The sequence below is a fragment of the Scomber scombrus genome, chromosome 24 (assembly GCF_963691925.1).
Source record: "Scomber scombrus chromosome 24, fScoSco1.1, whole genome shotgun sequence".
NCBI classification, from domain to species: domain Eukaryota; kingdom Metazoa; phylum Chordata; class Actinopteri; order Scombriformes; family Scombridae; genus Scomber; species Scomber scombrus.
In genome coordinates, this window is record NC_084993.1 from 9,003,043 (window position 1) to 9,124,938 (window position 121,896).

The window sequence follows — 121,896 nt, forward strand, 5'->3', positions numbered from 1 at the left end:
AATGAAATCTTAACAAATCGCACTGGATAATGAGCGGTAATTTTCCTGTGTGCGGTTAGTTATCGGCTTTGTCGCTTAGCATAACTGTTTTCTCAACAGAAGTGATGAAAGCGGCTGAACGCGAGCAGAGTCACAGCTGAGATCACATTCAAATAAACTGCTAATTAAGAAGGTCTACATGCCATTACTGAAATGCGCAGTGAGACTCGGCACAATCCTGTTCACCGTGCACACCATGGCCGTAAACCAACACACACATACACACACACACTCAGTGATTAAACCCAGGTTTTTGACACTGTCCCCACTGTCAGCTGTGAGGCTGCAGAGAGGAGAATTGTGCGGTTAATGTAGGCGCTAAGTGGATGCTCTTGGCAGTAACAGCTGGCTCATCCGGTCACATCTATTGGGTCCTCTCTGGCAGCTGCAGAGCTGGACTGTCCGCACGGTGATCTGCCTCTATTAGGAAGGAGGCCGCAGACTGCTGAGTCAGCGTCTAGCTCCGGCTCCTAATTAACATGCTCTGTGAAAAAGCAAATCGAGGCCCGGTTGCATTCTGATCACACACTCAACATTTAACCCCGCTTCAGCTTGTGCACCGCTGCGTGTCTCAGTGAGTATCAGCAGGGACCGCTGGGAAGAGTGGGCACAACTGTGGCTGTCAGTGAAGCAGAGACAAGACAGCTCAGGGGACAGCAAGCAAGATGAGCTCCTCTCTCTGTGTGTGTGTGTGTGTGTGTGTGTGTGTGTGTGTGTGTGTGTGTGTGTGTGTGTGTGTGTGTGTGTGTGTGTGTGTGTGTGTGTGTGTGTGTGTGTGTGTGTGTGTGTGTGTGTGTGTGTGTGTGTGTGTGTGGTCACCTAGGTGTTTAGTGTGCCCCTTCACCGAGTGGGAAAAATCTATCGAGCCCATCCCGCCACCCACTGGGTCTTTCCATCCTTGCTTCCGCAGCCTCTGGCGTCCCCACAAGCCAGCCTCTCGCTTCGCCAAGTGGGGAGGGTGCCGGGGTGGGCTGAGGGGGGGGGGGACCAGCCAACCGATAAGACCAGGGCCTGTCACCAATCCTAATCCCCAATCACTCACAGGACAAAGCCTCCTGTCCGCGGCGCACATCTCCGACCGAGGCCACATTGAGGACATCAAACAGTAAACTTCCACCTGCCCACTGAGATACGGGGGCTTTCACAGGGAGCTATTGTACAGGTAGACAGCTGAGGTTGCAGCCAGCAACACTCACATCCTCTCAGGAGGAGAAACACACATCAGCACACTATCACGCTAGGACAGCATGCACATACAAAGCTGCTGATTAATAAAAAGGTCAGTTCGGCAGAATGATTAATGTTCAAGTGATTGCAACATCACGGAGCAGAAAACCCGTGGGTTTATATCTTTGAGTGTATGGGGGAAATATTTAGAGAGTGAGAGGGAGACATTCAAAACAATACGAAAACACAACACACTACACCAGTGCTTCTTTGAGTCTTCTAGTTAGCTGTCATCAGTTTGGGGTGTTCCAACGCATGCCATGAGTTTCTTTCTGATGACGTGTTGCGTTTTGACAAATTTCAAATTTCTCTTAACCTGTCTGATAGGCAGTGGTGGAAAGTAAATACATTTGCTCAATTGTTGTATTCAAGTACAATTGTGAGGTACTTAACCTGAGTTTTTCCATTTGATGCTGTTTTATACTTCCACTACACTACACTTGAGAGTGAAATATTGTACTTTCTACTCCATTACATTTATTTGACAGCTTTAACAAGTTTTTAATATACAACTCATTGTTAAAGATGAAACCAGTGGTTTCCAACCTTTTGAGCTTTTGACGTCTTATAAAAAGCAGTGTGTAGTCGGGTCCACATTTCAGATGTCTATGAGTTATTAACAGTTCTACCAAATACTGATTTTTCCCTCTTAACTTATCACATGGTTTAATTTCAGTAAATGTTTAAATGATCCAATATTTCAGGAAAAAAATCAAAGATTAGAGAAAAAGTCCAAAAACTGAAAACACATTTGTGTATCAGAACTTTGTTTTTTCTTCTTTCCTCTCCCATTAATCATCTCACCACCCCTCACATTTATCTTTTGGTCCTTCGGAGGGGCCCAATGCATAGGTTGGGGACTACTGACTGGACTAAACTAGCTAACTGTATATAAAGTAGTGTAAACTAGCTCCACCTCCAGCAGCTACAACAGTAACATGCTGCTCTAACACTGATGCTTCACTATTAATAATCTAATGATGTCATATATAATAATATATCAGTCAGAGGGACCAAACCACTACTTTTACTGTAATACTGCATACTACATCACTCATAATACTGCAGTACTTTTACTGTAATACTTTAACTACACTGCTTCTCATACGTATGTACTTTTACTGTAATACTTTAACTACACTGCTTCTCATACGTATGTACTTTTACTGTAATACTTTAACTACACTGCTTCTCATACGTATGTACTTTTACTGTAATACTTTAACTACACTGCTTCTCATACGTATGTACTTTTACTGTAATACTTTAACTACACTGCTTCTCATACGTATGTACTTTTACTGTAATACTTTAACTACACTGCTTCTCATACGTATGTACTTTTACTGTAATACTTTAACTACAGTGCTGCTCGTACTTATGTACTTTTACTGTAATACTTTAACTACAGTGCATCTCGTACTTATGTACTTTTACTTAAGTTTGATATTCTATGCAGCACTTTTACTTGTAATGGAGTATTTTTAAATTGCTGTACTAGTAATTGAACTTAAGTAAATGACGTGAATACTTCTTCCACCACTGCTGGTATGTAGAGAGACTTTTGACAACCATCAGAACAATTATGAGCGTAATGCATCCAGATGTGTTTTGCATATAGGCAGAGAGCCACAGCTAGACACAAGGTTTCCTGTTGCTGCATTGCATTCTGGTCAATTGATCTATGATGGATTTGTAACCCTTGGTACCCTTCATTAACAAAAACATTAAGTTTAAACTTGTTTAAACACTGTGTGTGTGTGTGTGTGTGTGTGTGTGTGTGTGTGTGTGTGTGTGTGTGTGTGTGTGTGTGTGTGTGTGTGTGTGTGTGTGTATTAATAATAAAATTGATCCATAATGGCGAAGAAGAGGTTTAATGGGAACCCCCCTTATTTTACCATTGAATTATGTGAAAGCCATTACTAAAAGAGGGATATTTTGATGAGAAGCTTCCCCAAATTCAATTGAATGTTATTTGAAACTTTTTAAGAAGTAAACTTACACTTATGTGACATTAAACAGTTTATAAATCACACTACTTATTTTGTATTTGTCACAAAGAAGACTAACAATAGCCTAACAACAACAAAAAACAAAAACCTTGTCACGTGACCAACACTTTCGCCAACTTTATGGGAGCTGGCTAGTTCAACATGTGAAGAATGAGAGGAATGAAACAGCATTACATGCGGGCACATTGACATGAAAACTAAAGAGTAAATATTAGATAAGAGGCGGTTATGAAGAGTGTTTACCTGTTCCAAAATCCTGCGGTATCTCCGGCTGGCTTGGTCGATTAAATCCCGGACCGTCCATCCGGCTTTACAGGGAACCACCACTGCTGTGTCCCCGAAAGTTACTGTGACTTTCATTGTCACTATCAATTCAAATAAGTTTGTTTTTTTTAAAGAAAATATATCAACAAATAGTCCCGAGTTTCGGTGTCCTCTCGACCCGGAGCTGCTCCCTGTGTGAAGTGACACCTGTTTGTCGAAAGTGGAGCAACAGGTGTCTCAGGTCAGGATGAAATCACGGTGAAGTCACTTCTCCGCCTTTACCGAGCTAAACAAGTGTAGAAAACTACCCGACATATCTTCATTTAACAGTATCCGTCACATGTATTTGTTAGGGGAAAATATTTGCGGTCGCAGAGTGTGAGTTTTGTCATGTTGAGCTGTCCGACGAGGCTTCCCAAAACAAAACAAACTGCGCCAGGAACCCGGAAGAAATCTGGCACTTGAGGAAATTACATTCCGCCTCTCACTCTCCACCACTGAAATGATTATCCACTTAAATCAACTGCTTTATTCATTCAGCACTTTCCTGTTGTTTTAATAGTTGATGTAATTGTCACAAATGAATACGTTTCTATTAAAAGTTGAGTTTCATTCATACTACTGATAAAGCCTTTTATAGGAGTTATAGGACTTTTTTTTTTACAGAAAAATGCCCATATTTTAAAATATTAATTGAAAACTTTGTAGCACTGATATATGCATTTTGCATGTCTAGAGTGTAAAAAGAAAAGAAAGAACAAAAGGAAGAAGTACAAAAGAAAAGTGACTTAAAAATTGTACAAAGTCTTACCATTCAAGTTGTGTTTATTCGGGCAAACTATGAACCACTTTTCATTCATAAAAATATTTTAAAATGTCTTATACAGTAAGAGTACTAGAGTATTATATTAGAGGAAATACAGGAATCCGTAAAACTATTGTGAAGTACCAATAAAATGACATATTGATCTTATGTACCTATAATAATTGCAGTAAGGTACTATTTAATGCTAATATACACATTTTACATTTTACACTACTACATTTTGAAGACAAATGTTGCTGTTTTTTTCTCTTTGACTCTTCTCTATAGTACATTTAGTTCACAGCTTTACCAGTAGTCATTACTGCTGCTGCTTTACACATAGTTATTTCACATGTGAAACATATGATCATGTTATTTATAGAGCTTATAAATTATTTAGATTAAGCTACTTAACAGTGTATGAAATAAATGAAAGTTCGACTTTAAATTGAAGTTGCTTCATGCATCTGTAATAATGATTAGATTCATTTCAATACATCACAATTTATGACTAATAGGGACCATTCTGCCTTTATAATGAGTCTGTATACTTTAAATACATTTAACTGACAAGTTACATTATTTTACCCTCCAGTGTGTAACATTTTATTTGCAATTTTTAGTCTTTTTTTAAGATTTAGTATAGTACTTAGAGTATTAGTGTGTCATATTTTTATATACTTGCTACTTTTATTTAAGTAAAGGATCTGGATACTTCTCTCACCGCTGGTTAATTCCACAGGAATCCTATTCAGTAAAACTTAATTTGATCTCATAGGATTGGATCTAAAATTGTATGTTTAATCAGATATTAAATTTGATATCTAGAGTATAGTTCTTTTTGGTGATGACTGTCTATATGGTAGACAGGAGAACTATGACATAAACTGCCCAGATGCATTTGCACAGAAATACATTAGCCTAACTTCCTCTCTACTCTACTCTAATCCTCCCCTACGCCTCTGCATACATGCACACACTCCACCTCACCTCTTCTCACACATCACACATACTAATTACCTAACGGTTATTGTCTGTCATTTTATGTCATTAGGTGTGTTGTGAAATTGCCTTTATGGCTATTAATGGCTGCTGACACGCTCCTGTGCCTTATTCCCGCGCATTGTTTGGTTTCGCTCTCGGGAATTTCCTCCCCATCAAATCAGAAAGCCACCGCAGCAGATGGATTCATAATTGGGACAAGCAATTATTTCCACTGCCACTGTAATTCATCCGAAATGTACGGAACGGAACAATGAAGGGCTGACAGCCTCTTTGCCTCTGTTTCATCTCACTCCTCTCATCCCCAATAAACAAGGTGAGTAAGAGGAGGGGTTTGAGAGAGCAAGGTATGAAGACAGAAAGCAAATAGAGAGATGGAAAGAGAGAAAATCCATGATTAGTAAACCTTCTGTCCTTCATCCATAATCCCTGGGCTCTGATTTTGAGACAGAACATAATTTCATACCTGGCTTTGACTGTATTTGAAGAGCAACTCATAGTATACTATATGATGCTGGTTATGTTCTCCTCCATCCCACTAATATGATTACGGCAGCTGCTGACTCATCAGTTGGTGCAACTTTGTTGGTGCCAGCACTTGGCTGCAGTCATACTCAGTCAGCAAAGGAACATGTGTGTTTCCATATAACATTATAGAAACTCTGTGAGCTGGGAAAATGAGAGATAAACCTGTTTTGCCTTAGTGTTTTATCTGGCAGAGAAAACCTTTATTTAGCCAAGCATGACACCACCAACCCAACATTTAGTGAATGTAACTGGAACAGAAAATCACTCATTAACTTTCCACATTCATCGTCTCCCACCTTGTACACAAATGGCATATTTCAAATCACTTCCTCATAGTTTAGCTTCAGCGACTGTACAGTAAGTGGCAAGAAGTGCTTGTGAAGGACACACTCAGAAAATACTATTTATGCATCCATTCCCTATTCTAATGATTTGTTTGGGGTGTATTTTGCTTTTACTGTAATCTTGGGAAGACATATATGTGGTAAAATACTCTCAACTCAATTTTTTAGTGTTTTTTTTCCAGTTTCTAGTTTTGGTCTGATGTTCACAGACTGCTGTTTTTGTGCAGAAAAAGCTGGTAAGTGAACTTTGACTTGCTGTTAACATGCAAATAGCTAGCAGCCATGCCTCAGCACACTCTTTATAACAGGTATGCATGTGTACACATACTGTGTTGTACACACACAAACACTCTGGCATGCACTGTACATTTATCATATTACCATACATGGGATTGCTCTTCTGTTTGTTCAAGGTGGTTCCTACTTCTCTTCACAGTTCCTGTTCATGTTATAGAACAACAAAAGAGCCTTTTGGATGAGACGTGACACATGCTTTAATATTGTAACATGTGAAAAGAACAGACTGTTTCAGTGTCAGAAACACACAGGCAGTGAGAATCTGCAGAGATTTGATCTTTTCCCATGTGAGGAAGAAAGGAGCTATTGTCTGACCCGAGATCAGACGTGCTTGACAACAACACCTCTCTTCAGTATTTGCACAACAGTACAGCTGTCCCCTGTTGACTCTGTGATGTCACTTCCTCTATTCATAAAGCTGCATGCTCTTTACCACGCCTTCACCTGTAGTGGTGTTGAGCAATATATGATGTAACAGCAGGGCAAAGAGTTTTAAAGAATCTCTCGCTGTTGTTCATCAGAATTTAAAAAGCTCCGATTTGAGCTAAAACGCTGCAGCAAGTGCACACTGTATGTCTTTGAATGGTCTATTAAACCTTTCTTTTGAGTCTTTCAATCTCATCCTCGTCTGTAAGTAAGGCGTGCAAGCCAAAGTGTAGGCGGTCAATAAAAGCCCAGTGATGGTTTTTGTTGTTTTGGTCGTCGCTCTGAGTACAATTTACAGGGTTGGGTTGTCTGGGTCGATAGCCGTGTTGATTTACTTTCAGTCTTCAAGCAGTGCCCCTTTTCTAAAGAGCAAAATTGACATGTTCTCAGCGGCAGTGCCACCACCCCTGTGTTTTAGCTCAGTGTGAGACTGAGGCCAGTCAATAGCTGAGACTTGCTTCACTTCCTGCTGCGCTGCTTACAATTACAGGCCCTGAATCAGTAGCAAGGATTACTCATAAAAACTTGCTCTCACTTTCTGCAAGTGTATTGCCATGTAAGTAGAGCAGGAGAGATAGTGTTTGCAATCAAAAAATATGACTTTCATTCAGCTTGAGGATTTCATTTCAGACCTCAGGTGTAATATTCATGCTGCAAAATTGCATTTCTTTTGTGTGCCACCGCTGAAAAGCTCCAATCGAATAGCTAAAGGCACTCGCCTGTGAATTACAAGTATTGCCAAAGTTGCTCGAATTGTTGTCTGGAATAATCACAGTTATTCAAAGCAAACAGCTATCATCCAGAGTTGTATCATCAGGCACCATGATCTACGGCCGCAGTTGCATATTGTGTTTTGAAGCTTATTATACTTCTCTAACTTAGGAGGATCTTTGTGAAGCACTGCTGGCAATCCACTCCCTTTTTTTCTAAAAGACTGCAGCTACAGTGTAACGAGAGGTGTACAGAATTGTAAATGCCAGAGAAAGTTGGATTCTTTGATCTTCAATCCTATAAACCAACATGGTGAATATACACTAAGTTGTATTTCCAGCTCCGATAAGTACAGTGTGAAAGCTTAAATGTGGGAAATGTTAAATATAAACATGTACTGAATGCATTGCAACAGGCTTTTACGATAACCTAAACTGATGTGTGCAGTATTATCACCTCTATATCCTCACTATCAGTGGAATTTGTCTGGAGCCTGCTACAAGTGATCTCTTAACTCCTTTCAGTGGCCCGGGAAAAACTCATCTTTCAGTGTTAACCCCAACTGTCAAAAATCCTGGCCAGAATCAGGACTCAACAGCAGGTCAAACTCTTCTCTGCTCAGTTAGTGTTTCGCCCCACACGTTCAGCACAGAAAACAACCTTTCATGCTTTGAAAGGCAAACTCCTGTACCTTTAGGATATCTTCAGTACAAGGAGAGTTTTATAGCCACAACATGGTGTAAGAGAAGAGCTATTTCAGTTGAGAAATGCACCTTTTGACACAACAGGTGCCACATCTTATGGGTTTATATTCCATTAGTTTTTACGACTTGCATTAGCCTTATCTGTCTGTTCTGCCTTTTGCCTTGTACCATAAACCATATAAGAGTTCATCATTTAAGTCTGAGCTTACTTTGCATGACCCTAACACTGCATGTATCGTTTGAAAACACCCAAATGGATTTCTTGTAAAGCCTTCCCCATGTGATATTTCCACCTTTTATCCCAAATCAGCCCCACTGAGAGATAAAGTCAGAAAACTGAGAGAATCTTATCAGGGTTTTGTTATGTGAAGTATAGTTGGAGTGAAATGTTTGGGAAGTCCATAGAAAGGCAGGAACCTAACAAACAAAATGTGCATTGTAGTTCATGTTTTGTTGTTTGTTTAAAAAATTTAAAAAAAAATTACATTGTAATGCTGTTAAACTAGGAAGTTCTATTCTACTGCTGCACACATTAAATGTCTTGTAGAATTACAGCACCAGTTAAATTCATGTAAGATGAACATGACAACCATGATGTGTAAGTTCAGCTGCATGTCACCATCCACTCAAGACATCAGAAACATCTGTGAAGGAGCCGTGGGTGTGTGTGTGTGTGTGTGTGTGTGTGTGTGTGTGTGTGTGTGTGTGTGTGTGTGTGTGTGTGTGTGTGTGTGTGTGTGTGTGTGTGTGTGTGTGTGTGTGTGTGTGTGTGTGTGTGTGTGGGTGCGAGAAACGCTGTGCAAATATTTGAAGAAATGCATATTTTTTCATTGATGGAAACACTCCGGGAAAAAGCTGTTGTAGATGCACCAGAGGCTGACTGAATGTATCTCGTTATGCAAGCGGATAATTAAGGTTTTTTTGTTAATCATTTACTTTTAGAGCAGCTCCATTAGAGGAGAAAGCAGGAATGAATTATTATATCATCATCAGCTGCATAAAAGATCACAGAGCGGGTTAAGAAGGAAGAAATCCGGCTACAGGCAATCATTGTCAGAGGTAGGATGTGAATTTGTCGATTACATCAACGTGCCAGCACATATTTTCACACTTTTTTTCAACAAAGAAACATATTTTCTCACTTTTCTACCTGAGGAAGCCACAAAGGAGTAGTCATTCCATCCCTGACTGTTGCACACGTCTAATTAGACTAATTAGATTTTTCTCAGCTGAAGCTTGGAGTTTAACAAGACACAACTCTCGCCCCTTTGCACCATGCTCCTTGATAGGTGAGAATGAGACTTTATATTCAGGTAGCACATCACACACTTTCTCTCTCTCTCTCTCTCTCTCTCTCTCTCTCTCTCTCTCTCTCTCTCTCACACACACACACACACACACACACACACACGCGCATCCCTTAATGGATCAAATTAGTGCTCTGGCACATAAACCCTGTTTTCCACCCGTTCGTTCACCCCCTTCGATTGTTCTCTCCCCATTTTCTTCTCCTTTTCTTCCTCCTTCCTTCTGTCAGAGACAGTCGCCGGGTAATTAAAATCTACGTTCAGACAAAAGTTGCTTTAATTTAAGTTCATTATACTGTGCCGGTCTCTGGCTTCGCAGGAGATCTTTTTTAGAAATCCGTTGCCTTGAAACCATGGCAACTGCAGCATAACCTCATTTTCCGCCTAATCACACCGAGAGAGACTGCTGAACATTGATTTGGACAATTATGGGGCTACATTTGCAACAAAAGCAAACAAGGCAGAGGCAATGGTTGGGAAAGGTGAGGTGGGGAGAGGGGAGAGGGGAGGGCGAGCGAGACTTAAGTGCTTACAGGGGAAATGAAAGAGAGAGGAGACGAGAGGGGGCAGGCTACATATCTAAATAGTTTAATAGCTCCGAAATGGCACCTCTTTTTTCTGTCTGCAACTCATAAATGTGTCGGTGATGTCACTCTTTTCAAAATGAGTGGCATCCTGTGGTTCATGAACTTTTCTTTTGTGCCCATTCAACCCTGTAATTTGGCCAAGAGCACATTTCTGTTAACAGCAGGCACCACTAAATTGTCATTGGTTATTTGCATGGTCACCTAGAGTACAACCTGAATCACATATGAAGTATTTCTTTTGTCTTTAAAGGGTTAGTTCATCCAATATTTCACAATGTGAGGTATTTAGCTTAGTAGGCAGTTTTTCATTTTTATTTCAGAGGTTTTTGGGGTTTTTTGTCTACCACTGAGATATCTGCTGAATATCTTTTCTCCAGCCAAAACCAATGCATGAATTGAGCCAGCACACTACTGGTATGGCGTATGGAGTATTGTGTCAGGCAAAATAGGCCTTTATTCTGCTTGAGCAAGTCATGAGAGGAGGTAAAAATATGCAGCTGGTGTTTGAGGTACAATATGTGGTCTACTTTAGTTTGAGAGCTGCTGGATGAGAGCCTCTAAAATGTTCCATTCCATTTGCCTGTATAATGGGCAGGATTTTTATTTATTTTTTTGGCTAATTTGTGCAAATCAATCACTATTAATCCAACAAATTAGTAATTCCTTCTGTCAGATTAATGCATTTGTTAAAGGCACATGCTATGCACACAGGTGGTTTAAAGTCCTGGCCCCTTTTTAATTCCAATTCAAACACAGCTGAAGAAAAGTTGTTCCAATGAAAAGTCGTTACAGCAAGGTCTGTGAGTTTTTCAAATGGAATACTTATGTGTTTATTTCCACCGGGGTGGTGGCGGAAATCTCAGGGGCCGCTACATCAAAAAGCTTTTGCATTAGAACAGAAACTATCTGCATGGCTGCATACCACAAGGAGTGGTAAATGAGAAAATGTGTGAACAACCTGTTTTCTATTACAAGCAGGAGGGGCCCTTCGATTGGTCGTGGCCTCGGGGGTCAAAGAGTCAAAATGTTGAGAGATCCTTACTGTAATAACACTGCCTCATTATGGGAGTATCATTAACGTTCCAAACCGGGTCACATATTTGTTTGGGCTGAGCTGGCTTCAAAGCGGCGCGGTCGAGCTGTGTTGCTGTTACGTGACCCTGGTCAAATTGTGAGGATTCTGGGTGATGGTGATTATGACTGGGCTCATTTTTGGAACCACAAAAGAGAAAAATGTGAGGTTAAGTCATTCTTAGAGAGAGAAACAGGGTAAGACAGAGAAACAAACCATCAACACATTGTGCTGCTGTGTTGTGCTGCATCCTCTTTTTGTGGGGGTGGGTTGCTGTCATCACAACCCTTCCCAACACGCTGATGGAGATTGGAGAACAAATGACAATTCATCGTCCAAACACACTCAATTAAGTTATGCAAATGCGGAGCGGTCCTTCCTCATCACTTAACCCTTGCTAACCTGTTTAAAGGTTTCCATATACCAGCTTACAGTTTGGCTCACAAGATGGATTTGTCTCCGGCGTTCAATAGAGGAAGAATAAAGGGTTGGTTTGGATGGAAAGAGAGTGTGGGAAGGGAGGGTATGGGCTTGTGTGTGTGTGTGTGTGTGTGTGTGTGTGTGTGTGTGTGTGTGTGTGTGTGTGTGTGTGTGTGTGTGTGTGTGTGTGTGTGTGTGTGTGTGTGTGTGTGTGTGTGTGTGTGTGTTTACATGTGCAGGGGCAAATAAGGAAAGAGAGATCAAAATAGCCCTTCTGCCAATCAAAAAACCCAATTATCATTCTCAATCAGCACTGGAGAGACACAAAAAGCCACTCTCATACAATGGATCAGTGGTCTAGACCAGAACAATTACTGCATAATTAGTTCATCAGACGAACCCAGATTGATCCAACTTTGATTTGCATGCAGAATTGGGTCGAGAGAAAAGCCTGGCTTTGAGCATCCAGAAGATGTTCCCGTCATGCAGAACGAGAATCAGGCTGTACGACTGAAAATAGATATAAATGTCCGAGAGAGGAGCAGTTCAACAAGGCAAAAATGACACGGTGGAAAAAATTGAGCTCCATCACCCTGTTATACAGGTTATTGGAACTTTTGCACTGCCTTGTACATTTGGGAGGAAGATGAAGGATCAGGGAGTGGAAAAATTACTTTTGTATCCCTTCATCTAGCACAGTATGCAGTGATGAAGCTCTTTTTAACCTAAATGCCCCCAATTTGAATCTTTCTCCATAAGTGAAGATTTTTTTTGTGATGAGGGCGCTTCTCTCGTCATTACAAGAGCAGACTTGCTGCAGTGCATGATTGCGAGACAGAGGGTGTTATTCACTTGACCAGCCTGGACCTGATTCTATAGCGGGGAGGCGCTCGGTGCGGTGAAAGCAGCCCCGATCAATGACGAGGAGGAGGTGGAAGGAGGAGAAAGTGGTCTGAACTTGTCACAGGGAAAGCGTCATGCTGGGTTTCTTTCAAAATCCAGACTCGATCACTTTCTGGGAGAGAAAAGGTGCCCTGCTTTCTGCAGACTGTGAATAGACTGTGATTGCCTGTGATACAAAGGGACGGGGGTACAGGTAATGACTGTGGTTATGACAGACACCACCCAGCAGCAGCTACATAGCTTGCTGCTTCACCATTTGATTTGGGAAAACCGTTGCCATGCCGACCGTACCATTTGATTGGCGCCCCGCTTTTTTCGGGGTGGGGGTGGGGGGGGGTTGTGATTTACATACAGCATTTTCCTGATTCTGGGGAGAGTATTATTTAATACCAAAGAGGCTCATACACTGTCAACCTTGTTTAATGAAGCAGGAGTGAATCCAAAATGAACATATTGATTGATAAGTGAATTCTTGCTGCATAAATTAATCAGTGGGTTTGTTTAATATCTCGAGTGAATTTTGAATTTTTTATTATTTCTTTTAAATAATCTCACCGTGAACTCTCTTTTCAGGGTCGTAGCTACCAAATGAGGACACTGAGGTTGTGTCTTCTGTATTTTTTTCTGGGAATTTGTGGGTTTTATTAACAAGAAACACTTTCTTTCCCCAACTTTCTTCCACCAGCAGCCATGTTGATATTAACATACTCAAATTTTTATTATAGTCATTCTGTGATTGTTTTAATTCATTAATGTACAACAAAGTATCCTAACTATTTCACTATCTGTTTACTTGTACTATTCTGGATGTCCACCACATGAATTATGGTGTTGCACTTCCTATGAGAACATAATTTTTTTCTTCTTTTCTTGATGATAATACTTTTTTTCAAGCATGAAGAACACAACTAATTTGACAGCTACAGTAGTCTATACTTTAGTGAATCCATATTCCTAAAACCCTGCTTCGTTTCCTCATGTCAAGGCCCCATTCAGCCTTGTGACTATCAATTTTCTCTAATCCCAGGCCCGTGTATCCACATTGATTCAATAATATACTGTCTTGTATCATGTATTTCACATCTCACTGAAATCCAAACTACACTTTCCCAAGGAATGGAATAAATATGGATGGAGAGAAGAAGCCAGAGCTTTCATCCACGAGCCTGGAAATAAACTCTTGGCCCTCTCTCTCTGCACACAGGTCGATCACAGGGCTAAGTCCAGGCTTACAGCAGCTTCATCTATGGTTGAGGATGAAAGGAAGAGCTATTTCTGTCCAGCTCTCCTTTGTAATTAGAGAGGAATCCATACGGCATAGTTTCTCAACCAAGTCTACAATTCTGCCGAGCCATAATTTACTTAATTACTCAGAGACGCCTCTTTGATTCAGGCAGTATCAAAAAGAGCTTTTCTGGAGGAGAGGTAGGGAATGATAGTAATTTCGAGGCTGTTTGGCTCCCATTTGCTGCTTTTTTCTCTTATGAGCAATAAACTGATTATAGATGACAGGGTGTCAGATATGTCTGTTGTGCCTTTTTCACTCGGTGACAGGGTGATTTAAAAGTGACTTCAGTAAAAGTGCACTTTAAATCCCATAATAGGAGAAATAGATCATATTGATCCCATCTTTCTGTCTGCCTAATATTCTGCAGCTATTGTGTAGACCTGAAATCGGTGCAGTTTACTGTGAATTAATTGGATTCAAAGAGTAAATTAGTAATTATATACACACTGTCGATACAGTTTCAATCTTATAGGCTGAATTTGATCATGTTTTTAAGGAAAATACATCAAGTTCCTGAAAATTGACAGATAACCAGCTTCAGTTGAAGATGAAATCCACCCAACCTTGCTCAGACAAACAAAATCCCAAAACATTTCCACCAGGACTATAAGTGAACCTTGGGGATTTGTAAGACCTCTCTATAGGATCCTTGAGGCGACAAAAGGCGGGGTGCCACTTACCTGCTGGAAACCCTTTTTTTTTCCTAACCAGAGAGGGAAAACGCCAGGCCTTACTTGAAAGCCTCTCTCTGCAGGGCTGAGATTAGAGGACATTCCTCTCTGTTTCCATCATGTAGGGAGCGCGTCAGTGGTCACCGCAGCCCTGATGTAACACGCGGTCTCCAGCATCTTTGAAGTGGCTGGATAAGCCGGCCTTGGACGCGGGCGAGTTCAAAAGGGCCCACAGAGGGATTTCGAAACAGAGGAAGGTATCCAGCTCTTCCTCAGATCATTTCCAGCCTCATTTCCCACTGTGTCAGCGAACAGTCTAAGAGGGGAGCAAGAAAAAATCCTGGAAGGTTTATAGGCAATAGAGTGACTCAGACATGTGGGTAGCTTCGTTCAGGGAGGGCAGGGGAGAAAAATATCTCAACACTTTGGACATTTTGACATCTTTGTTTCTTTGTTTTAGAAAGATTTAGAATTAGAGAACAGCTAGAGTGAGGGTTCAAAGTCAAAAGCATGACATTTTACTTTATCGGCCTGTCAGCTCTCGAGCAGAATCTGTATCCTGTATTTCTTCAGTTTACCGACTGAGAACATTTTTATGATACGATGGCCTCAACTATGAATATAAAACCCAATTTGTAACAAGACTAAGTTAAGTAAGCTACGTCTTTAGGATATATTGTGTGAGAAATATGAAATATTGGATGAAAATTCACGTCCAATAGTTGAGATATTTCAGCTTAAATCAAAGTGTTGGACCGACTGTCAGACATATTGCAGCTAGCATGGTTAAAAAAACATACATTTTCCTTTCCCCCCCATCCCATTTTTCTTCTCTGCCTTCTGTAAGCCAGGTCATCCTGCTGCAGTCATCATTTGGCTCCCTTAATGTTTGCAGAAAGTGTTTACAGTCAAAGAACCAGCGGAACCAAAGCAGATTTCTCGCAGGACTGAGACGAAGAGGTCCAAGAGGACAAATCTTACTCTGCACTCGACCTCAGGGAGAGGAAAAGTCACTAGCGATGTTTCACGAGCCAAACGGTCTTGCCAAGGCCTGGACAAGCTTAATGTGCTTTTGACACTGCTGAAAATAGTCTTCAGTTTCCCTTCAAAGATAGAACAACATTCTGTATGTGCTGCATATCACAAGAAGGTTATTGAACTATTAAAGCTCAGGAGACCAACGTGGCTGCTGATATCAAAAATGCTACATTTCCCTGTAATTCAACATGACATGTTTGGTATCTTTGGAAACTTTGAGATCTTGACTAGAATTTGAAATGAAGTTCAGTGGGTTTGAACAAAGCTAGGCTGTGCACCCAACAAAAGACCCACCGGTGGATCTGTGTGGGTTGAAGAGGATAAACCGCAGCCAAGCTGGCAATTCTTCTCTACTGGAAACATAACGTTACACTAATCACACAAGTGTTATTTTTGGGAAGGTTTAAGCGCATGAATAATGTGTAAGCCCTGGCTAAAGCTCCGGTTCATACTGGAGACAGGACCGTGATTGTATCTGTGATGAAGAATGGGCTTGTGCTACACAGCTTAGGTATTGTATCAACCACAAAAGCATGTGCTATTATTTAAAGAAGCAGTCATTTTAGATAAAATAGAAACATATATCCATGGAAGAAGAATCTCCCATGCTTGTCATTCATAAAATAAATAAACAAACGAAATGTATTTGCAGCCTTAGTAATAAAACGCTGATAAAGGGTCAGTGCATCCAAATTACTGACACAGTGCTGTGACTTTATGGAGTCTTATCATCGCCGTGATGTTGCCAGGCGACAAGAGAAGTGCGTCCTGTTCAGTTTGTGGACGAAGCAAACGAGATATAACAAGTTAATTAGGGAGTTTTAGTGGCGCTGGTGGGCTGATTTTTGCCAGGTTAGCTCTTTCTCCCTGCTTCCAGTCTTTATGCTCAGTTAAGCTAAGTGGCTGCTGGCTTCAGCATCTTTATTATTCCACAAAATGTTGAGCTATTCCTTTAATTCTGAATATTCTGCGATTGTCTGAATGGACAAATGTTATTTTACACTTAAGAGTATGCAAGTTAGACATTCGTGATCAATCAATTTCAATTAGATTTTCTGAGCTGACCCTTTAAACAAAACAAACAGTCCCTGTCTTTGTCCAAACTCAAATAGCATAACTTAAATAGCAATAGGCATTTAACTAACGGTTCAATACTGCATGATCTTTTGGGCCAAATTGGGCCCAAAAATGTTTACCATTCACGAGAATGTAACCGACGTCCAATACTGAGAGGGCTAGGTGGAAGTGAAATGGTTACAACTAGGAAGAAGGTAAGCCTTGAGAGAAGCAGATGTGAGTGACATTAAGTTTCCGTTACCACTTTCACCAGCTGCACTGCTGTGGCCATCAAGTTGCAAATTCAAGTCGCCTTGAGCCAGCTGCCCTTAAGCAAAAACCTGCTCCAGGTGAGGTCTAATCCCTCAGTGTTGCTCTGCTGGTTGCCACACCGCAGCACACATTGACCACCTGCACCAGTGGAGCTTGTTCAGTGCTTTTATGCATTTGATACAGCATACATTTCCTCCTCTCCACAGCCTCTCTGTGCCTCTCTTCACTGGCCTGTCAAATTGGCCGTTGGAGGAAAAAGATGGAGGAGCCTGAGCTTTTCTTTTTTATATATATTTTCACCACGGACAAAAAAGAACCCACAGGTTGTCTGTCCATGTCTAAGTGACAGGTGTGTGTGTGTGTGTATATGTGTGTATATGTGTGTGTGTGTGTGTGTGTGTCTGGTCAGACGACAGATCCTGCTAATCCTGTCCGTCCCAGAGGACAGGCAGTGTGACTGGGTAATTGGCCACTGACTGAGCAAGACCACTCTAGAGGCACTGCTTATTGAACCACTGTCAGAGAAAGAGAGAGAGAGAGAGAGAGAGAGAGAGGGGAGGTGGAGGCGTAACGAGACTGGAGAGGAATGGAAGAGGGGACCAGACGGAAAGACAGAAAGCGAGGACAAAATCAAGAGAAAAGAGGAGTGAAACAGATTGAAATGAATTTTAACAAAAGAACAGGAGCAAGTAAGGGGGGGGGGGGGGGGGGGGGGTGAAGAAGAGATGGAGGGAGCGCAGGTGGGTGGGTGGTTCGGGAGAGGTGGAGATAGGGAGAGAGGAGAAAAAAACAGAATAGAAGAGTGGAGAATTTTAGAGTGACCCTGAAGCCACCGTTTCCTCTTCTCTCAGCTGAAATGTGACACTTTCATGATTACACCGGACCCCCTTCTTTTTTTGGGGGGGGGGGCAACGGGCTTAATCTTAAAAGGATGAGCGGGTGATGGGGATGGAGGGAGAATAGGAGGAGAGGTGGGGAAAGAGGGTAGAAGGCATGGTAATGGAAGTCTAGGTTAATACTTCCCTCCTCCAGCTGGCCACCTAACAAATTGCCTTGTAAAAGCAGAAGCGATGGATAAATAAAGAATGAAATAAAAAAAAAAGTATATCCCTCCAGCAAATTGGCTGTCATTGGATTATCCCCTATAAAGCAGGATTTGTGGGTGCGTGTGTGTGTGTGTGGGTAGACTTTGGGGTATATGTGTGACCACCTTCTTGCATCACATAGATGTCTTGTGTGTGTGTGTGTGTGTGTGTGTTTGTGTGTGTGTGTGTGTGTGTGTGTGTGTGTGTGTGTGTGTGTGTGTGTGTGTGTGTGTGTGTGTGTGTGTGTGTGTGTGTGTGTGTTAAGAGATGGCTGGTAGTATCAGGCCCAGGCAGAAAGGGTAGAGGGGGAGAAAGGATTGGATGAGCGATCATTGCTTCATCGGCTCCATTAAACACACCATTGGCCTGTAAATCAGGTTGTCACAGAAATACTCATCCGACCCACACACACACACACACACACACACACACACACACATATACATACACACACAAGGTCCAGTGACAAGTAATATGAAGATGCTATATGCTCGTAATTGTGATTTAAGTTTACAATGTATTTACAATGTATTCATATTGAAAAATACAAGTAGGATACATAGGAAATGTATATGATATGGCCATAGCTTGTTTGTAATTTATATTCTCTTCTATTCAATTAAACATGTATCATAAAAACTCAAACTAAACTAAAAAATTAAACAGATAGTAGAAATTACATGCAAATTGCCAAAGGTCAGGTTCAGGAACGTTAAAGATGCATGTTTTAATTTTTTTGGTCAATAGCAGCAGTGAAAATGAAAACTACATCTGTAACAACATATTATTTCTTTACAAAGGTGTTATATGCAGTTGCCAACATTAGCGTTCATTTGGAGTCATATTTTGAGTGTCCGCCCAGTATTCACTCTTTTATTTTATTTTTTTTTAGGTCTAGTGTGTTCTCCACACAGTCCTGGGTGAATCTGGCTCTTTAGCTCCTAAATGCTCCCCTATGTTCACCAGTTAGCCCATCATTTTGTCTGTCTGCAGTTTTTGTTGCTGGACAGGTAGCGTACAAGTGGGTCTATTTGAGCCTTTTTACTTAAAATGACTGCCAAAACAATTAGCTAAAAGGAGGTAAAAGGCTCTATAGAACTGAACTGCTAATTTTCTTGATGATCAGTGATTTGTCATTATGAGCAACATAGTCATTTGAACTATTGTTAACATAGAAATGTTTATTGGTCTAGCTTTAAGTTAAGTGTTAAGTCCTTTAAAGTTGGCTACTGTCATTAGGTACATTTCTGAGAAAGGCTTTAGTCATAATAAAATAAAAGTCATTGAACCCAAGTCATTACAGTTGAAGGCAAATCTTCATATTCACCTGAGGCTATTGCAGTTTTACCTGACTACATAAACAGTAAATTAAGCCTGCTCTTTCCAGTCTGATTGGTACTGTAAGTTCCACCCACTGGACACTAAAGGACACAAAGTCCCTCTGCAAATATGTATTTCATCAGAGGTCAGGGGTCAGAGTGTCACCGAGGCTCCAGTGGAACAGTCAGTGTCTTGCTTGATTACTTCAGCAATACCGAGGTAAGTCCAGCTGCCCTCCAGGTGATCCCACATTGAACACGCTCACGGTTGCCAAGGACTGAATCAGCAGCTTTTTTGATATCCGATATCCCCTCCAACTGCGGGCGGTCACGCCCTAAGAGAGAGCAGAACTCCAGAAATCAAAGACCTGTCATGTTCGAGAAAGTTGAGAGTTGAAATGGAGGAGGGAAAGGTCAGAGGAAACATTAAAAGATAAGAGAAGGATCAAGAAAAAGATGAGTATGGAAGGTCGTTGAGTGGGCAGAGGAGGAACAGCTTGTCCGAGCCAAAAAAAATCAATAAGTGCTTGAGAGTCAACAGCGCGTGGGTGGTCAATGGCATGATTCAAGCTCATTAGCAGAGCGTTTGACTTGAGTGTTTGACCTTAATCCCAACCATCCCACTCTCACAGTTTTTAGCCTATATGGTGCAACTCTTGACACATAATGAGCTATGCAGAAATTGTTCAGTTGAGTAGACCCATATGTTAATTAAGGCAGTTTTTTTGGCATTCGACTGCAGCACGGCAAATCAAACTTGACGAGACTTCAAGGAAAACAGGGAAAACAAACACTCTTGTCATTACATTACAGTGAATCGAGCAAAAATTGAAGCTCACTCATTACTCAGGTTTATTCAGTATCGCTTCAGGGAGGAAATTTACTTTGTTTTTCTGTAGCTCCTCTCCAATAAGCCTCAGAAGAAAAGCAATATACTGTCAAACAAAAAAACATCCCAGTCAGTTTTCTATCCTCCCTTACAGTCATTTGAAATTAAATTAGAATGATTGATAGCGACCAATCAATGGTGGTAATTTCAGCAAACGATGCAACACTGTTTCAAACAGTAGTAAAGTATTGATTCAGCTGCAGCCTCCAGTAAGCCATTTATCTTCCATTAAAAACAATCTCTTGTAATTACCTTAAACTGCATTTTAGTATCATGCTAGGAGAAATCAGCCGGAGCTATTGTGTGCAACAAATTACACGTCATTAAAGTAAAATATATTGTAATGTATGCACTCATCTCGCGGTCCTGGAGGTTTTGAATAAAATGTAGTAATGTATGCGCTTATTTTGAATTCCCTGAGGTTCCTCATGATCACAGCGAAGATAAAGATCAGCTCTTACAGTTGGGCAGCGGCGTGTCTGAACTCAAGTACTGCACTTTGACTTGCATCTCAGCAGGAGTCTGACCTGTTGAAGTGTCCTTGAGCAAGACCCCAACCCCTGCCCTGTTATATGTGTTAATAAATATTCATAAAGGAATGACTTGGGAAAATAGTTGTTGTTTTTTAATCTTAAGCTTGTTTTTTGCAAGTTTGTGCATCCATTTTTTGTCATTAAACTCAAATTTCTTCACAGAGCCAAATATGACCTGAACATTTAAACATCTGACTTCTCAGTGTCAATGTTATAAAAGTTGTTGTTAGTTAGCTCACCGTTGTATTGATCTTATCTTTATCTACTTTGGCTCATACTAAAGATATAGAGTCAAATGTCAAATGAGTGTGCAGCCACATGTATACTTGCATGATTTTCTGCCTCGCAGCTTGTAACATTAAGTTTAATGGAACTGAAACTGGAAACACTTACAGACAGAAACCCTCATTTTCAGACTTTCGAGCCTGCAAGCAAAGACCTGACAAAACCTTTAAAATAGACCCTTCAGGTACAAACTTAAATGTATGAGTTCACAAAGCTAAGATGACAAGTATAAAACTCAATTTTCAAGTTATGACTGATTTAATCCACCATATTTGTTCCAGGAGGAGGAGGAGGTCACCATTTGAAATCCGTCAGCCCTAAAGCAGGAGCAGAAACAAGAGCGTGCAGTTACCCAGTGGAAATACAACAAATGAGAAGAGTGGTAAATAATTTCATCGTCAAAAGCAAAGGTCTGCCAGTTCCTGGTTTGACCTCTCGATGCAGAAACTGCAGCCCTGCTAGAGTGGCGTCTGGCTCTCAGATAAACTCAACCAATTCAATTTAGCTCAATTCAGCTCAAACTGTTGTTCCATAAAAAGGCCATTTGGTTCGCTTTGAAGACAGATTGACAATAAAAACTTATGATCAAAGTGCATGTCCAATCACCGCAACATAAAGCAACTGATAAGACCACACATGAGGGATAATTGCATAACACAGTACAAACAAGTCTCATCATGTCAATATATAGTTCTTATATATAAGTAAGAAATCTCCTCAATAATAATAATACATTTCATTTTCATTCATAGTGAAATTGTTACAGCATTAATAAAATAGAACACACAACATGAAGGAAAAGATGGAAAAAACATGAAATCACTTTATATCTAATGGCAGAGATGAGAGGAGTGATTTAAAGACCTGTGCACATTAGAAGAGCTATTGGCCTTTTCTCAAAGATTTCAGCTTCCTGACTCATAGCAATCACATCACTGCTGCTGCCAGCCACATCCAAATATTGATTCAACTGTCCGACATCATCCGGCTAACATGTGAATTATGCTTTAGCCTGGATTTTTGCTTTGATGAGGAAATCACCGACTCTTTGATGACCACCGATGATGCCCACGGCCAGTTGGAGGTAGCAGGCGAGATCTTCTGACAAGGTTAACAGATGATCAGTAAAGAGTGGCTCCCTGTGGCCCCGTCTCCTTCCTTCTCCCCAACAGTATCAATCAATACCTGTTAACAAAAGCTCTGCAGGGGCTCCTCTCCACTCTCTGTACTTATTCATATTTCAGGACGTTATTAGAGCGCGCAGCAAAATGTCAAGATCTTTACAAGGTAAATATCTCTCCCGAATGTCACAGGGAGAGTCGAGGGGGGGTGAAACTACTTTTCCTCTCCGCTCTGTTTTTCACTGTCAGAACTGCGAGCTGCTGACATTAGGCCGAGAATGATTTCTCTGCCAGCGGCTATTTCGCAAAGTCGTTTGTTTCTGCCATGTTTCCAATGATCATATTGGCGTGGGCGTTTGCATTTTAATGGATGACTGCAGAGCTTGCTGCACAGAGGGAGCTGATAGTTATTAATGCTAAAGGGACCTTTAAGATAAATACAAGGAATATTAGTGTAGAGCTGGGCGAACAGCAGGAAAGAAACGTGCAACTGTGCGAAATGTGTAATCTAAGTTAGTGCATGAGTGCGACCGTGCTATGCACAAGGCCACCACAATTGCCCGAGGACAACTTCCTCCTTGCTGCGCCTTTGTGGAGCTCAGCTGCCGCAGCAGCAGCGGGAATGGAACAGCAATGAGATGAAGCGATGAAGCTGCCCGTTTCCCCCCCGTCTACACACTGCCTTACACAAGTCTTCCTCATCTCTGCGGCTGGTAAATCAAGTGGATGACAGTCGTGTCTGGAAAAATATAGATGTGATCAAAGAACTGTGATTAGCGTGGCCGGCCTGCAGGTAGGAAGCATTCATAGCAGGTTCAAAGCTCATTTCAAGTCATATGAGCTGTGAGGTGGGCTCAGCTGCAAGAGGGGCCTGTTGATCAGAGGAGGATGAGAGGTGGACATGCCTCCATCTCCTCTCCCCTCTCTTCTCTCCTCTTGTCTTTTCTGTTTCACACATCAGCAGCGCCAACACCGACAGCATCACCCAGGACATGAAATGTGTATTTCTACCAGGGATCATGTCTATTTTTGAGTTGTTTGTTGTTGTTGTTTTTTTCCTTACAGAATATCTGTGTGATGCTCCCGAGCGACAGCTTCGCCTGCCTGATCAGCGAAGCAGAAAGAATGGGAGGAGAAGGAGGGAGATGAAGAAAAAGAGAGAGAGAGAGAGAGAGAGAGAGAGAGAGAGAGAGAGAGAGAGAGAGAGAGAGAGATGGTGGTGGTGGTGGTGTTTCAGGTGATGACAACATCGTCGTCAACCTCATGGATTGTGGGTAATGAGGCTCTCATGGGAAAGCCAGGCGCTGCTGCCAGCTTGGTGATGTCACAGAGCCAAGATGAACAAGCACTATCAAAGATTCATTTGACAGGAAGCAAGTTGTATTTTCAAACTATCACTCCCTCCGCTGTTTTTGCTCCCCCTCTTCTTCTTCGTGGGTGATGATGCGGGGTGGCAACGGCTCCTGACTGACCTCATTCATCGTCGTTCCTGCGAGGAAGACGTCTGTTTCCCGCTTCTGACATACTTGTCTTCTCTTTACGTTCAGCAGCTGCTTTTCCCACCAAAGCTTTTCACTTTTTGCCACACGCACACAAGCCATCTGGGTAATTACAAGGTACAGCTGACAAAGCCACCACTCCTGTTCTATTTACCACACATCTTGTTGACAGCACATACAAGTTCTGTCTGTTAATCTACTGTACACACCCCCGTTGCTTTTAGCACCTACGCTCCAGCAGATGAATGTTTTTCATGCATGATCACGGCCTTATATATTGTAACCTCTCTCATTTCAATTAAAGCACCTGGCGAGTCAAAGGATGCAATTGTCCAGGATAATTGCAAGAACCTTGCGAGAAATTGCCAGAGTGAAATCTCCCCCAATTATTCTGTCCATTTAACATCTTACCTCACATCCTAAATTGATCCTGTTGGCATCTTCAAGGCCTCAATTTGCAAAGCTGTTGTGGCTGGAATAAACCGTGTCATTCTGTCTCATCTTGCTCTGTGTGTGAAGAGCACTAAGCAGGGATAAGGGAGAGTCGAGCTTCAAGAACCACAGCAACACACCTTATTTTACCCACCACCCTGTACTTACCCAGTTGTACTTGTGGTTTGCTCCTCTCTAAGCTGCAAGCGTGTGCTTCTAGTAAACTTTTGGTCCCACAGTGCCACCTATTGATGAAAACAAATCCAGGAAGTCAGAGTGACATACATGCACTTGGTCATTTTATCCCAGTGTTCCCTTTTTCAATTGTTTGGTTGGTAAAGTAGTCGGCTAAATATCTTATACGTTTGCATTATTCTTGCACAGTTTCCTTTTTAGAGGCAAGAATGAGACAAAACGGTGAAAAACAAAACATTCAGTTGCCCTTCTGTACCGGTCTGGGTTTGCTATAAAATGGCAGAATTAAGTTATTCAGACCATTTTACCGAGAAAACTAGCCTATATGTCTGTGGTGAAAATGTTCAAATATTGGTGAGGTCACCAGAGGGGGACTTCAAAGGAGAAAAAAAGGAGTCGGATTGGAGCTTAGCAGAACAAAACTATTAAATCTTTCATCCTTTCCCACTCTCCTATAACCTTGTTGCACTGGTGGAGCTGAGGTCTAGACATTGTGAAAAGGCAATAGCCATCCATCATGTCCGATTATGCCGTTTAGATGTAATTGCAAACCCGTAAGGATTGCTGCTCCATCCTCATCCCTGCACACATAGACACACTCAAATGCGAATGACGGCAAGCACAAACACACACACACACACACACACACACACACACACACACACACACACACACACACACACACACATACACCTGCAGGGGAAAGAAAGGGTAGAATATCAGAGTTGGCTGTGTAGATCGACACACACACACACACACATGCACACACACACAGAGGGAGAGCAGGCAGCCACCTCCGTACACATTTCACAGACAATCAAATTAGAGCTGGCGTTCGATACATCACTGACAAATTGTTTATTAAACAAAAGGCTTGAATTGCAGCATAACTGAGAAAGATTCAAGAGACAGACAATTGGGGGCAGTGAGAGTTTTACGTGTGTGTGTGTGTGTGTGTGTGTGTGTGTGTGTGTGTGTGTGTGTGTGTGTGTGTGTGTGTGTGTGTGTGTGTGTGTGCTACACGCAGATACAATATGCCCATATAAGGAAGATTCTTTTCATGAAACTGGCTTTTGCACAAACACACCATTTATGTCCTTTTCTACAATAGTCCCAGCTATGGTTTGTAATGCGCTGCGAAGACATAAACAAGCAGAATAAAACAGTGTCAATGAGGTCACAAGTGAAGCATGGTACCAACACTGTCAACACTGTTAGTGTTTGATTCCCAATGGGGCCCACCCACGTTCAGATGGCACTGTAAAGCACTTTGGTTAAAAGCGTCCACCATATGGTATGTTAATGCACGCGGGTTCATTTGTTTCCTGTCATCTCCTGCATTTAACAGAGAGGAACCTGCAGGTCATACAGAAGCATAAATCATATATCTTATTCTATAGCCAGAGGTCAAAAAAGAAAGCACCGTTTTAAGAGGGAGATTTCACCCTCGAGAGTGGAAAGTGTACTCAGATGCACATTACACAAACATTGATCATGTTGTATATTCTCCTCTGGAAAGGCACTAGAACAGATTTCAAACAAAGGTTCATTGTTTTTGTGTATGAAGACAAATAAAGATCATTCATTCAACACTCTTTTTTGAAAATGACTGAAAAGAAGTAGCAGCTCCTCTATGAAGGATCAGTCAGTTTCACAGTGGTTACAATAGATTCCAAACAGCAAAAACTTTTCAAACCAGCTGTAAAACAACACTGCTACTTTAGGAGCTACAGTATTAGACAGCAACAGAAATGGATTAGACTACGTGGTGACCCAGTCATGACAAATGTGTCACAAAGCATAAAAACATGATCCTAGTTTCTCTACAAAAATATCTGAATAACTTCTTCTGTGTTGCGCAATCCCCTCCTCATAGCTCCAGAGCACCACTGCAAGTACTTTTTGGCAAGACTGTGTTTGTTTTGCACCAGGAGTGGTTTGGGAAGTTTCATTTTATTGGAAGTTTTAATATGTTTTGACACATTTTTTCCCCATGACTCTGGATCTCCATTGAAATCTATTGTAACGTTGGTGGATATGAGGTGCTACACCTGCCATACATAAAGGAGGAAACTACAAACTTTTATACTATTGTACCTCTTGAGAGTGGCCACATTCTTCTTGCAGATGAGACAGGTAGCAGTGTCATTTTATCATTTTGAGGACCCCCTTCAGACATGTTTAAACACATATAAAAATATACCTTCTCAGATTTTGCGGCAATGCTGCAATAAATAGATTGTTTTTATGGAAAGAAAGTAACATAAGTGACAGGAGAAAAATCTAAATGAATGATGAAAAAATACTGAAATGAACTGTTTGTGGATCAGATTTTACATTACTATAGACTTCATGTCATTCTCAATGCAAAGTCAAATTTACTTGCTGTTTTTGAAGCTTTCAACCACATTTCATGGCTTGTTCTTCAGTGGAAGAGGTTGTCATGGAGATGGTTTTCATTCTTATCACATGACCTAAATATGGTTACATGATACAAGGTAGTAGTACATGGATTATATTAGATAAATATTAGAGGCAAAGCACAATAGAGGCTAATTTGTCGAGTGGAGTAAAAAGTTTAAAATATCCTCTGCAACTGAAGCTCTTTATTATTATGACACGTGACATCTGAGGGTTTGTAGATAAATAAATAAAAACAAACAGCTAAATATCATCAGATTAGCTCCTCACAAATCACATCACACAACAGGGAAAATGTAACTCCCTTGAGAGAAAGTTTGGCACCCATGATGTAGGGCGGAGCAGGAGGCTAAAGGTTAGCTCCTCATTCTCCCGCCTCTGCATTGTTCCTCCGTGCAGGGCGATGACACCTGTCAATCAACTGGCGCTGAAGACCTTTATAGCTTTGACAAAGGCCATTGAGCAAGACAACTATCCATTCATGAGAAATGTCATGGATGTTGCGATAAAAAAATGAAGTCAGCCGTGTGTGGAGTAGGAGCAGCCTGGAAGAGGAGCTTTTTTGGCTTGTGTCAAGAGTGTGTGTGTCACCGTCGACTCACCGTGTCACTGTGGCTTTGTGCTAAATGATACAGCTGTTATTGCAGTGCGGGGAGATCATTATCCCATCAGTGTGTGTGTGAGCAAAGTGCAGATGTGTGTTTGTGTGTGTTTGTGTGTGTGTGTGTGTGTAGCTTTGTGTGTGGTCGGTAGGTGACGTGGTGTGATGCATGTCTTTAATAACAGTCCATTAGCTCTCTGCATGTGTGTGTGTGTGTGCGTGCCTGTCTTTTATATATGGGCTGGTGCTTGTATGTAGGCGTATTTGTGTGCATTTCCCAGTGTCCCAGTGAGTGTGTGGAAACAGTGTGTGGGACCTTGTGTGGCAAAGTGTTGGAAATGACCGCTGATGGGCCATGAATCACAGCCCGCCGTGCTGTTATTTCATGTTTCTCCCACTGGGACAGGCCGAGCACCAGCCGGGCTGCTGTCTGTTATCCCTCACCCCTAGGTTCACTGACCCCAACCATATTTTTCTTCTTCCCCTTCCTTTATTTTCACTCTCTCTTCCCTTCCCCCACATACTGTGAATTCTTTCTTCATGTCAGGCCTTCTCACTTTCTCTTCTCACTCTCACACGTCTCACGCTTTGCTCTCCATCCATCAAACACATATTTCATCTTCACCCTGTTAAAAAGATGTACATATTTGTTCCCTTTTAAAGATTGCCAAAATACCAAGATAGTTTTGAAGCAGTGGCACCACAACTGGTGCCAGCGTCCAAAAACACATGCCAGTAGGCTACATGTTGGAAGGCAACATATCCCTCAGAAATATCTCCCTGTCCCACGCAAATCTATTCACTGCCGCGCGAGCACTGACAAAACGCATAGAAATCCGCTGATCTTGAACACTGCTCGCCCACCACAACAGCAGGCCATAACTAATCCATCTCCCACTACATGTTTTTAATGAGCCTCCATAACTGTAATCCGTATGGCGCAGTGCGACACGAGCCAAATTGCCCTGTTTCCATGACTTTGTGCTGTCAGCAAAATGTGACGAGGGACGTGTGTATGTGTGTGTGTGTGTGTGTGTGTGTGTGTGTGTGTGTGTGTGTGTGTGTGTGTGTGTGTGTGTGTGTGTGTGTGTGTGTGTGTGTGTGTGTGTGTGTGTGTGTGTGTGCATGTGGATATACTGTCACCGAGCATCTGTGTCGTCGATGAGCCATCCTGGTTGACGACTTCCCATCTGGTAGAGTGTGTGTGAGGATGTATGTGTGTGAGTGTGTGTGTGTGTATTGTCCAAACAGAAGATTTTTCTATTTACCTGCATCATCCTGCAGGATTACTGGGAGCCAAAGCTGATGGGAGTGGCGGCTGTGTGTGTGTGAGTGAGTGTGGAGGTAGAAGCTGCCAGGCCCTTTCAGAAAGCCCAGTGGGGACCGCATTAGGGCCCCCCGGGGGCCAAATTAGAGGCCGCTAACCAAGTTAGAGATCGGCAGCAGAGGGGGCTTGACTGGCAGGGATGGACTGATCTCACTGCTGCAACCCTGAATGCACACATGCACACACACCAGACACACACACATCCTCTCTTTGTTTTGCCACTGATCAGCAGAAGATAAAAGCCAGTTCCTGACAATAGCAGCCTCTCTGTTGGGGAGTCTGCAGGGAGATCCTGACAGAGAGGTAGAGCTATAATGTATTCCTGTAGGTCAGCCTAGATTAGTGCGTCTGTATCAAGGGGAAGTGATTTAAACTCATTTAGCCTTTAGTACCGGAGTTTCTTTCAATGAAATCTTATTATATCCATATATGTTCTTTCCGGAAAACAACATCCATAAATGATGAGTAAATATGTTGGGGTTTGTTTGTTTTTTTGATGATGATGATAATGGTAATAACATTAACAGGAAAATGTTTGTATCCAAACTTAATGTAAGAAAAAAAGACACCATGTTTCCCATAACTCATTTAAATATAAACAGACTTACTGTAAAGATTAACATGAGGTATTTTTAAACAGGTGTCACGATTTTGTGACTTTGACCCAAAAGTTTTCTACCGGAAGACATTGAGGTGTACATACCAGATAATTCCTCCAATGGAAAAGTTTTGCTTGCTTTATTTAAAGTAAATTATTCCTATTTGGATTTGATACATCTGCATCAGAAGAGGAGAGCCAACAATGTCTAAAAATATAATTATATCAGACTGAATTTTACATTTTTGAAAAGTGTGTAAAAAATAATGCACAACTTAGTATAGTATAATATAGCCCAAAAGTCTGATAGTACTTTCCCATCGTACTGTATATATTTTATTAGTGTCATAAAAACTTTTCACCTCAAATTTAAAGAAACTTGAGTGCAGTTTTGTGGAAAAATCATGAGTTTGAGAGGTTAACCAGACCCTTAGACATTTCTGTGCTGTCGTTACTGAATGTCACACCAGTGCACGATTGATAACAGGTGGAATAAAAATAATGTGTGATTGACAAGTCTTTTGGCTCATGTTCAAGCCACGCCTCCCTCCTGCTTCCTGTCACATGTCTCACACACACACCAGTGACCAATACACACACACACATTTGATGGTGGTGACATTTGTGAAGTCTTGCAGAAGATGATTATAAATCTCAGTTTTATGAGTGACTCTGCTGAACTCTGCAGACTGTTGACCGCATCGCCTTGACATTTAAGACCACGCAGCACAAAAAACCCCGGAGTTCCAACTCCCCCAGAGTGTTGATTGATTTGCCTCATGAGGGCAGTGAAAGCCACTCACTGTTAGGGTCAGGCTTGTTTCTGTTTATAAAAGTCATTGTTCATTACCGTCAAGACAAGTGGACATTTGGCAGAGCTGACTTACTGCCTTTAAAACATTTAAATAATCCAGAGTATTTTTGATTTTTCCTTTTTTTTACCACAGTTTTCCTTTATGAATATTTCTGAATCTTTTAAATTAATATAGAAGGAAGCAGCTTTGGAGCTGCTGGCACACAGTGTGTAAGATTAAAATTCCATGTTATCCAGGTTGAAGCTGACTAAACAGGCTATAAATGTGACCTTTGGAGCACACAGCCAAGCAGCCACCATCTCATTTGCAATTCTATTTAGTAAAAAGGAAGAGAGGAAAGCAAAGCTCCTCCAGGCTGGAATCCAATCAAGTCATTAGGAGTAGGTGGAGCTTGAGCCAGCTTCCCATATCTTAGTTTTGGTCCAAAGACAGAAGTAGTAGTGCTCCCTGAAAAACACCAAAAACTCTGGTTTTTGTGTGATAAGTTGTAATGGGGTTCAGAGAGGCGGTGTTGTTAGGGTTTGTGCTTCTCTTCTCAGGTGGAAATCTTTGTGCTGCTTCACAAAACTTTAGCCCCAATGAAACTCTAAACCAAACCCCACAAGAACAAGCGACACTGCTGCCAAGTTCCCAGCAGATAACGGATCATCAGTCAAACCGGACAGGGCACAGCCATCCAGTGCGCTCTCCTGTCAGCTACCGGCTCAAGATCTACCAGCTGAGGAAGCCAGCTGTCCGCCCTGACATACAGAAACCTCTCCAGCCGCTTACAGGGCAAACTTTTCAAAACCCGCAGAGATCGCAGGCGGGAGCGCTGACCCCAGAGCTGCTGGAGCTGAGGGAAACTCAAAAGTTGATTAAAGGCCCAAATCTGAACCCGACAGTCAAGCACAAATCAAAGGTACTTAAAAAACCTTTTATCTTAATGATACACATCTGTAGCCTTTTTGATCTATATGTCACATAAGTTCAGTGTGAATCAATTGAAATGGTATTCTAGGTAATGGTGAAGTTTGAGCAGAGGATGCCCGTGCCAGCTGACAGTGTGGCAGCGCGCTGTGGTGAAGGAGAGGTCACCATAGAAGTCAAACAGAACTTCTTAGGTAATGGCTGCTTGAATTGATCAGTTGTGGGGGGTGGGGGGGAGTTCTTTGCCGGGAGACAGGTGGAGGAGGCTGCTGTGGCCATTTCATGTGCCTTCTGCTCCATTCTCTTGATGTGTCTGAAAAACAAAGGTTTCAGGTTAGAGACCCGAATTGGAAAATTGAATGGAACAGTGAAGATGGGACACTCAGTGCTGATTACTGCAAATGGCACAGACTATGGACTTGCAGATCAATATTATGTTTCCTCTTATTTCTTCACTCTGAGAAGGGCCATTCGGCCTGCTCAAACGCTGTCTTTACAGTGACGCATTAAGAATCCTTTTTATTTGTCCTGTGGCTGAACCTGCACTTGCCGTGAGTGTTATTGACTGGACCATGAAAAGAAATGGCCTCAGGTAATGGTTCTGATTCAAGCTGTGCTTCTTCTTTTTTCTCTCTCTTTGTTCTTAGGAAACGGTCAGTTGATCCGTCCAAGTGATGTGACCTTAGGAGGCTGCGCTGCTCTAGACACCGCTGACCACATCCTGAAGTTCCAGACAGAGCTACAGGGCTGCGGCAGCACAATGACAGTGTGTGGCTTTCCTTTACTGTCCATCCTCCGTTGTGTATTTGAAGTCACTGTAACATTTTTATACTCTCTTTAGATGACTGAAAAGGCCCTCGTCTACACCTTTTCGCTGATGTACTCTCCAACACCCATCGGCAACACCTCGATTTTTAAGACCAACCCTGCTGAGGTGGTAATTGAATGCCACTTTCAAAGGTAAAGCCTCATTATTTGGCATGACCCCCCCCCCCCCCCCCTTTTCCTGCCGAGTCCAAATCTAGCCCTGCTGTTTAGCGCAGATTATTGTCTTGTTTACCTCCTGTCTACCTGTTTTATGTCACCCTTCTCTCTACTCATGTCTTTCCAAGTGAGTGAGCGAATATTCTTGGATTAAAAACCATCTCCATGAGTCACTCTAGTGAAATGCCCTTCCTTCCTGTAATTGTCCTCACAGGAGGCATTATGTGAGCAGCGATGCCATGCAGCCTACCTGGAAGCCATTCGCCTCTGAAATGCTAGCAGAGCAACAGCTGCGCTTCTCCCTACGTCTCATGACAGGTGGGGATACGTCAGAAAACGACAAATTTCAAGCTGATGTGGGGGAAAAAAACACTTTGAGTTGCGGCAGGCGGTTAGGATAATTTCCCCAGTGACGGGTGTAATTGCAATCACTCAAGGCCTTACAGACTTTGCTGTGACTGTTTAAGATGCTCAGCAGTGACTTGATAAACCGAAGTGAAACTTATGATGCGTGGTGTTGAGCTGAAATGACATGCTTTGTAGACTGCGGCTGACTCAACAGGGTCACTTAAAAAAGTCATCAATAAACAGCTGATTATACTTTCTAGTTCATTCCAAGTTACGCGCTGTGGGTAACAACTGTGCCAAATGTGCCGTTCATCTTTACAAGTTACCCTTACTTCACCCCATCTCCTGTGATTGACTTATTATAAGTTTTGAATGGACTGTATGAAGTTATGAAGGAAATCTGAAAAGTTTTAAACTAGTTTTTGCAGGCACAGACCCTCATCTGTGTTTCTTATCCAGGTTAATGATGATGCCGCATCTGTAATTGATTTATTGCCTTCTTTAATGTATGTTTGTCTCATTGTCTCCCCCATGGGCATCATTTAAGTTTCATCTAATCAGATTGATGGCACCAGCATTACTTTTCCATATAATTTTTTCCCTGCTGTATTTAATTAGAGGACTGGCAGTCGCAGCGGCCTTCCAGTGTGTACTTCCTGAGTGACGTGATGCACATTGAGGCATCGGTCCACCAGGGTCACCATCTTCCAATGAGGGTCTTTGTGGAAAGCTGTGTGGCCCACGCTAGCCCCGACCCCAATTCTCAACCCAGATACTCCTTCGTCAACAATCATGGGCGAGTATATTTAAATGGGCCAAAAACAGCCACTAAACATAAACAGCCAAGTAAAGAGTCAGCTAATCATAATAATTAATATTTATGTTGTCTGCTGTTTTTTAAAAAATACACTTGCATATTATACACTGTCCCTATTAAGAACATTTATTGTCCTGTTGGCAGTTGGATTGACTTTCTGTATTTATGAATATGAATCCTGTGCCTGCATTTTGCCATATAAGGTGTTTAACTGATGCTAAGATGACAGGAGCCAAGTCTTACTTCATGCAGAGAAGCCGGGAGGATAAACTTCATTTCCAGCTGAAAGCCTTCAAGTTCCACCAAGATCACAGGAATTCAGTAAGTACAGCTAATGTGAGATGTGTTTATACAGTTTAAAACTACAGATCATGTATCACCTAGTCAGACATTTGACTTTTATACTTTTTTTTTAATATGTTCTATTAATGCAGTCTGATCACTTGGGAGAGGTGTGTTTTGATGGGACAAACTTGCAGTAGCTGAGGTGTTACTTTAACCTTTTCTTTCTACTGTTGTGTTTGTCTCTTGAGTGTTATACTGGCACATACTGTATACATTGGTAAGTGTTGTTTGAATGCCGTAATGCTCTCAGAGGCTCCGCTTTGTTTTGGGGGGGAAAGTTCCTGAGAAGCTGTCTGTGCTGCACTCAAATACTTTCCAGCTGAGGAGATGACGGCACTCTTAGGTAACATTAAACTGAGTAATCTACAGTATAGATTGAAGATGACAGAATGGATCTGCGCCCTATATAGTATATGAACCACTCAGAATAATTTTGATGCATCAGTAGAATCAGGTCATAGGTAGAGGAAGTTCTGCACTGAATCCACCCAGAGTTTAAAAAAACTGGATAGTTTTGCCAAAATAAGAATTCCTCCAAAAGCAACAGACTGCTGTCAAATCCATCAGGGCTGTTTTTTTGGGTTTTTTTAACCGTTTGTTGAGAATTTGGTGAAAGATGAAGATATTGTCATATACAGAAACTATATATATGTGTGTGTGTGTTTAAATTGTGACATTAAACCCAAAAATAAAGGGGAACATATCATGCATTGTGAATATATTACTCATAGGCAATCCATATTGAACAAAGTTGACATTGCATGAAACTTTCCTAGATTCCCTCTAACTCGTCTAACTGGGAGTGTTACAAAAGACACTAATGTTAAAATGACTCAACATCTCTAGATTTAGGGATAAGATCTGGTATGTGTAGTTTGACTAAGATTTCAGATGTATTAATATTCTCAGAAAAACAGGATTGGATATGGTGTGTGTGTGTGTGTGTGTGTGTGTGGTTTCACTAAGATTTTGGATAGATTAAAAGATTTTAAGTAGTATTTGCCAATGTTTGGGCAATTCCAGAAAAAATAAATAAAGCCGGTGTCTACTGATGAGAACATCTTGCTAAATAAAGTTACGGAGGTTGTGAAATGCACATATCCATTTCTGATGCATCGATGTGTTTTTAACTCCCTCAGCTCTACATCACATGCCATCTGAAAGCAACAACGCTCTCTGTTCCCATCGACTCGCATCACAAAGCGTGTTCATTCTTGCCTGAAGCCAACAGGTAAGTTCTCAAATTCTGTGAAATAAAACTAATGCAGCTCAATGTTGGCTTAAGTTAATTTGGGAGATTTTCTGTCTGTAGTGTTTAAATGATAAATGCAGGCGTTCACCCGTAATCCCCTAACAAGCACAAAAACAACTATTTTTTCTGATGCTTTGGAATGCTTCACTCAGTCTATAACAGAATACTTTTTTTTTTTTTTTTTTTTTTTTACAGATGGGTGGCATCAGGTGGAGACAATAAGGTGTGTAGCTGCTGTGAGACCAGCTGCAGCGAGCGCAGACTGAGAAGAAGCCTTGCTGCAGATGCAGGTACACTTTACAGAGGCTAACCCTAGGGAGTAGGGGGGGATTTTGACACCATCTCCAGTGCAATCAAGAACAAAGTATTTCGATTTTTATTTATTTCCCATTTTCTTAATGCTCAGAATGTCATGTTTAACTGGCCCGGAGCTATCTGAATGGTTCTGAGGTAGCAAACATGGCCCTTCCTTGTTAGAAATGTTTTCTGGTAACAAAATGTAAAACATAATCAGCTACAGGCTAACAGACCAGCAGAAATTCCACCCATGTTTAGACAAGCTCACTCGCTTTCATTTGGCACACATGCTGTTTATGCACCTTTGGAGGATTGCTTCTGAGCTAATCCCTTTTAATTGTCTGACCAACCAATCGGTCGTGTCATGAACAGTTGAATCAGCTCGCTAAATGCACTAAGTAGATTTTTTGCCCTCCCATGTATATTGGAGTTGAAGGTCTTTCTCCAGATCTGCAGTGGGAGGGAACAGCTGCTCTGGGGCCCATCCTGCTGGAGGAGAACATCCTGCAAAATGAGCTGACGGAGCTGTCCGAGTTTCCTCCAGAGTCGTCCTCTCTGCTCCACACACTTGAAGTGATTCAGGCAGGTATACATGAAGACACTAAACATGTATAACATAACCCCAAAGTGCACACACATTCCCTTTTTTTCCCAATGATTCCTATGCTGTGCTTACCTCTCTAATGCTAAAATCTGCAAGTGATGGAACCCATAATGTTCATTTTCTGCTCTTTTAATCCTCTTTCCTCAGCCTCCTGTCCATCAGTAGCCCTGCTGTGTGGAGTGGGAGCTGCGTTGGCTGTGATGTTGCTTTTTTTCATGGGTGGGGCCATTCACAGCAGACTACACAAACCCACTGGATACTCTGTTTCTACCTGATTTAAGACAATAAAACATTTACAACCAAGATTCATTTTCATTTGAGCAGAGTTAAAGCACCTTTTTGGACTTCTAAAACATTTATTTAGAGACTAGGAGGTCACAGTTCTTGGGCATATTGAGTCCTGGGCCTGATGGAGGCTTTAGGCAACTAATTTTAATGAATAAATGGTTTGGATGGCTTGTAGTCATTCACATTGAATTGTTTTATTATATTGTTTTTATGTAAAATGCCTGATAACATCCTTGTTAATGTGACTGCAAGCATATTATATCCTTTATCTTGATAAGAAATTACTCAATTTTATTTTTAGAACACCCAACAGTCAATGATATGCATTTTGATTTTTTTTCCAGACCTATATGTAGCTCAGCACTGTATAGCAGGTATAGTGGCTTGCCAGGGTTAAAAGAGGTTAAGCTGTGCTGTCCAGCCTTGCAGAAAACGACCTGGCTATAAAATCTATGCTGTATACACAATGAGCTAATCTATATTGCTCTATCAATCAGCACGCTTTGGCGGTGGACAGGATTTTCTACTGTTGTTGAGGCGTGATGCCAGAAATAAATACCTTAAGTGAATAAGGTTTACATATAGAAATATATCAGTTTGGATATACAAATACGGCACAGGCAATGTTAGAGAGAATAAAATGACCCAAAGTGCTGGCCTGTGTGCTGAAATCATGCATGGATGATTTGTATGGTTAATTCTTAGAGAGCTTGCAGCTCATCCAGCCATTGTCCTGATCTCAGGGAGATAATTTAATACACACCATTACTACAGAGCTGCCATGTAATTCACTTGAGCTGCGTGAGATTTTTTCCATCTTTATATGAATCCATATCTAAACCAAAGAAAAACCCTCAGAAAAAAAAGAAAATGATAAAGCAGCACCAATAGCTTCACACTGTAAGGTAAAACATAAAATGCCATTCCAGTAACAATAGTCATATTTTAGCTTCGGGCCATTTTCGGCTTTTCCCTTTAATTCACCCCCTCCAGCTTTCTGCCAGTGGCGGAGTAGGCCTATTCGTGAAATGGGGCTCATCATGAACTGTTGCTCACAAGCCCAGGAAGACGAATAGACATAATTAAAAAGCCCATAAAGGCGAGAGGCAGGGGCTTTTATTACAGTAATATGTGAAGGCCTTGGTTTAATGGGGTGTTTGTTCCTGTGCGCGGGGCTGATGGCAGTGCTAGTTTACTGCCAGAGCAATGCTGACCCCCCTCCCATCTCCCCTACACACCAGAGGCTAATAAAAAGCCATACCTTATGATGCACCAGCAGGACGCATGACAGCAACATGCGTGCACACACTCAAAGGCACAGTGATAGACACAAGCCTCTCCCTAAAAACGATTATTGAGGATGTTGGGAAATGGTCTGATAGTGATTTGCAGATAAAGGAAAAAGAACGGAGAAAAACAAAGATAAAAATAAAAATAAGAAATTATTGGCCATTAAGTGCTGTCCAAATGGTTTGCTCTTGCAGAATGAGGAAACATGATTTGCTTAAGTTCCATCCTCTTTCTTCCCCACTCACCGGCATACATAGCAGCTACATTTCTTGTGACTTTGGGCCAAATAAACACAAAATTGACATATTATCACTATATACAGTTGATATGGCAACCGTGTTAGGAAACAGTTTCGTATTTACATATCCAGCAGACCCAGAGCAACATTAGTACTCCTTTTTTTTGTCATTTTAGATCATTTGTCTTATCACTTCATGAATGTAAGTCCAATATTCCCTCTATATTGCCAGGTTTTATAAAGGATTCTGATGGGCCTTTCTCTCCAAATCACCTCCATTTTGACCCTGATTTTGACCCTGATCTTCTGCCATCATTGTTGAGGGAGGTATTGTAATTGACGATCTCCAGAACCAACCTCAAACACTCTGTCTCTTGTTCGGGCTGTCATATGCTTTACACTTGGACTACCCTAAAGACATGAAAAACACTTTCAGCCTCATTTAAAGAGTGATGCCTGTTGTTTTTTAGTTCTACCTCTTGGTTTGGGCTTGGATTCATGGTGCACTGAAGCAAGTATTTGAAATGAAAATGAATATAGCTGCACACAGTCTTTGAAAATTGTTTTAAATTAGGACAATATGATTTTAAATTAGTACAATGTGTTAACAGACCTAAAACTCAAGTATGTATGTGAGTTTTTGACATGCAAGGATATAAACCATAGTGTGGACCAACTCTTTTCAGCCTGTTTTTGCCTCTTCTTCAAAGTTTACATTTTTTTCTGTGTTCTGAAATGATTGTTATGCAAGATGTTCAGTAATTAAAACTGTATTGTTAGTATGAATCACAGTTTCAAAGGAACAACTTCCGCTATTAAAAAAAAAAGATTAAAAATGCATATAATTTAACATTGGACTGTGTCAAACCTTGATTTATTTAGTATAACTGTAAATGGGATTGTTTTAGGAGAATTTTAAATTCATCTATAATGAATGTTGGAGGCACTGAAGTTACACCAGTAACATATTTGGTTTTAACAAGTTTGGTTTTAACAAGTAAATCAGATTGATGCTCAAGTAAAGAAATTCTGAGTGGCAGGAAATGTCACATTTGTTAGCTCAACTTAAATAAATGTGTTGTTTGGAATACAGTAGTATATTCCACTTGAAGAGTGCATGTTAAGTAAATGATCGTATACTCTAAACATGTATGCAAGTTACTTAAACTCAAGTGTGAGTGTACTTTACTAAATAAGCATTTGATAGCACAACATATATTACCTATTCCACTTGTTTTAAGGCAATCTTTTTGTAAGTAAGTTTAACTAATTAGAATTTACAGCATCAAGGATACCTAGGGTCACATAAGGATCATGTCTGAGCTCCCAGAATCATCTCACCAGAGGCCCAGAGAACCTAAATGTTCTTGCTTAATGTGCATCCAGTACATTGCCTCTAAAATTTCATTTTGGCAAATGGAGCATATCTACAGTGTGTTGTTGAGGAGGGGTGAGATGCTTTTCTGGCTGTGAAGACAAGTGTTTTTTTACATGCAAAACGTGCCTGCAGCTTTAAGAGGAGTCAACAGAGTGTAAAAGGTGTTAATGTCTTGTTATGGCCACAGAGGATCATCATCATCATCATCAGACTGGAGACCGTCGCCCGCCTACAGATGCGGTTATGGCGGCACGGACCCAAGTTGACAAGCAAAGTGGCAGAGTCCTGAATCAGCCATTTTCACGGACAGGATGCGTCACCCTGAGGGCGAAAGCACATGCATACATACACAGGGCACACATGCATTTTTACTCTCATGCACACACACAAACACATACACACACACACACACACACACACACACACACACACACACACACACACACACACACACACACATACCATCAAAAGTAATGGTGTGTGTCCAGTGGCAGGCAGGGAGAGTCCTCTCATGTCTGGCAGCTATAACGATATTATTGCTGTAGACGAAGCGTGCTGGGGAATATTGTTCCACACCATTGGTATGCTGCAGACGTCCACTTATACCACACACTGCTGGTAATGACAGTCGGTATTAACACCAGACCTGTTGGTTGATGCTTTTGACAAGAAACCCACAACATGTGGATTCCTCCTCAAGACAAGAAAACTGCAGTTATTTTCAAGTCGAGAGGACTTTTTTGTCAAAAACAGGCATAGACAACCATTATCAAAGACATGGTGCTGTGTTATTACTCTGAGCCTTTGATATTCAAGGCAGACAACTCTATTATTTACAAGATGCTATCTGACTTCAAATATCCCCCACTTGAATTTAAATAAATATCAAAGTCTGTTTAATTTAAAATGAATTCTCATTGTGTTATTATACGCTTCTGATTTAGATATGCAATATTACAGCTGGGTCTAGTGTGGAAAATGCATGTGCACTCAAACATGCATGTGACCTCTGTCCAGGCCCATAATTAACCCTCTTAATTAAGAGAGAAAAAAGTTGCTAACGAAGGAAATGGATTTAATTAGCCTGGTCTTAGCTCAGGCACATGTGCATACTGCAAAACACACACACACACACACACACACACGCACCCACACGCACACACAAAACAATTAAGCCTCTTTTATCCCGGCTAATGGCTTCAGTGACTCAGAGCCTTTCTCATTAAGACTATCAATAATATGCTGATTACATGCATGCACCGGTCTCCTTTATCAGGGCACAAAGGGACGAGTGTGTGTCTCTGAGGTTTCAGGGGTGGGGCAGTCTGTCTGCGCGACCTTATCTGCCAAAATAGACGTTTGAATTGTTTGGCTGGAGAAGCCAAAAGAGGATCCGCTTTGCCGTGCCTTTATTTCCGCAGTTTATCTTATCAAGGAGGCCACGTGTGTCTTTCACAAGGAGGAAAATGCCTATGAAGTTGTACCGCTGAGGGCTTTATAGGGGCGAGATAATAGACTGAGGACTGACTGTGACTGTAGGGTTGTAGATCTGTCTGCTGCAGCACCAACTCATGTCGGCTTTAAGTTAAACATGTTCCTGCCCACCTTTGAAACACTTGGTCTCTATATGAAAACACATACAAGTATAACTTTCATTTAGCATATCTAAATAAACACGCAGCTCTGTAAGTTCAATTTGTAGGTACACTTAACGTCCAGCTTCAGGCCCACTGCATCTAAACAAAAGACACAAGGGACAGTTTGAGTAATATATCCGTTAGCTTGAAAGCCTATCAGACTTACAACTGCAGCTGGATTATATCTGTCATGTTAAACAGAAATCTGTGCATGCATGGCGCTTAGCTGGATGATGTTTCATTGCAAGATGGTAAAAGTTGCCAGATGACTGTACAGTACATTGTTTATTGGCTCTTTGTTGACCTCAAGGGAAGGCAATGTCAGTCAGCTGGGTGGTCTACCACTTTCTATGGCCATGGCTAAAATATCTCGACAAATGTATGTTCATTAATGGTCTTCTTTGTTGTTCCTCTGACAAAACTTACTTCAAACTATAATATGATGAACTGGAATTGGGTCTGTAACAGAGGAGTTCAGACCATTCAACACGCAGGCAATCAAATTATTGAAATATATCCAGCAGAAATAACGTCTTTCCAAACAGCAGTAAATGTTTGCCACACAGCGTCAATGAGGGGTGAATGTCTTCAACAAATCCACTATCACCATGGGAAGAACATTAGGCCTGAGGATTGTGCCATTTACTGATGTAATGCTATATGATTCCAGGGAAATGTCTTTTAGAGATCAAATTTGAAGACTTAAATAGATATCGCTTGCAGCCACTTGGGACCATTAAAGTGCAAAGTTTTTCATTTTATTATGTTTATACTGAATTATTTTTACTTTTCTTCCACATGCATAAATAAAGTTTTACCCTAGTTTTTAGTCGATCACTGTCTACTTGCTTTTCTTTCTCTTTCAGGCCTACGTTTTCAGGTCGTGTGTGTTTCAGACAGAGATAGGAAAGTAAGATAGACAGGCGTCTGTCACATGCAGGAAGACAATAGGTCTGTGCTTTGACCTTCACTCTCTTCCTGTTGTAACAGACACTGGGGTCCCTCCCAGAGGAGGAGAGAGGAAAGCGGTGGCTTGACCTGCAGAGAGACACCTTCACCACCCCCCTTCACTGCATCCCCAAACTTCCCTGATGTGGGCTGCCATCCTCCCTCTGATCTTTACTGCGTCTCACTTGATGCTATTGTGAGATTTGTTTTTCATCCCAGTTGAAAGTCTCATGTGGCCACCTATGGAGCTGACAGGCAGACTTTTGTTTGGTTCTCAGGCTCCGTTCAGCCAGAAATAAATCTCAACAAGAATTTAAATCTTCTTTGAGTGCAAGATACTTGACTTTTATTGGATCTGAGCAGTCAGACAGATAACTTTATTAACTTGACATTCAAATGCTTTATGAGAACCTTTGTATTGCTATATTTGTAAAACCTCACTAATCTGCCATGTAGGCAGAGCTGGGAAGTCATTCAATATTATAAATCAACTTTCAGTGGAAATGAACACACTGAAGTATTTTTCTATGCTAAATTTCTATTGTTCTGATTAATGATACTAAGCAAATACTCATAAAAAACTAAATTACTAATTCAAGTTTTGTTTTTACATAAGAGAAGAGTTTTGTCTGATGTACTGCAATACAGTGGAACACAGTGATTCTTGTCAACATTTTTCACATTATGATTGACCTGTAGATGATTGAATACATCACATAAAGATCTTTCATTCTCATAAACTGAGATATCCTGACTTTTAGACACTAGTCCCATCAAGCTCCTAAAACACTGCAGCCTACATTTCCCATAATGCAACCATAGCAAGTTTTTTCTTGACGACATGTAGTTGAAAGCTCAGCGCCTAGCTAAGTACATAAGGAGGCTTTGATGCAAGATTATTTTCTTTTAAACTACTGATACCATCTTTTCATTCAACCCTGACATCAACATAATGATATCATCAGGGTTATTTTCTCAGATTTGTCAAAGCTCCACCAGAGCCACAGGAGACATTATTCAACTGAGTTTTAACAGGCTCAGTAAACTCTATATGTAAATGTTCTAATTTAATATTGTGATATTGTTTTCAGCTCTTCATGGACATATGCTAACATAAACCATGTGATGTGATGAAAAGGAAAAGGTTTAAATTACATTTATAAGTACTAAAAGAAGCTCTTTGATGTGGGGTTAATGCATTAGAAAGGTGATCAAATCTGAGCCAAGAAAGGTCTGTAATCCATTGATTTGTTATAAAAACCAGGTTTATACACGTTGGCATTAGTGCACAGAGTATGAATCTTAACTCTGAATCCTGCTAGCTAGCCAGTCAAAGTCTACCTCTGAATGACCTCTCAGACCAAAAGATTAAAAAACAGAGGAGCTCAGGAGGGATTGATTCACTGACCTTTCCTAAAACTGGCAGTTTCCATTCTCCCAAGTTATGTTGTTCCAAAGCAGCATTCTTTTCAACTGCGTGGAGATGTGCCACATGAGCCAAATACAACAGCTCCCAAATGAAAATAAAGTGTTTCTTGGAGGCCAGAGTTCCCATGGCTTCTCATCAGCTGTGCCAACAGCACCGTACAGAACCTCTGCGGCCCAAACACCAAACATAGGAGAAAAATAAATCACTGTGCTTGGAAGCATCTGCACCAGGGAAGTTAACACGGATATGACTTACTGCAGAACAGATGTCTTTTCTGACCAAAATAACATCGGATTCATCCTATAGTGAACCCAACACCTTCCTTTCAACCACCAGGAGGATAACCACAACAAAAGGGCCCCCCTTCCGTTTATTCCCGCTTTAGATGTGAGGTTTTTCGGGAGACAATAGATGAAAATATTCTGGCCTTTGTGTTTGATGTGGACGTGTTTTTCATGTACTTTAATGGGAAGTATCAGTCAGTTTGATCACAGCTCTCAGGTGTATGAGTCTGCACATAAGAGGGACAAGGCCACTGACAAAGGGATAAGAAATCTCACACCTCTCTCGTTTATGGGTTCTAATATACACATTTTTGTTCTATAGACCACAACCTTTAATCCTGATTGGCACGTTGAAAGTGGATGGAATACACAGCACACAAACACAGTCCTTTATCATTCAAAGTGTGCCAGAGCTATCAACCTGAATAAATAAATCCCCTCTTATCTCGCAACACAAAACTGGATAAGCGCTCCCACCAGGTCTGGATGGAGGAAGCTGTCAGCACCTCTATTTTGGTTTTCCTTTGCCTCATACAGAGACAGAATCCTGTTTTTCTCTCCAATCCATCCTCCTGGTTTTCAATCCCCGGAGAGTCATTTCCCTCCATGTGCGTGAGACGTATGTGTCCCGCCACACCATCCATACATGATCCCTTTCCTGCTTATCTTCTGCTCAGCGCCTATATCTTTCAACGGTAGATAAATCCGCAACACTGCAGAAATTTCCAGGTTAGGGAAAAAGAAAACAGGATTTTCCACTTTGTCAGCCTTTAAACCTGTTTGTGAGATTTATTTGCCATTACTCGTCTCCACACCATTACCTTCCCATATCACACCCATCCCATGTGCCTTTTCCGTCTGTTTTGACACCTGTAGCTGCTGTGGACAGAGTGCTATCTGACACAGATTTACCTCTTTTTGCTGGGCCTTGGCTTCAGCTTATTTTATAGATTAATACCACAACAAGAATGTGGATGAAAGACTTAGAAATATAAAAAATAATAATTTTTTACATCCTAAAAGTCCTACATCTTTGATGGATAACGACATAGTTTCCCACTGAAATAATTTCTCGTCAACACATGGCGAGACCACTTTGTCAGGAATAATCACTCTCAGTCTTTGATGGTGTGTGCCTCCATAAAGTCTCTGTTCTGCAGGGTTTTCCATTCATCTAAAGAACAAAAGGAACCAAAAAAAAGCCCACAAAATAGAAGCTATACTGTATGTTGCGCAGCTGTCTTGCAGAGCAACATTGCCACCTGCAGCCAACAGAAGTCAGTAAACTACCTTAATGGATATTCACAGCATCAGGCCTGCTTAATCATTCATTCATTTTCTTTGCCGCTTAACCTCTACAGCAGGCATGTCTAAACTCTTCCATAAAGGGCCGTGTGCTTGCAGGTTTTTGTTCCAACTGATCAAAAGCGCACATGATTGCACCAATCAGCTGTCTGATGACTGAGATCAGTTGATTAAATGAGTCAAACCTGGTGTGCTCCTGCTTGGTTGGAATGAAATCTTGCAGCCACATGGCCCTTTATGGAGTATTTTGGACATGCCTTCTCTAGAGTGTCGGTGAGGGACCTGGAGCCAATCACAGGTGAAATTTGGGAGAGAGGTGGGATAGACCCTGGACAAGTTGCCAGTCAATCACAGGGCTTACGTTTAAACCCAGAACCCTCTCTTACTGTTTTACTGGCTCAGATAGTTGTGTTCAGGTACGCTCTTTTAAGTGACCATGCACTTTCATGTCTGGATGTATCAGTAGCCTATATACATTTTTCAGCCTCCTGACCACCAAGAATGATACAGTGTAGATAGTGGAAGCAAATTGAAAACTGTCCCTTTCATTGTCTCTGTTGCCTTTATAAAAAATGTGTTTACAGGCAGAAATAAATATAGAACTATTATGTACATTATTGTATTACTAGTCTAGAGTTTGCCATGAGTTATACTATAGCATCAACTCTAATGGAATGCTTTAATAGTATAGCTTTTTTTCACTGTGGCTGTGAGATGGGCACTGTTCCCTTTGCTATGCTGCTCTCCTGTGGTGATCTATGGTAGGACACATGATGAAATAGGTGTGTGTTTGTTTAGGATAGCTCTTGTTGATGATATTTCTCTCTTATCTATGGAACCCTAAACCCTTAGTGGCCCTGAGAGGTTGATGGGGGCTTTGTGTACACTGATTCTGTGGAAAGTCAAATGATGTATGTATGTATGTATGTATGTATGTATGTATGTATGTATGTATGTATGTATGTATGTATGTATGTATGTATGTATGTATGTATGTATGTATGTATGTATGTATGTATGTATGTATGTATGTATGTATGTATGTATGTATGTATGTATGTATGTATGTATGTATGTATGTATGTATGTATGTATGTATGTATGTATGTATGTATGTATGTATGTATGTATGTATGTATGTATGTATGTATGTATGTATGTATGTATGTATGTATGTATGTATGTATGTATGTATGTATGTATGTATGTATGTATGTATGTGATGGGGTTTGTACCCCAAAATCTTAAACTAAAAAAACACCATCTGCATAGCATACAACATTTTGTATCCTTACACCAGAATCATTTGTTGAATTTTGAAATGAATGTTAATACAGTATATGATACAAGCATTTATCAAGAATAGGAGTCTGTAAATGTAAATGCAATCATTTGTTAGTGTCTAAAATATGTGTTTCCTGTTTGCTGGGTCCAACAGAGTTTTTAATGATTGCTTTTAGACACTGAAATGTACAGGTATGTTTTGATGTTACTTTCATGATATTCTGTACTGTATGTGTTGTTTCCAGACCGCCGATAACAAGTACATTTCATTACTTGGACAATAAGCAGAAGATGATTTGGGACTAGATTTCATCATTTTAGCTTCTCTCTGGTTGACTTCAGTATGAAGCTTGTATGTCATATTTGCACTTTAGATTAAAACAAACAAAGTACTGTGTGCACTGTACCAACATATCACACTAGAAAAAGCATACTCATATACTACATACTATAACATGACAGCAGTGTATTCAACAAAATGTTAGGGTTAGGGTTAGGATTCATTTGCATTCTTATTCTCCAAAATGTAACTACAAATTCTATTTCTATCTGTTTTTCTTTTGTTTTTGTTGTTATTTCATGATTGTGCTTTGGTTAGAAATTAGACTTACAAGTACATATCAATGGCCACTAGATGGAGCAATCAACCCACCATTTTAGTTCAAGAGCTTCAATGGATGATGTTGCTGGTATAGAAAGAAAAATCATTTAGAAGAATAATGAAGCAAGAGAGTTTTAATATATGTCTGTTTGTCTTTATTTGAATGTTCGCAATTTATTTAAGTAATTACAGATGCTTCCATTGGAGGAAAGAACCAACTTAACCTTTACTTCTCAATCAAAACCTCTACAAATAGCAATCACATCATTATCTTATAGCATATTGTATATTCAGCGTAGGCAGGCCACATATGACTACTTCAGCCATCTGATTTGGATTATGCACAGATCTTTACCTACAGCTAAGAGGTCAAAGTGTTTGTGTATGTGCAAGGGTGTGTTGGCAAGGTATTTAATTGATTTAGCCCCTGGCACACTTCTCGTGCACAAAACACACTCTCACACACACACACACACACACATACACTCGCTGATCCTCCACCCACTCTCATCCATAAATACATTTCCACTGCAAATCACACAGCAAATAAATCACCATGGTTACTGTAATATAATAATTGCCGTACTTGAAGGAGGCTCTGACTGATGATGCCTGCAAGGCCACTTAGAAATCGATAATTACAGAGAAAATATGCCGTGCACCATTCATTTAGCAGCAGAATGAGTGTTTGAATGCCTGTTTGATCCACAGAGCAGGATGGAGTGGAGAAAACAGAGTGAGAAGATGCGGTTGCCAGGAAATATGAGTGGTGTGTGTGTATATGTCTTCTCAGCTCACGTAATCACTGGGTTGTTATTGATATGATATCATAGGGTGTCTTCAGTAAGCTGCTTTCCAGGCTAGACATCATTGAAACAATTTTAAAATTTAAGCTCACTGATCATTTTCAAAATCCTTACTGGATTGTCTTGTTTTAATGTAGGAAAGCACAGGATAGGACCATTTGTTTCATGTTTAAGCACCTTTTGCCGAGTTAGAAACCATATTTGTGTGTTCAAATGTGGTGAATTGGGAATGGGGACATTTCAGTTGGCCATTATAATACTGAAAATCAAGATCAGGTGCAGTTTTGTTGTGTCGACTTAGATTAGAGTGCATTTTTTCATATCCCATTTTATTTACCAGGTGTTCGTGGTCAAGTCACATCACATAGCTAGATATAGAAAATGCAGATACAAAAACACAACAATTACAGTGGCACAAACATGTAAAAGGACGCCATTATGAGCTGATTTTGTACACTCTCAGATGGACTGGGGAATGGCAGGGCTGTGTTTATGTGTCTATTTGTGTGTAAAGGTGTGCACTGTGCTATAAATGCTGTTGTGTGTGTTTGTAGGTGTTACCAGGAAATATGTGGTTGTATGGGAAATTTCTCTTCAATTATTTTATTTCTGTTTTACTCATTTTTAATAGATTTATTTTAATACTGTCCTTTGCTTTGTTCTGGAGACTTTCCATTAAAGGCCACACCCAAATCCATAGGACAAGGAATGGATTGATGTTTGAAAAAAAAGTTTAAAGATTTGAATGTTTTTTCAAATGGAAAAATCCCACAACCAGACGTAGACAGAGGAGGGACATCTATGGTTTGTTACACAGTCTAGGTCAGCACCTCTTTGCTAATGGAGGGGGTTGCCTGCTCCTCTATGAGGCATTGGAAGTGTCCTTGTAACCTGCTGCGGCAGCCAGCAGCCTTGCAGCAGAGGCATCAATATTTCAAAGTGATGGGTGGCCTCTAGATGAGGTTATTATTGTCTCTTACACCAAGGGAAACACATACACACCAGCACAGAAACACATACACAGAAACATCTTCTTTTTTTTGTTCTTACTGGTACATCCAGCAGCAGCTCTGTTAAAGATAGACACTAGAATACAGAAACATATGAGTAACACGTCATCACAGCCAAAGACTCATCCATTTTTCATTCACAAAAATCCCAACATCATTACAGCTTGTCAGAGTGCAAAATACTTAATTACTACCTCCAACTTGACTCTGCGTTTATGAATGTTTGTGTACATACGAGAGAAACAGATAGATAAAGAGAGAGAGAGAGGGAGAGAGAGTGTGTGTGTGTGTGAACATAATTAGCTGACTTCTCTCTGATCCTTAATGCATTATTGAATATTTCAAAGGAGTCTAAATCCTTTGGGCTAAGTGACTGCCAAGTCAGGATCACAGGGCGGGTTCGGCCGTGATGAAGGGCGGTTCAGCCATTAAGGAGTCTGGGCCGAGCTGCTGGCCTTGTGTGAACCTGCAGCTCATGAATAATAAAAATTCCTTTACTGTATTTGGAAGCACTTTGGATTGTATTGGGGGAAGCTGATGACGCCACATTGATTTTTTTTATTTAATTTTTTTCATGCAATTTCAGGGAACAAGTCAATTAGATTTTTAGTGGTGAATAATAGCTGAGAGAAAATAGAGGATTTATTGCAATTATTCCTGACGGAGAACAACAATGAGGGTCTCGCTTGGTTGCGGCTCAACACCACGCACCCCAACCTTGACAAGACAATAGTTGTGTTGTCATGGTAATACGCCATTTCTCCTGACATTTCTGAGATTTCCATCTCTCAAAATTACTGCCAGACTGCTTTCTTTTATGAAATGCCACAATTTAGTAATGGATTTACTCTGCTGTGGGATGAGATCTTACAATCAAAAAATACTTAAAACATAACACAATTGCAGTAAAAAAAGAAAATTGTGCTGGACTGAATAATGATGAAGTCACTTAATAGGCTATTATCTTAAATTTCTCTCATTAGTCTGTTGAGTTTAATACTAATAATGTTGAGATGCCTATTTGATAAAGCAATGAAAACAACTGCAGCCAAAGGATTAATGGTACTAAATTATAAGTAGTAGTTATCATGACACATTAAGCTTTGGTTCTTGGTTAATAAAAGTCTGCTTTTACAGATTGGGGTCCATATTTTTGAGACACTGAGTAATACATGTTTTTCCCAAAATCTTTTTTGGTAATAACCTCACGCTAATGGATCATCTATCTTCGATATAGTTCATGGATCTTAATGCCAGGGTTGTAGTTTTAAATAGTGGCTGTTTGTTCTGTGTATTCAGAAAATTGTTCTTAAAGTACAAGTAGTGGAAAGAACATTTTCTGTGCTTAAAGCTGCACGAATCAAAAGTTATGCATTAACAGTGGTTCGATTGTGTAATGTGAAAGGAGACACATATAGTGGTGAACTCTATGGAGCATTTTAGCATATTTCAGCTCCTTGTTTTGGTTTTGCACACAGACAAAGTTAGTGACAAGCTGGTGAACATATAGTACAGTACAAATCTTTCAGTTTTCATCAGTGGATGGTGTTTACTCATTGTCACAGAAACAATAATATTATAATATGCATTTAGTTTTACTCCAGTACAATTATGAATAAAGGGCATTCAGAAGTTTTACACTTTTGTTTGCCACTTTAATAAAGGCTCTTATATCTCTCACATCACTATAAAAACACAGATTGACTGTTTATAGGTAAAAAATGAGTTCTTATACAGTGTCTTACAACAGAAGAGTTACTAAAAAAGGCACATAAATCAGATGTTTCAGCTTCTTTTGAATCACCCCTCACAGATGATTCAGTATTCCACACTATCTTCCTGTATTCTTAAATGGATCCAGAAAGAATGGATGGTGCAACATGAACAAATAGCTGCAGCAGGTGATTTATGGTGATGCATAACTAGTCTTTTCTCAGTGGACAAATGAGTCTGCCTCAAAATGGATCCTCTCAGCGTTTTGACTAGGCTTGCCTGCTGCAGTGTTCACGGATGGGGTGGATCAGTTTGTTTAATGACAGCGGGACCATCTTCAATCCATCATTACTTAGGCCTTGTGATTAGTAAAATGCTCATCAAAGTCATAGTGCGAGTAAAACACCCAGGTGATCTCCCTACAATCAATCAAATTGACTATACTAACGTGAAAGTGCTGGAGTCCCACACACACCCACACACACACACACACACAATCTCTCCCTCTCTACTGAGCTTTGTGTTAGCTGTAAGCCCTTTCCATTAAACCTGCGCTGCATTAAGCATTTGGGTTAAAAGCTTTCATAATCAGGTGTGTTCTCATTTAGTGTACAGAGATTTCCAAGATCAATACTGTCCTTGACGTGAAAGCTTTGTGTGTAGTTGTGTGTGGCTGTGCATTTGTGTATGCAGAAGGACCTCAGAGTCCAAGCAATGGCCCTATTGTATGTGTATGTGTGTGTGTGTGTGTTCATATATTTGCCTGTCTGAGTGTCTGTTTACTTTCTTCTGTCTGCGGGGGCAAACTGTTTCCTACTGTGATCTCCTCATTCTGTGTTTGAGAGAAAGTAACCACGGTGGATACAGCGGTTGTTTTTCTGCCTGACGCCCCCACAGTTGATCCTGAGGTCCACTTTACAGACTGCTACTGCAACAAATGTAGAGTCAGAAACCCATTAATGAGCCCAACGCGCACAAACAGACATCTGCTTTGGTTGGTTTGTCTTTGCTCTTGTGTGTGTGTGTGTGTTTGTGTGTATGTTTAAAATACATTTCTTACTTGCCTGTGTATGTGTGTAGTATCATAACCAGTCATAGGTCTTGTATCTAGTCCACATTTTCTTACAAACAAGTAATAACTCTGTATATCTTTTTTTGTCATGCAAATTAACTAAGTGATGCCAGCTTTGCAGAAGGAGAAAGAAAAAAAATATGCCAAAAATAAGTGCGTTGTCCAGTGCTCAAAACCATAATCTGCACAACATCAAGCAAATGTTTCAACTCTATGCCTCAAATTTCATTTCAGTCAAGGCAAATAAATAACATTTCTCTTTAAAATTGCTATTGTACTGTGTTTTCTGCTTTTTTCTTCTTCTTTTGAGTGTGAGCCCAGTGTTTGCTTGTGTGTTTGTTTGCGAGTGTGTGGGCGTTCAGGGACTTTTAGAGAAGTATGCCGGCAGCAGCGTTTTTACAAATGCCTCCTCTGCATTGAGATCAATACGGAAGGCCTTGGGGGATGAGCTTGACCTATGTGAGCAGTTTTTAATAATCACTTACGTCTTGAAAATACTGTTTTTCTCCACAGTTGTGCTGCTTTGGATGAGTTCTGTTTTACCTTTCCACTTGCCAGATTCGGATGAAAATCTCACATGCCATATGGACAGATAAAAAAATGACTAATGGCTCTGACTTTTCAAAATTAAATGCTGAAAAGAACACGAGCAGGCTGGGATAACATCAGTATTGCAGCAGAAGAAAAAAAAAAGAGAAGCTCCCTCAATGTTCTCAATGCTCTCTCTACTATTGGTTTGCCTGAGATAAGGCTTAGTAATGAACTTCTACATTGCCACCAGTGTAATGGGTGCAGGCATGTTAAATACTGCTATGACACATCTGACTGTCTATGTCAGCAGTTGACCCCAGATTTAGCCTCCATCTTTGAATTTCAACATGAAAAATATTAAGTTGAGCCCATAAATTCCTGTTTGTCAAACAGCTGTTGTGCTTGATGACATATTACAGTTAACATCAAAGCATTGCCGACTTATAACGTCTTCATCCTTGACACTGTTGAAGGCTTGTGTCCTGACAGACTGTGATGAAGCAGGCCTTGGCCCTGACAGAGCAGTCTGTGATGGCTATGTTCATTGTTCATGTGCTCAATAGGCAGCACATGGTGTGGGCAGCAGTCAGTAGGGCTAAATTTGTGCCTCTCTGCTCATTCCGGGGATATTTGCGACTTGCTTCTTGTTGACTTGTTGCACTCCTTGCTGACAACGGGTCTCTGTGTGTTGCCGACTGCTAAATCCAACCAGCTGTATGCAATTAGGCTGCAAAATGCTCAGGATATGCATGCTCCTCTGCAAAGCATCAAGAGGTGATGATATGCTGATTTATAAGCAGTTACACAAGATGTCTTTTGCAGTTAGATTTTTTGACAGGTTTGAAATAATAATTACACAATGATAACAAAGTCATCACACATATTTATATACATATGTGTGTGTGTATTATAGATTCAAGATTTCAAGATTGTCACTCCAGTTATATAAGTACAACTGTGTGAAATACTCCATTACAGTAAAGACACATAAAATACAATAACAAAATATAAAAAAATGCAAAAAACATAATGTAAACAATACATAGCCTATAAAGTTATGTTACAGATGGTAGTTACAGGACATATACAAAATATGTTTTTATTCAGAGAAATGATTTCCACCAAATCAATTCAATCACTCTTGTATCAATACTATTTAATTGATATAGTTTATTTATCTAGTGGCTAACTGTACTGTAGCCCATTAAAACTGTTATAATTTGAGGGGATTTGTACAGTATGTCACAGTATAAATAACAACAGGTTTGGTCAAATGCCTTTAATAATGTTTTCATCCTGTCTATTACAGACTACTTTGACAGACAGACAGAGAGACAGACAGGCACTGATTCATAAATCAGTGGCCACATCTTTTCCCTCTGGGAGATTCACTGTTGTTTCCTAGGTAACAAGCGCCCCCCCTTCCCTTTACTCTTGGTTCCTCTGGACTGTACCACATTTACTGTAGGGTGGGAATAGTGTTGCTCATAGACTAGAAGTAGATGTTCGTTTATAAACTGAACCACTTGTATCAAAATCATATAATCACAAACCCTTAGGCTTTGAGTTGCAGTTTATTACGACTCACACGGTTGGTAACAAACGCGTTATTAATGTTTTGACCTTATTACGAACCCCCTGGCGAAGCTCATAAAACATTTCCTCGAACTGTCAAAATCGCTTGTTGCTTCCTACCCTAGCCTTAAAAGTAGTTAGCGAGCTAGCGTGTAGCGTGTGATAGCTTACTCCAGCCTTTCACTCAATACACATTTCGAAAGCGAGGAGAGAAAAAAGTTTGCTGCTGAAGAGAATTAGTGAGAAGTCTGAGTCGAAGACCATTTCTTGCCGTCCATTTCCGAGCCGTGGGTCCAACCGAAACAGCGCTCTGGAGAAGCGGCGGTGGCGGCGGCTGAAGTGCAGCTGGATGTGACAGGTTCGTCATCAGGTAAGCTGCAGGTAGTTAGCATAGCAGCTAGCAGCCTATGGCTTTGGCATTTCTTTAAACAGTCAGCGTTTAGGGGGAATAACACGGCTCTTTGGAGAGTAGACGTGGCTAAAAAATGTCCCTAATGCTGCTGCTCTAGTGTCATGAACATTATGCGCTCATGGCTGTGGATGGCTATGCTAGCCACAAATCACTGCCCAGATAGCTAATGAAAACAAGTGAAAGCTGCTCCATAGAAACAAAGATGAAATCAGCATGCATTACCTCTGTGTCTCTCCTGCACTCATCAGTGTTATACTTCTGGGGACATGTTGTTTGTTATCAGTGAAGTAGTGAAGATATGTTTGATAATAACTATTTTATTATTGACTCCATATAAGCGAAATAGTCATCATGTAAGCACTGGTGTTGGATCATGTACAAGTTCCAGCATATTCCAGTTTACAATGAGCTATTGCGTGTTATTACGTTCAAATGCAAATGTAAAAACACAATGAATGCAGTGGCATCTTGACTAATGGATTGTTAGATGTAATTGCTGTGTACAACGAAAAATAAACCAGCTCTAATGAGTCGTAATTGGAGGCACATTTTAATCTACTGCAAGGTTGGCTGAACAAGAGCCTTTTACACCTGACTAAGGTTAATAAGTTTTGATCAGGCTAACTGATCAGTCATATACAGTAATTGGTCCTCCTGAAATGCAAATTAACATCTCGGAGCTGAACTGTAACAGTGGAGGTGCAATGAGACAAGGCAAGCTAGTCACTGTAACTTATGATATTAAAGTAATGGTACACACATTGCACTGTGAATGTTAGGAAATTGGCTTTTTGTCATCAGACGCAGGAAAACCATTAATGTTATGTAGAATCAAAGTGGCATTTGAATCCAGTATTTCCTGATTGATTTTGATTTCTTTTTATCCTTTTTTTTTAACACAGTCTCAGTGCACAGCCTTAAACTTGTTCCAAAACACTCTGTTTGGCCACTTGTTTCTCAATCATCATGTGGACTAAGTGTGCGACAGATTTACCAGAATGGCTTTCAAGCGGAAGGAAGCACAACTCTGTGCCGCTTGATATTTGATTACGGCTAATAATAGAAAAAGACAGCTGCCTTTTCATTGATCTGTCTTCGGTGCCCTATTTCTGAGCCCTATTTCCACCCCTCCCGTCACATTAAGCTATCCAGTAGTGGTAATACAGAATACATACAGTGCTGTGTGGTGGAGAGCCTTTTCAAACCCATCAATCTTCATTTGCTGTAATTAGCAATTGTTTCAGAATACCCCTTTTGTATTTGGAAATGAAGCCACTACGGGCCACAGAAATCCTAAATCTGGTTGTGTGCAAGCCAAGCTGTTTGGGGTCAAACAGGACAGGGATAATAAGAGGGGAGGGGATACCATGTGGGAAGGAAGTGGCTCAGCTTGTTTGTCTGCCAGGCTTTTGTTTGTTTTCCTGTCGGACAAATCTATTTAGGAGGTAGGCTATCTGAGGTCTGCCGGTGGAAATTAGCGACAAGCAGGGCTTGTTATTCAGTTATTGACAGTTATTCAATCAGTAATGTGGTTATTGAGAAGTCGGTTTCAGCCAAATGAGAGATTGATAAGCTTGAGCGTCATCATTTACCAGCTAACGTTCTACATGAAGTATAATAAGTTATTTTTTCGGATCACACCACTCGAGTTTCATCCTGCTGTAATATACAGTTGTTACCATCTGCCAGCATTACTGCTCCTTTAATCTGCTGTTTCTGTGTACATGATACAGCGCTGTGAGGCGACATACACTGAAGGTGTCAGGTGACACTTTTGCTTTTGACAGAGGCTGGCATACCCCTCCTCCCTGTTCATGTTTCATATAATGGCAGCGTGTTAGTCTGTGTTATTTCTCTACAGGTGCCCCGTCGCCTAAGATGACATCAGTATACAATGTCATTTGCTGAGGTAGACAATTTTTCATGCTAGAGGGAGATTAATCTACCCAATACCCCCAAAAACCCCTGTGCCTGTGGAACATCAGATTATATGTAGTTATCAAAGCGTTGAGGTTTGTTCATCACAGAGCTGTAAAGAATGTTTAGCCTCATTGATATTAACGAAACACCCAGGCTGCCGCGTCATTCACAGCCTTTGTTTGTGACTTTGTATTAGAGACAGAGGCAGATAGAGAGAGAGAGAGAGAGAGAGAGAGAGAGAGAGAGACACAGACACGGGGAGAGCCAGAGAGACAGACGGTACAGCTGTTCTATTGAATCTGGATCGAAAAGTCATGAAGCTGGATCTCTGACTCATCAGTTCTGTGACGCTCCGGCTTCACGGCTCATATGATGCCAACCAGCATGTCATCAACCGGGTGGAGGGGAGCAGGATGGGGGTGGGTGGGTGTGGGACAGACCGAGACTTTCCAACCCCGTCCAGCGCCAGTCTTTTTTCTTTTTTTTCTCCCCGAGCACATTCTGATGCAATAACAATAACAGAAATGTTCACTACTGTGCAATTTTCCAGTCCAGCAAACTAAGGAATTAGACTGAAATAGAGCTTGAAAGATTAGAGGAATTGAGACAACACACAGGTAAGGGGAGGAGGAGGAGGAGGAGAGGGATTTAGAGGAGGGATGCTGAGGGTAGGTAGAGGAGAATCGGGAAAGAGGAGGGGGGGAGGCTCTGGTTTCCTGGGGGGATGGTGTTGAATATAATGATAGAACATAGACAAGGACAGAGCTGATCATCATTACGAGACTGCAGCGACTATTTAGCGATAAATCTGTATGAGAAATAAATCTGGAGCTTGCTTTCTATTAAAACTGATTCAAATTCAAGCATAATAAAGTTCCCCTGGAGTCTTATGGACAAAAAAAAAAGATGAATGTGATAGCTAGTTTAGCAGGGCATGAAATTGGGGGAAATACCTTTAAAGATCAGCATTCAGAGGTGGTTACTGTAAGTGCAGATTTCGCCCCATCACTTAGTCGACTCTGCTCCAATAGAGAGGCTCGGAAAGCTGTGATTCAGAGGAGCTCTTCTTCTATTGGCTGGAGCTGTTAAGGGGCAGGGCTTTACCACAGGCTTGTGGGCAGGAAGGGGCTGGCTTTAGGGGTGTGTGTGTGTGTATGGGGGGGGGGGGGGGTATGCTGGAAGTGTTTCAGCCAGATAGTTGAGAGTGGACACTCTTCTGCTTCCTGCTTGCCTGCCTGCCTCACTCGCTTGCTCCGTGGCTGAGACATCGAGAGAGAGAGAGAGAGAGAGAGGGAGAAAGAGAGAGAGAGAGAAAGAGAGAGAGACATCGAGAGAAAATCCCTGTCTAGGCATGGACCTCCGGCTGCAGCACTCGGCAGCTCGCGAGGAATGACAACAGTTCACATGGTCATTAACTCCAGTTGCTGAGGCTGAAGAGAGCTGCGCCGTAGCTCAGTGTCACAGAAGCACCGGGTGCCTCCTAAGTGCGGGACAGCAGACTGACAGAGGCACACACAGCAGCAGAGCGCTACGGGACCCTGTGAAACGAGGTGGGAAAGAACCGTCATATTGGCTGGCTCTTTTTCTTTTTTCTTTTTTTTCTTTCTCTTTAATTTTTTTTCTGGAGTTTTGCTGCAGTGTGCTGCATACCAGTCTGGGTGGGGAGGGAGGAGAGGGGAATGTTATATCTGTGCGAGAGCAAAGAGAGTGAGGCTGGAAACGAGGGAATAAGAGAGAGAGAGAGAGAGTGAGTGAGATAAATGCACAGGAGCAGTGCAGCCACGCAGTAACTACCCTATTGCAGTTTCCAGTTGCTGTAATGGACTTTCTGTTTCCACTCCTGAGAGAGAGGGGCATTATCACAGCAGTTGACTTGCCCCCTTTCCTCAGTGCAAATGTCAGGGGCTCTTTTTTTTGCCACACGGGCTCCGTATTTTTCACTCTCTAGAGAAAAACTTGTCATGTTGGCGGCATGCGCGCTGTCACTGCTCGCTTTGTGTAGTTTCAGCAACTTTTTTTCCTCCTAACGTCCCTCCTAAATGTTCTTTGGTTATCTACAGGCAACGGTTGTTTGCACAGAACAGGGTTTTGACGTTTCAACACTATGTATATATGCAGATACAAATAGCTGATGGCTCCAATAAGCTGGGACTTCCCACTTCTAATAAGCTCCACATCATAATTAACCTTTTCGAGTTAGATGGGGCATGGGTGACGTGTCCCTAGCTTTCTCTCGTCCATCTAGATTTAGCTTTGACGCCGGGCCTGGTGCGGTCAAGTTGTGGACATCATTGCCTGCATGGAAAAGGCCAGGGTGGTGTCACACGTCTGGCCACGGATCAAGGGGAAGTGGGTGTTTTCTAAAATGGAACATCAGTTCAGCCCTTCCTGTTGTGAAAAGAATGGGATAAGTCTCAGACCAAGAACCAAGTCCTTATAACTGCAAGACCCTGTAAGCCAGAAATACACCCCTTTCCCCCCCCCCCACTCTATCGACTATCATGCAAATCGTACCTTGCGATGGTATTAAAGGGATTTAGTGGTTGGCAGCGTTTTTAAGACATCTTCTTCTTCTTCAGCATGAAAGAGGTAGTCTGATTGCATTGTGACACGAGGGTGAGTTTGCTGAATCATTCAGCTTTCATGTTTTCAAGTGCTGAAGATTTCCATTAATTTGATGTGTTTTACTTAATGTTGTAAAGAACAAGAGCTTTAATCTAACCCAGTGTTTTTTAGCCTTCATTTTACTGATATATTAAGTGCCAGTGAAACTTATAAAACACTTACAGTTGGTCTGATAGCAGTAGTGTTTTAAAATTGAAATCAAACTAAGCGCTTTTACGATTTTCACATAGACTTTTACATAAAATAAGCCTCAGTATACTGTTAATCATCATGTTTATCTGAACAGCACCGCTCACCTCTGGCTGCCAACTATACTGTAATTAGCTGATGACTTGCCTGAGTCCTGTGGCTAAGCAGGGAGTAGACAAGAACACTTGCACAGGAAAACAAATCCATTTACTGAGTGCTGGGCTTGATATCAATCAGAGACGCTGTAAGTCTCTCTCTCTCTCTTTTGCCTGTTTGCGTGGAAGTGCTTGTAAAAAAAAACTGGAGCAGATGATGGGAAAAAAAGGGGAAGGGTAGGTCATCTGTTCTGAGGAGAGGAAAGCCCGCTCCTATATCATGAGCAGGGCCATTCGGGTCACTGTGGTTTAGCTAAGGCTATTATGATATGGGGCACACCTATCTGCTGACTCGGTGAAATGCTTCTCGTGTTGCCTCCGAACAGTAGCTTAGTCCTGGTATAGCCTCTGCTGAGCTCCCTCACCCGTCCTTATCGCTAATGGCACTTGATGATATTGAACTCAAGGAGCTGTAGCTTATGCCAAAGACAATTTCATAAGCATCGCAGCGTTTATAGTATTAAATACGAATTAGGCTGCAGGGTATAGCCCTGCTATGATCCGCTCTGCGAGATGCAAAGGGACATTTTGCAAGCGAACAAGTTGGTGGTGTCACCCTGAAAGCGAGGTTAGCTGTTCTATAATCTCTATAAACATATATCTGACGTGGAGCGCATTGACTGAAATGCAATCTCGGAAGCCACTGGCTATCGTCTTTAGCTTTTTAGATTCAAATATCTGTTTATAGATATTAGTTGAAATTTCATCTAGATTGTCTCAAATTGCTGATTGGACTGTAAACAACAACCAGCACACGAAAGGCCCGGATATTTGCTGGATACACTAGAACCCTCAAAATATTGGCTGTTGCCCCCAGAGGCGAAATTGTCATCAGACGCACAGCCGATGGGTTCTGAGATTGAGTTTTCTCGGGATAAAGGACATTTTGATAAAACCTGTACTATAAGGCTTGCTCGTTTTCCATTACTCACTGGAAACTGAACATTTTCCTATTTCCCCTCTACAATGAGGTCCTCTCTCCACAGCCTTGAAAAACATTGACCACTTGTTCCTCTCAGCCATGCAAATGACCACACAGCTGCAGTTTGCAAGCATAAATTGATATAAAATGGCTCAGGTACCCCGCTCATGAGCTTGTCTGTCACAGTCATTTTGTATATCTACTTTATGTTGCTGGCAACACCTGGCTGGTGCCACAGTAAACGTTGTCACACGGCTTACGGCCAATGGAAAGCAGGTAGCTTATCGTCTCTGCTGAACAAATACGAGCAGCTGAGATAAACTGCACCGCGCAGCCAGAGCGCACAGATACCAGACTAATGGGTTACATACGTGGTATTCAGAGGTCAAGCCAATGACTTTCACTCGAGACGCCCCAGTCCCGCTGACTCTCATTCAATTAAGCAGACTGACCAAGATAATGCCCTTGCCAGCTGGCCTTAGTAAGCGTCAGTAATCCATAAAGTCTAGTACTGTGATGCTTTTCTTCACATCTCTGCCCTGCTTTATCAGGTCACCCCGTCTGTCCGCTGTTTGTACTGATGACACAGAGAGGACAAAACCGTCTCAGAGGAATTTAAGAGCAAAACAGGATATACTTACACCAAACACAACTTTTGTCCTTTTTTGGGATTTTTTTGTTGAAAAAATGAAGGATCTGCGCTATCATGATTAAATAATTATTTGGCAACATGAACAGCCTCATTAACATATTGTAATACATCTAGTATAAAAATGACTCGCTGATTTGGTAGAACATAATGTTAAAATGTATGGTCTTGAATTTATTGCTGCGTTGCCAAATTCAAATGATTGGACATGAGGGTGTACAGCAGTGCTAATCTCTGGGGTCAAAACATAGGGTGCTGGATGGTCGCTTCCTACCTGCCGACCATCTGTCTTTCCCTCACTACGTGTCAGTAGCATTGTGCTTGAAATGTGACTGCTGAGCTCAGCATAAACTGTACAGTATGTGTGATGTACTAGCAGGAGCTAAACGAGCCTAACCCAAGACAGAGGCGCAGCATCCAAGGACACGTCAAACCAGACTAAACTCAAACTGTGTGCACTGCCTCTGACCTCAGTGAGGGTTTTCCAAAGCAAATCTTTTTTTCCCCACTATGTGCTTGAGTTTCTCATGCTCTTTGGATGGGATGTTGTTACATGACGGAGGTAAGAGTTTTCCCTCCTGGTTGGCACAGCTCCTGCTTTTCCGGCATGGGGCTGTGGTATATTTAACTATAAGAAGTCTCTGCTGAAAAGGCAAGCATCAGTTTACATGCTGCTTATTCCACTTAACATCTCTTTAAAGTTTGTTGATGCAGATATAACTTACTATAAACAAGGGTTACCATGTCTGTACTCCATCTGTGTTGTGTCTACAGTTACACTACAATTAAATAAGGACACTATAGTCATACAGTCAGTACAGTATAGGAGCAGACATGTCGTCAGGTTCCTGCATGGTTTTTTTTTTTATCATAGCATCGCCCACATGAGGGTACTTTTGATCTACAGTCCCCATCATTTGTTTTGAATGTCTTTCATGACAAACATTGTTTGCATTTTACCTGTCGAGTCCCCCCCTTGGGAGCTTTTCAGATGACCCCAACCAACTCTCATCCACCCAGTCAGCCTACTCAATTTATTAAAGACTGAGTGATAGAAACCTCCTCTGTTCAACTTCAAAAAATAAAAGTGACTGAACTCGCTCCATCATTTGAGGCCAAGTAATTTTACAGAGAAATTGCACCGATATCCTCTCACACCAGTGGTTGGAGTGGAAAAAAACAAGTGCCAGTAATAACTGCTTTATTCACATGTTGCTGTGTGTAACGGCCAGTATCATCAAATATTACCTCCTGATTTCTATAATGAATAAAAGATGGGCTACTAGGATATATTGTTATGTTCACAATATAAACCTATTTAATCAAAGGGAGCAATCATTTCAATTATTAGAAGAACAGAGGAGAGCAGGCAGGCAGGAACAGGTGAGCATCACGTAGTGCCCCCTGGCTAAATTATGTTTTTTTAGGGCCATTATGAATGCACGCACCACAGTTTAGTCATCCTTATACATCACAAGAGGTAATGTTACTGGCACCAAGACGAACATTAACAGCATCTTAGCCTGGCACGTTGGCCGCATATACGTACACGCAGCTGACAGACGCAACGGTATCATTAATCAAGAGTAGCTATGGAAGAAGGTTCACCAGCACCAACATGCTCAGTAATGTTAATAAATGACACCTGAACGTAGCCTGGCATGGCAGCCACACACCCACACAGATGGCAGATGCAGCAACCATTTTTCTAACCCCAACAAAAACTATACCCCAAAAACATTAATATTGAAATAAGCGATAGGCTACAACAGTCCGAAACTGTAAATTAGCTAACTTTTGATGATTACAGCAAGAGATGACGAAATTATTTCACAAAAGTCCCAACGTTTTAGTCCTTTAGTCTCTTTCACAGGAGAACAGAGACAAAGAGTGCAGTCTGTATGTCATCACTGATGTCCTTATGCCAGTTTTTATCCGACTGACAGCTGAAAAGAGTCTTTCAGCAGTAAAGCTTGTTGCTGTCGCTGACAGGGAAAGGGCTGAATTAGCAGCCACGCACATGTCGTTACTTGGCACTTTCAAGTGGAGAAACCTGGCACAAGAGTGGTCTCTTCCTCCTGCTTCTCACGACATGTTTTTGTGACAAAAAACTGCTTTGTTTCGCTACGGTTTTTATAATAATCTACGTTAAAAGCAGGTAGCTAGCGTAAAATAGGATGATGCTCCTCCTCTGAATGCGCGCTGAGTGAAAGAGGAGGAGCTGTTCGCCATCTGGCATTTGCGAAATGCACCGCCACTCAAACAGTGTGACCTATCAACATCACCATATGGTAAACAAGCTGCGTAGTCACATTTGAAACAGTATTCATTGACTTCTATTCATTGGATGATCCTTGTTGGGCGAGAACAAGTCACGGCACACCAAAGAGTATAATGTACAAGTGCCGATACTGCGTAGCGGTGAGCACCAGCCCACTTGGAGCACCGCCTCGCACATTATGACAAAGTAGGTTAGCTTGATCACAGACATCTTATGGCTTCTAAAAATAAGAAGGGATTAATTGTAAAAGGTCAGATCTGACATGATTCTTACCTGACTGTCTCTTCTACAGCGATTGGCTCTCTCCCCGGGGAGACGGTGTGAAATTAAATCCTGCCTTAGAGAGTGGAGCCCGGGCGTCAGTACGATTGGACAAGGAAGATTCTCATCTCATTTCACATGATCAGCACTTAAGTGGGACAATATGATTAGCTAGGCAACGGTCCGGATTCACGGGCTTGTAACAGTATAGGGTTGTTGGGCAATTTCAAGGGGAGGCATCTTCTTACAGCTTGTTGTCTAAAGTAAAACTACCACCATCCCCCCAAAAAACAGGAAGAGTCTGGAAGATGATTTTTTTCATAGGCCGTTTAACCATATTGATACATGATCTCATCCTAATGGTCTTTAAAAACATCTCATATTCAAGACTTTAAACAAAACTAGCAACAAAATTGAGAAGTCTCCAACTAGAGAGACCAAGTTTAACTGACAAACCTACACAAATGATGATGTTTAGGTCTATAGGAGAGCAGGACAAGAATACTGGACCTAACTCAAATCTGACAAGACCTGAAAAAACTTTCTAAAGGTTTCTGCCTATGAAGGAAATCTGTAAAAAGAAGTCTTCTTCCCTTAAATATAACATAGATGGTTTGAGTACAAGTCTCAACTCGCCTTCATTAGCACAACGTGGAGCTTGTAATATTCCTGTAGAGGTTGTTTATGATATTGTTCCCATGGTTTTAAACATTTTCATAGCTGAGGTGGAGGTTAGGGTTAGGTGCGCTGTTGGTCTTGTCTTTTTTCCATAGATGAGTTTGAAACTGTAGAGGGGGAATCTTTTAACCAGAGCTGTAGATTTTTTACAACCTTTTCTGTCTCCTCCCACAGTCTGGTGTCCCCAGCCCCCTTTTCCCGCCCCTGGTTAGCAGAAAAACATTTCCAGATGTGCCAAGAAAAGAGCTCCCTGCGCAGTAGCTTAGTAATGGATTTCATACGCTCAAGCTAAAGGTCACTTCCTCAGATTGTTGCTCCACCAAATGTTGCCCCCCCCCCCTCTCTCCCTAGACAACAACCAGACATCAGTGAGACCAGTGTCTTTACAGGGATGAGGCAAGGTGCACATACACCCCCCCCCCCTCTGTGAATGTAAATTGACAAGCTGCTGTCAATGAGCCGGTATCTAATTTGGACAGTGGGAGACCAGTGAATATTGCAGGACACAGGGCAGCGTCATAATCGTGTCTGGCACTGGCATATGCATCTGTCTCGGTCGCTCTCTGGCTGCTGGACCGCTGCCCGGAATAGTGCTGCGCTGCGCGGTTTTCTATTGGCTGCACCATCCCGCCGTGCATGGCTCTACAGGGTGGGTTGGACCCTAGGGCTTTTTTTCTATCTCTGCTCTGACTCTGTGCTCTTGTCCACTGTCTCATAGCACAGATGCTTTTTGCCATTCACCGCTTTGTGTGCAATATGTTGGAGAGCCAGTGGGCTTGTAGTCACCCTGTACAATGGCACACATCAGTGATCGGGGGACTTAAACTCAAGTGGCTTCTGGATAACCTCACAACTGCCTCTTTTCTAGTTCATCAGCCCTGCACCCTTTAGAGCTAGCACCCCTAAGGGTCCGTATGTACACAAATTCAGATTGACACGCATACACAAACACTGTGAACGCCTGTTGAAGCCTCTTAAATAAATCGTTGCCCATCCTATTTAGCGAGCCATTTTCTCACTCTGAAAATAACCTCACACAGTTTTTTTCTTGTCTGTCTCTTTCTCTCCTCCACTACAGATCGCTGACAGAAAGTGCCTTGTGAGACCCTACTTGAAGATTCCTGGGCGTTTTTTTGGACAGCTCCATATTTCTCCCTCTGCAGTCGTGACAGGACATAGCTCAGCCCCTCGGTTTGTCTTTACCTGTGCTCAGTGTGAAGAAAGCCTCGGGTGAAGAGGTGGAGCTGCTGCACTGCTGGCCAAGGTGCCAAATCTCAGAAAGAGTAGGTACTGAGGAAGATTAAACAATAGAAAGCCACAAACGTGTGTTGTCCAAATCTGTGCCATTGCACCTCAAAATAGCACTGCTATTGCTCCTCAACATCCACCCTTGCACAGATATCATCACTCATACAAAGGACATTTTGGGGACATTGGTACAACCAGTAGAGCTTGTGTCCGAGCATGCCCCCTCTGCCTCGTCAGAGGTCTGCATCTGAGACTTACTGATTGATGAACAATTAGCTGTTCAACTGACAAACTCCATAGCAGCAGTGCAGTCCCATGCTACGGTCGCAAAGACTTTGTCAGTCCATTAACTCCACTTTCCTCTCCGTAAGGACAAATCTAATCCACTGACCTGAAGCAGATCACTATTAGTTACATGTTCTATCAGTTTTAGTTGTTGTTTGTTTCATTTTTTTTTTTACTGGGACACTCGCAAGACCTCCTAAGAGGATAGCCTCCTCCTTTTAACCAAGTGGCTCAACTCCACCCAAAGTCTTCAGCCAGCGCTGCTGACATGGCTCTAAACATTGCATCGATACGTGACACAAAATGGCTGACCCTGGAAGTTTGCCGACAGTTTCAGAGAGGGACTTGTTCACGCAGTGATGAGGAATGCAAATTTGCCCACCCGCCCAAAAGCTGCCAGGTGGAGAACGGGAGGGTGATCGCCTGTTTTGACTCGTTAAAGGTAAGGACTTTTAAATACTTGGAGTAATTGCTTTGCTTTTTAAGGAGTTTTATTTCATCCTCTTCTTTATTGGATACACATTGATTGTAAGATTCTCTCTCTTCTAGACCTTTTCATCAGGTTGTTGTAGTGAATACCTGGCATACAGGATACCCTGCAGGAATTATCATGATTCATACTTTACACAACTTCATGAAAAGCATATATAAATAATTGCATTACGTCTCGGCAGTACTAATATAGTATCTGACATAAAATGTTACAGCTGTGTGGTTCCTAATGGTCGGTGGGTGTAGGTTGTCTGCTCAAATTAGCATGTGTGTCAGGTCTCCATGCTGTGCTGCAGTTAGCAGACCAGCCTGACCTATGAAGCTAAAGGCCAGTGAGGTCTGTTGTCATGTTCACTGTCACCACAGGTGTGTGTGTGTGTGTGCGCACAAGTTAGGTTTTTTTATACGGTAAGTTCTACTAATGTTACCATGCCTTGTCCATCATCTGTGCTTGTGGGCGAACATCTGATCGCCTTAAGTCATTTCAGGGCTTCTATTCCTGGTCGCATGTCAGCTGTCACACACAACCAATGAACAACATAAACAGCCGAGAGCTTTTCTTTTAATGTCTGGTTCCCACAGGTCTAAGAAGAGGTATAAGTATTGAGCCTGAACCTTTTTGTCATCTGGTTATTATAATATTTGGGCGATAAGAAAATCTAGAGGCTTTAAAGCCATGTTGAACTATTTATTCCTTTAATACAGGCTTGTAGTTTATCTTTTGACCCCTCATGTATTGTTAAAATTGTCATGGTTGATACTGTTATTGAACCTTTCGCTTTTTCATAATGGTAAAATATCGTAAATTAGTCTAACACCAGACACTTTGAAAGTCTCCCCAATTATAACAAGGTCGCTTCACACAAGCCCCCACACACTGCAAATAAGATGCCTGCATCCAAGAGCAACCCATTATTTTCAAGCTGTGTGGAAAAAAAACAGCTGTGACAATGATAAATAGCCAAAGAAACTAGAGCAGAACACTGGAACACTGGTGAGGAGTTTGTCTTTTCTTAAAAGTATGAACTGTAGCTGCATTCAGAGATAGAGCAGTGCAGTATGAGGAGAGTGTATCTCACATTTTTCAAGGTTGTGTAAGAGTCCAGAGACAAAAGACAGACTAGAATCACGTAACGTGAAAGAGCTTTTGTTAATAAAAAGTGATGTGATGTGTTTTCCTATAACTGAAAATCTATTTGAAAAATAGTGATCTGCAGGCGACATTGCTGAATTGTGTCCTTAATATCTTTAAAGATCTTTGGAGTGTCTAAAAACCCTTTTCATTACATGTTGCTTATGGTCAGTTATTTATTCGACACTATAACATTTTGGGCTATCAGCTATTTTCTTGGTTAAGACGTAGCTTATGGTAAAGCTCGGTTACTGCTTACAGTTAACTGTTGATTGACACTCCTTCCCAGCTGCCAGATTTAGCAAGCTGTTATACTGTTATGGTTTAATGAGCAAACAGCTGACTCCAATTGGGATCGATTTGTTGTTGCATCACGCAAAGGGAATGCCTGAAATTCCTCCTTTTCACATGACATGATTTTGATTTTCCTTGAAACCTCATACCAGTCATTCCTGAGTCCCGAGGAAACAAAATGACCTAAAGATGCAAAAGTGATAATAACAACACCAATAATAACAACAACATTAATGATGTATTTATTTTTTATTCATTTTCATACATAGAGAAACTCAAAGTGTTACAGTATTAATAACAGAATACACAACATAAAGAAAATAATACCTGTGATGAATGATGTGCTGCCTTTCATTTATGCTACTATCAGTGACGTGTCATGGCTTTGTGGTAGTCCACTGGCCATTGCTGTCATGCTTCATCTGTTCCTTGAATGTACAGAACGACATGAAAGAATAACATGCTGTGTGCACACAATATAAATCATGTCATAACTTCTAAACAGATTTGCAATGCAGTGCTTTCTTTGTTTGTAGGAACAGTGTGTTTCTTGACTAACTGTCACTCAGAGGCAGCTGGACTGCTTAGAAGAACTTGAGGTTACTGAACATGTAACCCCTGTTCTCTGATAACAGGAATGAAGAGTCTCACTGTCTAATGCTCTTAAAAGCCTCCATCCAGTATTGACTTGCAGTGTTGATGCTTGAGTCAAGACAGGACTTTTTCAGACTTCCATGCTATGGGCTATAGGCCTGCTCCATTGTTTTCAGCCATCTCCATGTGTCTTGTCAAGGGATACTTAACAATAGTGGACAAATGGGTTGTCTTCCTTGTCAGACACAAAGTGTTCTGACATTCTTCCATCAGGTCCTTGTTGGAGAGCCCACTGGACAGGTTTGCAATAGGGGCTCTTAAATATGAAGTGGGCACATGGCTCCTGAACATGTTGCAGCTGAAAGCACATCACACATCAATCATGAGTGTCCATTTGTGAGATTGTACAACCCATGGGACACAGTCTTTGTGATGATTTACTACCTGTATTATGACAATTCTGTGTAGCTAGCATATAAGCTGCGTTGTAGTAAGAATTTGTATTGTATTAAGATTTTGCTGGTTAGCTTAATAGCAATATGTTGAGTGGTGGCAGTCAACACACTCTCTTGAGGCCTAGAAGTATTAGCTGACTGACAAGCACAGTGCGTAATGCTGACTGAGAGATATATCTATTGCATTGTAAAGATGTCCAACTAGGGACAGGAGTTTACCGTGATACAAGCATCATGACTTTCAGTTTGTACTGGATGGAGAGAGGCTTTTGAAGATATCGTTCTTCCATGTCTCTTTTTTCTTCTTCTATTTTTCTATTTGTCACACAGCAATATCCCAGAAACACAAGAATATTTGGTACATATACTGTCTGGGCTTCAGGGCTGTGACCCTCCCATAACTTACTATAGGTTGCTTACAGTATTGTCAATCTAGGATTTTGTCAGCTGTCATTGTAAGCTGCTGCCTGAAAGCCCATCAGCTAAAAGCCTACTGCACCTCAACTGTAAAATGTATGGACAGATCTGTCTCTAATTGCAGCAGCTCTGTGTCTTTCTCTCCCCCTCTTTTCACCATACAACCGAGTGATAGAACGAGAATACAGGATTCTCTGTACTTTTAACTCCCAACTCGCCCCCTCTCTCACAAAGACTTTCCTCGTGACAGCTAAGAGAATGAATGCTTTATTATGCATTAGGAAATGTGTTTTCGCTCCATGGCAGGCTGATTTCCACCCCATTATGCCCGTATCATCTTCCTGGGTCTTCTCATCTGATAGGGTTATCATGCCAGGGTTGTGTGCTGCCAGGCATGACTTGGCCAATGATCAGAAGGGTCCCTCTCATAAACACGTGAAAGGTAAGGCTCAGGAGAGGAGTAGAGTAGTAGGTGTAACTCTGTTGTTACACTTGTCAGGCAGCGGCAGGCAAGCACGCTGGCTCAGTGTAAAATTTGACTGTTCTGGTTGTTTTCAGACTGAGTTGAAAAAAACACTAATAGTGGCTCCTTCCTGTTGAATAGAAAACTCTCACACCAAGGTTTATGTTGGATGTATTTTTATTTCATTTGTGATCTTGATCCAAAGTTCAAAAAGTTATATAAAAATCATTTTTAAGTATGCTGTGCCACATAATTACTTGTGACGGAATTTTTTTAGCCCTTTCGTTTACCTAGTGTTTGGGCTGCAAAACATTTAAAAGAACATTTCCTTTAGATGAGATTATGTGAATTACATCTGTCTCTGACTGGGAAACTCTTGGCAATCATGTTCTACAAAGTAGCTTTTAAAAGGTGTTATTAATTTTAGGGTGCTCTCACACCTGCCTTGTTAAGTTCACTTGAATCTAAATCTAACCCTCGGGTGTTTTCACTCTTGGCGCAGTTCGTCTGGGCAGGTGTGAACAGAGCAATCGCACTCGGGTGTGGACCTACAAGAACTGTAGCAGGGCAGCCTGTCACAGTTTAATACATTCATGTTAAACTCAACAGATTGTTCTCTAAATGTTAGCTTGAAGTCCGTTCAAATGTGGCATTCTGCTTGCATGTTTTGGCTTGATATATGGCCCAAGTAATGACCGCAATTATGAAGAAATGCCAATTGTGCCGACGGTTCATTTTGGATTTCTATCCCTGAAGAAATAAAAACTCTCCACCAACCCCCGCCAGATTTCTGACCAATGAACAGAGTAACAGCTCCCACATGCCTTTTGTTGATACATTTTGGCTCTCTTTAAATTTTGCAGTGTGAAACCAAACCAAAAGGAAAATACAACAAAGTAGCAACTCATCCACTGAATTTGACCAAAGCAAATGAACTATAGGTGTGAAAACGCCATCATCATCAGACCACGGGCCAAGTCCAAGACTAGGAAAGGATATTGAAGGGTCTGGTGGCGTTTGGGAGCAGCTAAACAGTGGTCACTTGCACAAAAGTTCCATTCATCTGTAGAAGAGGAATGACCTGCCAAGGCAACGGCGACCGAAATACCTGGTTTTACATTTTCTGTTAGTGTGCTTTGCATGAGCTGAATGATGAAGAGGAATCACTCCTGCCTGGTTTGCTCCTGCTATCTCGATTGTAAACCTTGCAGTGCCCTGACTCCACCGCGCTGCTCAACATTTCTAGTGTAATGTCTAGGGGATTATTTTCTGTCCCCCTGCTCTATAATGTGGGCTTTAGAAATGCAGCCTCTCAATACGACATGTGTCATCTCTCAAAATAGGACAAGCTGCTTCATATCTGTCCAACCAAAGCTGTATTCACATTTGGTCGGTAGACACGAGATAGCTTACCAGGTATCATTTATTTCCATTGAGATATGACTTGAACTTTGACAGTGGTGACCTCAACAAGAGGAGTAGCAGGAAATTTAGATATGCCAACTTTTTTACATTCCTAACTACAACGTCCACATTTCAGCTCAAGACCAGACCAAATAATTTGTGTTTATTTTGCATCTTTCCCATACATTTAAGGTGTGTTTCTGCTTTATCTTTTGAAATAGGAAAAACACATGCAAACTAGAACTGTGCAGACAGGTTTGGTGGGTATTACACCCAACGTGATATTTAAATGTCTAGCAAGAATGCAGATTGTACTTGTTAAAACAGTATGACAACATGACCCCTATACAGGTGGTTGATTCAAATATGTGGAGAGACATGATCATTAATCAAACAAAGGACATGATAAAGCCTCACGGTTATACTTGCAGAGCAAAATGACTCGACAAACACAGTTCCAGGTCTGTGACAGCACATGTGTAATAACCGATATCTCACCATTACAACACTTATTTTCTGTAGCTGCTGCGCACAATTTTGAACCAAAAGTAATACATTTGGGCCAAACTCTCCTTCCATGAACAAATATATTTTACTTCTCTACTTACGTTTTTCACTGTGTTAGGTAATCAATACTGGCAGCACTGCGTTTCCAGCAGCGTCACAAATGATGTGTCGTAGTTGGAGCCGTTTCCTAAAAGCTCTTTGACTTGTTGCACCGTGACCATGGAAACCATGACTCAGTGGTGGTAGGGATGAGGTGAGGAGGGGGCTGTAGGAAAGAATACCTACCTTAATGGAGTAAATGCAATCACACCAGTCATGTGATGATGTCACATTGGCTATGCCTCTGACAGTAGCCTTTTGTTGGTGCTTATTTCTCAATATTTCCAGCTTTTTTTCCCTTAAGTGCTGTCTCTGACCATGTTTTCTAGTTTATATTTCTTCTAAAATATGAGCAGCTCATAAAGAGATTGCCATTTAAATTTCTCTTTTTACATACTGCAGAAAACAGTACATACGGGAGAGACTGTTTAGACATTTGTGTCATCATTCGTCTTTGCAAAACATGAGGCCTTCAAGCCTTTACACAGCAGATCAGATGTGTGATAACATAAGCTGTTTAGATTTTCTTACCCCTATGTTTTCTACCTGTCAGATTTTACCAGGTGACCTCCACGCATGACTTAACTTCAATAGTCTGAGAGGTGGGGATTGTCTGACGCATCCTGGCACTATCATGTTTCTTCAAGTTGTGGTTGTCAAAAAAAGAAAGTGTTGAGGCAGGAGAAACAATAGAAGCTACTTCCAGGTGTGTGGAGTGTTTTTCTCATTTGGATCTCAGACTCGCCACAGTCCCCCTGGGGGGTGAGGTGCCCTGGTTTCCCTCGCTTTGTAAGAACATCTTAATCCGGACTCCGCTACCAAAAGAGCATGAGTGTTTTTTGGGGTCGTGGGATGGCTGAAATCTGTAAATGAAGAAGCGAGGGAACATAGCAAGAGGGGAAGGTGTTAATGTTTGAATAGCCACCAGAATAATGGAGGAGAACAGAACAAGCGATTCAACCACAGGTGTTAAGAAATGAAAGCAGGAGCACATAAAGGCTTTCCTGTCTGCAAGTGACAGGTTTAGCCAGGCAGGGAACCGGGGTAACATTTTTAAACCAATTATCAGAGATTGTTATTAAGATTCAGTGGGAAATGCCTGCGACCTTGACTTAATCTGTTACCCCAAAGCTACCAGAACAGACAGAAACCAGACAATGAAACTTAAATGCTAATGGATACCAAACGCAGCATTTTTTTTTAAGTTTAGAGATTCCCCTGACTTAACTTTAACTTCTCTCCTATGGGATTATTGCATTTGCATGTTTTTGGATCTTTAGGAAGCTTCAGTGAACATGAACTTTATGCTCATGGCCTCAGCCCCCACCCTCCCACACACACCCCCTCCCCCCCTCTCTTGTTTAAAAAGATGGGCTCGGCTGCATTCCTCGGCGTAATCCTCTCGAACTGGGCCACACCCTGGGCAGAGCAAACATGTGGAGGGGAATGTATGCAGCGCAGCGGGAGTTGGTGTTCCCCCAGGGTCATTCACACAGACACAATGAGGCACTGACTTGAGCTTAACGTGGAGCTGCAGTTGACGCGGCGTGCTTTGATGCGCCCCTAGGAGACCCCCACCTCTGCCATCCTTTTAAACAGGCCTCCTCGTACGCAGACACATGCCTGCACACTCTCTGTCTTCCCAGTGCAAACCACGCCAAACTTCATTTGATCCATGTGATTTCACCCCATATACCCCACAGCCCCCACCCAGCTTATCTGAACAACACTTCTAAAGATAGGAAGAGAGAGGAGGAGGAGGAGGAAGTCACATCAGATCATTGTTAAGGTCTCATGACCGGACCTAGTTGATCAGTCAGTCCTATCTCATGGAGGGTACACTGGAAAAATTCGATGAAAAACCACAAAAAAAATGTAGTTGGGGTGCATCAAAGCATTTTAACCACCATTAAACCTCAATAATTTGCTTTTACAATATAAAAATCAATATCCCTCTCTATCTCTCTTTCTCTCTCTCTCTCTCTCAAATCAATATTTCTCTTATCTTTTCTCTCTTATCTCTTATTTGTACTACTGCTATATTCATGTCCATGTAATTCAGTCAGGAATTAGTCATACAAGCATCCACTCTGGGAGTAATTTACCAACATTTACCAGCATTGCCTGGTCATGGTTTTGTTTATATACACCAGTTTATAGTAGATGTAGAAAGTCATGTTTCACAGCTAAATTACCTGTGCAGTGCTTCTCATTTTTCCTCTATTCTTATCAATCTTGTCACATTGACTGACTCTTGTTATATCAAGATTGTGTGAACAGTAATTGATCCTGTTGAAACCAGCGAGTGTAAATCCCCCCCTTTGTCTCCCGTGAAATGACTGTTTTACTCTTTCTTTTCATTTTCAATATCCCTGTGATGTAACATTTTGAATGAATTGATTTAATCAATTTTATGTGGGACAAATATTTGCAAAGGTTATTGAGAGGAACTGATACAGTAGGGTACATGTTGGCATTTTAATTGGGCCAATGCTCTGACCCACATCTGTGTGTCAGTGTGCGTGTGTGTTTGAGAGAGAGAGAGAGAGAGAGTCTGCTGTGATCCCCACATCGACTGCCTCCCTCTGGGTCTAGCTGCAGAACTAGAGGTAGCCAGCTGTAAACACTATTATTTAGCCCCTCCAGGAACTGCGATACCTTATTTTGTGCCCATAATATGTGATGAATTAATATTATTTAAAAAGCATTTAAAGCACTTGTTTTTACAGAAGATGTAGCCAATGTATTTTTTATTGCAGTCACAGGCTGTCTGTTTTGTGAAGCAATCACTTCTTTTTTTCCTGGACTTTCCTGGATAATTCCCACAGTTTTACCACATAATAAATCATAAGAAACTTTGCAAATTGCATTGCAGTTTTTGAGAAAAGCCACTCCAAAATCAAACTGTTCTGATCGCAATCACAAAAAAAACTCCCATGAACTCCAGGAGAGGGTAATTATTAGAATATTCAGAAATCACATGAAAATAGTAAAATGCTCTTATTACTGTAATGTTCATGTTCACATTTCTAAATTGGGAATTCAAATAATCACAGGTCATTAACCTGCTGCCCTGTCAGTTTAGAGTGTTTACAGTCATTTTACTAGCAGATGTTGTGCTCAAGCAACAGTTTTTGTCCTTCAATGTGGACAGCCGAACTAAAAATAAAATGTAGCCTTCTGAGAATAGCTGGATAGGGCTACGTGTGAAGGCAGTTTTGTGTCTAATATGAAGCCAGGACAGAGAAGAAAGTCAGAAAGAGCAGCATTTAACATCATTAAACCAAGTGTCAAAGCTTCAGGCGCGAGCTTGTGTGTTAAACTGCAGTTAGAAATAATCATTTTTTTGTTTAAAAAAATAGACAAAATTAGTTGTAAGTTGGTCATACTAATAATAGCAAAACTAAAGTGACTCATTTTGTATTCAGGACACATAAGAAGTCCTTTAGTGGGGTTTATACTTAGACAGCCCATACAGATGTAGGGCGATGTGCCTACTCTCTACACCACTTCTGCTAATACACAGCCTTTGTTATATCATAAAATGGAGTACCAGTTTTGAACTTGAACTCCATTATATCGTCTCTATTAAACAGAAAATGTATGGCACTACGGTTGCTCATGTCAGATTGAATAGTAGGTGTTCGTCACCCAGTGAGCCGCCTGCAACATGATGGAGAGACCAAGCACTGAATATCTGCCCATCTGCTGTACCAGTGTCTCACCTGGTCTCAATCCACCCACTACCTCTGAGTCATCCTCTTTTTCCATCTCTCTCTGCTGCCCACAGTGCTGATAAAGTACTAGATTCTCTATTTTTTTCCCCTCCTCCCTGTAAAAAAATAAATAAAAAAATGGCAACTTAAATCATTGCTGCAGAATCAATGCCATCCTCACATTTGGTGATTTCGAAGCCAGCTGGACTCAAACTCACTTATTGCTGCAGTAGTCGTTGCTGTTGCTGCAAACACCTCTGCAGTAAAGCTGAGGGCAGATCTATGGCGAGTCAGGCAGGAGACTCGCTGTTAGCTTGACCTTTCGCATCGGTCTCATTAATTATTGATGCGTCGTTTCATCACCACTCATCAGAGACGGACCCAGGTTGTCCTCATCTAATTCCTTCTGAGAGTAGCATTTATTTCTCTGCTTTAGTCAGTCCTGTCTTAAAAATTGTATATCACGCTTGGAAAATCAACAGCTTTTATTGCCCAGAAAGGCCAGAGACGCCTACCACTCACAACAATATGTTCATTGTATTGCTAGTATATGGTAGCATATGGCGTTTGCTGTGGCCTATATTAAACATTGAAATTAATCGTTGCTCAGGAAACGTGTTGAGCCCCCCTCCCCCCGGGCTTCTTTAAATTCTCCTCTGATTATAAAAATGGACAAACTTACAAAGACACACAGCTCAGGATGCTTCACAATTCCCACCCAGCCACCCTCAGCTTGTACACACACACACACACACACACACACCTAGGGAGCTACAAACTGTTCGACAGACAGGCCCAGCTGTCTCCCAGGGGCAAGGCACTTATAATGAGACAGAGATCTTCTTAATTGGCTCCATCTAATGAGGCAACAGAAATGCAATCTGTGGGGGCCCTACACCAGAATGGGCTCCCTTTACTCTTTTTTTTGGCTTAAAGGACTATTGGTCTGTGTCAGACAGGCTGTTATGAACCAGGCCTACCATGACATCCCAATCCCATGTGAAGATGTGTCAGTGTTGAGAAGCCTATACGTCAGTGTGTCACCATCACAATTATTCTGGGTTAATAGAGTAAGGAGTATAAACCGCACTGGCAGTGATTGACATACAGCGACAATAGAGCATGTGCCTCTTTTCTTCTCCTGTACAGGAAGTGTTCTGACTCATATCCTATTCAGGCTTGACAAGTGGCAGTGATGGACTGGGCAGTAAAAGTAAAACTCGCCATGATTTCCTTTGGAGCACTCCCTAATGCCGTTTACTGCGCTGCCAATACCGATGACCTAAATGGAGACCACCATGTTAAAAATAGCTTTTTAATAGCCTGCGTTTTCTTCCTGCACACTAACTTTAAATTCTAATCTACACGCTCAATGTACACACAAGAAGAAGCAGTCACTTACCTCATTAGACAGAGGTTAAGGATTGAATGAGTAATAAAACGTACTGTAGGCGTGCGTCTCCTTCTGATTGCCCAGACCAATACTGTTCCAGTCATTGCTGTGAAGATACAGTCAACAGTTTATTCGAGGCCAATCTAACTTTCCTCGGAAACATCGGGCTTAATAGGCTGGAGTGACACTGCTACAAATTGGTGTAATTTGATAGGGCTTGCCTGGATGAAAGTCTTGGAGTCAGTGTAAATGACTCTTGCGTTGTTTCCGTGCGTATAAAAGGCTCACAGCTGACTAGTTAGACAGAGAGCTGGGTATTGTTGAGAATGTTTTCATACCAATACAAGCGCCGGCCGCAAAGTCAGAAACAGCTTCTTAAATTATGCTTTATAGATGACTCTTTGGTTCAGCTGAGCTCTGTATGAAACTTGATATCTATTGTTAAAAAAGACAGTCTTATTTTCATCACTTTATCTGTCATTCCTATCTGGAATAATAACGATGTAGTCACCAGTTTATTTCTGAGATCTGGAAATGAGATGACATCACTAAAAAGAAGTTAGACTAGGCACGAAACAAGAATAGTCAGACCATTAGACAAGTTATAACAAAGCCAGACTGAAAGAGAAAATGAAGTGATGTTGAATCATTACCCAAACTGTGTTTCATCAGTATTCAACTCAGTTTACAGACAGACTTATTGGTTAGTGGTAATCTACTATATGAACAGTAAGTGTGTGTGTGTGTGCAGTTTTTCTGTGCAATGAAGTGTTATTATTACATTTCAGGTATTCTCACTTGCAGTTTTACCTCTAAATGAAGTGGTTTAAATGATCAGGTTAAACTTTTGACTTGTTCAACAGTTTGTATGATAAGAGATTATTCATTCCCAGATGTCAGAAATCACTTTGGTGAGTACAGTTCTGTCATATCAGAAATGATAGCTGAAACAATGACACTCAAGTTGTGGTAAGCCCGAATGATCCATTAACAATAAAAGCTGTCAAAGCTTTTGAATATCTTTTGATACCTCAAAGCATGCGCAGTAATGTATACCAAAGTAGTCAGGTTGGTTTTTATGATTTGAGCTAGAAGTATTATCTGTATCACACCCTTCCCCCTTTCCCCTACCACACAGGGTGGCCATACCATAAAGGTTAACTTTAGGTCATAGCGGCATATCTGTGCGTCTGTGTGTGTGTGTCTGTTTGGGCCGACAGGGGGGCCATGCAAAGTTCATGGACGAAAGTGAGATGGCCAATTTCACACCCAGCAGATGCCTGCACCAGTGACCCGCAGCGACAGGTGGAGGACACTAATTGGCAGCGCACACCGTCACAGAGTTGGGTGAACCCATGGCGCGTGAGGGAATGAAGGAGGAAAAGGAGTGGGACCAGTGAGGGGTATAAAGTGGCACCACGTTTGCTGTTGCAAACCATTAAAACATCCACGTCAGGTTTAATGAATGCATGACTCAGGCACATACATCAGTGGTGTCAATTTATTCTCACTCTCTCTTTTTTTTTTTAAATAACTAAAAGCAGGCATTTCATGGTTGATAAACAAACAGATGTCGCCTCTGAAAGCTGCTCTCTCATGATTTTCTGTTAGCATTTCCATAGCAATGATTTAGCCACTCACTCTCTTTTTGACCACAGGCCACAGCTCACTTTAGAGAAATCAGGAAAAAAGAGCAGGGTGATGACACGGGTGAATAGTGAGATCAATATGTTTACCTATATCCGATGATTTTAAGATAAAATACACCCCTTAGCTCAAAGGCTGTTTGAGTCATTGTACCCTGGTTTATTGATCTCATCTCTTCGAACAAAGGGCACATGCTACTTTAACCAAGTATGATCCCTCTCTAGCTCAGTGTTCTCAACCTTATCGGGACTGTTTTCTTCATCTCTATACACCCCAGAGTCTCTTCAGCCCATGGGAGAAAGCGTCCTCAGAGGCCTCATCACCACAACCAACAAACAACATGTCGATCCAGGCGAGGCTGCGACTTATTCCCCTTCGGTCGCATATATCAAAAAGAAATTGCACAATATTCTGCTCGAAAAGTAGATATGTGTTCATTTGTGGCTTCCCACTTATCAAAAGGTTTTTGCAGTGTTAATTGAGCGCTGTATTAGTTAGTGAGAGAAACAGCTACTACAGTGTCCTCTCATCATGCATATAGGAATATGAATTATAACTGTGAGGCATTATATCCCGAATATGATCAAAGACCAGATAAGACCCATAACTGGGATACTAGTGTGCTTGTAAATTCTTACTTGAGGAACTGGGCTCTTCAGTTTCTCTGTAGTTTGAATTTGTACCTCTCAACCTTTTTTTTTTTTCTTTTCTTTTTTTTTTTCGTCAGCAACTGAAGCTTTAATCTCCAAACTGGAGAGTAAGCAGCCATACAACATTTCTGCCCCTATCTGCTGAGTGTGTTAGAAAGAGGCTTTGATGAATAGATCTGCTCTCTCCCTTCCATCTCATTATCCTCCTTTATCTGTTTTATGGATTTACACAACTCCTCAACACGCTCTGACATGCGGTCGATTGTGTCAGCGTAGGGAAAGGAAGATGTAGGCTAGCCTTTTAGAAACACACAAACACAAAAAAAGTGTTGCGTTGTTTGTATAATTTCTCTCATTAGCATCTGTAGTGGATTTGTGTTATTTTTGGAGTAGTGGCGGCTTTGATCGCTGGAGAGTGATTGATTTTGAGGTATCTGTTAGCACATGTAAAATAAGGAAATTAAAAGAAGGCCCTTCTAGCTTTCCGCTGTTTCCTCTTGGGTGTGTGACACAGTTCTTTTCAAAGTAGGGCATCAACATCATGTAACCTACTTCTATGAAATCTTTCTGGTATGGCCAGTTGAAGCCCCAGTTGTCTATACAGTAGGACTGTTGTCAGTCTATCTTCTCAGCATAGGGTAATGACAGCTTTTCACAAGCAGATTAATGCCTCAGTCTTTTCACTGTGACTCACCTATCAACAGACTAAGAGGTGGCATTGTCATAGCTGAGCCTTTCTTAAGGGTGTGTATTTGTAGAGGTGTGGGAGAGTGAAACAGTTGGCTTCAGATGTGCTGTATGCATGTGAGCGAGTGTTTATGTATCTGTCAGCTACACGCCCATCTCTCCATATGTGTGTGTGTGTGTTTGTGTGTGCACGTATGACTGTCTGTGTGCAGATTAGAGGAGCTCTGGAGGGTGGGTTTCATGTCTCAGCAGGTCACAGATGATCAGATTAACTGAAGCAGGGCTCCAGCTGGATTAGCTGCAGGGACCGGGACTCTGCAGGTGCCTCTGAACGGTGCCACCGGAGCCGCACTTTGACCATCACCTCCAAAATATCCCCCAGAAAAAACAACTTTAAACAGTTACAGCGACGACACACGCACATGCAGCGTGGGTAGCCAACATCTGAATACTGATTTCCATTCATTTTTGGCTGGTACTTTTAAAGTGCTTTTGCTCTTTTCTCTCTCCTCCACGACTAGATGAAAGCTCCTTTGTTGAAATCCTTCAACCGCTGTGACAGATGAACAAAAAAGTTGTTTCATAACCTGCAGTACATCTCACAGCTCTTAAAGTAATACAGTCCATACTCTACTCAATTTAGTGGCACTAACACAGAAAGTACCACTTATTGTAGAATACCTTTTTACACAGTGACCCTCTCTATTGATCGCAGTGCAATTTTTTTCGATTGAGTCTATTGTAAAGAAGAATACATCTGCTCTTAGCATCATGTTCTCGCACTCTATCAGTCATCCACAAGCAATCAGTCATGTATGCAATGCTAATGCTAACATCATGGCCTAAGTGTAACATTTACAAATAGAGCTTTCACATCTCCTCAGGCTGCCTGAGCTGCAGCGCTAACTGATCACCAGCTGCAGTGCCAGTGCTGCATAGTGACAACACTAGCATGTGATTTTCAGCTGATGCACAACATTCTGCAACTGTCCCGAAACATCCTCGCCCTCACTTCAAACTGGGAAACAATGTGACTCGAGGATTGGAGAGGCCGACTGATTAAAACGATAAAGCACTGCCAGTTAAAATAGATATATGGACACAATCTGTTGCTTAAGATACTCAGGGGTGTGGACGCAGACGGCCTTTATTACGCATCTCAGATGAGAGAGAGATGTTTACTTTAGGGGCCTTGTGGGAGGAGAATTCCTGCAATCCAAGCATCCCAGGACAAGCAAGCTAAAAATATATATATATATCTATCTCACCTTTATCCCACTCTCTCCCTGCCTGTGTGTCTCTCCTCCTCTCTCTCTCCCTCTCCTAATCTCAGGCGTGTCAGCAGCAGTGCTACTCCTCCATCTGTGGGATTACAGCTGGTGAAACAAAGGCACTTAATTACTGCTGAGGCAACACAGTCTTACGTGTGTCTCTGTATGTGTGTGTGAATGCGGGTTAGATGCTGGGGGAAGAAAGCAAACTAACGTTTCTAAATTACCTGGTCTCTGTCCTTTGCACTGTTTGTATGCACTTACATTATCGCTAATTGTGCTGTACTGTAATAGCCAGTGTTGGCCTAGAAGTCTAGCAGAGAAGGACTGATCACAATATAAGAGCTGAAAAGGAGGATGCAGTCGGGGAGCCGGGGTACATTTAAACAACTTGTTCTTCCCCACTGTTTATCATTGATTTCTGTTATCTATTACCAGCCCAAATGTAAGCAAAAAGCCTCTGGCCATCATTTCATAATGGATTTTCAGTGTTTCCCGGTGTCCTGGAGCCTCGCCGCTTCAAACAGATCCATTAGTCCAGACTGATCCATTAGTGCCCCAAAAAACAAAACAAGATCCTTAAGAGGGAGCATTCTCCTTGTTTGAGGATGAAGGGAAGCCCTGTCCATGTGCAATCAGCGACTCGCTGCTCTACCGGGTACTGGGATCACTGGGTCTGCCCGACCCATCGGCGTCTCATAGCTGAGGGCTTTCACCAAAGTGGTTTCCCCCCAAGGCTCTTTGATAGCATGAACCATAACCAGCTGTTAGTGCTCCCGGAAAAAAGAAACTCCTTCGGAGAAAACAGAGAAGGGAGAACAAGAAAGAAGGCTTCCTCTTTTTTTAAATACATGGTGACATCCTAGAAAAAAGGTATTCAGGGGTTAAATCGAAAATGTCAAGGTTAAGTGAAGATGGAGAGAGAGAGCAAAGAGAGGAAGGACGAGGTTGAAAAGACTTTTATGTTAGGCCTTTTTGAAATGTGGAGGTGAGGTGAGTTTCTGGAAGCGATCATAGCAGGATCAGTTCCAGTAGGTGTCGAAGCCGAGAAATGCTCTTATTTCGATATTTATAGCCACACATGTGAATATCTGTAAACAAAACAACCGAGCCAGAGGATGAGGATGAGTCGTGCATATTTCTCAACAATGCACATGACATAGCATTAAGGGGAGGATGTTCAGTAAAAAGGCAACACAGCACAGACACAGGCGGCGAGGGAGAAAGAGAAGAAAAAGAGATATGCGGGAGTGAGAAAGAGCGAGAGCCTGTCCACCCCCACCTAACCCACCCACCCACCCTCACCCCTCCTCCCTACGCTGGTCAGCAGGGATACAACAGGTTCTTCAGCTATGCTCTAAGGGGATTACACATATCACAGGCTTCATGTCAGAAAAATTAGTGTCAGTTTCTCACAGTGGCTCTCCTCCTCTCGTGCTGAGAAGGACAATCGGATGAACGGGGGGGGGGAGGGGGGGACTTTGTTACAGTTTCTCCTTTAAAAGAGATCCTTCCAATAGATGCTACCATTCAAATTGAAGCTCTATTAACAAAGTAGTTGCTACAATAGCGGCCTATGTGGATAATTGATGACATGTCTGTGTTTTGTAGGGTTTTCAGTTGATTTCTCTGAGCTACAGGGTGACACTGACTCCACAGCCATCACACATAGCCACTGCCTGTTTAAGTTATTTATTTATTTGTGCTTAGCCATCACCTTTTTAAGCTCTTTCTTTTCTGTGATCATCTTTCTTTCTACTTCTTCTCCCTCTTACGGCTCTTTTTTTTTTTTTTTGTGGATTGCAGTCTGCCAATACTGCCAGTCACACAGCCATCGATCAAGTCACCGAGCGCCACGTTACCATGAAAAAGTCATCACGAGGGCTCACTTATGTAGAGGCCACACAGCTTCTCGTTGCCGCCGGAGATAAAGAGGGGCTTAATGGAGAAACGCATGCACACGCACATCCCAGATTCCCTAGATTCCGCACTTCGTAATTCATCAATATTGTGGTTCATTGGTTTTAAGTGTCAACGCGGGAAAGAATCAGTGGCTCATTTCGAGTGTATCCGTCTTAGATAAGCACCAGGCCACAAGCTTTCTCTATTAAGGGCGACTGGAACCACAGGGGTGTGATATAAAAGGCGCGTTTCCAGTCGCCTTCGTGAGGACATTTACAGCTCTTCTTGTCGGCCGCAGCCTATAGGCAGCCGCTCTCTGTCTCCAGCAGGCCACCGAGGATAGAGCGCCCATTGAGGGCAAAATGCAAATGATACAGTGGTGAACAGAGGGGCCCACAACTGAAGCGCTATTCTGCCGAAGGGGTGGAAGACTGGCCCTCTGTGTCTGTGCCACCCACAGACACACAACAGTCATCACTCTGACCATTCAGGCCAGGCTGATGAAGGAGGTGGGGAGGGAAGGGGCGGAGGGGGGGGGGGAGGGGGGGTTCTGCCAGTGATGAAGATGGCAGAGGATGTTAATGCCAGTTATACATGAACCATTCGGGCCAGTGTTCCTTGTGAATGTGTCATATTCTGAGGGGAGTAATTATGTTTCTCAGGCTGCAGGCAGGGTGGTAGTTTCATAATGACTCTTGACTGTAGTTGCAGTAGTGATTATCATAGGAATGCAGCAGGGAAAATGCTCTTGATTTTACCTTCTGTACGATTTTTCTTGCGTTAAGGGAAATAACAGCTGCGGGGGGGCAAGTATAGTAAATTAAACACTCACAGGGCACAGCTGACTCATGGGAGATATTCCTTGCCCATCTGTATCTGTTTAATATTATGACCATATTAATTCTTAAAATGTGGTCTGTTGACAGTGGAAAGACATCCAGACATCCAAAGCTGACATTGGAAGGGTTATTAAAGGTGAACAGAACAACAACAAGGAAGTGAGTCACTGGCAGTTAAAGATGGATGTTGTCTGTTGTCTCTTTAGTCTTTTTCTTCTGTGTATCTGTGGGCCATAGTTGAGAGTGTTGCAATGTGATAATTATGTAGTACCCTCCTCAACACCCCTGCCACTGTGTTTGGGTGAATAGGGTTGTTTTTTTGTGTGTTCCCATGCCAGTGTGTTGACTGTGGTAAATGTTTACTTAGTTTTTTGTTTTTTATTCTTGTCTCTGACTCCCTCTGTCCTTTCACTTAAGGTTTGTCAGCTGAACATAGTGTGCTTGTGTCTGATTTGGAGCGGGCTCAGTGGAATGCTGAGAAAAAAAACAACTTTCCTTCTTTTCTGTGCCAGGCATGATAAGAAAAAATCAGTTAAGGGCTGCAGCAAATTAATATTTTAATTCAAGGTTAATCTGTGTTTTTTAAATTAATATATTCATTGTTTTGTTATTAAATAGACTACCCTTCTTTCTTTTTTCTTTTTTTTGTTCTGACCAACAGCCAAAAATGCAAAAATATAAAAATCAGAACAAAAAACCAGCAAATCTTCCCATTTGAGAGGCTACAACTTGCAAATATTTGGTATTTGACTGATTATTAATCCCTTATATATGAAAATAATAACAAGGATACACTATTAAAACTACAAGGCTGCAAAGATTTAGTGCATGTAAACTCTTCATTGCCTGAAACTTTTCTTTTTCTCCCAGAGTGGAAGTAATTAATGGACCCTAATTACAAGAATTAAAACAATAGAAGGAGCCTCAGTGGGAGAAATGAGTGTAATACTAATCTGTTTATGAAATTAGCTGCCTTTATCCTCGTCCCCCCCTGGATCAACCCTAATGTGGAGCACATTTTTATTGACATTACTACAGCATGGAAACTTGGCAAACAATAAGCAGTGTCTTGTTGGCGATGGCTGTGGGGATTTGAAGAATCTGCCAGCACTAAAGTCTCATTTTATCATCTCATGGACAGAGGATCTATTTCAGGTGAAGACAACCGATGGTTTATCTTTGATCTCTCCGTCATTGTCGTTTGTTTTTCTCGCTGCGACGCAAGGAGGTAATTATCCAATCTGAATCAAAGCAGTTATTAGTGTATCCCAAAGCATGGATCATAGCATTTCATACACACACAAGGGCAACGGTGCAGCCTACAATGAGAGGTTGCCATGTGAGCGACCCTGCTGAAAGGTATAATTTCACCGTGTAGCTATGGCTACACACCGGCGGCTGGCGCGTGAATCACAGAGGTGCCTTGGTGCTTTCAAAGATCCTTTTCATAGACGGCTGCTTGGAGGCAATGCCCTGCGATGAATGGATTTCTGCTCCGCTCCGTGTGGGTGGCTTAGACAGAAGGCACAGTGCGCTCACTCAGTGTGTGTGTGTGTGTGTGTGTGTCAGTGTGTGTGTGTGTCTTTCTGTGTGGGTGTTTGTGTGTTTTCGTGTGTCTACCACCCCCTCAAAAAAAAAGAAGAAAAAAAAGAAAAGATAAGGGTCTAAACCAGATGATGGCGCAGCATTGTGATGCCAGTAGTGCTGCGGCTGCTTTTGAGCACCGTCATCGTCATCGTCTGCAGACCACCTCACTGTTGATCCATAACTCTATGAGCCATGAGCTCTTTTTATATGTGATGCAGTGCTCCCTTCCGACAACGCTTACCTCATCTTATGTGCTTTGAATCCCCAAGTGTGGCAGGGAAGTAGTGTCTCCAACTGCAGCCTCCTGTTGATGATCATTAGCATTAACTGCACACTCCAGATGTACTGTAGTTGCTATGTATAGCCTATATCACTATTACTATTCAGTTCTTGCAGTTGGCCTCACCATGTTTTATTAAAGTGAGAATTATTTATTACTACTGCCACAAAGCAGATGTTAGATATTCACCCTAATCAGACAGACGTGATGTGGGTGAAAGCTTTTTAACTGCTGTGCACAGTACCAATAAATTAACACCTCCCTGAGTTTAATGAATGCATCATTATACGTGTGCGCATGGGTTTACGTTCTTATCAATGTTGTTACTCGATGACAGCTGTGGATGCCTGGATGTCTTCTCCAGGATGAGATTATCCCAGAATTCAGCCCTGGACTACCTGACCTCATATCTGGAGTCTGAATGCAGCTAAAACAAGCTGATCCCCTCCTCTCCTTTTGTGTGCAACCGAGTGTTTTAACACCCCCAAAAGGATATCAGCCTTCTCGATATCATTTAACCATATTTATAGAAAATCCATGTCCTCTTCACTATTAGGCACTGAGACTCCTGGGAGTCTGAGATAGTAAAAGACGCCGTAAGTAACAATGCATGTGAAAAATGAGTCATTTTTACATGTCACATCAACATTAGCGCATTGTCTTTATTTATTTCAGTGAGACTACTGTGTTGGCCAATCAAATCCGTCCAGGTAGAACAGTAAAGTGAAGGGCATATTCCTACTCTTTACCTGGCAATAATCCAGATGGAGGCTAAAATGATTGTTGCCATGATTAAGTGGTTTTAGGAAACAGGATTGGAGTGCTGTGGTGTCTAAAACTCTTCTCATGTGTACCTGTAGCAACCATTGACTGATTAACCCCTTCATTTCCACTGTAGTGTATCACCTCTACTGTGTTATAAATAGATGATAAATCAGACTTTCTAAGTTAACATCAGACAATTAAATATGACACTGCAACAAACATTACCACTGTAGTAGTAGGACATACTTCCCCTCCTTCACCAGTCCACATACTCTGTCTATGAGGTTTAGTGGTAATTAAATTACTGCACATAATGAACTTGAATATGACTGAATGCTGCATTGAATTATTTCACTGTTTTAAAGTAGTGTCGGAATTTCCATTTCCGTGACGGCTTTAGTGAAGATGCTTCATTTTCATCTGCTTCTTCAACCTCCGAGCGAGACAAAAAGGAGGACCGAAGGCAAATCACACCTAATTTATGCAAAGACCGGGCACAATGTCGAGATAAATTATGAGTACATCAGTGAGAAAAAGGCTCTCAAACAAAGTTTGACAGGATGAAAGGAGAAGGTTTTATGAGTCCAAGGCCTGCACTTAGTGTGACAGCCCTTGTGCGTTATAAAACACTCTCCCAAGTAGTTTCTCTACCATTTACCTCATCACTTTAAACAGGCAGTAATGATGAGCAATTGCAAAAAGCGTGTGTCACTAACAGGGCATAGATGAACTGAATTTGGAGGAAAAATGGAGGTAATGGCTTCACTTTAAGTTCACATAATGGACAAAAGTGAGCGGCAAGGGTCCGCAGTGTGAGTTTGCGTGCGTCGCAGTGCGCGTGCGTCTTTATTTGTGTCCGTCTGTGATCTCCGCGGGGTGCGATCGTGATGCTGCGCTTCCCTGCAGACTCAGTTTCGGGATACCGTCCAGAGCTCAGCTTCAGCACCAGCTCCCTTTCTCTCTCTCTCACACACACACACACACACACACACACAGAGTCACACACACACACACACGCACACACACACACGCACACACAGTCACACCCGCCCACGCAGTTTCTCTTGCACACATACACACACACGCACTGTTACACCTGCCTACACAGTCTCTCTCCTGTGGATTGCAGATACACAGGACACATATACACACACACACACACACACACACACACACACACACACACACACACACACACACACACACCTTTGCATGTGTCTGTGTCAGTGCATAAGGCTCCAATTAGTTTCGACACCTCTGAAATTTTTGGTTGTGGGGTTCAGCGCTAACATTATCCCTCTGGTCTGGACACACAAACACAGAACGGTGTTTTGTGCATGGATCTACATGCATGCATGATTGTGTCCGGTGAGCGTGGGCAGACGCTTGTTGTTGTGGAGCGTGTGATTTAGTATGCATATGTGTGGGCAGGTGCGATTTCGTGCACGTGAACCATAAAGAAGGGGAGGTATCAGTGGCTCGCTGCAGCTTGAACACCAGGGTGTTGAGGTCAGTCCCCCGTCTGACTCGTGACTCTCATCATTACAGAGCTGCTTCGGGGTCTCTGTGAATGTCAAACCTGCTATCTGACACCTGCCCTGCCAGCATATGCATTAAACAAGGGTACGCACAGAAAAACAGCCTAATTCATATTCTTATATTCATCTCCTTCTTGTTAATGTCAAAAACAAAAAAATGGCAAAGAAGCCTACGATGTCTACAGACTTCATTTCCTTTGTGGCAGCTTCAAATCAGTTGAAATAAAGGCAATTGTAACAATACCAGTGGAGTGTTTGATGTTCTGTGGGGTGTCTTTAATATATGTCAGGAAGAAAAGAATAGCCAGCTTTTTATTAGTTTTTCCTTTGATGAGACTTGAAGATTATTGGTTGTTTACACTATGAGCTGGGCTTATACCTTGAGCCGTGCTTTATTAAAAGTTCTCTGTTTGCCTGCCCACCCTAAAATAGTTAAAAAACAAAACACTCGATGCGGCCGTATAGAATTTAACAGGTTGAGTAGCGACTTTAGCTCCCTGTAGTGTTGAGTGACACACTGGGCTTTTAAGCCTTTGTGTTAACAGAAATAATCCATATTATGCTTTTATTCATTTGCATCATCACCCCTGGGATGTGTTCCAGTTATGTACTTTACTTATAATAGTAAGAACAAGAATAATGTAACATTTTATTGATTTTTTTTTTGTGTCTCACTTTAATCCTTAAAGTGAGACAACCCTTAATAGCAATATTGTGACAATATCTTGACTTTTTTTTGTGTGCTTCCAAAACACATTTACACACATTAATTGTGGCTCTTTAATTTGTTTACAGCATAAGAAGATAGGGAAAGACTATTTATATGCTTTACAGAATATAAAGACACAGAAAAGCATTAGAACAACATTTAAAAAGTAATATTAAAAATAGAATTAAGTCAAATAAAAAACAAAAATTGAAGACAAGGGATATAGTTGCAGTGGTAACAGATTGCTCTCACAGCAGATACAGTGTATTGATTTGTCATGGCAAAAAAAAAAAAAGGTGCAGTTAATACCATTAATGATGGAGACTTCCAGTTAACCATACCAGTCAGGCAGCATGCACAGTACCAGGACCCTGAGACACACAATCGTTATTAATGTCATTAATTACGCAGTGCCTCTCCTGCTATCATAGGGAAAACATCAGAACACATTTAAGATCGTCAGGAGACTCATTAGCGTAGATGCAGCATGCCAGTTACAAATGCATCTTCACTAATAAAAAATAAAGAATATGGATACATTATCAATATGTCCTCCAGTCTCACTCTTCTGTTTCATGGCCCGTTTCTCAAATCACCACTCGGCCTGCCTCTCGTGGCCTGTCAAATATGCTACAGGTCATTGCACCCACCAGACGGTTACACAAGATATATACATAGCTCTGTCTGGTGACTTGTCGTTCGGTTGTTGAAATGGGTGTTTTGAGTTTCAGCGCTCGAGTAATTAAAGTCATCCTGTTGCCGGGTGGACACGAGGCAGAGCTGTCATATTTCCTGAAGAGAGGAAACGAGTGAAATCATTGCGTAGTGATGCTAATCAGGCCAATGTGTTGTGGCTCTTATGTGTCACAGAGTGAAGGCGTGTTTGTACAAGGCAGCAGACCGTCTCATACTAGACTGATTCTAATTCTGCTTCACTTTATCTGCCCCTCCAAGCCATGTCATGTCATACCCACTCCTCTTCTGTCTTCTTGGCCTTTCCCTGTTATCTCCTCTTTTCCCTCTCCGCTAAATCACATCTCTTCTCTCTGCTTACATATTTTCCTACACTCCTCCTCCTCACCTGTTACTTTCCATCTTCCCCGACCATTCCTCTCCGGTCTCTTTTTTACCCGCCGCTGTGTTCTCTACCCTTCAGTTTGTCACTCCCTCCTGACCTCGCTCCTGTCTTCCACCCACTCGCCTGGCAATAAGTGCCGCGATGAGGATCCATATTGGATTATTGCGTTTGCCATTAGCCTCCGGGTTGACAGTGTAATTGCCTTTATCCACGAGGGTCTCTGTAAGCCTGACCCTGCCGACCCTGCAACCCTGCAACCATTTGCATTTCCGCAGAGGATTCTGGATGACCTGTCCGTCAGAAAGCTACAGAGATTTAGTGTTGATGGCGAGATGGCAAACTGCTGCTAGAATCAGATGAGCCCTAGCTTTTGCCTACCAGTGCCTTCCTCATTTCCATGTCTGCACTGAATACCGGCTTGTCAGTGTGCTAAGGGTAAGCAGGACGAGAGTTAAGAGGCTTGCAAGTCAGAAACTGGTGATCATCTTTCATAATAATGTTTCTACTCAGCCGAGAGCTACCTGCTACACCCACTGGATAAGCAGCACAAATGGTCTTCAGCGCACAGCTCTCATAATTTTATGTTTCTCACCCTCTGTCTATGAATATGTATGCTGCCTTAAGCACTTGATACCAAGTCTGCGTCATAATCAATGCCCACATATCTGTCACGTCCTCAGGCACACACATGCAACCTGTTTACAGTTAGGTTGATTTGCTTTTGAGCTCCTTCTGTTGATCAGAGACGTCCAGTTCTCCAGAAAAGACTATTAATGACCCCTGTTTGTCTCTCTCCTTCTCTCCCAACTCTCTCTCTCTCCCACATCGACTTTGATTCGCCTCTCAGGGCCGTTGCACGCGAGAGAACTGCAAATACCTCCACCCGCCCGCTCACCTGAAGACCCAGCTGGAGATCAACGGGAGAAATAACCTGATCCAGCAGAAGACGGCAGCCGCCATGTTGGCCCAACAGATGCAGTTTATGATCCCCGGCACCACCTGTGGCATGCAACCTGTGGTCAGTGCCCGACTTGCCGCTGTGGGATTTGACTCGCTTTGCCGAGCATGACTCACTATGAAAATAACAATGAATTGTGTTGTTGTGCTGCACAGAAAAGCAGTTTTTGTTCTGTTAAAAGACCTTTACAAATGACTTCAGCCATGCTAGTGAAGTCGGCATCTTGCATGTCAAATCTCATGTTTACATATCATTGGTTTACTTAGAAAGTTGACTAAAGTTACCATCCTTGCTAAGATCATTTCTCTTAGTGTCATAGTCTTGGCACCAGCTTTAACTGACAAGCAGGGCATGATTCACTGAGAAAATATCCGTTACAGTACACTGATATAGTCGTCTGTGGGATACTTTTCTGTTATTTGTCCTGTTCTCAGGGTAGAAATATTGCAGATTTGTTCTCTAAATTGTTGTTGATGCCCTTGAGCGATGCACACATCTCCCTCTCTCTCCCAGAGTCGCTCAGCAGTCAGCGGTACAGTACGGCCGCACTGGGCAGCTGCCAGGTGCGAACGTGTTTAACTGTATCAATGTAAAGCTGGGCGTAGCTGAAAAAGAACATGCACACTCAGCAAGTCTTGGCGATATATATATATATATCTTTAGAGAGAGAGAGAGAGAGAGAGAGAGAGAGAGAGGTTGAAAAAAACCCTCCTCTCTTGTGTCTACCCTCACTTACCTCTTCCCCCACTTTTTCTCTCAATCCTTGCTGCTCCCTCTACCTGTCACTGCCTCTCCCCCTTCTTTATCACCAACCACTCTGCACAGCTGTGCCCTTTGTTCATTTGTCTCTTGTGTCTCTTTCCTCTTAACTTCCTTCCCTCTTTTCTGTCTCTATGCCCTCTTTCTGCCTTTCGCCCTCCACATCCATCTGTCCCTCCTTACATCCATCATTTCTTTCTTTTTTTGTCACCCAGATTTTAAAAAAAAAAAGTAAACTGAAACTAGCAAAGAAAAGCAGAGAGAATATTTTAAAGAGAAGCCATGACAACATTAGAGTAGGGGTTCAATAAGTGTTTTGTGTTTTTTTCTCTTCATCTATAGCAGACGTTTCCAGTCAGCCAGGGCCTGGGTTCCAGTGCAGGTTTGAGTTACACACCCTACCTGACACCGATGTCCCACAGCATGGGACTGGTGCCCACAGACATCCTGCCCAGCACCCCAGTCATCGTCCCCGGCAGCCCGCCCGTCTCCATGACCGGCGGCTCCTCCTCCAACCAGAAACTGCTGCGTACCGACAAGCTGGAGGTGACACAACCGATCACAGATCTTGCTCTCTCTCTTTCCTTCTCTCTCTCTCTCAAACAAGACGAGCATGACAGCTAATCATAGCTAATGTTCTCTTTTGGGTCGCAAAGTATAATTATGGCACCATCTTACTGTGATTATGGGTGTGAAAGAGATGCAATAGATATGTTGAGCTAATGAGTATCATTTATAGCTGCAGTGCATTTACAGGACGACCACGTGGTTATTATGGTTTTGATACGATACAGAAACGTGTGTGTTGTCTGTTTTCTACATACTGTACTATGAATACAGGGAAAAAACTAAATATAATACTACGAGCTCCCTGGTTACCACAGGAGTTGGCATGGCAACCAATAAGATAAATAGATAGATAGATAACCTTTGAATTGACTTTATGAATGCAACTACTTAAATTGCCTTTGAGCACCTGAAAGGATAAGCATGTTTCTGTTTCATGAGTTAATGACTTGAATAAATACATTTTAAAGCGGCCTTCCAGTAAACCCAAATAAACAAATCAGTCTTTTAATAGCAGTAGTAGGTGTAAAGCCCTGTCTGGATACCCAAGTTCATTTTTAACTGGAGGCTGAAAGTTACATGTGACTCTCTTTTCATTTTTCATTTAAACAAGAGTATCAGGCCCTGATAGTTTCATACTTCTCTGCATTATCCTTGAGCGTAAGTTAGGGAACATCTGTTACTGTTATTACTGACTGAATTAATTCAGGCTTGTATCAGAAACATGATGTAGGAAGAAAAGAAAAGAGATATTGTGACATTACAGTGATTTAAATTGGAATGTGCTCAACATAAAGTGGTTTGCTAGACAGCCACAGTTAGCTTTGGATAATAAAAACAACTTCAGCTGTCTCCATCTGCCCCCTGGCAAACAACTCTGAATGAGAATAGCTTGGTAATTGTGAAAGAGTACATAACAGGCTTTTTTTCCACTACATTTATAAAGATAAACAATAATCTCCCTAAGACCTGGAGGTGATGCGTAGGTGTGTGCCTGTATGTGTTTTTCTCCGGGAGTGCTATCACTTAGCAACTGAATGAAGTTAGCTCTAATGAAACAGTATCCCTCTGAGACACGTATGCACTCCCACACAACGCCAGCATGTGTGCGCGCACGTGTGTATGTATGCGTGCACGCACCAGTGCTTTTGCATAATTGTATGTGCATGCTTGAATGTTATATGTGAAGTGTGTGTGGGCATGTATGTATGTGTGTGTGTGTGTGTCTCAGTCCCAGAGTGCAAGTCAAAAGCTGATCCCCCTGTGATTACACCCAGGCCTCTTAACAGTTGAACACTGGCTGGTTCAGTGATTCTACAATCATTTGGGTTTGGCACACGTTGCAGTTTTGTTAGAAGGTGTCGAAGCCTTTTTCACAAGTCCAGAACTAATTTGTGGTCTTTTTCTTTTTAAACGGCGATTGCAAGCGAGTTTTATGCACAGACACCTTATCACACACATCTGGTGCTTTTTGTCCTGAAAAGATTTACAGCAGAGTAAAGTCGAGCCTTCAAACGTACCTCCTCCTATTCTATGGATTAAAATAAGAAAAGCAGTGCTTTCATGTGTTTGTATTGATTTTTCTCTTCTGCTGCCTTCTGCTATTAATATCATGTAGTTTGTTTTTGACCTGATATTCTGGAGGTTTCTTCACATGTTTTGTCCTCTATTGTAAATAAAGATTGGGACCAAATTAAAGACTTACGGTAATTCCCAGGAGATCAGCCAATGTATCAACAGATAGATAACACACCCAATCCCCATACAGTATTTCACTGTTTGCTATGTTTTAGTCATGAACCAAATCAATTCAACAGCAGCTACATAAATGAATCCCAAATGTGCAATGTGTATTATGCTGTTTCTTGTGATAAGAGGGATTCTGGCTAATATTGTATCCTGGGATGTACTGTAACTTAAATCAAGTACTCACAAATGAATTCATCTTTCTGTGTTTGTATTTCTTTGTTTCCTCTTCTTTCATCCATACTCATCTGTTGTCATCTGCATCTGTCAACATCTGCGTGTGTCTTGGTGTGTGTGTGTGTGTGTGTGTGTGTGTGTGTGTGTGTGTGTGTGTCTGTGTGTGTGTGTGTGTGTTTGTGACCTCCACCTGACTGTCCTGCTCCCAGGTGTGCCGCGAGTTCCAGCGTGGCAACTGCGCTCGTGGCGAGACCGAGTGCCGCTTTGCTCACCCGAGCGACAGCCCCATGATCGACACCAGTGACAACACAGTCACCGTCTGCATGGACTACATCAAGAGCCGCTGCTCCCGCGAGAAGTGCAAGTACTTCCACCCACCGGCCCACCTGCAGGCCAAGATTAAGGCCGCCCAACACCAGGCCAATCAGACAGCTGTGGCTGCGCAAGCCGCTGCCACAGCTGCAGCCATGGTGAGAGCACAGCACTACAGCCTACCTACTGTACCTCATGCTTACACAGTGGTAGAGCAGGAGACGAGCACATATTATTATAGTTGTCCTTGTAGTAACCATACACATCTCACAAAGTTTCTTCCTATTAACAGCACGTAAAGAAGCAAAAGCTTATACGGTCTGGATGGGACAATAAAGCTATTTTATAACGCCTATATAGAGTATACCTTCAATCTTCCAATAAGAGCTTAGCCTTTTATTATAATAGCCAGGCAGGGTTTTATAGGGCACCAGATACACATGATTCACATCCTTGATAGCATTTATATTAGAACAGGGGCTCTGCCCAGATACTGCCCCCTGATTTTTTACAAAGCACAGGTTATTTATATTTTAGTGATACACTGTTATCACAATCCCTGTAAGTTCCTGTTTGTCTGTTAGAAAAATCTCTGATTAATACACGTAGGCTGAGCAAACACACATGACATTATTACAACACATCTTGGCTTACACAATAAGTAAACACATGTTGTTGACGATGACACCCACAGTAACATGAAATGTGGAGCACTGCTTTATTACTGTATCAAACATACCCAACTCTGCTGGTTGATTCTAGTAGATTCCAGTATACAGTTCACTAACAATAGTCATCCCAAAGTGAGGCCGTTGTATACAATAAACAGGGTTTAGTGAGAGCTAAATGCATCAGTATAATGCCGCAAGAACAATCTGTTATTATCTCACCGCAGTCTGCTTTTATTTTTCAATGCCCTTGGTTCATACAGAGACAATGTGCTGGCTCACCCCCCATCCCACTACACCCTGCTCTCAATGATAAGTGCGGCTCTCTGCAGATCAGTGCAAATTGAATCAAGGATGGATGAGAGCGTAGCATCATGGGTAGTGGTGGTGGTGGGGGGTTTACCCTCCTCTGCCTTTAGCTGGAAAAATCCCCCCAACAGGCTGAGGAAGAGGCAGACAGACAGGAAGGTAGACAGACAGATGGAAGTGCAGGCAGATAGACAGTGAGAAGGGTCTGGCAGTGTGTCTTGGCTGCGCCCCGCCTTCCAATAGGCTCTGCGTGGCTTCGTTTGAATGGTCCTCTTGGCTGCTGCACTCGCACACCTTGTACTGCGCCAGTGTGCTGACTGACTTTTTCCCTCCATGGCATGGGCATGCTTAACGCGTTGCACATACCTCTCTCATTGGCTGGCTCCATCGCTGCTTGCTCTCCTTGTCCTTCCTCCATAAATCCACAGCGTGGATGCAAAGGTGGCCGTGCATGCAGGTTAGTTTCGTCTGTGCACATGATAGCAGTTGCATCAAAGCAGGAAAACCACAAGGAATTGAAACATTCATAAATAAAAGAGAGCCTGAGACCCCCAAGGCACAATAACCTGATGTTGACCCCCTCAGCACTATTTTCTTAAAGGTATACCGAGTACCTTAGCTCAACTAAGCGTCTTTGAGCACCGCGTCTTTGAGCACCGCATAAAGCGCTATATAAGTTTGATTTATTATTATTATTATTATTATTATTAACTACATGATGCATCCTCAAACAATCAGATTTATTTTATCTTCCTAGTGCACTTTTCTCACAGTCCTATGTTTCATACTTGTCCTGTGTTCCTCATTAAGTCCCAGTTTATCAACTTTATGACCCATTTCCTAATCTGCCATCAGCAGTTACAAGCTGCGCGAGAGGTGAGGAGGGTTAACCTTAGGACAATGAGTTGTTTAGTCAGCACCTTTAATCCAATTTAGTTTTAGCCCCTAGCCTAAGCTGAGGTACTTTTATTGAAGCAGAGACCCATAAAACCTGTATTGCTGCACTGCTGCAAATAGGTAATATCATTATCCATAATTCACTTTTTTAAAATCTAAAGCAAATAGGCTAAAATGTACTGTAGATAAGGTTACATGTTAACAGATACAGCTGCAGAAAGACGATCCTGTTATTGAGATTATGTTGTTTTATTGTGCCACATTATGTGTTGCTTGCCATGCTGTGATCTTCTTCCTCATTGCCAGTGGAATGCAGTCATCTTTGCTTTTCATGTCACTTTAATAGACCATCTTCCATTTGAACTAACAGCAATGTTTAAGTCTGTTAACACTATGGTGCATCAGCAATGCATTGCTGCTCTTTAAAAAAAAAGGACACTCCTATCTACTGATTGAAATATCCACATACATGAAGCAAGAGGCTTGTGCATGGACCCCTTTAGTGCTGTGCTCATCACATTCGTATCTTTTTTTTTTTCTTCCTCTCAGCAGTGACATCAAATGTAAGGAAGTTTTATGAAAGTGATAAATAGAATTACTTTACTTCACATACTACTATTAGATATATTAAAAAGTGTGATTTAATTCGCTCCTAGGTTTTAAGATTTGTTTCTAGGAGGGATGTAAGAATAAACAGAGCTCCACATTCTGTGATTGAACTATAACTTTGTCTCACATTGTGTCACCTCCCCGAGTTCATAGATCACACTAACAAGTCACATGCCCCCATGAGGCAATATTACTTTGAAGATTTTTCCCTTATTCCAAACACTAGATGTGAGTCCACATCACAACAAAAAAGGAAAAAAAATGATGTGATCATTAAAATTATTTTTGTTAGGATCGTTAGGTCCCGCCACGAGGATGTTAGTTAAAGTCCGCCCGCACAAGTGCGTCCAGTTCTTGCTGCCAGTTAGGGGCTTCGACAAGAGCTCACTCACATCCCAGTCTGTCTTGAATTTAAGACTTTTCTTAGGCCTTTTTTTCCCCTCCAAACAGTCCCAAAACCAGCTCACACCTTCTCTTTTTAAGAGGAGCGCTGTAATTATTGTGTGTGTAGGACTGTAGCATCCTACTTACTGTAGAAAACATCTGTTCAGATCACATTTATAATTCGAATCAGTTGTGTTTACTCTACTGCATTTTTGTTCTTGCGTAGATGTTCAAAGATTGACTTGTTCAGAAATTATTCACGTTACTACTAAATGCTTTTCCAGTAGTATTGAAGTACATCATAGAATCTTGCTTTTTTTTTAACCAAAGTTAAATGTAGATGCTTTTTTTTTGGCTTTTGTACTAATTCAAAAAGTAGCAATGTTTCTTTAAAGTAAACAAAACAATTTTTGTTTATGTGCATGCCTATTGTTTTGTATGTGGTATACTTGCATTCAGATTATTTTTGTTTTTGTTTTTTTCCTTCTCACCTATCCACAATGCAATGCTGTCCCCCATGACGCACCTCTGCTTGCTGTTACCTGTATGTTAATACGCTTGAATCCCATTGGCCCACTGCCATCATGTGCTCGCTGCCTGCTAATTAAAGACTCAGTCGACTGCCAAAGCAATGAAGCGACCCCTCGAGGCAACTGTAGACCTGGTACTTTGACCTTTCACCTTTTGCTTTGCATGTAGCTTCTTTAATTGTACTGTAGCCACTCACAAAATTTAAGTTGGCTCTTTTGTTTTTGTGAAACCCTGTAAGACACTTTAAAAGTATAAATATTTCATTTATGATCACCAGTGGCAATTCTAGTTTGTACTGTACATTTATGAAATGAGCAACTTCAACGTAATGTTAAAATAATTCCAGTTATCACGCTATTTTCTTAATGTTTTGTTGATGATTGCCTTGCTATGGTGTAGTTTCTCATTGTCCTTGTGATAGTTACAGCAAGTTTCCATTTTTGCCATGTTGTGCTGTGCATAGTCAAATAACAGATTTACAAATATCAGTGATGACTTGTGAAGTATACAGTTCAAATATACTGTGCTTCTGTTGTGCGTGTGTGTCTGTGTGTGTGTGTGTGTGTGTGTGTGTGTGTGTGTGTGTGTGTGTGTGTGTGTGTGTGTGTGTGTGTGTTTTCGGTGGCCAGGCGTTCCCCCACGGCGTCCTCCAGCCCCTACCAAAGAGACAAGCACTTGAGAAGAGCAACGGAGCAAACTCCCTGTTCAACCCCAGTATTTTGAACTACCAGCAGGCGCTGGCCAATGCACAGCTCCAGCAGCCCACTTTCTTTCCCGCAGGTAAGAGCTCCCAAATCAATACAGGCGGCACACAGATGCAGATAGAAGCATTTTAAGGTATGCAGAGCATGCATGCACACACACACACACACACACACACACACACACACACACACACACACACACAAAACACTCAGTGAATGTGCCCTGCTAACCTTGGATCTATCAGAAATGTAGTAGAGGTTCTCATGGTAATCAGTCATAGTTATCTGTTTTGCCCTATGCTTCCCTTTGAACGAGATTACACTGACAGACAAACATAAGGAGCGCCAACCTGATGGTGTGAGCTAACGTTTCAAATATTCTCCATGCCATCCCTTAACTTTGATCTAGTGTCTGCCAATATAAACACGTAATTGCTGCCAGGTGGAAGGGCAGTGCAGGCTTTGATCAGAGCAGTAAAAGATATGATATATTACCACCTGAATATGATACACCTGTCACTCTGTAACGCCCAAGCATGCAAAAGAGAAAAACAAGCCTAGTTTTATCCAACACAAAGACTCTGTAATTATGCTTAGGCTCCAAATGGAGGTAAAAATAATATAAAAAATAAAAACTCTGGCTTATTCTTGAGCAGCCTTTTCAGTGTTTATTGAATCTATCTTGACAGACATCAATATTGGGGGGGAGAGGGGTTCTATGTTAAAAAAGCAATTTTGCTCCAATTTTTCCAAATGAATACAGAACTGCTCCCTCATTCCTCTTCGGTTCTCTCCCCCGAAACAAAATGCTCTCTGTCTACTCCTCACATAGAAACTAACAGTAGCTCAAGCCCCCTTGGGTCACCCGCTAAATGAGTTAACTGCAGCTAACACATTAGCCTGTAGCCACACTGAGTCATAAGGATTAGAATCCTATCCCTCGCTCATCTTTCTACCTGCTCTTATTGTTTCCCCGTGGTGTGAGATGCCTGAAAGCCCCTCGTCCCTCCTTCCCTCCTACCCTCTGTGTATGTGCGTGTGTGGGAAGTAGCCTTGGGTCGAAGTTGTGTTTGCAAATATTTTTTTTCCTTATCTGCTAAAATCCAGATGGGTGGAGATTCTCCACGATGAAAAAAAAGTTGCACAATAGCTGGAGACTGTTTTGAACTTTGGTGTTATATTTCATTTTATTTGCAAGTTCAACTTGATCCAGTTTTGGATGAAAGCCTGTGCACATCATTGTACTGACACTGCATGGTGCTGCTGTTTGACTCACCTGTTTAGTTTCCTTCTCTTTATTCGTCTCTCTCTCTCTCTCTCTCTGTCTATCTCTCTCTATAGAAATGACTCATTAGAGAACTTATATAGCATATATAGACATTTACCAGTTGCAGCTATTTAACTGCAGAGTTCTAGTGGCCACAGAAGACCTCAATTAATCCAAAATTATAACAAACACGTTCAGTTCTTAGAAACTTAGATTCAAATAAAGGAAATTCCACAAAAATTTAAAAATATAACACTAACTGATTTGTTATTAATAATTTCCCTAAAAAATAGGAATTCATGGAACCAGTTTTACAGCATGTTACACCTGGCCACAATTGTTATATCTTACAATCTTAAGTTTTATTATGTTTGGTTTAGCTGCAGCTGTATGTAAACAGCATTTTCTCACTAATGTCATAACTGTTTAAGGGAATATTCCTCTGCTTGCTACAGTACACTGCATTCATAACTGGCAACGCTTTAATAGTAGCATCTGAGCTAAGTGAAGCTTTTTTGTCTAACCTTGTTGTTCTCCTCCCTCTCGATTAACCCATTTCTTTCCTCCTCCCTCTCTCTCTCTCTCTCACTCTTTGTCTCCCTCCCTCCCTCCCGCCCTCCCTCTCTATCTCTGTCTCTCTGTCTTTCTCTGCATGAACACAACAGGGTCAGTCTTGTGCATGACTCCTGCTAGCAGTCTTGGTAGGTCCTGACCCTCCCTTTGCTCTCTCACACACACTTTGTTTTATATGTTTAAATATATATAATAAAATGGGGGAAGGGGGGTTGGAGTGGGATGAGTGTGCAATATCTGCAGCCCTTGCAGGTGAGACAAAAGGTCATTGCTTCAAATCAACACCTATGTCTGTGATGAAACTGTTTAAAACATGTGCTCTAGGATTTTCCAGCTCATCAAACTGTGCTTGTGTTTTCTTTAGTCCAGTGAGGCTATGATATGATGTTTATGATATTAAACACACTCTTCATGTCCATTTTTTATATCCTGAAAGAGTTGTGACTGTCAATTTGTTTCCTTACTGACTCTCTTGCTAATGACTGTTTGTTTATGATTTGTTTTTAAAAGTTTAAATACTGCAGACTGATCTGTTCTGAAGCCTTTAGGATAGCTAATGTATGTTTGCTGTGCTGTATTGATCAGGAAATTTAAATCAGTTTCCCAGAGAAATTAGCTCAGCCACATAACTGGATATATTTGTTTATGCTAAAAGCGGATGGGAATTACAAATCAGGCAGCTCCCACTTTAGTGAATGATAAAATAATGATTGAAATATTTTTTTTAACTGAGCAACAGTTACATCAATCCATCAAAGTCGCATGTTTCTGACATGTGCAACAAGGAGCTGCCTGGATTTTTGGCATATTACTGCTGTTCAACTTGTCAGCCCACATAGATTACAAAAAAAACTGAAATTCCCATCCCTGCTGCCAAAAAAATGTCATCAATTCATTTGTAATTGGTGTCTTGTGCCGCCCAACTTCTCTGGGAAAAACAGCAAACTGATTTTCCGTATAAATTTCCTTACTTGTGATTGTAATCAGCTTCTCTCCTCTTGTTTTTTTTTTGTTATTTTTTCTCCCACGCTCTCTTTTTTCTTTCTTTCTTTCTTTCTTTCTTTCTTTCTTTCTTTCTTTCTTTCTTTCTTTCTTTCTTTCTTTCTTTCTGTCCTCTTTGCTTTGCATTGTGAATGGTTGCATGCCATCTGCCGGTGTAACCCTAACGATGGCTTGCTGGCTCTCTGTAACATCCACCACCACTACCATCAACAACAACAACAACAACAACAACAACAAACGATACCGTCGACACGCACACACCACAACTGTTGCCATGGTTATCATAATGCTCCACCTACCTGTCCATTGCTACCACCTCCTTCCCTCTACCCCCCTCATTCCTCCTCCTCCTCCTCCTCCTCCCTCTCCCCTCCTCCTCTACCTTCCCTTTCCCACCCTCAAAACAAAGTCCCAATGATGTACAGTGCTACGCCTGCTACTGTCTCTGCAGCAACAACTCCTGCCACAAGTGTCCCCTACGCAGCAACAGCACCAGCCAATCAGGTTTGCTCCTTTTAAAGCTTTCTTTCATCAGTCCCCGGAGCTCTGAATAAGTACTGCCTTCTAATAGTGAGCTGCAATAAACTGCAGCTGAGCCCACGCCCAGCCCCTCCCCATCCATCCATCCGTCTGCCTGCACTGGGCGAGCTCATGCTGGCATAAAAGCCCTGTGAGTGGGTGTTTTGGAGACAATTTAAAGCAGAGGGGCTACCTGAGCGAGCCGGTGCCAGTGCAGTGTATCGTATTTCTTCGGAAAACACAGTGCACAGCCCCCTTAAGGTGCGAACAACAAGCACTTCTTCAGAGCTCCCACATTTGCAAAGTAGTAGTTGTGTTGTGTTGCACTACTTCCTGGTTTTGTTTTGCATGTTCTGTTTTAAGTTTTATTTTCCACTTTTCTTGTTGTTGTCAAATAAGCCTCTCCATCTGCTGTAGGGGAATCATCTGTACTGCTTGTGTGCTACATGTATGCAAACACACACACACACACACACACGCACACGCACACACACATTCCAAGCACATATATGCAGGCAGTTCCTGGAGCAAACTGCCCAACTGGTTTGTAACGATCTCACGGCCGTTTCCACTCCTCCCAGTTTCACCTTTTTACCTTTTCTCGGCTGCAGGATAAAAAGAGCGAATAAATCATGTGAGGAAACAGTTACGGGGGCCGTGCTTGTCAGGGTGAGACAGACACAGGAAAAATGATCACAGAAGGTGTCTAAAAATGGCCTCTGATCGCAAGCTCTCTTGTTGCCGCGTGTCAGCAGGAGCCAGGGAAGCAGGGCCAGGTTTGAATGCCATGGTGACGCATGTGTGCCCCATTTTAAACCTGGAATATTCAGCACAATGCTGGCACTCTGGACACGCGCAGCTGGCAATCATTTACTGGTAGTTCTATATAGAGGTGCAGGGAGGTTGGACAGATGGGAAGTGTTCCACAGGTAGAAATGTAACGGGCAAACAATCACGTAATCTTCAACTGCTGCAAAATTTCCCACAACAGCCAGAATCTAAGTTAGTGCATTTAGACATTATTTGGATATAGGAGGACATTTAAGACACACAAATAAACAGAATAATAAATATATTTAAAGTGTTACATTTTTATTAGCAATGACAAGTAGATATTTAAATTATAATTACATCCCTGTTCTTTTTGTATTTGTAATTATAGCCTCAGTGTGCAATGAAAATACATTAACATCAACATTTTTTTAGAGATCTTTCTTCCTTTATTATAAGTATATGTGTTTTTTTAAATGGAATAATTTTAGATAGTTGAAGTCCTAAAAAATATCTTTAAAAACAACTTATATGTCATACCTGGAATGAAAAATATGAGAATGGAATCTCTCTGTGTAAAAGAAAATATAAGTCAGTAGGTGAAATAAGGTGAATAATTTCCAGAGATCCCCTCTTCTATCATTAATCGAGGATCCTGCTCGGTGCCTTACACTTTATTGTCCCTCATAGGCCAGCAGTATGTGCACTTCCTGTGAGTCACCGTCTCTTCCTGTAATTGGCATGCAGCAGCAGTAGCAGCAGGAAGCAGAGCTGCTCTTTAAAGATGCATGTGGGACAAGGAGCCGGAGAAACACTGACGTCAGCCCTCGCTGTCTGTCTCCGTCTGCCCCTCTCTGTCTCTCTCCCCTCCCCGCCCTGCATAAAGATCCTTCCAGCTAGGACACAGTTAACACTTAAAAATCACCAGCTGTGCTGCATATAGTGCAAGCGTTGTAGACTACAGTCATCCCCGTCATACAGTTATTTAAAATTAACATCCAGAGCATTATATTATATTATTTGATTGCATATGCTTCACTCTTTGAAAAGCCTTTCTCCATTAATTAAAAGGCGCCTTCTCAAACGCATATCCTGGACCAAAACACTTTGTGGGTTGTATAGAGCAGAGGATGCAATGATTATAAATCATGTAGCCAGAAGAAGTAAACATTTCAGTGAAAGGTGGTGTTGTTTACCTTAGTGGTAAATAAAATAACTAGTGAGTAATACACACATATGGAGGGACAGAATGTTACAGACATGTTGAGAGGTTCAGTGTCTGGTCAACTCGTGACCCTCTGAACTGTCATTGTGACATGACAAGCATTAACCAATCACATCATTCCATGTCCCAGCGCATATTAACCATGTGTTTACAATGCTGGGGTCTTTGGTAACGTCACCACTGTTGTTGGAGAGTATAATGTAGCAGCGCCCTCTACTGTCAGAATATGAGATTACATTACACACTTCACAGGCAATCACTCAGACCACTGAATTGATGGGGAGATAAATTGTTAGAATTAAATACTAAACACAGGAATACAGCTCTTCAGCTAGAGGACAAGGGTTCAATCCGTCACATCCTTGTGTCATAATTCTTATCACTGTAATTAGAAATAACAGACTAGGTCACAAAGGTCTCATGCAATTACAATAATAATCTGATATGAATCTGTAAAAACGTTCACCACTCAACCACACATTCTGTAACACATACTTTATTGCACATAATTATTGAACTAGTCACATCATCATCTACCATTTAAATCTTCCTAACTTGTTCTGGGTGGAAATTGTGCACGTACATGTCACTGAAACATGCTGCTGGTATTACCGCACCTAATCTGGGACAAATAGGGTCTGCAAACAATTCCTTGGCATTTGTTTATACCCACCTGTGGTACCAGACGGGTGGAATGTACTGTCCTATCGAAGCACATCCCACCCATCTGGCACGTGCAAACCAAACCGTTATATTTTCCATACTGCACTGTAAAGCAGGGCTTTCCTCTCAGCCCGTGCACATCACACGCTCTCCAACTGTGGCGACCTTCTGTGATGTGTGATGTGACCAGTGGCTTCTGTCCTTTGCTGGCTGTCTATTGTCTGTTAACAAGCACCATGCGGCTTTGTTCTGCGTTGGCTTGCTGCCAGGAGCAACCACATGATGGCAGCCAGCAGCTCTTCTATCTGTCTTCCCCCCCTATCGTCACTCTCTCTCTCTTTCTTCTTGTCTTTCTTTTCTTTCTCTCTCTTTGTCGTGTGGTGGATTAATCTTTATCTCCTAAAAGGGAGAATACACACAGTGGTGACCAGACCTGGGTCCAACGCTGTTAGCAAATAATTAGAAGCTTTTGCTCCTGTCTGCATGAATCACCAGGCAGGTGGTGTCACCGCAGTGCAACAACTAACACAGAAAAGTACTATTCATTGATCAGTGTTTATCTGTGATTGTCTCAACATTATGTGACACCGTTGTCATGGTGAACATGATCCAACTAAGGCTTTGTCAGTATGCTTTAAATGAACTAGCACATTACTGCTCTGAGGGTGATGTGAAAAGTGCTTGATTTTAGGCATACTGAAACCTTAAGAAGGCAAAAAAAATACTATTTGACCCACATTTTAAGGAGTCACCTAACAGCAAATACATCAGTTATATGTATTTATATTAAAGGGGACCTATTATGCATATTCACAGGTGTACTGGAATGTTTCCATGATTAATATTTTTTTAAAGACTAATTTAATTCATACTGGCCTGGTGCCCAAACCGTCAAACAAACTATACATTAAACTCCTCAAATACATCTGTACATGTTTGAGCCAAAGGCCGCTCACTGGCAAGATAAAAAAAAACTGCTGCAAACATAGTGTTCAGAGGAGTTTTTGACTTGCAGGGAGCATGTTGTATGTTCACCACACGTTTTGGAACTGGACACGTGTTGAACACGGATATCCAAAAGTATATGAATATCAGAAAATCACAAAAAACACAATATGTCCCCTTTAAGTATATTGTTTATGTCTTAAATAATCAAAACCAATTGAAATTTTACTGTCACACAATGGAACTGAACCATGGAAATGCTGATTTGTAAATTGTTGTAAATGACCATTATGAAACTTTAACTTGTGACCACTATCTTTTGAGTAAATAAAGCTTTTCTTTCACAGGTAAACTAAAATGTTCTCTCCTTGTCTTCTCTGTCTCTCTCTTCCAGATCATCCTGAAGTAAGTGTCAGGAAGGGAATGGAGTGTCACGAAGCTGCACTAGGAAACCCAAAACAGCCCCTCTGTAAATACTACCTTACCTCTCCAATAGAGGTCCAGCAACCTGCATGCTAAGAGTGTAACACTTCAATTTAACCGTAAGAACTGCAGTGCCGGTGTAACACACACAGAAAAAAAGATATATACTGTATGTATTGCTAGAAAAAAAACTATTAACATGAAAAATTCAAAAATACTCTTATGTATAGTACAACATACATAGCAAACACACTATAGAGGTCATTTTAACAATTGTTCTCCCAAAGTACCGTGGATCCCCTTTCTTTCATATTTATTCTAAGAAACCTCTGCACAATGTTCATCCCTTGGTTAGTAAAAGAGATGCTCGATTTGCACTATATGAGAAATATAGTGCTTTCTGTTGAAGCGGAAAACAGGAAGAGTCACAGAAAACCCGTGCACAACCACACCGACGCACTTGGCGCTTTCAAGGGGCGGCGAGCTCGAGGGTTTTTGTCTCGCGGTCTTTGCTTTTTCTCTCTTCAAAGTTGAATGTCATTGAGGCAGACAGGCTCATGTTTTCTTAATGTGACTGTCCCTGCGAGGGTCCCTCCACGACCCTCATCTGCCCATTAATATGCCATGATGAAGCTTATCCTCCAAAACCTCCCCTCCCCACCCCCGCCAACTTTTCATCTCCGGAAAACATCTTGCCAAAGTTGCGGCTTGGACGAGATCGGTGGAATCAACCTGCCAGAAAGCAGAGCCACATTTTGACATCTTGCTGAAATGTTTTTCTTTCTTTTGCCATTTCCCAAGCTGCTCAGAACGCAACTCAGCTACCCTTTATTTGTTTTGGTGCTGGGTTGAATTCTTTGTTTAGGGGGAGTGGTGGGATAGTTTCGTGCACAGATTTTTGCATGTGGTTGGGACAGACAGGGGAAGACAGTGCCCAGTGTTGACAGAAGATAGTCGTGGCCATTACCGAAAAGCCTAAAGGCTCGGGTCTGTGCCAAGGGCTTAACAAAGCTTGAGGGTTAGTTCCAGACATACCAAGCCTTGTGTGTGTGTGTGTGCATGTGTGTTCGTATCTGGAGACTGATGGTCTGCCGGCAGACTGGGACTTGAAGCGAGGTCTAGCAGGTGATGACAACACCAGGCCTGGTAGGAGAGTTTCTTTTTTTTGGGGGGGGATTTAAGTGCTAAGACTTAACAAAAAAAACCCGGTGCATTTGACGTTGCTCGTCAAGCAAAAGATGACTTGAACTTCGACTGGAGGGCTATCTGTGACCGTCGGTTGTCCTGTCCAACCCTACTATCACCGATAATCCTGTTCCATTTTAGAAAACTGTAGAAGTGCCTAAAAAATGCTCATCAACAACATGCATCCAGAGTGTATCACTAAAAAGTCACAGACACAACACACTGGCTGTCAGAAGCAACATGGACTTTCGGGAAAGACATCACATTTTTTGCGAATCGTTACTGGAATCAGTTTTTCTAGTAACAGTTCATTAACATCACAAGTGACTTTATCGAAAAACAAAAAGAGTTTAAAGAAACGACAAATCAAAAATAGCTTTGTAGAATGTTTGGTGACTTTCATGGTGTACCATCGTTTCTTACCATGGTTTGAGTAGTTTACATGAGGAACGTGGGTGAGAAAAAAAAATGTATTGTAAACTGTGTAATGTATGTAAAGTGTCTCTTTTTTTGAGAGTTTATATTCATGGTTCTAGAAATGTATTCAAAGTTATTTAAAATTTGTGTTGTGTCTACTATCAAGGTATGTTTGAACCGCGCCCCCCCCTCCCCCACAACCCACCACCACCTCCATCTCCACCTTTCAGAACAATCATTCGTATATAATTTTTTTTTTTCCAGCCAAGATCATAAAATGTTTCATTATTTTAGACCAACCCTCTTTAATTTTTCGCATTTTATGATTAGCGTGTTTTAATTCATTATACTAAATCTTATTTTCCATTTTTTCAAAGATTCAGATGTAATTTCATGGTGCTCGATTAATATTTGACAATCCACAATCATACCTTTGGAACAAGAGCGAAGCTCTGGTTTCATGTTTTGGTTTCATTCTCTTTGATTGTCTTCTCATGCATTATGATTTGTATGTAATATTTGTGGAAGGTGGTAAAAGTTATATTTTGTTGTAATTTATCTTATGTTACTCTTGGTCAAATTTTAGTCAAAAACAATGTTGTAAACTATTCTATTTTGAAATGAATGTAATTTATTGAGCTGTGCTACATTCTGCACGGTTGGTCATTTCAAGGTCTAACCTGTCAGGTCAGCGAATGAGAAGTCGCACAGGAACTAGGGGCGGGATTTAAAAAGTCAGCCCGCCAATGGAAAGCTACTGGATCTTTCTTGCCTTCTCATCGAAAAAAAGATCACGGTCTTGCAGTAATGAGCATAGTAATAGAGTTGCTTGTGTTGTTGGAAAAAAAAAATGTTTATTGTATAGATGACATTTTACCAAAAAAAGAGAAGAAAATTTCAAAAAAGATGTACTTTTCACTCTAGTATGATAGTATTTCATAACAATATTAAGTTGTTGCTGTGGCAACCAAATGTTGCAATTACTAAAGTTCGGTATTTTTGTAAATGACATTGTTAAGTTGATTTTCTGTTTCTTTTTGCTAGAACACTGTACACAAGGTAGATTGTAAAGAAGATATGAACATTTCTTATTCTTCACTGAGATTATGACAATGACCTAATATTTTCATTAGCAAATAACAGCCTCTATAGTGCTGTGACTGTAACACTTAAATAGATTTAAAGTCATCAATGTTACATAGATTATATATATATAAATATATAAGAATGGAATAATCTATAAATTAATAAGTTCAGATGTACAACTCTTCCCCTGAGAAAGGACCTTTAGGTTCCACACTGAGACATTTTATTCGATGTATCACTAGAGTTAAGGATTGCACTTTTCATATTGTTTAAAGATGTGATCTGTTTTTCATTTCCTTTAAGGGTTTAGAGGTTACTGCACCCTGTTAGTACAGTAAATCTGTTTATCAATCAAAAGCAGATGATATCGGTAAATAACTTTAATTAAACATGTTGCATGGGAAAACAATATTTTCTTTTCTTACTAAATGATAACTGAATGTTTCTAGTGAAAAAAAAAAAAGTCTGTACACAAAATGTCATTTGGTGACCCACAATGCCCTTGTGTATGGAATCCTCTTGAGATGTAATGTTTTTGAAATGTGTTGGCAATGATTGACTGATGGTAAAAAGAAAAATGTAAGCACTTTCTGAGCAGTTGGTCAACTGAACAGACTCAGCTTATCCAAACACTTTGCCTTATCTTGAGTCCATCGTGCTTAAGGTTTTATGTTTTTAAGAGCTCTTATGAAATTTTATTAAAGAGACTGAACAGGTCTCTCTTCTCAAACCCCTTCTCAGTTACATTTCAAATATATATCTTTATAAAGAAAGTCATTTTTTAAGGTTTTAATGTGTGAATCACAAGGCCAAACGGGGTGACTGCAACAGAGTGAACAGTCATTGATCTTTACTTGTAGTCTCCCACATCTGTAGTGAAATCTTTTTGTGCCATTGCCTTACAATGGACCTTCAGAGCTTGTAATTCACAGCTTTAGCCAGCAGAGGGCACTACACTGGAGACTGCAGGTTATGATTGTGACTGCCTGTGCCATCATTGTTGCAAGTGTACCCTACCAACAAAGTAAAGACATAAACATAATTTGACAAGAAAACCCTCATCGGATTTATAGTTCAATGTAATCATTTTTCAATGTATTCTTTTTTTTGCATATATTTTGTGCTATTTTATGTTTCTATAGTCAAATGTTTCTTTGGTTCCAGCAAGATAGTGTAAAATCTATTGAAAGAAAGAAATAAAGAAAATCAAAGGAATTTGTTTGTCTCAGCCATTTATTTATGACATATTTTATACTTCAACATCCATTAAGTGCCCCAGACTTATTTTCGGTGACACATACAGAGTTAAGTACTTTTCATTTGACATGTAACTATTTATACTAGACTATCTAATTCATCCATGTTCGCTCATTGTGCAAACTTCCTCTGACTAACGTCTGTGGTTTTTCTCCGGGGCTTTCTCAAAGACCCCTGGGGGTCCCTGAAGTCCACTTTGGGAACCACTGCCATAAAACTAAATAAACAGCAGATCACAGTGTAATTAGAACAACATTTAATTTTTTTTGGCAGATAATAGGCTCTAGAAAAATACACACAGACTAATGACAAGATTTTAATGCTGCTCGCAGTAAAGTAGGTCTGAGCTTTCCAGAATATCTTTCCACAGATGATAAACATGATGATAAGACCAAGTACTGGGAACAGGAAAACTATGTCTATGTCATTTCCTGTTTCTGCAGTGGAGCATTTTCTGAAGTTGAGTAAAATATATATATAATTGCTGCATGTATGAGAGGTCATTAGTACCACTATTTCACTGCTGCATGTAAAAACATGGCTGTGTCTCATGTTGGCAGCAGTGGATGAAAAAGGCGTTCAGGGTTTTCAGAGCAGTAACTAGAAATGCTATGACACGAACAGAGTATAACACTAGCTAACAAATAACAAGCAGATCATCACAGATAGAAATACAAAGGCAAAATCTAAAATGGTATATACCACCAGCTGCCAGCTTAGAGTAAAATATTGTAGCCTAGACTCAGGGCTGTCGTCTGCTCTTTGTTAATTGCATTAATATCTGTGCTGCAATCAGAAGTGTGTTATCACTTATGATAACAATCAGCGTATCCCAGATGTGTCCCAGACAAGGTCAGGAAACAGAGGATGCAAATTCAAGGAGAGACGAGATGTAACAAGACTCCTACTGATACAGCTGGTGTGCAAGGTCAGAAAATTCAACTGAGCCTCGTCTGGAACTACTCCCGTCATCTAATGGGTAGCAAATGCCCCCAAATACAAACGACAAAGCCCTGTAAGTACCACAGGAAATACGATGCTTGTCTGTTGAATTACGAACAAAAAAAAGGACCACATTTTTCACAGAGGGAGGACGTCAGGTTGTTAAAACATCATACGTTAACGTGTGACAGTTAACATTGGTTACCATGACCGTAATCGTACAAAGATCTAACATTAACTACATTGTTATTTTAACTCAAACAATGATCTTTCCCTAAACTGAACCTTCTGTGCCTAACCCAAACCTTATCTGTAAGTAGTATCAGATAAAAACAGTATCAGATTGTTTTTGAAACTGTGGTTTTGATGATGCAAAAAGTACGCCAGTTAATAATTTACATAAACAACGAGTCAGACCGTTCCTTCAGTGCTGGCCAGAAATTCCCGAATCTCGTCGTCTCTCCAGTTAGATATTTTTGTTGGCGTCTTACATTACCTTTCTACTTCACCCTCAGGTGGTTGTTCTCTTCCGGTTTCATGCCAGTCACTTGATAAAACAAAAACATCGCTTGCTGTGGATTCCCTGAAAGATGACCTGCTATATTCGCACATCAGATCCAACATTACACAGACTTTATACTTAGGGGGCTGGCAGGGTAAAGTCTGTTTGACGTCCTGTTCAACTGATTTGGATTAAACATTCTCACACACGGCTCCTCCGGGTAATGTAACATCAGGGTTTTAGTACATGTGTACATACGTTGATAAGATAAAGATAAAGAAATGTATTGTCATATGCATGGTAAAAACACAGAGGTTCAGACAATGCAATGAAACTCTTACTTTGCTGCTCTCTTTACACACAACAGTAACACATACACACAACAAACACATCACACACATAACAAAAGATGCATACAACACTAATATATTAATTGTTGTATGCATCTTTTGTTTCTATGAATAGTGTCATTTCTTGATAAAAATGAAGATGCTTTAATGTCTAATTCCATATTTCTATTACAGTGCTGATAAGAATGCTTTTCTTCACAGGCTTCACATTTTTTGTCACAAACATCCTCCCTTTTTTTGTCAGTGGCACTAATCACCCTCCATACAACCCAGGAAATAGTAACATCCAGTGGATGCACCGACTCCAGAGGCGTGGATTCCCAATACTGTTGTCTTCTTGAGGATAAATAGCCTCTTTGCCTTTAACCCTACCTTATCTTGCTGTGCAGAGAAATGTAGTGTTAGCCTTCTAAAAAAGATGTGTAGTCTAGTCGCCTCTGATCATCTTATTTTTGCCACAGCGACGCCTTATTGCATTATGGATGCCTCTGGAATGGTGTCCCTTCAAGATAGCGTGGGAATATTTCAGTAGAGGCTCCATCATCATCCTCATTATTACATCTCTTTTACATTAAGCTGTGATCGTGTCATGCCTGTAGTCTGAGCCCAGGCTGTGTGCATGGGGATGCGTTTGTTTTATCCGCAGCTGATGACTTTATTCTCTGCATGCCGGATTTAAGAAGACAGGAGCGCTATGCGGGAGTATAAGGTGGTGGTGCTCGGCAGCGGAGGGGTGGGGAAGTCTGCGCTCACTGTCCAGTTTGTCACCGGGACATTTATAGAGAAGTATGATCCGACTATTGAAGATTTCTATAGGAAAGAGATCGAGGTGGATTCCTCTCCGTCTGTGCTGGAGATCCTCGACACCGCCGGCACCGAGCAGTTCGCCTCCATGAGGGACCTTTACATCAGGAACGGCCAAGGCTTCATCCTAGTCTACAGTCTGGTCAACCAGCAAAGTTTTCAGGACATCAAGCCTATGAGAGATCAGATCATCAGGGTCAAAAGGTGAGGTATTGTTCATATGATTGTGTAAACCACCCTTGAATAATTAATACAGTCTGATGCAACAGACAGGAGCTTATTGAATATATATTTGGCCTTTAAAGAGTTAAAACCAATATGTGACTATTGGGTTATACCAATATGGGCTATTCATTTAACACAGTCAAATTATACTACATTTTGCTGAGTACCACCTGGTCCCTTACAAGAGCCCTTTGAAGTATTTGAATGTTAATGCAGAACCCCCCCCCCCCCCCCCCCCCCAAAAAAAAAAAAAAAATTCCCAATATTTTTACACTCATCATCTCTAACTTTCACCCTCCCAGCTCCCTTCTCTCCCCCTTGTCTGTGTGAGAAGCAGCAACAACCAGCTCATGTTCCTCTTAAGAGCCCAGCTGCGGCTCACCTGTCATATATCAACTCGATGAACTCTCCCTGGGTTTGATATTTTCTCTCTCTCTCTCTCTCTCTCTCTCTCTCTCTCTCTCTCTCTCTCTCTCTCTCTCTCTCTCTCTCTCTCTCTCTCTCTCTCTCCCTCTCTCTCTCTCTCTCTCTCTCCCTCTCTCTCTCTCACACACATGACTAACTCTGGATGGTTTCGATCAGTGCAGTCCATTACTCAATGAATCCACTGAGCTCATCTCATGGCTGGATGAGACAGAGAGTGGAAGAAAGAATCTGTGATCTTTCCTTTTCTTTCGTTGTGACATTTGGGCTCACGGCCTTCCTTTATTTTGGATCTTTAATGACACTGACTGGCTGTGTGTTAGGAATCTTTTTGTTTTTTTAGCAGGTGTCTGAAAAAGCCACCTCATTCTAGCAGGAAGCTTCGGTATCATATAAACACACTAGCAGGGAAAATATAATGAAATGGCAAAGGTAGCTAATAGCTATCTGGTTTAGAAATAATTTTATCTGTATCAGATTTATGCTGCAGTTATAAACCTAGATTACAGTTTCAATTAATGATGTTTAAAATTAAAAAATAATAAGATGCTCTACTCTAGTATTATTATTATTAATGAGCCTATTATGTTGAGAAATGAGGTCAGTTTACAGGTTTTGTATAAGAACATAAAGGGCACTTATGTAGACATTTCATTGGTCAGCATAATGTATCCCAGATTATCATTGGCCCTTCAAATTGTCTCATTTTATGGGCTATATCACCCCCTGTCAGTCCAAGAGGCTTCTTCAGCTTTAGTGATAGATGAAAGTTATTTTTGCCATGATTAATCATTGCTGCATTCTCTAATTGATTTATAGGGAAATACAATACAGTGAAATGAAACTACACTTTACTGGAGTACCACCTGGTACCCCTCAAGAGCCCCTGGAATTCCTTGAACCCCACATGGAGAACCTCTCAAAAACACTCCAACCCAGGAGCATCTCAAACGTCAAACCTCTCAGCTCTCTTTTCTTTCTTTCTGTCTTTTTCTATAGGGGAATAAGGACTTACTATACAGGGCCTCAAACTCACCAGGCCTCAAAGTGTCTAGAACACTACATTTACTCCACATCTGTGAAAACTGTAAAGCATAAGTCCAGTTCATTACAACATGGGTGTCTTATTTGTGTAGTTTTGGATATCATTCCTATCAGTTAAAATAGCTGCTGTGATCAGGGAGCGTGGCAACATCACTCCAATGAAGTCCAACAAGGCTAGAAACAAGCAGTAAGATGTTCAGAGAGGTTATAATCATGGCAACAGTTTACCCAGATGATCTAAAACACCATTTGGTGGTAAAGCTGAGAGTGAGTGCACCTGAAATGTTGGTAATTAGACCTAATTGCACAGGAAAACTGTGTGCCCAGAGCTCAGCAGTTAATTAAGTAGGAGTGATGGCCAAAACTATAAAAACTGGAAGGATCCTTTAATCACATTGCCAGGGTTGTGTCATGTTAAGATCAGGATGCACCTGTAAAATAGCATTGAAAAAGTTCAAAACAATCATTTATTTACCTTACATTTATATACTTAGAATTGCATTTGTATAGTCCAGTGCAGTGCTTTTTGTCCTAAAGCCCTCCCCATCCCTGAAGTGAACAGAGTGCTCCCGTGGCACGGACGTCACAGGCCGAGCGGAAGCGTGAAAGCGTCACAGTTGACGAGGCACGGCAGGGACGAGCGCACGAGGGAACTCCTTTGAAATGAATAATATAATGATGGAGAAAACGGCGCTCTGTCGACTTTAGCCGGCCGCCACCCAAAGCAGCAGCCCACACTGCATCAGCCGCCACCGTCCTCAAGTGTACATCAATATTTCATACTTTTATTTCACACTGCTCTGGGTTTGAAGTCGGGCTTGTTACTGTATGTGCAAGAGGTTTCTCAAATATGTACAATAACCAAAACTCACATTATCATTTAAATAACTTTTTGTTTTGTTTTGTCTTTTGAAGAGGAAAATATTTTTTTTGGAATGTGCATAAATTATATTGTGTATAGAAATTACAATCACGCACAGGATAATTGAATTTGAGCAAACAACAATCTTTTGTGATTGAAAAAATTCCACCGCTCTCACTCAGTTTTATTGAATTGCTCTTTTTAAAATTCACACAGCTCTGTGCTCTCTCAAAGAGAAGGATGAGTAAGTCTCATCACACAACAGGCGTCTTTCAGGAAGAAAAAAAGGATGAATAATTGAAACAACACAACACACAAACTGTAGAAAATAGTCCGTCCTGTACAGAGCAGAGAGTGACAAACTGTTTCTGACTTTAAAGAGTAACTTAACACTGAATCCACTTTTTTTAGTTAGTAAAAGTATAAAAGTGCTGACACATGCATGTAAAATCCTCCTCAGTTTATTTAAGGACAGGGAGAACAGGCTCAGCTGGTCATTTAAACACATGCAGAGTATCCGCTGGGTGTCCATCTTAAATGAAACAACAGACAAATTCAGCTCCTGGTCTCCATTAGCTGTCTCCAGGAGATCTGCCTCCTTCCTCCCAAACTACTTGCTGAGCCAGCAGCAGCAGCAGCAGCAGCAGCAGCAAGGAGCACCACACCGAAATATAGTATGTGCCCACTCACCAGAACTTAATGGGATTGTGTTGGGTTGGAAGCCAAGAAGACATCAGGCCTCCATTAGAGAGTCATATAAACTAGGATGCTTATGCAGGGCCCTTAGTAGGGGTTAGCATGGGAAAGAAGCAAGAATACTATAGATTACTGTGCTGCACCGTTGCAGGTGGCTCGAAGCCATGAGATACTCCTGCAGTGCCCAAAATCCACACGTCACCTCCACCGTGCTGACTTGCTTGCATGCAGTAAGGCAGTGAGGAGCAGTAAACACATTCCCCTACTTGTCTCTCATCCAAATTGTGCGTTTTTTCACATAAATCAGAATTTTTGTCTCAACCAAATCAAATGATTTGTCTGATTAGACACCCTGCCAAGCCGAAATGTTATTTGTATAATTGGTGTATATCTGTGTGCTAGAACACTGTACTCTCTGTCGACTCCAGCACCTCACAGGCTAACCAAATAAACCCCATGTCAGTCGCTATCAGTGAAAACAACATCTGGGTGTAGCCCTCCTCGCAATCTAATAATCTCGCTCCCTGCATGTAAAGGTTTATAGTTCTGTCGGCACAGGAGGAAGCACGTTCAAAGCGCTCGAGCTGCGTTTTATTCCACGCTGCACTGATGCTGTGTCTAATAGCAGGAGGTTAGCGTCACGCACCGCTGAGTGGGAATAGAGCGGAGAGACCCAAACTACGTATCCCATGGGGCACTTGTGTAGGTACAAAGCAGCTTCCTGACCTCAAGCTTTTAGCGTTTGCCATCAGGAAAGAGCGAGTTGTTAAAGCAGCCACCAGTAAAGTGCTCATTGTTGAAATGTTCAACAATGAGCACTTTACTGGTGAGCACTTCACAAGTGTTTTTTACCATACCCAACCCCACAGAAGCTTTGTCCCCATTCTCACATTCAGAACTGACTTGTAGCTTTCTGGCAGCTCGCAAACATCCCAAAACACATCTGTGCATCATTCAAATACAATCTAATAAACACTGGGACAGTCCTTCCTAATGTTTCTGGGAATTAACCCTTTAAAGTGACACTGTTTACTGGAAATCCCTTTTCCAAGGCTGCACAGTTGGACGGATGCTCATTTTTCAGGCTGTTTTAGAAGCCTGAAGTGGTAAATATTTCTCAATAGGCCAGAAAAAAAAAACACAAATTGTGTGACCAAAATGTGTTTTTCTCATTTTTTTAGCTTGTTAATCATCTTGTGACGTCTCAAGAAAAAAAAAAAACTTAGCTTTGATCTGTTGCTGGGATTTCCCACATGTAAATGATTATCTTTTTTTTTTTTTAAACTATCAAATCGTAAACAAACTTGCACTATTATATTACTCATCGGCGCCTTTCTCCAGACCTCTGAATCACTGCCCACATCTCCCATTCTTTCAACCCATTCTAGTAAGTCTGGTGTTATAAAAACATTGGCTCAGTTGTTTATCTAACTGAGCTGAAATTCCTAAATTGGCATATTTCTTCATTGAACTTGACAAAAATCTTTAACTGATCCGAGCAGCTGGTACGGCAACTGGAAATGACGACGGAGGGATGGGCACGTCCATCACTGCTGATTGGTTAGCAGCAGCAGTTGGCATTCACTTATCATTCACTTTTTTTAATTAAAAACAAAACTGGGCCTGACTGAAGACAGTATTGTGACCTCTATCCAGAGAAAGCTGGAACCCCCATTAATGTTTAAATCTCCTCTTCCAGCCTCAACACGCACTAGAGGAAGAAATTTGGACCATTTGGGACACATTAGTTGTCCTCACATTATGGGTCAGCACAAAAAAATGCTCACCATGGATTGTTGTCTTCATTTAACTGCACGAAACGGCAGGAATAATACCTTTAATGAGGACTTGTCTGTTAACTCCCTTACTGCTCATACTGTGTTTGTATCTGAACTAAAGAAAATGAGATTATCTGGAGGAGCTGGGCTGCACCATTAAAGATGGAAATGAAGCTTGGGGATTCATCATAAAATAAAAGACTCTAAAGACCTTCTCCATCTGCTGTGCAGGCCCTCTCTTTGTCTGTTTATCACAGGAATGTGTGTGGTTTGTTATTTTGTTGCCTTGCTTTCTTCTTCATGTCGCCGGGGTACTGTGGCACTACAGTAACATTAGCTTTAGATGCTTTGTTCTCCAGCAGTATCACCCTTTGGGAATTAACACAGCGAGTAGATGCTATAGGTTGTGTGATTTTTCTGTCCGGTCCTACAAGCAGATACATGGCTGGCTGTCACATAGTGTAGCTGATCCAACTGCTAATTAACAGCAGATGCAGAGCAAAGAAGCGGCTGCAGGGTTGGAGGGCTTCGTGTTGGAGATGCCTGACTGTTCTTTTGTAATTTCTGTGTGTGTTTGCCGGCGCTGTGGGGCTTGTGAAAATGGGTAAGTGAAGTCACTGTAGCTATTTAACACAGCAGGTAGCCTTAATAAGGCTGTTGTACCCAGAGGCTAAGTGGAAAATGTAGAGTGCATCTCTTTTTGTGAGGTATAAACACTGCTTCTCTGTGTGTGGGAGGTTTGTGTGTTTGCCTTTTTTTCCCCCAACAGTTGCACCAACAATGGAAGTAACTTGTTTTTTGTGTGTTCTAAAGGTCAGATGTGTTTCAGCAGAAGAAGCCACATCCTTTAATGAGGATGCAGCAGTTGGACTTGTGGCTTTTCAAAAATGCAGGTACAGATGATGGCTTCAAAAAAAAAAGAAAAAAAAGCAAGCTCAGCAATTTGCAGGGTGAGAGCCCTGCAGCTGAGCACACAATCTCCCACTTGGCAACTCTGTGAGTATCATTCGGAAACAGTTTCCCAGAAAAATTTTAGAAATAAAGAAACATTTTTTAGCGTCGCCGTCTTGATAATTTGCAGCCGGCCACCTGCTGTTGTCTGTTCCATAAACCAGCGTGACTTATCGCTCATGAATTTTCTGCAAAACAAAAAGCTGCATATTCATACAGCTGCAGGTTTGAGCCAAGCAATCCTACGACGCATTCCAACTGGGCTGATCACTCCCGTAACGCACGGCTGCCAACTCTAGTGCTGGACCAAGAGCCAGTGAGCAGTGATTGTTATTTTCTACAGCTATATCTTCATTTGTATGTAGAGTAAAAACCCTGCGAGAGGAACTTAAACACTCTAATCAAACCTCACAAGCTGCAAGATTTTAGAATGACAAGATTTCCTGATTCCTTTTGCTTTCAAATGCTGAGCCTTCATGTGTCAGACAGGAAATGAAGCACAGATAGATGATTGTGTTTCCAGTGATTATTTCCTTAATGTTTCAGTGATGCCTCATTTATCACTAAAATTCATAGATTGATAACAAGACATTCTTCTTCTCTTATCTTATTGCAAAAAAGAATGTCATTATTACAGTATTGTAAGTCTTATTTTGAAGGAGACATTGTGTATTGGTATATATTTAATTTAAAGACATCTTTTATCTTTTAGGTTTAATTATTTGAATCTGTGGAACACATTACAATTTTTTTTGCAAAGAAATAAGTGTCAAAAACTTTCCAGCACCTCTTTCTCCCCTAGTATTGAACATGCTATTTGTGATGGGTGTAGCAACCAGCCCCTGCCTGGCTACCCCACACCCAAGAGTAAAAACTGGGCGGTGGGCTACAGTACATTAGGCAAGCAGTGTCCCTGGCTCAGAAAAACACAGCTATATTATACACTAATTTTTCACTGTCATGCCATGTGTAACTTTGAATTTATGACTTATTGTTTGGATGAACATGAGTAATGAGTGTTAGAGCACTTGTCATGCGATTTAAGGCCAAACCTGTAAGATGGTGCAGTTGTGCTTCTCTGCTCGATTAGTTTGACAGTGTAAGTAATTTCAGTGCTACAAGACACTGAACTGAAAGAATCAATTCAAAATTTGGCCATATTTGTAACTTTTTTTGTGATATCAGGAAGAACCTCTTCACGTGGAAAAGTATCGATTTATTTTTTATACAAGAAGTGAGAATAGTGTGGATAATGTGGGATAAAAACTGAACATTTTAGGCTAAAACGCAAGCATGTAAAGGTTGGTAGAGATACAATAGTTCTGAGACACTGAGTGCAAAACTGTGTCTTTTTAACTCCAATATTTAACCCCAAACATTGACTGACACATTCCTCAATAATACATGATATCAGCCTATAAATCCCTGCGGGGTGGGTTTTCTTCCTGCTGTGTTGAGCAGTTTCAAGCATCTCCTCATCTGGCAGGGGAGGGAGCTGTAGTTTGATGCTGCAAAAAAACAAGCGCTATACAAACTCCCCGCCCGCCCCACCCCAGAGAAGCTGGCTCTCCCTGTGTCTTTGTAGTTATATATAGAGTTTCTCCTGCAAGGCTGTCAGATTGCATTTGTCTGCATGGTGCTCTCCTTGTTCACACTTCACACCCTCTAGACTCCAGCTTTCCAAACACACACACACACACACACACACACACACACACACACACACACACACACACACACACACACACACACACACACACACACACACACACACACACACACATACACACACACACATATGCAGGCCGTGCACACACAGATGCTTGTCCTGCTGAGGTCAGCTGCTGTTTGTATGAGTGTGTGTTGCACGGTGCGGCGGCTGTTGGAGGGAGAAATGTCAAGCTGCAGGGAATTCTTTGGCATTTGAGCCTTAAAGAGCGACTTTTCTCTGCTTGATAGGCTTGTTTGTAGACCAATCATGGGGGAAATTGCTGAAATTATTTATAATTTTCCTCCAGGAGATCAGGGTTGGAGCCCCTGCACAGATTTGAAGCTGCCACCCTGCCCTGCTGAAGAACACTTCAGCAGCAGGTTCATCAGGTGCTAAAGTGACTTTTGCACAGGGTCTTCCCTCTAAAGCATGCTCTCTGTGCTCCTTCCTCTCTCCAACCTCCTGCCTGCACTCATTTCCTGCAGCTCTCTGGCTCCGCTTTAGCTCAGTGAGACTTTGTCAGCTCTTTTCCACGCCTCAGCTCTTCTCCCGGCTGAACAGTGTGGCAGCAGGCCACCAATTTGTAGATAAGAGCCCATTTCTCAATAGCACCAACAGATCAATAAGCCAGGCTCGGGATGCACTTAGGAATGACTGATGGTTGAGGCCATTAGGTGGTCTGTGCCATTACCTGTTGTGAGAATATACAGCATACCCTCTGTAATTGACATTCTGTAGTTTAATCAGAGAAAACATGAAGGGCGTCTAACTGAGATGAAATATCTGCTATCTGAATAAAATGCAATCAGGCTTTACTGTAGAATATAACAAGTACTGCAACAACACATTTGTTTGGTCTGTTCACCCAAATTACAGAATAAGACCATAGCTGGCCAAAAGTATGTGTAGTAATCAACTGAGTAATTGTTTGTAAAATGTTAGCAAATTGTTCCCAGAGCACAAAGTGACATTTTTGGATGTTTTGTTGACTGACAAACAGTCCAAAACCAAAAAATATTCAACTATCTTAGTAGAGTAAGAGAAAATATGCACATTCAAGGAGCTGGAACTAAGGACTAATTATTGAAACTCTGATTTTCAATACAGCTACAACTTTCTACTGAAGAAATAGTCCCTGTTTTCCATCTTACAGTGCGTTGAGCAGCCACATTATCTGCATTTTGTTTAGCTAAGTTATCTTTAAATTTATCAAATTATTACATAAACCACACACACGATCAATACACTTACTGAAGTCAAACATCACAATGATAAATTTAGAAAAAAACTATAAAAATCTGAACTAGCCATAATTGAACCTTTATATTAAAAAATTGTGATGGTTACTTATTATCTTGATATGCAAATGTTACTTAGATCTAATTATTGGCACCACAGAGTCAGTCGAGTACCCGTGTTGGTAAATGTGTGGAAATGACATGCTACACTTGTCACATGGGCCTGTGGTTAATTTGTCACCCATCTGTGTTTTTTTTGCTTTTTTGAGTGAAGTGACCCTTTAAGGATGTACTTATTGACCCACAGGTGTCTGAACTTCTCTTCTTCATTTCATGATATTTTGGGATCAAACTCTCCATGCGAGTCGATACACTGCTGAGTTTGAAATGTGAGTCAAAGCTAAATATGAAGTAGAAAAATAGTTGTTTCCAAGGTACGAGGCCAATGCTCATGTCCAATCATGTGAGAGCACCACATTAGCTTTATTCAATTATTCAATAAGCTATTCCATTACTCTCCTCAGCCTGGTTTCCTTGTATCGATGGCTCAGAGGGAAGAGGACCGGGATCGTCAGTCGCACGCTGGGGAAAAAAGCTTTTGATCCGTTAAGACATGCTTAGTGCATGATGGAAATGATGCAAAGTGGAGAGCTAACGATTTTAAACAAGAATTGGAAGCCATTAAAGGTACAGCTTGCGTGCCATGCACAGGCACGTATATTGCATCCAGGAATAAACAGAGCGTCTCAGTGTTCGAAAGAGGCAGTTATTTTTCGTGATGACAGTTTTCTAATGGGACCGCCTACTGATATTAGACACTCGGGGGCCGGGGAGTGACGGAGGCCCCCCTGGGGAGCTGTGGCTGAATGTAGCTGTGTTTATCCCTCTCCCTCGCTCCATTGTGCATTGTTCAAACTCCTTATTGTTTCAGCATCTAACAAATACAGTATGTAGGCCAACAATGCACACGCACACACACACTCTGTCAGTGAGTTTAGTCTCTCTTTTTTCTCCCTCTTTCTCCCCTACATATCAGGAAGTTCCTGTTGTCTCAGTCTGTAAAGTGAAACACCCAGCGGGGGGGGGGTGAAGGCAGAAAAATTTCAAATGTACACTCCTCTGATGTTACTTTCTCACCTATTTCTAGGTACCAGCAGGTGCCAGTGGTGCTGGTGGGTAACAAGGTGGACCTGGAGGAGGAGAGGGAGGTGTCCCCCAGCGAGGGCCAGGCGCTGGCCGAGGACTGGGGCTGCCCCTTCATGGAGACGTCGGCCAAGAGCAAGACCATGGTGGATGAGCTTTTCGCCGAAATCGTCAGGCAGATGGACTTCTGCCCTCTGCCCGACAGGAGAGAGGCCTGCTGCCCCGCCTGCAGTGTTCAGTAGCAGCCGATCAGCCTGCAGGAGGGGTGATGGATGAGAGGATGCTAGGAATTAAAATGCAAATGAATTCTTGTTAGATAGATTAAAGGATGGAGGGGTCAAGAGGAAAAATCCACTCTTGCTATCACTATTTCTACATGCTTTTTCTGTATCTAGCACGTAGCCTGAACTCAGACTATGTGCTCTGGGCATTCTGGGGGAATGTAGGAAAGCACTAACTGAAGCAGAAGGTGACAGAAAAGGTTAAGGGAACATTTAATTTCATCACTTGTGGGACACAGGGTGGGTTTTCCCTTGAGAAGAAAAAAAAAACACTTGACCTCCAACGTCCATCACCGCTCGGCCGGTTAACAGAGGCAAATTTACGGGGGGTTTCCCAAAGGCAGCACGGTGCCAAAAAAACATCTTATAAGCCATCTACAAAGTGGATCATAGTGCTAAATGCTTTTGG

General features: G+C 41.5%; 4 protein-coding genes across 11 annotated transcripts in view; 3 read left to right on the plus strand and 1 right to left on the minus strand.

The window, feature by feature from the left end:
* Positions 1-3,941, minus strand: part of pard3ba (par-3 family cell polarity regulator beta a) — a 156,936-nt gene extending 152,995 nt beyond the window's left edge. Inside the window, exon 1 of the mRNA XM_062414870.1 lies at positions 3,522-3,941. Within this exon, the coding sequence (XP_062270854.1) occupies positions 3,522-3,638 (117 nt within the window). The 5' untranslated portion in view covers positions 3,639-3,941. The remainder of the gene's footprint in view (positions 1-3,521) is intronic.
* A 26,643-nt stretch (positions 3,942-30,584) lies between these two features.
* On the plus strand, positions 30,585-35,925 carry LOC133976406 (zona pellucida sperm-binding protein 3-like). Its single transcript, XM_062414612.1, has 11 exons — positions 30,585-30,995; positions 31,095-31,197; positions 31,651-31,769; positions 31,845-31,963; positions 32,202-32,305; positions 32,954-33,131; positions 33,356-33,473; positions 34,637-34,728; positions 34,945-35,039; positions 35,495-35,632; positions 35,798-35,925. Exons 1-11 carry the CDS (start codon positions 30,585-30,587, stop codon positions 35,923-35,925), a joined length of 1,605 nt encoding a protein of 534 aa, XP_062270596.1.
* Positions 35,926-51,300: 15,375 nt separating this feature from the next.
* On the plus strand, positions 51,301-108,489 carry mbnl2 (muscleblind-like splicing regulator 2). 8 transcript variants are annotated; one of them, XM_062414875.1, is made up of 10 exons: positions 51,301-51,392; positions 64,210-65,106; positions 89,431-89,601; positions 90,643-90,846; positions 93,000-93,260; positions 96,580-96,633; positions 97,130-97,280; positions 99,137-99,172; positions 100,456-100,550; positions 104,564-108,489. In XM_062414875.1, the coding sequence occupies exons 2-10, from the start codon at positions 64,933-64,935 to the stop codon at positions 104,576-104,578; spliced, it is 1,161 nt and encodes a 386-aa protein (XP_062270859.1). In that variant the 5' UTR covers positions 51,301-51,392; positions 64,210-64,932; the 3' UTR covers positions 104,579-108,489. The 8 variants fall into 8 exon arrangements, with proteins under 8 accessions (XP_062270859.1, XP_062270864.1, XP_062270863.1 ...); XM_062414873.1 differs by lacking the exon at positions 51,301-51,392 and adding an exon at positions 53,149-53,409; XM_062414876.1 differs by lacking the exon at positions 51,301-51,392 and adding an exon at positions 53,149-53,409 and having other exon boundaries at positions 90,646-90,846.
* Positions 108,490-111,025: 2,536 nt separating this feature from the next.
* LOC133976625 (ras-related protein Rap-2a-like) lies at positions 111,026-121,545 on the plus strand. The gene is made up of 2 exons (XM_062414885.1): positions 111,026-111,339; positions 121,211-121,545. Exons 1-2 carry the CDS (start codon positions 111,026-111,028, stop codon positions 121,446-121,448), a joined length of 552 nt encoding a protein of 183 aa, XP_062270869.1. The 3' UTR covers positions 121,449-121,545.
* Positions 121,546-121,896: the final 351 nt, after the last annotated feature.

Excerpts from the sequence above, each read along its gene's own strand:
- mbnl2 (XM_062414875.1), top strand. The coding sequence starts at position 64,933 with ATGGCTCTAAACATTGCATCGATACGTGACACAAAATGGCTGACCCTG. Across the intron at positions 89,602-90,642 it reads CCTGTGGCATGCAACCTGTG|CAGACGTTTCCAGTCAGCCA; the intron begins GTCAGTGCCCGA and ends CTTCATCTATAG. Across the intron at positions 96,634-97,129 it reads TCGAGGCAACTGTAGACCTG|GCGTTCCCCCACGGCGTCCT; the intron begins GTACTTTGACCT and ends TTCGGTGGCCAG.
- LOC133976406 (XM_062414612.1), top strand. The coding sequence starts at position 30,585 with ATGGGGTTCAGAGAGGCGGTGTTGTTAGGGTTTGTGCTTCTCTTCTCA. Across the intron at positions 30,996-31,094 it reads CAGTCAAGCACAAATCAAAG|GTAATGGTGAAGTTTGAGCA; the intron begins GTACTTAAAAAA and ends ATGGTATTCTAG. Across the intron at positions 31,964-32,201 it reads ATTGAATGCCACTTTCAAAG|GAGGCATTATGTGAGCAGCG; the intron begins GTAAAGCCTCAT and ends TTGTCCTCACAG.
- LOC133976625 (XM_062414885.1), top strand. The coding sequence starts at position 111,026 with ATGCGGGAGTATAAGGTGGTGGTGCTCGGCAGCGGAGGGGTGGGGAAG. Across the intron at positions 111,340-121,210 it reads CAGATCATCAGGGTCAAAAG|GTACCAGCAGGTGCCAGTGG; the intron begins GTGAGGTATTGT and ends ACCTATTTCTAG.